Source organism: Adiantum capillus-veneris, chromosome 11 (genome assembly GCF_014529385.1).
Source record: "Adiantum capillus-veneris isolate H3 chromosome 11, ASM1452938v2, whole genome shotgun sequence".
Classification (NCBI taxonomy): Eukaryota; Viridiplantae; Streptophyta; class Polypodiopsida; order Polypodiales; family Pteridaceae; genus Adiantum; species Adiantum capillus-veneris.
The window spans coordinates 116185383-116325175 of record NC_140941.1 but is presented as its reverse complement, the minus strand read 5'-3'; the positions used below and the strand labels follow the sequence as shown (position 1 = coordinate 116325175).

The window sequence follows — 139793 nt, the reverse complement described above, 5'->3', positions numbered from 1 at the left end:
AGTACAAAGAACTAGAATCTAAGCGGCTAACCCTAAGCGGACTGAAACATCCCAACCGCTTACCCTAAATTGCTAACCCTAAGCGGCCTAAAACAGCCCAATCGCTTATCCAAAGTGGCTAACCCTAAGCTGATTATTGAAATGGCTAAACTAATGCGACACTAAGCTGATTTACAACGGCAATCAAAAGCTGCTAACCCCGAGCGGCTAGCGCTAAGCGGCCCAAAACACGCAGTTTGCAAAGAACTAAAACCTAAGCGGCTAGCCCCTAAGCAACAAAACACTACAATCCAAAATAGTCGAACTAAAGATTTTCTAAATAGTTTTAGAGCGTCTTTATGCGGCCAGTGTTAATAAGCACCTTTACATGCCAACTACAAGCAGCCAGCAAAGCAAACGCCGCTTTACCCTAAGTAATATAATACGCATCGCCAACTACTAGAGACTAAACCAAAAGCCGCTTTACCCTAAGCAATCTAACACGGACCGCCAATTATTAGCATCTAAATCAAAAGCCGTTAATCCTAATAATCTAACATAAACGTATTAAGATGACCAAACCCTAATAATCAAACATAAACCCAACACTATAACCTAAACCTAAACCTAAACCTAAACCTAAACCTAAACCGCTAACCTTTTAATTTAACATAAATGTATCAAGACGGCCAAACGTATGAAGATAATCAAACGTAATTAAAACCTAGCACTAAAACCTAGCTAAAACATTCTAATACTAACATTTACACACCAACAACAAGCCACAATTTAAAAGTACAACACAACTTTTAAATACAACTGCATAAAATAAAATATTAATTGATCTAAATTGAAATAACTCGATGTTTTTTTATTAAAAAAATTGACTACCAAATTTCATTATGTTTGTTTGTGAATGATTATATTTAATCAAAATTCAAAAATAACGAAAGTAATTTTTTTTATTTTGTTTTTTAATTTGAAAATGTGTGTGTGTGTGCGTACTGTATTTAATTATGTGTAAATTTATGTGCATTTTTATTTATTTACGTGTTTATGTGCACTTTCTTTATTTACAAGTCCCACGAAAGAGAGAGAGAGAGAGAGAGAGAGAGAGAGAGAGAGAGAGAGAGAAGAATCCCACGAGCCCCCCTTGCTAAATCTCATCCCATACTTGCCAAAAATGCACATGAAATCCTACAATGTGGACCGATGAGAATTGAACACTCAAACAGCAACTCATGCGAGCTCATACACTTGTCCATACTTGTTAAGCTTAAACAACTCTTCCTCCTCTTCCTTGGAATTATCTTGGCAAGTGTACACACTACACACACACTCACACACACTTGTACCTTCACATAAAGCAAGTATGTGCTACTTTGGGCACGTGGATTAGATAAGCTTAAAAAAGAAGGAATAGAGTCAACTTTCTAAATAAGGAAGGGCTTATCTAACCTTAGACTTTAGCTTTTTCCTTTCACTTATTAAAAGCCAGAGACTGACCTTTAATTTAACTAGCTTGCGTGCAAGACCTTTGCACAAATCTTGGAGGTTTTATGAAGCTAACTCGGGCTAGAGCCTATCGCTAATGTAGGACCTGCTAAATTAGGACGGACTTTGGTAAATATAAAACTCACCCTTGGGCTTAAAAGCTTCACCTCCTGTGCAAAACCTTAGTATAGTTCCTTGGAGGTACCACCAAACTACTCCCAAAACCTACTAAATTTAGACCTACTCAATTTGGACTATTTGTGGCAAGTTAGAAATTTATCCTAAGGCCTCCCAGACTTCATACTCAGAGTATAAATGTTATTTAATGACTTGAACTTAACATACTTGATTTCTATTTTTAGAAACTTATCATTACTCTAGTTAACCTCCTTTGTCTTGTACCCTTGCTCAAGGCTGCTTAAGGTATAATTATCCTTCATTGACCTATACCTATGCTTAAGATAACTAAATAGAAATTACCCTTTTCGTTTGTGGACTTCTCTCCTTTTGGTCCCAAGCCTTTGATGGAGCTAGTCCATAAGCACTCAAATCAATTTCACTTGTTCTCTTTTATTTTCCTCGCACTTTGATCGAGCTGATCCATAAGCAAATCAACTTCAGTTCTTCTCTTTTATTTTCCTCACACTTGAATGGCCAAATTAAGATGAAAAATATTTTTAAAAGGCTCAAAATTAATTTTCGTGACAACTTGTATCCCTTTTTGTAGTAAGCTTCCACTATTTCAAGTTCTTTCCATTAAAACCTAAGAATTGTCGTCTTGGATAAGTATGACCAAGGTCCTTCTTTTATCATCCTATTCCATCAGTGATGAAATGGATGCATCATATTATTAACACATGTTGTCCATTGAACCACATGTAAAGTAAACAGTTTTTTAGCTTCCACAATGTGATGGTGTTTTTTTGCCCGCTAGTTTATGGGTATTTCATTATAGAGATGATGCAACAACCTATGGTGGGTACCACTCACAACATTGTAGTTAATGGCTATAAGTTAGCTACATAAGCACTTGTTATCTATCTATAAGGCAAGGCCTACAAATAGTAGATTAGGATTCATCTTTTGGTTTTGAATTATCAAACATGTATCATCTATCCCACCAAGATAGGGGAATAAAGAATAACCAAATCATACAAGCCCATAGTCACATCTTGTGTCAGTAATGATATAAGTTGAATATGCAATAAGAACACTTGCAACATAGCAGCAATCTAAGTCACACACATGCCTGCATTGGGCAACATGTTCCAACTACTCAAACTACACGTGAAAACGTATCCCACACACGAGCATATAATTATTCTAGAGCCAACATCCATTCCAAGTAAGGTTATCCTCCCCTCTCTTGTCATTTGGAATACCCCAAATCTTTAAGCCTCTCGTAGTTATGTGATTAATCCTCTCCACCGCAATAGAGATATGTATGAATCCCATCTTAAAGAAGAATTTTTTACTCATTCATACTCCATTGCATTAGCATTTTTCACTACACTAGCATGTCCACTCTTAGGAACTTCACATTTTACTCTTACACTTCCATTCATTGAAGGGTTCTACTCTTGCATAATCAATCAAAAAAAAATTTATATTATTGCCTTAAAATTACAAGTTGGTGTACTCTAAAGTTTTGTATTTACAACTCATGGTTCACCTAAAGCAAAGGTCATTGTAGAGAGCATACGCATTGTTCATTTCAAGTTTGTTTTGAAATTACGAAGGGGAGAGAAAGGGGATAGCTTCACAGATGTCATGACCGTGTTGCTTGAACATAAAACTCCCACCACTTCTATGTCCCATGAATGGCAAATAATGCAAAAAAAATAAATGGTGTCATAAAATCTAATATCTAACTAACCCAAATTATTTTCTCATATTAAATTGATCACTTAATGTGGGAGAATAAACGGGAACAAGTGTTAAGATATAGGTATGTACTTATAGATCTATCTCAACACGGGGCCAATGGTAAAGGGGCCCAAAAGGGAGATGGTCTATCAAAGAGCAAGGCTAACCAATGGAGCATAAGACCTTAGGGTTAGCTTCATTGAAGACCTCCAATAAATGTGTGTAAAAGTCCTTTGACCTTAAGTAAGCTAGGGCTGAGCTTGAGGTGGGAACCCGGCCCAAGCTCGAAGTGCTTGTCATGCTTGAGGTGCTTGTCATGCTTGAGGTGTTTTTCATGCTTGAGGTGCTTGACTGGCTCCATGCTTGAGGTGCTTGACTTGCTGCATGATTAAAGTACTTGAGGTGCCTTGAGAAGCTTGCCTGAGATGCTTGTGGGAACACCCCCTAGTTCAAGTGCTTTGTCATGCTTGGTGAGTAAGGTGCTTGATCACCTAAAAGTCAAAAGCATTGCTACAAGAGGGGGGGCGAGCCCTTTTCCTAGGGGCTAGAGAGAGAACACCCACTCACACACACAAGGGAAGCCCAACTTGAAGAGGCAGCAAGGACACATGTCAGGTCCCTACCCATGTTACCTTCATGTGTTGCTTGAAGCCTATTGGCTAGGCTTCAAAGGGGTCCAATGATAAATTACATGAATTATCTATTTGTTTTAGCATTTATCAAGTCCTCTCTCTCAAAGGGGAAAGGGGGACACTTGTCCCAAGGCTACCCATGTTGCTTGTAATGGCTCTTGCTTGTGATTGGCTAGGCCTGGAAGGGTCCAATGAGCTTCAGGCATGATCTACAAGGGGGGGTCGACCCAAGCAAGCTAGGGGGGTGCCTAGGGGGTATACTTACCCACACACACTCACAAGCACTCTCATTGTGTGATATGCAAAGTGCAAGAGCTCCCTCTCCAAGCAAGTAGAGGTTGAGAGCCTACACCAACACTCTTGGCTATGGAGTGCAAATCCAACCAAGAGCCATGCTTCAATGCTTAAGCTTGCCATATCCTTCTTCTTCATTACTATGCTATTATGTATGCTAGCAACAAGAGTATGATAAGTGAGGAACTAATTCTTTCTCCTACGAAATGTTTCTTCTTCCTCTTCCCTACCCTCATTCCCTGCTAGCTCTCTCCACCTTCGAAGGTGTTTGAGGTCTTGGGACTGAGGCTTGGGATAGTTAAAGCTTTCTTCAAGTTTATGTTATGTTTGTGGTGCATGAAGCCTTCCATCTTCATGGCATCACCTAGGTCACAAGGAACACAAAGACTGTATTGTAACAAGTCTCTCTTTATGGGAGAAATCATAATACAAATGCCTATTGGAGGGGGGACCGGCTCCACATAAATCCGGTCCTCAATTGTTGTCATGTTCTCTAAACTCTCTCTCTTGCAAAAGTATTGTCTATGCCAAGTTAACTAATTGCTATGATTATGTTGCTATCTTCAATTATGTCTACCCGCTATGCTCACAAAATCATTTCTTGAAAGTACTCTCATTAAATTCCGCTATTCTCAAATTGAATAGGCAAATTCCATTACATTGATATCAGAGCATTTGGTTTCTCTTTTTTTGCTTAAGAAGAGAGGTCCTTAAGTAGCCTATAAATGGTTGATGTTGTTAATTATAATAGAGTAAGTGGAACTGGGATCTAATACCGGTTTTGTTAAGCCTACTATGTGGGGGATGGTGCACACCTCGGGAGCTTTGGACTTAATAATGGAGTCTTTTTAGACTTGCCTACGGCTTTACCATTATTGAGCCATAAGAAGTCCGAAAGGAGCTAGCCCTTGGCAACTCTGCTATGTTAGACCTACTCCTCTACTCTCTATAATTAACCACTTTGAGCCGTGGGTGTAGATACTTAAGAGCCGATTTTCAAAGGCTAAGAGGAGTGGCAACTAAGGTTTTGAATTGCCAAAGCATACACTAAGTACATACATAAAATTTTGTTAACATGGCTGACAATAATCAAGAGAGTAGAATGAACATTGATAGCTTTGATTTTGCACATGAAGGTGCTAATGATGATGCTCCCATGTTTGTGAATTATCTTGTGACTAGGTTGCAACAAGCTATGGGCAACCCTACCTTGCAAGCCGAAGTTACTCAACAACTTCGTGCCTATGGAATTTCCCTTCCTCTCCAAGAGGAGAGAGAGCTTAGGAGGCCTCTTGAAGAGACCCCCAAAAGAAGACTCTCTCCCATTCGAGAGGAGGAATCCAAAGAGAAAGAAAGCAATGAAAGTCTAAGTTCTTCTGAAGATGTGGCTCCACGAAGAAGGCGGTCTAGACGATCGCCTACTCCTCCCAAGAGGAAAAGAGCAACCCATAGTCCTTCTCTTCATCACTCTCAAAGGCAAGAGAGGAAACAAAGGAAGAAAAGGGCTAGGAAGAGGTCACCCTCTTCTCCTTCTTCTTCACCTTCCTTCTCTTCCGATGAAAGTTATGGCTATTCTCCTAGAGAATACAAGAGGGGAGGGCATCGCAAATCATTTCCTGCATGGCGAAGGTCACAAAAGCTAAAGAAGTTCAAGGAGGGAGGAAAGAGTATCTCTTTTCTCACCTACGATGGCACCTTTGGTGCTACCGACAAAGTGTTGGCCTTCATCCAGCAATTTGATGCAGCCTTTGGGGACGAGGGCTTCACAGAGTCCTCCAAGCTACGCCATGTAGCTATGCACTTCCAAAAATCAGCTCGTCAATGGTGGGCTAGCCTTCGTGGCAATGGAGAAGCCCCAAAGACATGGAAAACTCTACGAGTTTCCATCATGAAGCAATTTCTTCCAAGCGATACTAAAGATAAAGTTCTTACCGAATGGCGCGGCTTGAAGCTCCTCTCTCATGAGTCTATCAACAAGTATGTAGATAAGTTTTGGGATTTACATCTCAAAGCTACTGTCTTTCAAAAGATAGACTTTGCCGAGCAAAGACAGCAATTCTGTGCGGGATTACCTGAAGAGATGGCCGAATATATCAACTCTCAACGGCCCGGTACTATTACCGAAGTAATCCACCACACCATGGTTGCTTCACGCATCAATTTCCATCAAGGGGCTAGACGTAATGTCAAGCCCATGGAAAACAAAGATAAAAATGATGCAAAGGGGAAATCCAATGCTCAAAATAATTCCCAAGGCACTTCCAACAACAACAACAACAATCGGTCCAAGGAGAAGGGAGTTTACAAAGGTAAAAACAAACTCTCTCCTGAAGAGCTTGAAGCTTTTCGCAAGGACCATAAGTGTTTCAAGTGTGGGGAGCAAGGACATGGCTATCGTTCTTGCCCCAAGAAGAATACTCGCAATGAGACTCCTAGGGCTTCCACCATCGAAGCTCCAAAAGAGGATGCTCATTGCAAAGGAGAGAGCATGATGCCTTCATCTTGTTTGACCCTGGCTCTACTCTCAACTTCATATCAATAGAGTTGGCCACCAAGTTGGGCATTCAAGCTTTTGAGATGGGAGATATAGTAACAGCTGATGCAGCTTTCAAGGGACAACAAGCCTCCGTTACTCCCTTGATTGGGAAGTTGAGGCTTCATGTCCAAAGCTATGTCGACAAAGAAGACTTCTTCATCTCTCCCCTCCAACATCAGGATGTTATCATAGGGGCACCATGGTTTGATCGCATGGCTGCCAACATGAAGTTCCCTGAAAGGAGAATTTACTTCACCTACAGGGGAAAGAACATGTATGTAGATGCTAGTGAGCGTGGTCGCACTATTCCACTTGTAAATCCTCTTTCTTTTGATAAATCAATGAAGAGCTCAGTTTCTGCGTACATGATTTATGTCAAAGAGTCTCTAAAAGCTAATAATGTTTCATCAAATGAAAATGATAGGAATCAAGAAGAGTTAGACGTGTCTACTTTTCTAAAAGGATTCCAAGATGTGTTCATCGATGATATCCCTATGGACCTACCTCCAAAACGAGGGGATGATGACCATCGTATTGAGCTCCTTCCAGGAAGCTCACCGCCTAACAAACCTCCTTATCGAGTCTCACAAGCTCAACAAGAGGAGATCATGAGGCAAGTACAAGAGCTGGTAGACAAAGGGATGGTGAGGCCTAGTTCCTCTCCCTTTTGTTCTCCAGTCCTTTTAGTGCAAAAGAAAGATGGTACATACCGTATGTGTGTGCACTATCGAGCACTAAACCATATCACTATTAAAAACAGATTTCCCGTACCTCGGGTAGAAGATCTGTTTGATAAGCTACAAGGCTCTACCTACTTCAATAGGATTGACCTTAAGAGTGGCTATCATCAAATAAGGATAGTGGATGAGGATATCTTAAAGACCGCGTTTCGCACAACATTTGGTCTTTATGAATATCTAGTCATGCCTTTTGGCTTGACTAATGCACCAGCTACGTTCAATCGTTTGATGGAGAAAATTTTTAGACCATATCGAAAATTCACTGGAGTGTTCTTCGATGATATCATCATCTACTCCAAGTCTTTGGAGGAACATAAGCAACATCTCCAAGTGATTTTTCAAGCCTTGAGGGAGAACAAACTTTTTCTCAACCAAAAGAAAAGTGAATTCTTCCTTCAAGAGATTCAATATCTAGGCCATATTATCTCTCACGATGGTATTCGTATGGATCCATCAAAGTTAGAGGTAATAAAATCATGGCCTAACCCAAGGAATCTACATGAGCTAAGAAGCTTTATTGGTATGTGTGCATACTATGGACGCTTCATAGCAAAATTCTCTCAAGTGGCAGGACCACTACACGACTTAACCAAGAAGAACGTTAAGTTTGTATGGACTGCTAAGGAGCAAAATGCTTTTGAAAAACTCAAAGAGAAGCTTACTTCCCAACCAGTCCTCGTGCTTCCGGATCTCTCAAAGCCCTTTGAGGTCCAATGTGATGCTTGTGGTGATTGCCTTGGAGCGGTTTTGCTTCAAGAAGGGCATGCCATAGCATATGAGAGCCGAAGGCTCAATGGTGATGAACGAGTCTTGGGCATTTATGAGAAAGAGCTTTTAGCTGTTCTACATGCCCTAGACACATGGAAGCACTACCTATTGGGGACTCCATTTATCCTACGAACCGACCACCAAAGTCTCAAGTATTTCATGACGCAAACCAAGCTTTCTGACAAACAAATGAGGTGGACAAATTTTCTTTCGCAATTTTATTTTCATATTGCTCACATAGCTGGTAAGCACAATCAAGTTGCCGATGCACTTTCACGACGACCAAAAGTTAATGCGGTGTCTATAGCTACTCACAATGATCTATCCTCTATGATAGATGAGTATGCTACTAACCCTGACTTTAGAGACATAATGTCAGCCCTTCCTTTGGAGAAGAAAGAGGAACCATTCACCTTGCAGGATGGTTATCTTCTTCACGGCAATAGGCTATGTGTTACCCATTCCCTTCGTGAGAAGGTTATGTATGAATCCCATGCTCCTCCATATGCAGGGCATAGAGGTATTCAACCTACTCTCCGAGGAGTAGAGACGTATTTCTATTGGCCTACCATGAAAGTGGACATACAAGAGTATGTTTCAAAATGTGTAGTATGCCAAAAGACCAAGTATGATAGAGGGAAGCAACCTGGATTACTCCAGCCATTGCCTATTCCAAATTCACCATGGGAGAGTATATCCATGGATTTCATCTTTGGATTACCCAAGTCTATCCATGGGAATACAGGAATATGGACAATAGTCGACAGGTTTAGCAAGCAAGCACATTTTATTCCTGTCAAAAAGACTATTAAGGCACATCAAATGGCAACTCTCTTCATATCTCAGATTTTCAAACACCATGGATTACCCACATCCATCGTGTCAGATAGAGATCCTAGAATGACCAGTAATTTCTGGAAAGGTCTCTTTGAAAATCTAGGAACAAGATTGAATTGCTCTTCGACCTATCACCCACAAACGGATGGCCAAAGTGAGATAGCCAATCTTACGATACTCGATCTACTCAAGACTTATGTTACCGAAGTAGATCAACGCTCACAATGGGAAAAGTATTTATCGCTAGTAGAGTATGCCTACAATAATACTGTACATACTTCTACGGGCAAAGCACCTTTCGAGATCATAGAAGGAAGACCTAAAAGTCCCTTGCTACTGAAAGTACTTTTTCTCAATTAGACTCTTTATGTAGTGTTGTTCATGACAATGTCTCTCATACATTATTGCTACTATGGACCACTTTCAAATTTTACATCTAGTAGATTGCTTCATCATTAAAATTTTATTTAAAACAACACCATCTTCATTTGCTATATAAAAATCTCAATTCTCCTTCAAACTCAACTAGCTCTTTCGGCAATCATTACTATACTCTCTATCACTTGATGCACTTAACTATGTGTCCTCCCATTAAAAAAAAAACATTTTCAAATTGTATATGCTTCTCAGTTGGTTAGACTACTAGAATTTTGTCATTCATTGCATGTAAAATTGGCCTCTTTGCATCATATAGACCATTCGATGCTCGCAATTAATTATCAAATTAGTTAATTATTCATTGCCATAATGTTTGCAATGTCATGCACATCCAGTTGTTTGTGCTTATAATGTCATCCACCTCATGTATTTCGGATCTTTTCAAGCATGGCATTCCCGACCTGGTCATCTGCTTCTAAATTATATAGAGTTTTCAGTTTACCAATGCATTCTTTACATACCCTCGATTTCATTTTTACTTGGTTGTTTGATCGTATAATGTACCCTTTTTTTCCCTTCATGCCTATTTCTATACTATATATAATGCAGCTTAAAAATTTGAGGAAGGAAAGGGTATCCATGTGTCGCTCAATGCTTCACTTGAAAGAAAACTTTACAAAATGTTGCATTCCTCTAAAGCTTGGAATCTATGAACCTTTCTTACTTTCCACTTTTAACCTTTCAAGTAAAAAATAAATAAAATTTTTTGACTCTACTTTTCTAGACTTTACTTTTCCTTTTGAAGGATGCTTTTGGAATTTAAGAAATTATTCATATATACACTAGCAAAAATTTTACAGGTCTACTTCAAAGCAAACTTGGATTCTAACTAGGATTTTGCAATTAATACATTAAACCCCAATTTTAATGGAATACCAATCTTGAATAGCCCCAAAATAGGTGTGTGTGTGTGTGTGTGTGTGTGTGTGTGTGTGTGTGTGTGTGTGTGTGTGTGTGTGTGTGAGAGAGAGAGAGAGAGAGAGAGTGAGGTCTCAAAAAGGGTGCCAATTATTTTTTCTTGATCAAAATAATTTAAAGTAAATAAATAAATATATATATATATATATATATATAATTTTATTTTATTTTTTCTAAGTATAAAAGGGGGAGGGATTCCGGCTCCCTCCCCTGCCACGTGGTGCAAACTGCTTGATCCGGCACGTTTAGGCACTGTGCCCTGCGCAATCAGTGAAACATCGAGAGGAAAGAGTTGCAATGAAGCCTAGAGAGAGTGGGACCTGCTCCTGTCTCACAGCTAAATGTCTGAGCTCGAATAGGCTGCAGCACTCTAGACATCGCCTCTGTTTCTCTCTCCTCATTAACGTTGAATGGCGGGCATTGACTCCTCCTGAGCCAGCGAGCAAGCACTCAGCCACCATATTTGCTTCTGCTCGCAGGCCTTGCATTATTTGTTCGCGCTCTCATAAGGAGCTTTCAAAGTTCAAACGCACATGCACAGTAGTTTCTGTTGAGCTTATATGTGAAGCTACTCAATATATGGCTTCTCTATATATGGCACCCAGGTCCCCTCTATATATACATCATCTCATGTGTGTATTCTACACACTTTGGGGTTCTACTTCTGTGCTCTCTCCTTCTCTCTCAACATGGTATCAGAGCAGTACGTTTTTGTTTTCAATTTTTCTCCTGATCAAAATCGATTTTGCAGAAACTAGCCTTGCGAGGGATCGGAATCGATGTGGTCTACAACTTTGAAGAAGGAAGTTTCTTCAAATTCTGCACCGATTTTGAGTTATCATTCACGGACTGAGTACATACCTGAAAAACAGCTTTCGCGTTTTGTTTTTTATTTTTCTGCTAATTGGAAATGATTTTGCAGAAACTACCCGCTAGAGAAACCGGAATCGATGTGGTCTACAACTTTGCAGAAGGAAGTTTTTTCAAATTCTACACCGATTTTGAGTTATCGTTCGCGGACTGCGTACATACCTGAAAAACAGCTTCCGCGTTTTGTTTTTGATTTTTCTGCTAATTGGAAACGATTTTGCAGAAACTACCCGCTAGAGAGAGCGGAATCGATGTGGTCTACAACTTTGCAGCAGGGAGTTTTTTCAAATTCTGCACCGATTTTGAGTTATCGTTCGCGGACTGCGTACATATCTGAAAAGCAACTTTCGCTTTTTGTTTTTGATTTTTCTGCTAATTAGAAACAATTTTGCAGAAACTACCCATATAAAAGACCGGAATCGATGTGGTCTACAACTTTGCAGAAGAAAGTTTCTTCAAATTCTGCACCGATTTTGAGTTATCGTTCGCGGACTGCGTACATACCTGAAAAGCAACTTCCGCTTTTTGTTTTTGATTTTTCTGCTAATTGAAAACGATTTTGCAGAGACAACTTGCGTAGGAGAGTGGAATCGATGTGGTCTACAACTTTGCAGAAGGAACTGTTTTCAAATTCTGCACCGATTTTGAGTTATTGTTCGCAGACTGCGTATATACCTGAAAAGCAATTTTTGCTTTTTGTTTATTATTTTTCTACTTATTGAAAACGATTTTGCAGAAACTACCCGCTAGAGAGACCGGAATTGATGTGGTCTACAACTTTGCAGAAGAAAGTGTTTTCAAATTCTGCACCGATTTTGAGTTATCGTTCGCGAACTGCGTACATACCTAAAAAGCAATTTTCGTTTTCTGTTTTTTATTTTTCTGCTTATTGAAGACGGTTTTGCAGAAACTACCCGCGTGAGAGACCGGAATCGATGTGTTCTACAACTTTGCAGAAGAAACTACCCGCTATGGGGATTGGAATCGATGTGGTCTATAACTTTGCAGAAGAAAGTTTCTATAAATTCTGCACCGATTTTGGGTTATCGTCTCGGACTGCGAATATGTTTGAAAATCAAAATTTTACTTTTTGCTTTTGATTTTTCTCATAATTGAAAACTTCTCAATTATATTTTTCTTTATCAATTATATATTTGTTACTGACGTAACTTTGCTGCAGAAGCCAGTTACACATCGTTCCGATTCAGTCGAGCCGTTGATGATCGTCCAAATTCTATCGAGCTACTGTTGGTAAATGATATTTTGTTATATGATATACTCATTCATTGATTCTCGTATAATTATTCTTTTAGAGATATAGTTTACGTCGTTTTATTGATAATTTCTCATTGATACCATAGTGATTTTGATGGTACCATGATGATGTTTTGTTAATACTTTGGTCATGGTGATTTTCGTTGATACCATGATGATATGTCATTGATACCATGGTTATTCTCGGTGGTGCCATGATGATATTTCGTTGATACCATGGTTATTCTCGGTGATTCCATGATGATATTTCGTTGATTCCATGGTGATTTTTGTTGATACCATGATGATGTTTTGTTGATACCATGGTTATTCTCGGTGATACCATGATGTTGTTTCGTTGATACCATGGTTATTCTCGGTGATGCCATGATGATGTTTCGTTGATACCATGGTTATTCTCGGTGATGCCATGATGTTGTTTCGTTGATACAATGATTATTCTCGGTGATATCATGATGCTTTTCGTTGATACCATGATCATTTATTCATTTTTATTGATATAATGATGATATTTTATTAATACTTTGATGGTATTCATTGATCACTACATTGATAAATGTTGTTTTATGTAGTATATACACATATCATTTGTATCACGTAATCACACATTTTGTACATTGATAAATGTACATTGATGGTATTCATTGATCACTACATTGATAAATGTTGTTTTATGTAGTATATACACATATCATTTGTATCACGTAATCACACATTTTGTACTTTTATGTTTATACTTTATGTACCATATGTTGTCGTGCGTATATATGTCGTCAAAAGAGTGGCGTCGCGAACCATCTCTTATGGCATTGTGAACGTAATTATTTCATTAACGATGCTAATAATATTCATGACATGTTTTTTTTTGGAGTCTATGATCTATGTAGGATTGATCAAAGAATTGATTTTATGAAGACAAACTTGGTGACAATAAAAGATTTATGAAGATATGTTTGGTGATGCCATATTGATGACAACATGAAGACATGTTTGGTGATGCGATATTGATGACAACATGAAGACATGTTTGGTGATGCTACACAGCAGATTCACGGAGACACTTTTGATTACAAGCTAATCGATAGCTTTTACACCTCTTTATTGAACCTTTGTATTCATTATTGTATTTGATAGGATAGGAGTAATGTAACTCCTCATAAAACATTCATTGTAAAAGGAGTGATGTAGTTCCTCGTAAACATTTGTATATTCAATGATTTTTATAATATAACGGTGGGTGTATATAGAGCTGTGGGTTTTTCCCTTGATCCCCCAAGGGTTTTTTTATCCACAGTTAGGGACCCTTATTTGAGCGGGGGTGTTGAGCTTATATGTGAAGCTACTCAATATATGGCTTCTCTATATATGGCACCCAGGTCCCCTCTATATATACATCATCTCATGTGTGTATTCTACACACTTTGGGGTTCTACTTCTGTGCTCTCTCCTTCTCTCTCAACAGTTTCTAACTGTTTCGGCTACCGATGCCTCACATATAGTGCTGCCATTGAAAGGTTCATGGGCCCACAAACTGTTAACCATTGTACAATTGAATGAAGTCAATGCAGGCCCTGTGCTAGGCAGTTCTTGAACAGCTCTATGGCTGCGAAAGAAGTGTGTGCATGGCAGCAAGAGAGAGAGAGAGAGAGAGCGCTCTGGAAATAGATCCAAAAGAAAGAGCAATCTTCTTCAAAAAACGGACCTCCCTGCCACCCGTCTCAATCTGTCACCTTAAGTACGACAACTGTGCCTTGACGCCCGGCGGCACAGATGACCAGAGCGACACAGCAGTTGGGGGGAGAGAGAGAGAGAGAGAGAGAGAGAGAGAGAGAGAGAGAGAGAGAGAGGTTGCTGTGTCTCAAGCCATGCCGTAGGGCTGTTGCATTGACTCGTAGGCTACAGCATTGACGCACGTAGATAGAGAGAGAGAGAGAGAGAGAGAGAGAGAGAGAGAGAGAGAGAGAGAGAGAGAGAGAGAGAGACCTCAGACGAGCAATGTTCGGGAAAAATCATTTTTCCAAACATACAAAATCCCTTTTCTTGAATTTGCCAAGAGGAAATTTTAAAAAATAAGGTTTATTTTTTGAGTTTTAACACTATTTTTCTCTATTTAGGGGCGCAATTTCTCCTTTCCACCTTGCCCTCTGGCATTTTTGAAATAAGTTGAGACAAATTTTTCCCAAACACTACATATGAGTGAACTAAACTGAGTCGAGTCTGAGCCTTGACCATGCAATGGTGTAGGTGACCGTCGACTCCGAAAGGAGGGGGGGGGGGGGGGGAGGAGAGAGAGAGAGAGAGAGAGAGAGAGAGAGAACTCTCTGTGTCACTCACGGTCGTATAATCTCTGAATCCAGGTAGATTTTTTCCCATTTCTTTTGTTCTTAAGTGTCATTTCTCACGAGTATACTTTTTCTCATGCCAAGGGAGAAAGGGGGAAGGAGGCTTGCCAAAAGCATATTTCTAACCAAGAAATAGTGTTCAGGAAAGATCAAAATTTGCCGAAAGGAAATTTAAGAAAACTAGGTTTATCTTGCCGGATATTACACTAGATTTTAGATATACCAGATGACCATCAAGCTTCAAAAAACAAGCTGTGCTAAAAAATTTAGGGTTCAATGGTTCTCACAAGGCACTAATTAATCTTGAAACTGGTATCACGAGCCTCTTTAGAATCCTCAAAAGACCTGTTTAGAGGTTCATACATAGATAGATAAAGCAGGTAGTACCTGCGAACTCTGCTGAATCAGAGAATGCACAAAGGACATCCGTATGCAGATTGGTGACAGGAAGCTAGCTTCCTCAAAACCAACAGCTGATGAGTGAGCTTTGGTGATGGCGGCAAGGCATGCGAGTGCTTGCATTAGAGAACCACATGGACGCAGAAAGGGAATCTATATCTATCTATACTATTATGAGGGGGGAAGGGATTCCGGCCCACTCCCGCAGACACATTGCGGAAGTAGCTCAATCCGGCAAGTGTGCCCTGGCGCTCGGCAGCGGACAGAGACTGCACGAAGAGCATGGCTTTGCAACACGGAAGGCGGTTGACTAGAGGACCACGGACTCAAAACGTGCCGACGCCATTTGGGTTAATGAAGCGGCAGTGATCCCACAGCTTCCATGACAGTTTGCCATGCGTGAGGTGCCATGTGTTGTGAGTGTGTATGTGGTCCACTGTGGGACCGTGAGTGTGAAAAAGGGTGCGATTGGACCATTGAGAGGCGTGGACACTGGACAGTGGCAGTGGGCACTATTTTAAACCCTCATTGCCAACATCCTTTCCACAATACACAAGCATTGACCAATGAACATTGCCCCCACTGTAGACTAGCTCCAATCTAGCCTAGGCCTACTTAGCAACTCCGAGGCAGGTGGGCGAGCTGCGAGCGTACGTTAGAGAGAGAGAGAGATCCTATGAGTTGCACCATGCATAGGCGAGAGAGAGAGAGAGAGAGAGAGAGAGAGAGAGAGAGAGAGATGCAGGCGAGCCTGTTTTCTTTTCAATCCCAAAGCTAACTGCATCTTTCGAGATTCGCTGGAATAAAGCATTTCTCAAATAGGTCGGCACATGAGAGAGAGAGAGAGAGAGAGAGAGAGAGAGAGAGAGAGAGAGAGAGAGAGAGAGAGAGAGAGAGAGAGAGAGAGAGAGATAATGAAATGAAATGATATAATACATTGATGCCTTCAAAAAGGCGAAGTGATCAATGAGACTAAACAAGTTACAAAGTGATGAATTTGATAAAACCTGTGAGTACAAAAAAAAAGTAATGAATTCGATAAAATGTTTGAGTACCAAAAATGTTAAAGAGAGAGAGAGAGAGAGCTGCAGGCGACCCTGTTTTCTTTTCAATCCCAAAGCTAACATCTTTCGAGATTCGCTGGAATAAAGCATTTCTCAAATAGGTCGGCACATGAGAGAGAGAGAGAGAGAGAGAGAGAGAGAGAGAGAGAGTCTCCCTCACATGCACTTCGCAAATCTAAGTTGGTGCCACAAGACACACGCAGTTGCAGACTAGCATATCTTGCAACCCAATGTCCACTACCTTGCTGCATGAGAGGATATGCCTATCTAAGAAAAGATGGGCCTATAGGTGTAAGTTTCTTCAAATTCTAGCTATCGTGCAATCAGTTCCATGATCTGGAGATCTTTGGCTACAACTTGCAAGCTTCTACCTACAAGCTATCGTTGACCAGTGTAAACCAGCTACCCTTTCCTCATCTTCTCTAGCGCTCCTTGAGTGGCTTCATTGCTGCCCATGAGCAAAGCTTTAGAACTACAAGATATTGATGAGCAAGGTAGTCTAGCTAACCTTTCCACCTCTTCTCTAGCACTCCTTGATAGAGAGAGAGAGAGAGAGAGAGAGAGAGAGTACTTTCTGTGTGTGTGTGTGTGTGCGAGAGAGAGAGAGAGAGAGAGAGAGAGAGAGAGAAGCAATGTGATTGGCCGTTGGTTGTGTGTGTGTGTGTGTGTGTGTGTTTCGTCAATGACACTCTTTGGGCTTTCACCAAGGAACTCGAGAAATCATCACGCATAGTTTCCATTCCTAGAAACTTGCATCCAACTCACCCTCTTCGTGTGCAAGCACAACTAGCTCTTTTTATGCTTATTAAATGGCCCAAATGATGACAACATTGGCTTGCACCTTGAAAGTATGTAGCATTATCCAATGCCAACATTTAATTAGAAGTTGACATAATTGAAAGAATTTGTGATGAGATTCCTATCAAGGGCTCTTCGAGAAGCCCAAAAACCACATTATGGTTGAAAATGCTTTTCTCAAGATGTACACTAAGTGTGATCATGTACTGAAAAACGTACAACAAGCTCTCAATGGTATTAATGTTTGTAGTTTAGAATGCCGCATATGTCTGGAAGGAGAAGGCTGAGGGTAAGGAATTTTTGAGTAGTTTTCGCATGAGGCAAGTTGAGGGCTCCTGTCCAGATATAATTGTGTATCCTTATATCTCAAAGGCATGTGGCATCATACAAGTATTTGACATCGGCAAATTATTAAAAAACTGCGTCTTTGAAAATGGTTTGGTCAACATGTACACCATATTTAAATGTAGCCTCTTAGAATGCACTTGTGTGGCCCTTGGCACCCCCATTCTCAGTGGTTCTTACTCTTTGGGGTCACTTTCCAAGGAGGTAAATTTACTATATTTACATTAAACTTAGGTTTTCTTCGAGCAGTCGCGTACACAATGTTTTTTTCAAAAATTTAGAAAACCTACCTATGGGAAATCTTAAGAGGAAAATTTGTCATATTTGATGCTTTTTATACTATATTTATCTAAACTTTGTAGGTGTTCTTACCTTCAAATCTAGAATTTAGAGGTAAATCTCAAAAGTTGTAGGTCGGATTACAGAAAATGTAGGTTTTTTAAGAGCACTAAGATACACAATACTTTCTCCCAAAAACTGGGAAAACCTACGTATAAGAAATGTTTGAGGCAAATTTACTATATTTGAAGGTTTTATTTGTAGGTGGGATCACATTAAACCTAGGTTTTTTTTTAACACTTAGATACACAATATTTTTCTCAAAAAACTTGGAAAACCTACATATGATTACATTAAGCATTCACTCAATTACATTTCGAGGTGGGATTGCACTAAACCTAGCCCTTTTTCCATCATTGGGATAAATAATATCAATGTTACAAGAGATGATAGCTTTGAGATTTTTAGTAGGAGGAGGAAGGTGTCATAGTGCCTTACGCATTATTTGTTGAAGGTGCCATTGATCCAAAATCTAATGATGATGGTGAAGAGGCAAATTCTCCCTCAACTAGACCTTGCATGATGTCTGACACATTAATGGTTTCTTGAACTGTTGGTTTACTTGAATGTGGGATGGGTATGGAGATGATCCTTTGAAGGCTAGCGGCCCAACAACATGCTTTGATGTTTGAGAAACCGTTCTTCATCTCTTCCTACATCAAGTCAGGGGCCAATCCCATGGACTCAAAAATGTCGAGTTTGATGTATAAGTCATCCAATGAGCAAACACGAGTTATGCTTCTTTTCACCTCTTCTAAAGGCTTGGAATTATCCATCTTTAGCATACCAGCTCGATGTGAGTGCAACCAAGCGGCGATGGTACTCCTCACAAGATGGCTCATTGGGTGGCGATGACACTACACATCTTTTGCAAGTCCATGGCCAATTGCATCTCTCAGATGTGGAACACATACGCATGATCATCCAAAGATGTACAACAGCTCCTTGAAGAAGCTATTTAAGGTTAAATTCTCCTTCATCATGGAGTTGATAGGCCCTCTGTGGTACACACAGGCATGATCGTCTTCCATGTTGACCAAAGATGTGCAACAGCTCTTTGGAGAAGCTATTTAAGGTTAAATTCTCAAACTCTCTCTCTCTCTCTCTCTCTCTCTCTCTCTCTCTCTCTCTCTCTCTCTCTCTCTCTCTCTCTCTCTCCAGACATCATGCTGCTTAATAAGAAGCGACTTCTATTGTATGATGAACACCATAAATGTTGGAGACTAAAGTGTAACGTCACCTAAAAATTATGAAATGTTACCTCTTTTAGATTAGAAGGTAAGGAAACTTACAAAATATGAAGGAATTTAAGTTTTTTGTGGGCATTGGAGAGAGAGAGAGAGAGAGAGAGATAGATAGATAGATAGATAGATTTTATTATCGTCCTCGGAGGTCAAATATGACCTATGGGACCAAAGTTACATGTGATGTACTGTAAGTGTGAGTACGGTTTCCTCTCTCAGGGAAGAACATGGTTTTGTAGTTGGGGGCAATATAGGTGGTGTAATGTATGAAGCGTGACCCACCGGATTTCTCCCAAGCCGTAATACATTGGCGTTGTAGAAAAGCTTCATTCACTTGAGAGTCAATTGAAGCATCATGTAGCAAGTGTAATGCATCCCATCTCCCAAACCACTTATTTATGTCTTGCATCCATCCCGTGCTCAAGATCTTGCTTTTATGCGTCTTTTGAACTTTTTTGCTTGCTTCCCATGCAATTGTAGGAAGTCGATGTGAGGGGTTTTGACGCATCTTTATCATGTACTCCACAACCCTTTCCATGCCCATAACCTCAATTGGAAGAGATCCCGACTCAAGAAGTAGGAGCATATATGGTGTTTGTGTCTTAACTTGGAGAAAGTTTGTAAGAAAACGCTTTTGGACATTCTCAAACTCTTTCCAAGTAGACTTTGAGATGCTCCCGCCCCACACTTCAACTCCATAAAGAAGAACCGGTGTCACCAATGCATCAAAAAGATACTTCTTGAGAAACCAACACTTGATGTTTCCCGCATTACACATGTTCTCAAATGCATAATATGCTCTCTTTCCCGCTTTCAAACGACGCATAGCACATTCATGCCACTTGTGATTGGATGGAACCTCAAGGCCAAGGTACTTAAAGCTCTCAACAACTTCAAGTGTCTCGTTGTTGTACACAATGCATGGCTTCTCCTTATGGTTGGTTTTCACAAGCATAACCTTTGTTTTGGATTCATTTACAATCAGCCCACTATGCAAGCAAAAGTTCTCAAGGACAACCATAAGCTTTTGTGCATCTTCTAAAGTGTGTGCTAGAAGCACTACATCATCCGCATACAACAAAAGCATGATTACCGCATTGCAAATAGTGACCTCTTCAATGCCTTCTTCTTGCATAAAGTCAAGTACCATTTGTTTCAGTTGATCGATGCATAGACCAAAGAGAGTTGGTGACAATGGACATCCTTGTTTAACCCCAATAGTGCTTACAAAAATTTATGAAATTTCTCTTCCCATGCGCAATTGACAAATCACCTTCTCATAGATTCGAGAAACCGCAAGCATAAACTCACTTGGCACTTGGAGTTCTTCCATCCTTCTCCACAAATTGTTACGTGGAATCATATCAAAAGCTTTCTTAAAGTCCACAAAACAACAATACAATCGCTTGCCTTTCAACCGACTTTCCTCCATGAGAACACGAAGAGTGACAAGATGATCAATTGTGCTATGGCATCGACGAAACCCGCTTGTCCCTTTGCACGCTTGTCATTCTCTTCAGCCCAATCACTCAATTTCATCTCCATTATGCACCCAAACAACTTTGCCATAAGAGACCCAATCATTATAGTCCGGTAGTTGCTTACATTCTTTACATCCCCTCCTTTATGCAAAGGCTTAACCCAATTAGTACTCCAATCATAAGGCATACCATGTTGAAGTGCAAGGTTGAACATATCACACATCCACTCATGGGTAAAATCTCCCGTCCATTTGATCATCTCCGGCTTGATACCTTGAAGATCTCCCGCTTTGCGAGTGGCCAACTTTTCAAGCCCACCGCATACATCCTCAATAGTAAAAAAAGACGGCATACATGGGAGTGAACCATAAAATGGCATTTTTTCAGTATTTGCTTGCTCATATAATTGCCTACAATGTGTGTACATATCCACTAGACTCAAGTTACCAAAATTCTCAACCCGCTTGCCTCTCAAGTTTCTCCAAAATCTTCCACATGCATGTGCCTTTTCTTGGACTTGAAATTCTTGTTGCTTTACTTCCCATCTTCTTCTCTTCTTTTGAATCAATGCCTTGTATGTATGCAAATGACTTTGATAGTTGTCTTTGTCCATAGTTGCATCAAGCTTTATCAAGGACTTTCGAGCATCTTGACATTCGTTATCAAACCACCTTTTGCGTGATCTATCTTTGTTGATACCATAGAGATGCTTTATGGCAAAGCATTCTTCCGCACAAGAACAAATAGCTTTCTTGAAAGCTTCCCATTTAGTTTCCAATGGTGCATCACATTGAAGCTTTGTCATCCATAATTTTTGCTCAACCATTTCAATGTACATTGGTGCCCGTTTGAAATCCATACATAGTGATAACTTCTCTTTCCTTTGGCTGAGATTATCATGCTTAGTTGCTTCTCCACATGAAAGGTCAATACATAAGGTGCGATGGTCGGATTCCAGGGTCCATTGACCAAACATAAAACTCTTTATGCGATACATGATGGCTTTAGAGAGTAGCATATAGTCAATCACACTATCCCCATTATGTCTCCTACATGTAAATCCATTGGTTCCACTCCACAAAGATACACCATTGGAAATGAGCATACCCGTGCTATTACACATGTGTAAAAGTAACTTTCCATAGTGATCCGGCTCTTTCTCATCCATTGAAGTACGATCATACAAGTGAACTTCCTCCAACTCCCTTGAAATGTATGGCATATCAAATTGTTGAGTATCATGTTGCAATGTTTTTGTGTGAGCATTCATATCCCCAAATACAATAACATCACCTTCACCTTTGAAATAAGCAATGTCCTCTTCCAAATCAGAAAATGGTTGATCTCTATCCATGCAAGCATAAAAGGGCCGGGAGAATCATGATGAGGAATGTAGCAACCGGCTACAAAAATGGGTGCTCTTTTTGGTGTCATAATTTTCAGCCATACATAACGTTTGTACTTGTCACCTTTCACAATTGATACAAAATCTTCCAATCCTTTCTTAACCATACATGCTAACCCTCCTTGTCCTCTTCGTTGCTTGAGATTCTTTGACCACATCAATGAATGTACATTGTAATCCTCCAAGCCGTTAATCCTTTGTGTATCATGCTCCCAAGTTTCCACAAGAAGTACAACATCGGCTTTGCTTGTTAGTTCATCAATGCCAACCCCCGCATTCCATGGGTATCCATTACAATTCCAAAAGCATATTTTCAATTGTAACTCGGTCTCATAGGTCACGCATCCCTATTTGCTTGAGAGACTTGCCTCCTCCTTGGGCACATTTTCTTCATGAGAGATCTCCTTGTTTTTATTATTCTTTTCCTCATATGCCTTGCGACGCATATTTTGTTGCTTAATAGTGCGATCTTCACATACAAAACATTTTGTATCCCTCAAATAGATCCAACTATTATCAAGGATAATCTTTCGCTTGGTCTCATCCGGCATGGTGCATACAATTGGCCGTTCTCCCGAGCGAGGAGCTCCTTGCTTCCCCACTCTATGTGCTCCATAGACCATAACTCCGGACATGCCAAAGTGGGTTTTGAAGAAATCTTCAATAACAATGGCAAGAGAAGGAGGTGTCTCTAACTTCTCTTCGGGAATTCCACGAATAACAATGTTCTTGGAACGTCGCTCCCGTTCCTTCAACTCCTCCACATCCACATTCTCAACATTCTTTGTTTGAACCATAGCTTGCATGAGTGAGGAATTAGAAACCACATTGCTACCACATACATCAGCCCAAGACTTGTTTGTGCATACATTTTTCATGTCGCATACATCCCGGCTCATAGTGTCAAATTTTTCCTCTTTCAATACATGGTCATGCTCTACTTTGCTCATCCGCTCCTTCAAAGCATTCAAGTCCACAAGAGAGCGTTTACATTCCTTGACTTCCTCTTCAAGTTGCATTAAACGTGTTGTTTGCATCTCAAGTGTCCTCTTGAGATTCTCATTCTCAACCATAAGTACCCTTAGTGTGCCATTCTCCATTGCAAGTGCTCGTAAGTCTTCGCCTTGTTTGTTTACGGTCTCTTGCAATGATACCAAGTACGCCATGATCATGGTTTCCGATGTCGTTGGTTGGATGGTTGTGTTGCTATCTCCACACTTAGGAGATTTTGGATCATTTTCCACAATGGTTGTGGACCTTGTTGAAGAAGAAGAACCCTTGCGAGTGCCGGAAGACATTGTATGTAAAATAGGAGATGAGAATCAATTTTGTTGAACCTGTTCACTTCGGAAATGCTGCTACAGAAACGCCTTCCATAACTCTGAAAATTTATGTCTTTACATCAATGCGTAGAGGACTTTGTGCTCTTCGATTGAGGCTATAGATCACCCAAATCGGAGTTCGGATGAAGAAGTTATGATCAAAAGAGTGGACTGTTGTCTACTAGGTCAAAAAACGGCTGCGTTTTTTGAGAGAGAGAGAGAGAGAGAGAGAGAGAGAGAGAGAGAGCAAATTAAACAACTACAAGTGACCTAGAGAACTATCCAATTAAACATGGAGAAGGAGGAGAATATAAATATTAATGTCTTAGGAACAAGGTCAAGAGATCTTAAGGATGTTTTAATGATACTTTAACCCAAGACCTGATATGAGAGTGAGACAGAGATAGCAAGAGAGAGGAGGATGAGGATGAGCTACTATCACCTTAAAGATCTAGCCAACAAATATTGATTATTGGACTCAAACTCTGTGTGTGTGTGTGTGTGTGTGTGTGTGTGAGAGAGAGAGAGAGAGAGAGAGAGAAGTTTTGATGTTGTAGGAACAATCCATGATATCCCAAATAATCATCATACAATTCTTGAATTCATTATCATCTAAAGGGACCTCAAAGATCTATCCTTCAAGTCTTGAATTCAATATCATCCCAAGGGACCTCAATGATCGATCCTACAAGTTTTGAATTCATGAATGAGCATCCACACAAGAGAAAACTAAAATAACCACACTAGAGAGAGAGAGAGAGAGAGAGAGAGAGAGAGAGAGGATGAATTTAATCATGCTTAAAGGCCGTGACCTCATTTTGAAGTACACACTTCAATTATTATCATAATTATTTTAAACCACACACTATTACATTAGCATACTTACAAGTTACGATTTCAATTTTGGAGCCGCCCTTTAGTTTATTAGCGATGGTTTAGCATACTAAGTAGCCTTAATTTTTTACTTTCGTTGGTTTGGGTTTCGAGCTGCCAATGGCGCTTCAATACACCAATAAACTCTTTTCACCTTATAGTAATAACTTGCTTATGGTTTTTGTGCTTTTGTTGGTTTGGGTTTCAAGGTGCCAATGGTGCTTAAATACTAATCACATTCCCAATGTTATAATCCAACTCAAACCTTCGAAACTTGAAGCTCTCAGACAAATACTACATTGGTAAGTACGAGTCTCATCATTTCACAACCTCTTAATGTAGCTGGTTTTTCTAACCAAAATTTGTAGCATTGCAAGCGCAAGGTCCGCGAAGGGGATGATTAATTCCTGGAATATTGTAGATAAGTTTATTGTGTCCATTATACTATATCTTGGGCGGCAAAGATGCAAGCAAGCAAGAGAGAGCTAAAGCGATATTGGGGCAAATAACATTGTCAATGTCCAAGCTAGCATTAGGCATTTGAAGCACCATGATTACATTGGATCCATAGGAGCATTTTAGCATGTAAAGCTTCGTGATTACACTAGCATCTAATGCCCTCATGCTTAAACACCATGCAGACTTAACCAATTGGTGCCATTGAGTTTGGTAGCATTTTTGCTAGGTCCTATGGACCAAGGATGGATGTTCTCTCTACTGTAGATTAGGTGACGATGTGCACTACCACACTTCTTGCTTGCAAGATAAAAAAACATAGAGTTTGAATCAAGAAAAAGAGAGAAGAGCACAAATGGTGACTCCGAATGCATTCCAAATGTTAAAAATTCAATTTTGTAGCCAACTTCACTCTTGAGTGAGGCTTTATGTTTACATTAATGCTTCTGGCCTCATGATATCTTCGGACCATGATGTTTTACCCAATTTGTACCATCGAGCTTGGTAGCATTGCTAGCCTAGGGTATTCCAAAAGAAGAACTCTCTCTCTCTCTCTCTCTCTCTCTCTCTCTCTCTCTCTCTCTCTCTCTCTCTCTCTCTCTCTCTCTCTCTCTTTGCTCTCTTCAATAGTTATAAACCACTCCTAGATCCATTGAATAAGGGATAGAAAATCCTACATAATGTGTGAGAACCTACCAAGCTTGGTATTAAAATAATATTTGTTGTCTCTTGCATGTATAATTTTTTTGAGAATCTATAGAGAGATGTTGTGAATCATTTTTTGAAATGCAAGAGAGTGTATACATGTGGAAAGATAGTGTGATGTATTCGTCACAGGAGGCTATATATATATATATATATATATATATATATATATATATATATATATATATATATATATATATATATATATATATATATAGAGAGAGAGAGAGAGAGAGAGAGAGAGAGAGAGAGATGTGCTCCAAAACGAGCCTCCTTCTCTATGAGTCAACAACCTCTTTTATAGAGAGGAGAGAGTTGGTTACATATGCCAAGAACCTACTAGTGTCCTCCCACACTAGGTGGTCGGACACACCTACGAGACCCACACACCACACCTCCCCACTTAGGGAAAAAAAAGATATGCATATCTTTTTTACTGAGGCTAGTTTTGGAGCACATCTCTCTCTCTCTCTCTCTCTCTCTCTCTCTCTCTCTCTCTCTCTCTCTCTCTCTCTCTCTCTCTAGCCTCCTGTGACGAGTACCTCACGATAACATCTATATGATTTTCCGCCTTTGTAGTTGCAAAAATAGAAGACATGCATTTTCTAATTGCAGCAACGCCCGCGGCCCGGCCTCGTTGATAACTGACACATGCACAACTCATGGGATCAACGGCAGGGGCAAGATCAGCCGTTGATCGCATGCCTAGTTTAATAAAAAAACAACGTTTCCCTGTTGCACGTCTGGCCCTTCGAACCCACGACCTCTTGCTCCGTAGCCCACGGCCTTAACCACCTGCCCTATTGCGTGTTGGTGATAGCTATGCGACTTTGCGCAATGAAAAGCCTGCACCCCCTTGCTGCATCGATCCGACGGCCCAAATCGCGCGCCCGGCCGTCCACTCGCCCCTGCTGTTGATCCCGCGAGTTGGACCCCATGTTATTTATAAACGAGGGCGGCCCAGGTCACGTACTTGTACCCATATCAATCATAACTTTCCTGAGAGCAATTGTATAGCAAGGCCCACCAAACAAGACTAGCTTGAAGGGCCTTAAAAAATGAGCAATGCTGGCCCACGACACTAAGTGACACATAACATTGAAGAGGGGGGGTAAGGGGATCGACGAGGCGGAAGTGGATGCGGGGAGCTCGAGGCAGATTAAACCCGGACGCGCGGCAAGTCAACGCGAAAAGGAACTTGGGCGGCGACTCGATTTGAACCCAGGGCCTCGTCGCCCAGATTGTGACGCATGGGGTAACCATCCCACCCGCGCGCGCATGTTGTACCCATGGCCCGGGTTTTTGGGGTTTTATTATTAAAACATAGGCGCTGCCCGGGTTTAATCTATGGCCGGGTTTAGTCTGTGGCCGGGTTTAGTTTTTAAGTGTCCATCTACTGCTGCAACCTCTCCGATTTTCGTGCGCGCACTTCTCTGCCCTCGATCCCCTTACCCCCCCTCTTTAATACTATGTGTTATTTAGTCCTGAGGCCTGCTGGCGGCCGTAGGGACAAGTTGTAGTACAGTAGTATAAGGGAAGTATGTGCCACTTCCCCCAACTTGCCAGCCCCGTTTTCAAGTGATTACTTGCGTCCCTTGTATTCGGCACTTTCTTATGATATTGATCATTCGTTCGCGTCCCTCATTCTCGTGTCCCTCTTGCGTTCAGTTTTCAAGTTGCGTTCTTGTATGTGCGTTTGCTTGCCTGCAGGTCCCGTTTGCATCGCAGGTGAGCCGACGCGGCCCCGTTTCCGCGACGCCCCGAACGAGGGCATCACACTTGGTATCAGAGCTTCGGCTCGAATCCCCGCCGACCCGACGTCGGCCCGTGGCCCGTGGTTGTCACCACGTTTTCGGCCCGTCTGCCTCGTTTTTCCACGTTTTCTTCTGAAGATGTGCCCGCGTTGCCCCGTTTTGCCCCGTTTCACCACGTCCCTTGCGTGATTGCCCCGTTTTGCCCCGTTCCTTGCGTTTTCTCCACGTCCCTCACAATTTTTCACCGTTTTGCCTCGTTTGACCCGTCTTACACCGTTTGGGACCGGTTTTCACCGTTTTTGAGCCGTTTTTCGCGTTTTTCGTCGTTTTGGACCCCGTTTTGCACTGTTTCATAGTTTTCAAAGTTTTTCAAGCCGTTTTCTCGCAGTTTTCCAGTTTTTTGATATTTTAGAATTTTCCTCGGCTCCGGCCACAAGAGCACCCCAATGGCGGGAAATCAAGAAGATGAAGAAGGATACAGGACGGAACCGGAACTGCATAGAGCCCCGAAGAAGAACAAAGAGAAGAAGTCGCGACAAGACCACCAAGAATCAATGGAAGAAAGACTGGAGGCACGCATCATGGCCTCTGTAGAACACCAAATCAACGTGATGTCAGCTAATCTGAGCGACCTACTGCAAACACAGCTAGGTCAGCGAAACGAAGACCGCCTGGGGCCTAGTAACGTCAACACGCGGCGAAACACACAAAGACGACCGCGAACCGGAAGATTAGAGACAGTCGACGAAGATGAAGGCTACCTGGATGACCGAAGTGAAGGGCGCTACTACAGCCCCGAGAGAACTCTAGAAGATGAAAACAGACTGGGCAAATTCAAACCCATTCCCCCAGAGAAATACAAAGGCCATCGCACCTCACTGGAACTCAACAAGTGGTTCAGTGAGGTCGAAGACTACATGCAGTGGAACAACATAGGTAGACGCCGATGGGTGCAAGTGGCCAAAACCTTCCTGGCCGACGACGCCTATGTATGGTTCCTCACTGAACAGCCATCAAAGCACTGGGAGGACTGGGAAGACTTACAAAGAGACATGCTCAGCTACTTTGTCCCAGAGAATGAAGGAAACAAAGTCAGAGATTCGTGGCGCGATCTACGCCAAGACGGCCACATATCAGATTACGTTGTCAAGTACCGCCGCCTGATGCTTCAACTTTCACTTATGCACACAGCAGACAGGCTACATGGATTCCTGTACGGCCTTAAACCCTGGGCCCGTCGCGAGGTAGAGAAGCAGAATCCCAACACCTGGGAAGTGGCCGCCAACATGGCCGAAAAGCTACGAGATACAAACTCAACCCCAGGTGTCATTACACACAACCCTCGCCCCAACAATTTTGCCTCCAATAACTGGTCTAACCCACCCGCCGGGCGAGGTCGCGAATTTATACCCAGTTACAAAAGCAACGAACCCCGCTCACCACCACGCAGCTCTTTGGCGAGCAATTCCTACAGCACCACATCTAGCAATTTTTCCTCCAATACTTACAAAGGCAACAATAAAAACCCGTGCCCCGATCACGTCTGGTGCCGTGACTGCAAGATTTCTCATGGCCCCTACTACCCTTGTGTACGCAAACGCAATCAAGCAGCCTCCTCATCTAGCAGGGTCAACACCCTCCAGATAGAAGAACCACCCTCCCCCCCTCGAATAAGCGTCGAAGAACTGGCTAGCCCTGTTGCTAACCAGCAACCCCGGATTGGAGCAGTTTCCCTCCACCCGAAATGCATGGCAGCGGCGATAACAGACATTCAGAACTTATATGTCCAAGCAACAATTGGGTCCAAGCAGCAATGGATCATGGTAGACTCACTACAAGAGGTTGTGTGCTCTTGTGACGCTGTTAGCGACGGAAATACACTGGGTTTTTATAACCCCCGGCGTCGCTAAAACCGTCGCTACGAGCGTCGCTACAAGAGCGTCGCTATATGCGTCGCTATAGGCGTCGCTATATAGCGACGCTCATAGCGACGCTTATAGCGACGGTTATAGCGACGTTTACACAGAAGACTATAGCGACGCTACAGAGCCATAAATAGCAACGCTTATAGCGACGCCCGAGAGAATTTTTTTTTGGTGGCAGGGCATTGAATGCCCTGCCACCCATCAACCATATTGTACTTGATTCACTTTTTAAAAAAAGTGCAAGGGTAGATAATAGACCCAAAATAGTCACCCACAAGACGCATTGTTTGCAAAATTGACAATTGTACACATCATAGGCAAAATGAATTGATTGGCAAATGTAATAATGACAATTGTACAACATCATAGGCATAAAGAATTGATTGGCAAAAGGAACTACGGTGACAAATGTAATAATATACATGGTTCAAAAAGACGTATAAAATCCGTCTCATGATACATAAGCTATGAGAAACCCTAAACTAATGCTATCTAGCTACGGCTAAACTGACGTCGTCTAGTCAGACGTCTCATCGCGTCCAAGCGGCGTATCTGTCGGATTCTACAAAAAAAGACAATAAGACAGCTTTCAGTAAGTATAAACATATAACGACATTTATAAAACAATACAAAAAATAAAAAAGAGTAAACCCTAATACTAACCATGCCGCCGCGAGAACTGAGAATGTCCATCAGGGCGTTTAAGCCCTTCCTGCCTACGTACTCGCGCTCGTACGGTGTGGGATCACGTCCTGTCATCGACCACTGTCAAAACATACAAAGATTTCATTATGTTAGAATTTAAAAACTCATAAACCCTAAACTATCGAACATAAAGAGCAATGTGAAAACACTTACAAAATCGGCCTCAAATGATGCCCATCCACCGCTCCCCAAGTGGTGCGAGCTCCCTGCCTCTACTCGCGCTCTGGCTGCATTCTTTTGTTGCTTCCACTTGTCGGGATTCTCGCGCGCTGCTTTCTTCGCATTCTTCCAATCTTCTTTGGCCAGCCAATCTGGCCTGTTCCACCCATTCTTGATTGCTTTTTGCACTTCGGAACGCTTGTGTTTGCAATATTCGCGCATTCGAATCTTCATCAGGTCTTCATTGAAGCGCTGATCCCGTGTTGGAACGGGAAACTCATCATGAAGTATGCTGATGACTCTGTTTTTTAAATCACTTGGTACTTCACTCCATTTGTTTAGTATGTAGTGTCTAAACAGCTGAGAGCAAAGACCACGCATGCGCGAGATCACCTTCTTGCCGTCATCATCCATGATGATGCCGCCGCTGATGTCGACGGAGTAAGGCAAGCCCTCTGGCCGGTGACGCGTGAACCTGGGTGTCCCGGCAGGGGTCTCTAGCGGCGTGTCGATGGGGGTACGGACGTCAGGTGTCTCCACCGGCGTCTGGGCCCCGAAGCGAGGAGTGCCGAGTGGGGTGGCTCCTGGCGGAGTAGGTAGAGGTGTGTAGCTTCTAGGAACAGTCAGCCGTGCAAAACCTGGCGTAGATGGCGATGCTGTGGCTGGTGTGGGGGCGGGCAAAGAAGGGGAGGGTAAAGAGCCTCGTCGAACACGAGGCGGTGTGGAGGCATCGGTGGCGGAATCCCCACAACAACCGCCACCGCCACCACTAGAGCGCCGGTGTCTAGACGAGTGTGAAGCTCGTCTCGTCGACGCCGAAGCTTCGGAGCACGCCGAATGCTCCGAAAGAGAGGGAGATGCGGATGGAGTAGGAACGCGCGATGATGCGCCAGAGCGATGACGCTCCACGTACCACTGTCTCTGCTGCGGTGACAAAGAAGAAAGAAAATCCTCATCATCCATGCCTGCATTAAACACACGAATATTTAAACTTAATATTGAATGAATAGAGTAGACAATGACGCAAAGACCATTAAATACAATGACATAATGACGCATATAAATACAATGACGCAATGAATGAGTGATAGAAGAGGCAAGTCGAAAACTCAGAATTTTCAATCAAAATATGTGAGCGCGAGTAGAAAAGAGCGTTATACATCATGGAAGGTACTTAGAGAGCCAGAGCTTTTACAACACAGAGCAAAATTGTTCAAATACAATATTTGTGGCTTTAAGAGATCTCTCTCTCATCCTCGCATAACTCAGCATAACTTCCTATATCTATATAGAGCTCTCCGTTTAAACACATATCCTCTGTTTCATTTTGTAGCTCCTCTGCATGCACCCCATATAGAGTAGTAGCATCTTGATGCTCGTCTGGCACCACCGCAGCGGCTTCTGATTGAGCATCTTCTCTGATCTCCTCCATTGATGTCGTTGTGATTGGCACATGGTAGCCTTCATACGTCCTTGCACTACGAGGGGCTACCTCTATGACGTACCACCAGTTTGATGTAGACTTTGTAGGATGAAATATTACCTGCCAGAGCCACATAACTTACATGAGAGCTTTCAAGCACATAACTTGTAAAAGGGGGATGTTAACTATTTACATACTTACTTGTTCACAATGCTCGGGTAGTACGAAAGTGTCTCTTAGGTCAGTCCATTTCTTAGTAGAATCCACCTCAAGAAAACCAGACTCTCCTCTACGCACAGTACCGTTGCAACCCTCCATGATTACCTTGATCCATTGCACGTCGAACAAGTCGACAAAAAATCCTCTGTAATCGATCCTCAAAATCTCTTGCAGCGTGCCGAAGTAAGTGAGTTCCGCCACCATAGGATCTGCATCAGAGGAACGTCGTTGACTAGACTGTTCAAATTTTGCCATGATTCCACAATCTTGAGTAAAACGCTTTTTGTCGATTCGTTCCACCCTAAAATGTCGACCTTTACACCATGCTGCTGTGTATGACTTATACTACAACGAACAAAGATTATGAGTGGCCGTTCAAACGTTTATAAATAAAGTCACTTGCTAGTCGTACATTGCAAACTTACCTTGGTCGCGCAACCCCGAGAGTACTCCCACTCTTCTTCAGTCACTTCGTCACCGCATTGTTGTGCGCTTTTCAATTGGTTGTGCAACCATCTTAAGCTCATGAAGGTTGGTAGGCTCTCCAGAACCGCTGGATAGTGCATCGGTGGTCGTCTTCCCCGTCTCCACTCGATTCGTGCCCTTTGTCGCTCTTGCTTTGCATCCTCATATTGTGAAATCCACTTTTGCATCACTGGATTGTGAAGCATGCAAAATCGGTTGATTTTAGCCTCTAGATCTTCTGTCATCTTCTTCTCAACACCGAGATTGCACATGACAATCCCAGATATGCGCTCATCATCTATGGTTCGCCATAGCGTGTCCCGGGATTTATCAAATCCGTCTAGCCACTCTCCAATGTACACTAGGGACTCTGATACCAACCAACCTTCTGCCATGCTACCCTCCGGACGTGCCTTTTGACGCACATATCCCTTAAGCGTTTTCATGAAACGCTCTAAGAAGAACATCCATCTGGAATGAACTGTGCCAGCTATTTCCACCTCATCAACTATGTGAACAAGAAGATGCACCTGAATGGTTAGCATTGTAGTAGGAAAATGTTTCTCAAACATGCACACAAGCTCCGCAGCATTTAGTTTGGCGAATGGTATGGAGTCTACGTTGATCTCCTTTTGTGAGATCCATTGCACCAGCTTTGCAAGTTTGTAGATTGTGTTACGGATGTCGAGAGACAAACATCCCTCAATGGCAACCGGTAAAATAAACTGTAAAGTATGTGCAGCAATGATATTAAAGTCCACATTTTATGCAATGATATTAAAGTCCACTATGAACGTACCTGACACATTTTATGCCAATCGTGTGACTTCAACCGGTAAGCTTTCCTTCTTTAGTAAAACACGTTCGGAGCGAGTGCATTACGCCAGTGGGGGTCCGCAAAGATCGAATGGTCTCTTTTACTTTGCGTTCTTGGGCTCCTGTGAAAATCCATGGTGCTTTAGGGAGTTTTATCGATCCATCAGACACTGTTTGCGGCTAATATTGCTCCATACGATCCACATTTCTAAGGTCAACTCTGGCTCCCAAAGTATCTTTCTTGCCGGTCAGATGGTCCCATAGTAGATTACCCACATTCTTGAATATGTGCATTGGATCGAGCAAGTGATTGATCATGAGTCGGGGCCAGTATGGTAACTCGTACCATAGAGATAGTCTCTTCATCCCTGGAGGCAATCCGTCATCGCACATCTCCTTCTGCTCTAACCATGCTTGTGCAGACATCCTTGGTGGCTCTCTTCCCAAAAAGCCGTCGCGTAACACATGATTCTCTGGAAGATACGCTTGATGACCTTCGTAGATTTGCTTCTTCAGTGAGGGTGCCCTACGTGCATTCAGTCTAGGTCCACATGTGACACATGCTCTGTATCCGCTTGTTTGAAGCCCTGCATGTATACACATGATAATAGATCAACTATGGGAAAAAACAAGATTTACAGTGTCTGAGTGAGGAGTGTCAATAGATCACCTGAGCATTCTGTTAGCCCAGGATAGTCATGCATGGTCCACATTAGAATGCCTCTGATCAAAGCATTCCGTCGTCCTGTGTGTCGGCTCATATCCACCACCTCTATGCCAATCCACAATTGTTGTAGCTCTTCCAATAGTGGACGAAGATACACATCCATATTCCCCACTTTATATCGCCCTGGCACAATCAAGCTTAGCCATAGGTGCCCCTTCTTCGTAGTCAACCACGGGGGAATGTTGTAGTTGACGATGACAACGGGCCATACACTGCAAGATGTTGATCTTTGACCAAATGGATTTACGCCATCCATAGCCAGGCCTAAGCGCAAATTTTGAGCTTCCCTGGCAAAATCCGACCATGTTCCATCTATATGTTTCCACGCTACGCAATCTGCAGGAATTCGTAGCACACCATCCGAAGATTTATTCTCCTCATGCCATGATGCTAGGGCGGCCATGGACTTACATTCGAAGAAATGCTTGATGCGAGGAAGCAGAGGGAAATGTCGCAAAACCTTTTGTGGAATTTTTGTCCCGTGGAGATCTACTCGATATCTTTCGGAATCACATTTCGGACACTTCTCCATGTCTATGTATTCCCCTCTGAAAAGAATGCAGTCATTAGGACAAGCGTGGATAGAATTGTAATCCATCCCCAAGTTTCGCAAAATCTTTCTTGCTTCATCTCGGGAATCTGGCATCACATTGTCAGCTGGTAGTATGTGCTCTTTCAGCAATCTACACAACATAAAAATATGATACAGTCGTGTAAAAATCTATCAGATCATTATACATTTAGAATTTTATTAAAGTAAACTAATTGTAATAGATCACCTGAAAAGCGCTGTGACGCTAGTGTCACTCCATCCAAACTTTGACTGCATGTTGAGAAGAACCAGGAGTGCTTTCAATCTAGACATACGTGCTCCATTATACAATGGCGTATCGGCTTCACTTTTCATATCATCATAGATAAGCCTTTCTGAATCCATGATCGTCTCGATCATTTCATCAATCTCGGGCTCAAACATTGCCTCGTTGGGAATGTGCTCTGCATGATCATCCCCCGAGCTGTCAGAGGCTACATCTTGTGGCCTCACATATGCTGCTTGACCAAAGCGCCTGCGAACACGTCTATTGGGTTGCAAGATTGCTGCTTGTTGGCCAGCGTCAGAGTCCGACGAGTTATAATTGGCAACAACTCGATCTATAATAGATGGATCGAACTCGCCAAATTCACGAACGTGCTGCAAAGAAACACGTCTTGTCCGTCGCACAGCATGCTTGCATTGATTACAAGGACATAAGACCCTCGTTGAGAGATAGGTGTTTTGGTTGGACGGTCCCACATCCTCATCGCTACTCATAATGAGGATAAAAAACTTATAACCTGGACAACAAATTTAATATTCTATTGGCATTCTTCGTCTTATCTCTCTCTCTCTCTCTCTCTCTCTCTCTCTCTCTCTCTCTCTCTCTCTCTTTACCTCACATTCTCTAGTCATGTCCAATCCCCGCACACCTCGGTCTAGAGGTGCACGGAGATCAGAACCACCGGGTTATAATCTCGTCTTTATTGGTCAATACCTATATTTGTGGGTACAAGAAATCTACACACCCACGTCTACATGATATTGCATGTAGTGGACAAAACCCCTTTGCCTCTTCTGTCTGTAGCACTTCACAGCATCTTAACATCTTTTCACAGTAGATCTTTTCACTGTTCGTCTAACTCTAAACCCTAAGCCGTAAGTAATTCTTGCGTGGACTCGATCTAACGTAAATAAGCGTAAATCTAAATAAACGTAAATCTAACTAAAAATAAACCTAAATCTAATTTAACGTAAGTCTACATCTAACCTAATCTTTAACGTCTTTTGGGATAGTTTCCTACGACGTTAAAACTCTCTTCTTCTTGTGTGTGTGTGTGTGTGTGTGTGTGGGTAAACCTAAATAAACCTAAGTCTAATATAATATAACATAAATCTAAATCTAACGTAAATTATGTTATATTAAAAACAAAGAATTAAACTAACAGGGATTATAAGAACCTTAAAACTGATTTAACACATAATTTTTCACATAACTCGGCAAGAGTTGGCATTCTCATCACTAAAGATGTGAGAGTTAACTTCCGACGGTGACGTTGCCTCATCTCCATCCACATCTGACGACAGCAATTGGCCCTTTAGACCGTTCTTGCTCTTGTTACTAACTTTGAAGTTGCTGTTGAATGACTAGAGGTTGTCTAGATGGTCATTGTGTCGGGGATGTAGTGACTCTTGCCGCCCTGAAGATCCACCTTCTTCCCTATCTTCTGAAGACATTTCACCAGTACTTTTGGATCGACGGAGCCCACCATGAGTGAAGGCAGCAATACCCTATATTCCATTGAGGGCTTTCTTCACCCGCTTCATGCAGGCATCGCAGTCTATGGAGACCTAAATCTAATCTAATATAACGTAAATCTAAATCTAGCGTAAATAAACGTAAATCTAGTTAAAAATAAACCTAAATCTAATTTAATGTAAGTCTACATATAACCTAATCTTTAACGTCTTTTAAGATAGTTTTCTACGACGTTATAACTCTCTTCTTCTTGTGTGTGTGCGCGTGTGTGGATGTGTGTGCCAATAAAAAGAGATAAATGGTATAACCTTTCTATCACCCATGCCAAGTATGATAGATTGATTATGCCATTTCCCTCTTGAATAATAGGTCTTGAGTTCAACTCCTCGTCGGCTAGATCTTTAGTTCTTTTAATTTTAATTAGTTTCCTACGACGTTAAATTAGTTTCTCTCTCTTTCTCTCTCAATGTGTGTGCGTTTTTTTGGATCGTATGCATGTTTTCTCTCTCTTTTCCGCTCTCAATGTGTGCGTTTTTTGTTTATGCATGTTCTCTCTCTCTTTTTCTCTCTCAATGCGTGCGTTTTTTGTTTATGCATGCTCTCTCTCTCTTTTTCTCTCTCAATGTGTGTGTGCATTCTTTGTTTATGTATGTGTGTGTGCGTTTTTGTTTTTGTTTGTACTCTCTCTCTCTCTCTCTCAAAAACACTATGTGTGTGTGTGTATGTGTGTGTGTGTGAGAGAGAGAGAGAGAGAGGGAGAGAGAAAGAGGGGAAGGGAACATGAGAATGAGGAGAGGGAAGGAGCATACCTGGCTCTCCTTCCTCTCCTCGTGTGTGTGTGTGTGTGTGTGGAGAAGAAAAAGAGAGAGAGAGAGAGAGAGGGAGAGAGAAAGAGGGGAAGGGAACATGAGAATGAGGAGAGGGAAGGAGCATATCTGGCTCTCCTTCCTCTCCTCGTGTGTGTGTGTGTGTGTGTGTGTGTGTGGAGAAGAAAAAGAGAGAGAGAGAGAGAGAGAGAGAGAGAGAGAGAGAGAGTGAGGGAGAGCGTTACCTGCTCCTTGCTTGAGGGCGCCGAAAAACTCAGATCTGAGATCTGAGTTTTTGGGCGCGCTCGGTTATTTTTTTAGCCCAGCCGGCGTCGCTATGAGCGTCGCAAATTTACAAAGAAATTTGCGACGCTCATAGCGACGCCGGGAATTTTTTTTTTGAGCGTCGCTGTGTGAGCGTCGCTAATATGAATAGCCTCTTGTAGTGACTCAGGCGCCACACACAATTTTCTCTTGCCACAATGTGCCGCGCGCCTGGGCCTACGTCTCACCATCGTCAACGAAACAACAATAAAGTTTGCCCAAGGAAAGGATAACAATGTCAAGGCAGCTCGTCAAGTCAGGATCGAGATGGGTGAATTCACATGTCGACTTGATTTCATAGTGGTCCCAATGGACGACTTTGAGGCAATCATTGGTCTCTCCTTCAACGACAAGTACCTCATTGCACTCCTAGGCATGAAGGTGGACCAATTACTGCTAAATAATCAGGGCAAAACAGTAACAGTACAAGGCGCCAGACTCACAACAACGCAAGCTTTCACCCGCCAGGCGCATCTTCAAACCAACTCGCCTCCCATCAACCGCCAAGACCCTGCTCAGTTAACAGCGATGAAAGGCAAACAGAAAGTTCCAGAGCATTCGTTCCCCAGACTCAATCTCATGAGTGCAAAGCAAGCAGAGCGGGCCCTCAAGAAAGGAGCTCAGGTTCACCTCTGCATCATGCAGGCAAAGGAGCAGCCCACAGCAAGGCTCAACTCCATCAGCATCGAGCAGGCCAAAGTGGGTGACCCCTCCCTTACCCCCATCCTTCAGAAGTACAAGGATGTCATGCCTCCAGAACTCCCCCCCGGCCTACCCCCTCCCCGCCAAATTCAACATGAAATTGACCTCATCCCAGGAAGCACACCCCCGGCGAAGGCCCCCTACCGCATGAACGACACCGAGCTCAAAGAGCTCAAGAAGCAACTCCAGGAATTGGAGGATCAAGGTTTCATCCGGCCCATCAGCTCTCCTTTTGGGGCCCCAGTTCTGTTCGTCAAGAAGAAAGATGGCTCGATGCGGCTTTGTGTGGATTATCGGGCCCTCAACAAAATAACTATCAAAAACAAATACCCAGTTCCCCTCATGGAAGACCTCCTGGACATATTACAGGGTGCCAAATACTTCACGCGCATCGATCTCCGCTCAGGCTATCACCAAGTCCGCATTGCTCTTAAAGACATTGCGAAGACCGCCTTCCGCACACGCTACGGCTCCTGGGAATGGCTTGTCCTGGGTTTCGGTCTCACCGGGCGGTCCTGGCACCTTCTGCAGAATAATCCACGACAGTTTTCGTGACATGATTGACGACTTTCTCATCACTTACATCGATGATCTGCTCATTTACAGTAAGACCTTAGAAGAGCACCAGAAGCATGTCGCAGCAGTCCTCCAGTGCCTCCGGGAACACCAACTCTATGCAAAGCTGGAGAAATGTGAGTTCGCTGTCCAGAAAATCGAGTTCTTGGGCTTCATCGTCACGTCCGAAGGCATTATGGTGGACCCTAAGAAAGTCGACGCCGTCATCAAGTGGGCTCCACCGACCTCCATCAAAGAGGTCCAAGAATTTGTGGGTTTCTATCAGTACACCCGCCGCTTCATCCGCGATTTCAGCAAGATTGCTGCCCCACTTACAGAGATCACCAAAGGCCACAAACCTTTTCAGTGGACATCTAGAGAAGAAGAAGCTTTTGAGAACCTGAAGATTGCCATGTGTAGTACCCCTGTCCTCCGACTTCCCGGCTTCACCAAACCATTTGAAGTACATACAGATGCCTCCGATGGTGCCATTGGTGGAGTCCTCATGCAAGAGCAACAGCCCATCGCCTACGAATCTCACAAGTTCACCGATGTAGAAACAAGATGGACTACACATGAGAAGGAAATGCTCGCTGTCGTCCACTACCTCTGAAAGTGGCGACACTATGTCCAAGACAAGCACACAAAGGTCTACACAGATAATATCTCCCTCAAGTACTTCCAGACCCAACCAAAAATCACCCCCAAGCAAGCTAGGTGGCAAGATACACTGGCAGAATATGACATCGAGATCATCCACAAACCGGGCTCCACAAATGTCATGCCCGATGCACTTAGTCGAATGCCTACCCTCAATGCTATCTCCTCAGCAACCAGCACGCTACGCCAACGCATCCTCGACGCTCAGAAAGCTGACCCTGCTGTCCTCCGCATGCTCAACGACCACATCTCTGGTAAAGCGGCAATGGGTCTCTTTGAAGTCAGAGATAACCTCTTCTATGCGCATGGAAAAATCTACATTCCCAATGACCCAGAGCTCAAGAAAGATCTCATGTGGGAAGCGCATGACTGCAAGCTAGCGGGACATGGTGGACAGAAAAGATCTTATGACAAACTCCACCAACATTACATGTGGCCCAAAATGAAGGAGGACGTAATCGACTACGTGCGTACCTGCCCAACCTGTCAACTAGTCAAAGCTCAACGAGTCAAGCCTGCTGGCCTCCTCCACCCCATGCCAACACCCTCCTGGCCTTGGGACATGGTAAGTATGGACTTCATCGTCGACCTTCCCCCCTCCCACGGCCACACTACCATCATGGTGGTCGTCGACTACTTCACCAAGCAAGCTCACTTCATACCTGCAAAGCCTCCCGTCATAGCCTACCAAGTAGCCAAACACTTATTCGCCAAAGTCTTCAAATACCACGGCCTCCCCTTAGCCATAGTTTCCGATCGCGACACCCGCTTCCTCAGCGACCTCTGGCGCGAGCTCTTCAAGCTGCTAGGAACCCAGCTCCGCTTCTCCTCCGCCTACCACCCAGAAACCGATGGCCAGACTGAAAGAGTCAACCAAGGCATTGAAGACTACATCCGCAGCTACGTCAAAGCAGATCAGAAGGACTGGTCCGAATACATGGACGTCCTGGAATTCCACTACAACAACTCCATCCATAGCAGCACTAGCTACACCCCCTTCGAGCTCTCCACAGGTAAAGAAGTCATCACACCTCTTGCATTGGCAACCGTCGACGTGCATGCCCAGGATCTGGAATGTGAAGAGTTTCTTCAACAATGGAAAACCCGCATGCAAAGGGCAAAGAAGAGTCTTGAGCAAAGCAAGGTACGCATCGCCAAATACGCCAACCAAAAGTGAAGGCCTGCCGAACTCCTCCAAGAAGGTGACTTAGTCCTCGTCAGCTCCCAGAATATCACCCTCCCTCAAGGCCTCTCCCCGAAGTTCAACCACCGCTACTATGGGCCATACAAAGTGCTGAAGTCCTACAACGACATCACCTACAAGTTGGACCTCCCATCACACATCAACATCCACAACGCCTTCCATGTAAGTCGACTCAAAAGGTTCGTGCCGGATAACACCTATGGTAGAAGCCTCCCCGAATATGTAAAGGATGGCCCGCCACATGAGCCGGAGGCCATCCTAAAGTCGCGTTTTGGGCGCCGGGGACAATTATTCTATGTCAAATGGCGAAATCGTCCTATGACGGAATGCACTTGGGTACCTGAAGAAATCATGCTCCGACTTGGGAGACCCCTTGTGCTGCGCTTCTACAACATGCCAACTGAAGAGGAGGACAACCCACTAAATGACAACCACTTAGAGTAGTCCTCCCTCCACTTTGTAACTAGCATCACCTTAGATAGCTAGACATTTTGGTGGCAACATCTAACTCCCCTCCTTGTAAATATCCGCCCCAAAATCTCGGCATCAACTTTTGTATCGGCACTCCTTAAAACCCCGGCTTGACGTGGGCGTCAAGCTCTCTCAACCCGAGGGTGTATATAAGGGAAGTATGTGCCACTTCCCCCAACCTGCCAGCTCCGTTTTCAAGTGATTACTTGCGTCCCTTGTATTCGGCACTTTTTTATGATATTGATCATTCGTTCGCGTCCCTCATTCTCGTGTCCCTCTTGCATTCAGTTTTCAAGTTGCGTTTTTATATGTGCGTTTGCTTGTCTGCAGGTCCCGTTTGCATCGTAGGTGAGCCGGCGCGGCCCCGTTTCCGCGCTCACAAGTAGTCGTGTGGAAGGAAATTTCAAAGAAGGAACGCGTTGACATTGCGATGTGGGCGCAGAGCTATGGCGCTATGCTATCGAGGCATTTAACTCCGTGCTATCTCTCTCGCTCCCTCTCCCTCTCTGTGGCGTTGTGCCCCTCTCCCCCCCGCTTCCGCCCGCCGTGCCGTGGCCTTGCTTCTTAAAGCGTTTGCCAAAGTCCTTTGCTGTAGGTCATGGCTACGGATGAAGGATCAAACGAGCCACAGCTTGCAACAGGGCTACTGAGCGGGAGGCACTGGAAGCGTCCCGCAGAGTACCTCATACTGGAAGATGGCGAGCATATACAGGAAGAGCTTGATTACCTGCCGTTTACTCTGATGAGTTCGATAACCCTCCCGGCACAGCAGGATGTGCAAAGATTGAGATTAAGCCCAGTGGGACAGGAAGAGGAAAAGAGAGATGATTTAGCTTCAGATCAGTGTGTGCTTTTGGACGCAAGCATGGAGGTGGCTGCATCGCTAGATCCGGATATGCATCAAATTGAGGAGCTGCCCTCGAGTCACATCCTTCTCAAGGAAGGTCAGATTGCAAACCCATTGGTGCAACGAGCAGTCAAGCATCACGTGGTAACCCTGGGCATCCCCTGGCAAGATGCAGCTGTGCACCTGCCTGCCCTGCTGGCTACTTTGCCTCCCTCGACCCCCCTCCGCCACCTCCTGCTCTTCAATGATGACAACCCTGAGTTTAATGTCTCCTCCTATGAGATCCATGAGATTTTGAAAGCTCTCCAGAGCACCAGCAGCCCCCTGGTGGATGGTGTCGTGTTTTCGCGTCTCAACCTTGAGTTTCTGCTTAATGGCTACTTCGATCGCCAGCTTTCACAAGTGCTCTGCAGCTCATTGACATATTTGGGCATTCGTAATCACAGGTCTCCCTCGCTCCCTCCCTCCTCTCATATTTCTTTTGCATGGCCTCAAGGGATGTCTAAGATGAAGAAATTGTGAACGTTGGACAGGGCTGGGTTACATCACAACAGAGCGTAGATTGTGAAGTAGAGTGGGACCGTGGGTATTTATGTACAAGCTTCTACAATGCACGTGAAGCTTTCCCACAAGAATCACCAAAGTTGTTGCTAAAGAACCTCACATTGAGAGTAATTTTTCTATGTAATAGTCGTTACACAAAGAGAGTACCTTTCTAATCTTGAATGCAAGGCAGTAAGTAATCAACCACAACTCCTGGGGCTATACATGCGAAAACCACGCCTTTTCCTTATGAAGGATTAATCATGGGAACTATAGAGGATAACGTGGTTTGAGAAGATCATGAAGTTTGACTTTACAACCGAAATGATTCCAAGTAAAACAACAGGATCTTGAGACTTTTGCTAGTGAGTATACTTTTTTCCATAGTGTTATGCCTGAGGCTATTCAAGATACTGTGTGTTGTGTGCTCTTCAACTTCTTCTTTTCTGAGCTAAGTCATGTGCGTTCGTGCAATTCTAATTTAGACCAGGGTTTGTTGGCTTTCCTGGCAGTGCTGCACCGTCGATTGCTTTTTTTCCTCCCATGACAGGGATATTTTGAAGGCATATGCGAGTCAATTAATACCTCAGACTAGCTCGTTTACTAGGCATCGTCCACCTTTTGAGTAGAGCTCATATTGGCCTCCGTCTTGACAATTGCTCTTGGGCAGACCATTTCCTCCTTTTGTGCAGAAAATTCTGTAGGAGATACGTTTGTAAGTCTCCTTTGGAGAGTTTTAAGCATAGACTGGTCTTTTGTGTTTTTTTCCTCTATACACGCTTTTCATCAGGTGCATTGACCATGGTTGATGTATCAATTGGATGGGGCCAATTACTGAGTGTGCACTTTTATGATGCGTCATGTACTGGTTGCAAATCACTCACAAAACATTGCAAGGGATTGATGTATGCCCATTTATGGTTTAATGTCCAGAATGCTTTGTATACATATGCTCGTGGCCTGATTGCACGTTCTATGAAATGCTTTGCGACCCCAGGGCCCACATTTGTCCATGTAATTAACTTAGACTGCTAGGGAAGCATTGCCAAAATAGTCACATGGTCCCAGCATCCTTGATGCAGGGATGGCCAGACTGCTAGGATTTTATGGGGTTGTTTGGGGGCAGAGAGTCCTTGGGATGGGAGGTTGCTGGGGATGGTGCTCAAGGCACGCTTAACATTAAAAATTATCAAAAATTTGCTCACTGTCTGGCGCCTCTGACAATCGAATGATGTGGCAGATGGTATGGACCAGAAGAGGATGGCTTGCAGTACAGATGCACAAATGAGGGCGGAAATTGGGCTGTAATTCGTGGCACCCTATGTATGGATGCCAGCACATGACGTGGCAGCTGTCCACATGCTTTTTGGCCAATTGTCTCAATAGAAGAAGTCAACAGGCTGCTTTGAGCCATAGGTTGTTTATGAGGAAATGGTAGTTCAGCTTGCCCATAACCCCTAGCCCTGTCAACTATCTCTGGTTGCTCCCTGTGTGGAATGGTCCTTGGAGGATCACCCTGGTGGTAGCCACTCTTCAATTGATCCATAGGTTGTTTATGAGGAAATGGTAGTTCAGCTTGTCCATAACCCCTAGCCCTGTCAACTATCTCTGGTTGCTCCCTGTGTGGAATGGTCCTTGGAGGATCACCCTGGTGGTAGCCACTCTTCAATTGATCTTCAAAAACACCTTAGCCCATTGAGATGCTCCAAAATGTACTCGATGCGAGGCATAGGGAACTTGTTCTAGACCGTCATTTTATTGAGGCATAGAGACATGGTACGGGGAATGGGAACGGGGTCGGGGTCGGGGTCGGGGTCGAGACGTCAAAAGTTAGGGAATGGGGCCGGGGCCCGGAACGGCAAAAAACACGTATGTACCATAGTGCTAAGAGCACTTTGAGCATTGTAAAGATCCATCTTTCTTCATCACCAACAACATTGGCGAATAGTAAGGTGATGAATTGGGCTGAATTAGACCCTTTTCTTGAAGCTCTTTCACTTGGTTCATAATTTCCTCATTCTGGGCGTTGCTAACTGGGTAAGGTGGCCAGTTTGGTGGCGTGCTGCCAGGGATCAAATCAATTGTGCGATCTTTATGTCGCCAAGGAGGTAACTCTCCCGGTAAGCCTTCAGAGAAACAATGGTCTTGAGCTTGCAAAACATCTTGTTGTTTCGTCTCAAGGTGGGACAAGTTTGACGTTATATTGTCATTTAACTCATTCAAGTAGATGGAGTAAACAAATAGACTTGATTTCATTAATTTCGAAATGACCGAACTCGCTACAAGTGGGATGGACTCGCCTTTTAATTTTACATCAAGAACTGTATCTCTACCCTTTTCATTCTTCAATGTTGCTTTTCTCGCCTTGTAGTTGACCACAGCGCCGTTCTTATGGAAGTAGGGGATTCCCAAAAGGACGTAACACCCTTCTAAAGGCACGATGTAAAAGTCCTCTTGCCCTATATACTGCTGACAATGCAACCGAAGTTTGCCTATGACAAGTGTAATGACAACATCTCGTCTTGGTGCCGCTAATCCGGTACGAGTCTTGCCTATGTCTTACCTTTCGTTGCTCGCTTCTTTGCTGCTTTGGAACTCTCTGGCTTTTCCTCTGCCCGATCATTAGACGCTTTGTTGGGGAACTTGGCAAGCACATGCCCTTGTTCCCCGCAGCCGTAACATTTGCCCTCTTTGTAGTACTCGGCGTGCTGCTCTGCTGACAATCTAGGGCCCAAAGGTTTCTTTTCCTCTCGCTTTCCCTTTTTCTTGTTGGTCGGTTCTTGTCTAGTCCTGATTGCCACTAGTCTGTCTATAGGGTAAGTAAGAGTGCCTGCATGAATTGCAAACCCCTGTTTGGCATTTCCCATGAACCGTCGCATGGACTCTGGATTTTTTCTGCAAACAATAACTCTGTATCTCTTTGGGGAGTGCATAGCAGAACTGCTTAACTTTTTGCTTGAAGTTGATTTTGTTAGAGGAAGAAAAAGGTAGAAAAGTATCCCAAAATCTCTGACAATAAACATCCGGTGTGTCTTTCTTGGTTATCCTCAGATGATTCCAAGCGGTGATTACATCTCGTTCATATTCCTAAGTGAGTGAAAACTCGCTTGAATTGGAACCACTTCGTCGACGCTTCCCTACGCAACAATAGGGTAGACCAGCATGTTTGGGCATTCCCTTTGAGATAAGAAGCCGCTCTTTGTACCTTGGAGTGCTTTGAGTAATGCCCTCTCGAAAAAGCGATGTCAAATTGCTGGTTAAAAGCGAGGGCTCTATGGGTATCCTTGAAGCCTAAAAAAGTATCAAACTTTAAAGCTTGCCCACCCTCCTTAAAATCCTTGGCCTTCTTGCCCTTATCCTCAAGGTAGTCGTACTGGTTGTGTCATGTGCACATTTAACCCTATGTGCATGTGGGCAAGCTGTCCAACTTCTAGGGTTTAGGTAGCCTAGGAAGTGTTCTAGCACCGTTGTGCCGTGCATGTCCAGGCACTTAGAGTAGCTGCATACCCTCTGATTGCACAACCCATGATCATTAGCATCAGTATTCAGTACCCAACATGAGCATTTTCCACCACAGGAACCCAGTTACCTAACTGCATGTGAACAACCTCTAATGTCATTTATTTATTAAGTGACATTATTATCAGTTCCAAATTCGTGGGGCTCCTCTAGCACTGCTCGACCCAACACTTAGCATCTATATAAGCAGGACAGGGGGAACCCAATAGAAGCAGAAGAAGCAAAGACACAAGGGGGGCAGGCCTGCTTCTGGAGAAAACGTTGGAGGCCTGTCCCCCATGTGTCTTTGCTTCTGGCTCAAGGCTCGCTTGCTGCCACCGCAGTACCTAGATCGGTTAAAAGAAGATTGGCGTGGTCTAAAGCAAAATGGAACTCCTGTTATGTCTTTTTCTAACCGTGTTTTGCAGATTGGCGTCCAATTGCGCAAATCGGATGCCGAAGGAAAAGAGGCTTTCCTTTTTGGGTTAGACAAGTACATCGAGTTTGATGTACAAGTTTTCAACCCTACGGACTACAATGACAATGGCTTTGGCACAAGAGATGAAGCACAACAAAGGTAAGCGGAAGGAGAACAAGTCAAGTATTTCTTAGAATCAACCGCACGGTAAGACCAATGGTAAGCATGACGGCAATTCTTCTTCTCAATCTTCTTCTACACCTAGAGCACATAATTCTCACAATGATGATAAAGAAAAGGCTAAAACTTGGGAAGCCCCTAAGTTGACACCTGATGAAAAATATGCTCAAGGAATTTTAGGAGATAGGTTAACTCTTGATGACCGAGCTGTGTGTTAGGTGCAGCGGAATGAATGTTTGAACTTTGCTCAAGATGAGTGCTCGATAATGTGCTCAAGGTTCCTTTTTGTTCTTATGGGAGAGCCTTCCGTTCTTAATGAGGGAGTGCAATGATCAGAAACAAAGTAAATGGACACTGTGCGTGCAAGTGTATGAGACTGAGAGATAGAGAAGAGAATACGACACTAGAGACGTTGTAAAACCCTCCTCCGAAGGCCCCTCTCGCGTCGGCGAGAGTGATCTACTATTGATTGCACAAACTGGTACAAACTGAATGCATGTGACTGATGCAAGTCTACGTTAGATCGATGACGATGACGGAGATGCGCTGAAAACGCAGATGCTGAAATCTGCGTTTTCTGGGCTGAAACTGTAAACCTTGCGGAATCTGACCGTGCGGCGAGGATCTGCTGCGAGAAGGTGAGATTTGCGAGGTTCGGGACTTGATCTGCGGTGTCTAAGGGCTGAAAACTGAAAACGCTGATGGTTCTTGAGGTTCTGTCGCGGAGAATTTGCAAAACGCTAGGGTGTGATGCAGATGCAAAAACGCTAGGGCTGAAAATTTGGAATCTGTCACCGTTTGTCTTGCAAATGCAAAACGCTAGGCTGGTCTGATGTTCTGTTGTCGCCAGAATCTGCAAGTGCAAATCGTTGGCTGATCTGGTGTTGAAAACGCTAAGTACTGGATCTGCTCCAAAAACGCTAGGTCTCTTGGGGGGAGGTTCCGTTGAGAAGGTGCATGGTGAGCGTGTGCTCCTGCTGCATTTTTTGCCAATTAGTGCTAGTCTAGGTTCGCTTATATACAAACTTACTCAATTTGCCCTACCTACTTTCCAACAAAAGTCACTTAAAAATAATAAGTGAAAAATGTCAAAAATAGGGAAAATAGGCTAAATGCACTGGAAAATTCCCTTGAAGGATTCTGATGGGAATGCTTATGATCATGTTGTGTGCAACCAGAGGATATGCATCTACACTAAGTGTCTGGGCATGCACGGTCTGCGAACAGGCTCACAAAAGTGCCAGATCACTTCTAAATCTAGACTGACTGGACTAACTGAACCCTTGTCGTGGTGTAGCTTGTCCACGGACACATAGGGTTGGATGTGTCACGTGACATCCCCTCCTTTTCAAAGTGAGGTATTGGCACCGAATTGTATGGCGTCGAGGGAGATCGCCAATAGCATTTGGAATCCTGGAAGGGACTCTTCGCCGGCCCACTCTGATGTGTGGGTCATGCGGTACTTGAACTTCATAAAGGTCTGCAACGCTTGCTTCTTTGGGCCGCGCTGAAAGTGACACAAAGTCTTCTGTGGCTCCAACTTCGTCTAGAGTCATGCTTCTTTCTTCTTCAAGAATCTCCATGGCTGAAAAATCCTGAAACCTCTTCCAACACAAAACCATAAGCATACCTATTCCATGTATAAAGTGACTGGAAAAAATCTTGTCTTCCTCAAAGACTGTGCATGCAATGTAGATGAACAAAGAGACGGAGAGCCAAACCGTTCACCACACACACGCAAACAATGAGATTGTATCTTTCTCTTCTGATCTAAATCAATCAACGGTGGCAATTCAAAACGGAAATGTCCATGCTTGGTGTTCATACTTTCATGTTCTCTTTCTACAACTGTGTCATGCCAAGGAAGAGACAACGAATGTGACTTCCTTGAATGCATACCTTTCAGCTTTTCATAAACAATCCGCATACATTCGTGCTCATTCATGAGTGAAACGTGCTCAACGTACATATGTCATGCCTAGGAAAAGGGATCACATAAAGACACTGACTAAAATACAAGAAACGATCACGAATGAAACACTCGTACAATGCGTGCGTATCAATCATGCGAACACATAATACTTCCTATAATGGTTCTTTGGACCTAGGCTCGAGAGCCAAGGTCGGTTCTTCCTGAAGGGGTTCTTTGGACGTAGGCTCGATAGCCAAGATCGGGTCTTCGTGATTGATCGTCTCTGCAATGAGGTTAGCTTCACTAGAGAAAGTATCAACTAACACATCATCCTTCTTGTGAACAATCACATCTTCTTCATGCAACTCATCATGCTTGTGAGAAATCACATCTTGATCATGCAAATCATCATGCTTATCATTGTCATTCAATTCATCATGCTTCTCATAATCATGCAAATCCTGTGTGTCATGCTTTGGAGAAGAAGAGACTGAGAGAGTCTTCTTTTCCCGAATCTCTTGCATTTGTGCCTGCACTTGAGAAAAGAGTGGCAAGAACTCTTTCATGTGTTGGTCGCTCTTTCCTTTGACGGCGGCTGCCATTCTTTCTTGGTGTTTGCGCTCCATTTTTGCTCTTCTTTCTGCGTGTCTGCGTTCCATTTCTGCCATTCTTTCTGCATTTCTTGCTTCGCGTTCTAACTTCCTTTTCATAAACATCTGGTCCAAGGCCTCCATAGGAGTTAGTGCAATCCTTGACGTAAATGGGGAAGGGGAGGGTCGGAAAAACCTCCTGGTGGGAAAAAGTCTTCTTTGCCTCTCTCATGCTCATCACCTCCAAGCGAAGTATCCATTCCGCTTCGAGTGATGACCATTCTGAAGTCGTGGGTTCTTGTGGTCTTGGGTTCTTGTGGTCTTGGGTTCTTAAGTTCACGAGGAACTTGGGTTCTTGGGAGTCTTGGGTTCTTGAGGTTTTCTTTCGCTTGCAATCTGTGTTTGAGAAGGATCTTCTCTTCACCCGAGTTCTACTCTTTTCCGCGGGCGCACCCCTTGGCGGCCTTGTGCGCACACCAAGGTTGCTTTTTCCCACCTCACGTCAATTGGCCGGCCGCTAGGTGCACGGTTCGCTCTCAATGCGTGAATAGAGGCACAAGGGGAGGCTGGACAAGCCCTTCTTTCTTGGGATTCTTGTCGCTCTTCAAAAACACGATTAGGAATTGACACGCCCAAGTGAACTTGGGTTCGTGCGACCTCAACAAGCAAAAAAAATTCTTGTGATTCTTGTGGTTCTTTCCTTGACTGATACAGAACACTGCCAAAGCTCTGATACCAATGTAAGGTGCAACGGAATGAATGTTTGAACTTTGCTCAAGATGAGTGCTCCATAATGTGCTCAAGGTTCCTTTTTGTTCTTATGGAAGGGAGAGCCTTCCGTTCTTAATGAGGGAGTGCAATGATCAGAAACAAAGTAAATGGACACTGTGTGTGCAAGTGTATGAGACTGAGAGATAGAGAAGAGAATACGACACTAGAGACGTTGTAAAACCCTTCTCCGAAGGCCCCTCTCTCGTCGGCGAGAGTGGTCTACTATTGATTGCACAAACTGGTACAAACTGAATGCATGTGACTGATGCAAGTCTACGTTAGATCGATGATGACGACGGAGATGGGCTGAAAACGCAGATGCTGAAATCTGCGTTTTCTGGGCTGAAACTGTAAACCCTGGGGAATCTGACCGTGCGGCAAGGATCTGCTGCGGGAAGGTGAGATCTGCGAGGTTCGGGACTTGATCTGCGGTGTCTAAGGGCTGAAAACTGAAAACACTGATGGTTCTTGAGGTTCCGTCGCGGAGAATCTACAAAACGCAAGGTGTGATGCAGATGCAAAAACGCTAGGGCTGAAAATCTGGAATCTGTCGCCGTTTGTCTTGCAAATGCAAAATGCTAGGTTGGTTTGATGTTCTGTTGTCGCCGGAATTTGCAAGTGCAAATCGCTGGCTGATCTGGTGTTGAAAACGCTAGGTACTGGATCTGCTCCAAAAACGCTAGGTCTCTTGGGGGGGTTTTTGCTGAGAAGGTGCCTGTTGAGCGTGTGCTCCTGCTGCCTCTTCTGCCAATTAGTGCTAGTCTAGGTTTGCTTATATACAAACTTACTCAATTTTCCCTACCTACTTTTCAACAAAAGTCACTTAAAAAAAATAAGTGAAAAATGTCAAAAATAAGAAAAATAGGCTAAATGCACTGGAAAATTCCCTTGAAGGATTTTGATGGGAATGCTTATGATCATGCTGTGTGCAACTAGAGGATATGCATCTACAGTAAGTGTCTGGGCATGCACGGTCTGCGAACAGACTCACAAAAGTGCCAGATCACTTCTAAATCTAGACTGACTGGCATGACTGAACCCTTGTCGTGCTGTAGCTTGTCCACGGACACATAGGGTTGGATGTGTCACGTGACACTGTGTATGCAAAAAGGATGTTTTGAATGTCACACTAAAGGTCACATAAAACGAGATTGTCCAAAGAAAGCATCTAAAGAACCCACAAATGTCACAAACCGGTGACGTGGCTGCCCAGTACACACACACTATCTGCTCTTGGTGTGGCTGCCCTGGGGAACCCCTGGAAATGACTTGAAAAGCTGACATGGATGGCTATACAGCAGCCTTGGAAATGGTAGAGAAATTGACACATGGCAGCTGAACGGACGCCCGCAAATCGTGGCGGATTTTTCGGCAGCTTTTTGACAAGAGACGAGAGAGAGAGATAGAGAGAAGCTTTTTTTCTACACAAGAGACGAGAGAGAGATAGAGAGAAGCTCTTGCTTTATTTTATAAAAGCATAAGAGAAAGAGAGAGAAAGAGCCTCTGTTTTATTTTATTAGGGCTTTTAAAATATACCCAAACTTTTGATTTTCAGCTTTTGGGGCTTTGCTTTTGGCATCCCTTGTAAACCTTTATATAGGTAGTTGGGCTCTCACTTCTCAGAGCATCTGGACGCAGAGTCTGCGAGTGAGTCCCGGCTACCCACTTACACTTTGCAATAGATTAATACAAAAAGAAATACCGAAAGGGGGGCCAGTCTTTGGGGCCAATAGCTCTAGGCACGGAACTCCGCCGGGCCAGTGTCAAATCAATTGTGAACTGTGAACTATTTTGAAGTGATTATTTGTGGTGTCGCGGTAGATTCTCGACTTGGAGTGTCCAAGTCTGTTATAGTGGTATCAGAGCGCGGCCGATTTCTCTCCTACGGGAAATCCGATCCTTTTTACACGACACCTATGGCTTGAGGCAAAGATCAGTCGACTCCCTCTGCTTCCGGAGATGCGGGAAGGGAGGGATCACAACGAAGATTCACGCGAGGAGTATGACCCGCTTCGGCCTACTCCGGCGGAGCGTCGACAATTGATCGGCGATGGAACAAAGATGATGCTTAATTTTGCGAAGGATCCGAAATTTGCAAAATATATGAGCCAGACAAGGTGGAACCGTACGTGTTGTACGGTACGTGGACGTACGTACTGTGGTAGTCTCGTATGGGTAAATTTTTTATGTACGGAAAAATACGTGGCATTGGTAAAAAAGAATAGAAACCACAAAAATAACTGTCAGTTTCAGAGACAAAGCTATAGAATTTGTCAATTTGATGTTTTACAACTTTGATTATGTCTAAATTCTATATACAACAGCTAGAGACTCAAGAATCGCATACCTGACGTGCGATATGCGCCTGCGGGCATTGAAGTTTGAACTTGTACGGTGTACGTGTTTACCTATTAGACTCATCACTTATAGACTGCTATCATGAGTCATGACATCAAAAGAGCAAGATAATTATGAGTTAAGACAACTGGACAGTCACAAGACAATGAACAAACAGAGTCCATACTAATGTGAATGTCACAACTGACAACAATTGTCAGGACTCAGCTACAAGTCACAAATCTCAAATGTGGAGTCAATAGTCAAGATAGCTCCTAATAGAGCATACATCAATTGAAAATAACTAGTTGGCTGCTGCCAACTAAAATGTCTAGCAAATGGTGACCTCAAAACTCATCATCAGAGGTAGAGGATGAGGAAACTAAAGAAGGCATGTCTCCATCAGTCAAGACATTGCCCTCCTCATCATACTCTGGCTCTACCATTGCAGGGCAAGGTGCTTGCAAGTCTGGATCAAAATCATCATCCTCCTCCTCCTGAGTGTGAATGAGAGGAACTGCCTCATTCGCACGTCGCCGAGGTGTACGAATAGGCAATTTCCCCTTGCGAATCATCTACCGCCGTGCAATCCCTGGATCTGCAGCTCTCTCATGGAGTGGAATACTGTAAGCACGTGCGCGTGATCTAGTCACACGCCTATCCACACTCTCCAACTCCTTGTGGAGCATGCGAAGAATATCCTCCTGCTCATTTCGAATCTGCGGATCCAACGTCTATGTAGTTGGATCATCCATCAGCTTCACTTTTGTAGGGTCAGCCTATTCAACGTTCAAACTTCGAAGTATAAACAACTGTGACCATTGACTTGTGTACAACAATATACATACTAATACTACATTGAGCAATGAGAACAAAGCTCAACAAACCTGCTTGAGTGTCCCCAAAGCATGGTAGGAACGTACAAGGTTCATGTTGGCCCTACAATATACTAGCTTCTCTAGCTGTGAAGTGCTAAGCCGATTGCGGATTTTCGTATGAATCAAGGAGTAGGCACTCCAATTGCGCTCACAAGCGCTTGCTGAGCAATCCTACAATGGCAAGTGCAATGGTAGCATAAATACCATCAAACTTGAAGTCAGTCAATAGTGACTTCTGTGTGTCAAAATCATACCTGTGAGAGCAAGCGTAGAGCAATAGTAGTGAGATGTGAAAGGCCCTGTCTACCATAGTTTTGCCACCATGTGAGAGGAAACTTGGTGGCCTCTGGACGTAGCGCCACTGCTCGTGTGAATGACAGCCCCAAGTTATTCATGAAACTGCTCATCTCCGCATCTATCTGCAACTCCTCCTCAATGCTAAACATGCGGTTGATGTACTCGTCTTTCAGGGCCAAGAGACTACTCTCATGAAACAACTCTGGGGTCTTGTAGAAAGGATAGAGTATTGCAGCCATCCCATGAATGGGACGACTCATAAACTCCCATCGACTCTCTACAAGAGCTAGAGCCTAGGACATCATCTCGACTGCAAAAAACCCAAGCAAAACATGTGTCAGGACTCAGGAAATTACAAGTAGAGATTATGAGTATAATGTATTTAAGTATTAAGCTCAGCTTACTGATTTTGTGACAAGGATTAGCAAGCCATGATATGCCCCTTCATTTGCATGAAGAGGTGATAAACCAAACCCAATGTGGATCCCTCCATGTCGGTGACCCGCAACAACACGTAGATGGGCTGCAACGCCATTGTCAAACTCTACACTTCAGTCTACAATGCATCATCTAGCACCCGTCTCTGAATGGCTTTGCATTTCTCATTTTGTGAGTCATGCATCTCTCTCCACTTTGGGTCCACAACAGTTTGGAGAAGTGGATTCCTCAGCTTCAAGAGTCTCTGCAAAACTATGTACATGTATGCAAATTTGGTCTTGGATGGCCGCACCATGTCAAGAGCACTGTGGCTGCGAAATATGGCTAAAGCCTGATGCTTCTTTCGGAAAAATGTAGTAATCCGAGTAGCATCAGTCACTATGGGCTGCACCCAAGGTAGTTTCCCTATATCCTCCATGAGCAAACCTAGACAATGGGCTGCACAAGGAGTCCAAACAATACCTGGAAACTCAGCCGACACCAATTTCCCCATTGCTACACGATTGGATGCATTGTCTATAACCACCTGTACCACATTATCTCTACCCACATCCTCAATGGCTTTCTTGATATGCTTGTAAATGAACTCTGTTGTAATCTTCTCTCCTGCTTTCCCTGCATCCACAGCGCGTAAGAAATAGGTACCAAGGCAAGAGGAGACAAGAATGTTGATGATATGGCGCCTGCGTATGTCACTCTAGCCATCGGAAATAATAGTGCAACCAAACTGCTGCCAACCTGCCTTTATTGGGACCAATGCCTTGTCTATCAAGGCTTTCTGCTCGTCAAGCGTAGTGGTGCGCATCTTCTTGTACTCAAGTCCTAACCAAGAATCTGGCGCACCAACCTGTGCAATGGCTCTAACCATCCTCTCAATTCTCAAGACATTGAAGCTAATGTTGCACTTGATTAGAGTGCGCGCAATCTCCATCTCAACCACTCTCTGCCGCTCCTTTACCCAAGATTGAGAATTCACCCGTGAAGGCAAAGTAATCTGCCTCGACGCATGCACATGCACATCACTGTCCTCTTCATCCTCGTCTACTTCGATGATCCGTGCTCTCTTTCTACTACCAGATGGTTGTCCCATAGGTGTGGACTGAGACTCAAAAATGTCATCTCCCTGTACACCAAACTCTCCAAGAAGAGCATCTTGCAGCGCATCCTGTGTCTGCCGAGTCCCTTTAACAGAGTTTGTTGCCAACTCTTCTGGAAAGTTCTCAGCAATTAGCTTATCTTTCACAGCTTTGGGCACTTTCTTGCACGCACTATAGTTGTTTGTGCACATAATCCCTGTTAAATGCCTCACAACACGTGTGATTGTACTTGTGAGCGAGAAACCACAATACTTGCATGACCATTCGCGACAGCCGGAACCCTTTTGAGTTGGAGTGTTGACAATACTGATGACAGTTGTGTGTTCCTTCCAATAGAGATTGGTCGGCTTCGGCATTCTTGCTCTTGTTGCAAGATTCAAGAGCATTGAGCAAGAATCACGCGAACAAAAAGTGTGTGCGAGAGAGAGAGAGACGGAGGGAAATGCGAGAGGGAAGCTCATACGAGTGTGGGGTAGAGAGCAACACACACCAAAGAGGGAAAGAGGCACTTACCTTCCCTGTGTAAGCCTATGCAAAGCTTTTTCTCACTCTCTGTAAGAGTTTCTTTGTTCTTTTGTTCGTACAGTAAGTCTCTGGTTTCTTAAAATTTAGGCGTATTGGGATTCGGGCTAAGGTAGGCAAATTTAGGCCATGCATGAACATATGGGCCCCAAGCGAAGACAACCGGCTGAAAAAATCCCCCATTTAAAAAAAAAAAAAATGCACGTACGGTACGATCCATATGTACACAGTACGTTGTGTACGGAACGTCTGTACGGATCCGTACCGTACGTACGTATTGGTCCTACCTTGGGAGCCAGCCAGACTTCTTTCGATGAGGTGCGCACTCAGCGGCGGAAGACCACCTCGCAAACCCGCTCTCAAGAAACCTCCTACTCCCAAGAAGTATACAGAGCAAGAAGTAGAAGAGGTGGTTGATGCACGAATTGCTCAGCTTTTTGACGCGTAGAACAAATCTAAAAAAGCATGACAAAAAGCAGAAGAAAGGCACTGACTTCCCGGGTTATTTGGGTCGTCAGTCTACTTTTGAAAAGGCAAGAAAGCAGAAGAAACCTGCTCGATTTGAAGGAGTACCCAGTTCTTCTTCTTCTTCTTCTTCTTCTTCTTCTTCTGACAGTTCTTCTAGCTCATCTGACTCGAACGAAGAAGACAAAAGGCAAAAAGCGAAGCAAAAAGCAAAGCTTCCGAAAGGGCAAGAAAGAGGCAAAGAAGTCTAAATCTCGCCCCGTGGTTGACAGTTCTACAGAGGACTCGTCTTCAGATAGTTCGGACTCTGATGACAACAGCTTTTATGCAAAGAAGAAGAATTTTTATAAAGCCAACCAGTATGACTTTCTAGAAGACAAAAGCAAGAAAGTCTGAGAGTTTAAGGAAGGTGGACGTTTTATGGTTATAGAGATGCTTCGAAGGCTTTGTCTTTTGTACAGCAATTGACATAGCTTTCTCAGGAGGGCGTTACTCAAAGTACTCTAAGATTCGGAGAGCTGCCTTTTACTTTAAGGGGAATGCTCGAACATGGTGGTCCACGCTTCTATTAAACAAGACTGCGCCAGTTAAATGGTTGAAATTCAAGAGGCTTTTTATTTCTTCTTGGTTGACTCGAGAGTATGAACGCGACATACGAACTGCTTCGAACCATCTTCGGATGACCAAGGAGGATACAGTGGATGCCTATTGCGAGAGATTCTAGAGCTCTTTTCTATCCGCCTCTTCATTTAAGAAGATCTCGTTCAAGGAACAGATTGAGGGGTTTACCTTGGGTCTTCCTACAGAGATCCGAGATCACTACTTGGAACAAAAGTCAGCCTCCATTCAGGAGTTGATGAGTCATGCGTTTTGCCATTCACTCAGGCAGTTTGACCTACCCCACAAATGAGATCACGACGCAAAGAGCCAAACAGACTTCGACAAATAAAAGTAGAAAGAGGAAGAGTAACCCAGAAAAGAAAGAGAAGGATGCACAACCCAAACTTACTCCTCAAGAGAGGGCTCGCTACATCAAGGAGGGGAAGTGCTTTGGATGCGGGGAAACTCCGCGAAATGCCCTAAAAAGGCACAGAAAGAACAAAACGACAAGGATGACGAAAGCCCTGAGAGTTCGAGTGCAGCTGTGTTCGCGTCATTACCTCCGGTATGACTAGGGGAACATTTTATAACTCTGCCGCGAAGTCAACTGGGCAACCGGTCATGATATTTTTAAGCGGCAAACCCGAAACGGGAAAATGCTTGAAAATGCGCCAAGTGTCACATTTTCGTGAACTTTCCTCTTGCAGAAGAATTGGCGCTGAATTTAGAGAAGGGAGAGGCTTCATTTGCAACCTGTCACAGGTTAAGAGCTATGGAGTGCTTTCTTTCCCTCTCATGTACAGTGTGGTGCTAGGAGTGATGCCCTGCACACTACACACTGCTCTCTCTCTCCCCTACGTGCAGTTATGTGATGCCCCACAAGAGGGCTACTCATTTGACTGATGTACAGTTGTGTGGGTTCATGCTTTTGTGCTGAGGCAAGAGCCTCCTTGAGCAGGAACAGGGGTAGCTAACTGCTGCTCCAAAGCAGGCACTGGTGAGGGTCATAACCTCACCGTACAGGTGCAAAATCAGCGCTGTGTATGCGCTGTAAATTCATTGTTTTTCAGCCGTACGGACGCCAAGATCATTGGGAATCGTGCCCCACTGGCAAAGGACAGTTAGGGGACTGTTTGGGGCTGAAAACAGGGCAAAAACCAGTAAATACAGCGTGCTGAATTTACTGTTTTTGGACAGGAATCAGAGGGTATACGACAGTGCAAGCGAGTTCCAGCAGGGGAATTGGTTTCGCGCAAGTTTTGGGGCTGTTATGCTGCCGAAATTTGGCCAAATCAAATGGTATCTGCCGTGAAGGATTCCCAGGACCTTACCTTGTAATTTACCCTCCTAAAGAATAAAGAAATACCGAAAGGGGCGCCAATTTTGGGGCCTACAGGTTGTCGGCGTTTGCTCGGAGCATTCTAGCTTCCGAGCCGTGTGTGTGTGTTCAAGTGTTAACTCCCGTCGCAGGTTCTCTTTGCAAAGTGCTCTGTGTGTGTGTATAAAGTAAAGAATTTCGGGTGAAAGCCAACGCCTACCGCCCTACGGGCCGGTTTCATGGTTCCGTTGCCGGGACATCAATCACTTTTTCCTCAAAGAGTGAGCCTGGATTGTTCAGGGTAAAGACACACAGTGCAAGAACGCGGGGATTACACTATGGCCGACAAGGGGAAGGGAATTATGGAAGAGGGTTCCTCTCCAAAGGACAGGCAGGAGATTCCTATGGTTTTTGAGATTGGCGAGAGCTCACGGCCACGTCAGTCTGTACCTCCTGTCAACGTGAATGTCCCTCCAGTAGTACAGGGCTTTATGACAGGGCAACTTGAGGATGATGCGTTTAAGACTCAGTTAGTTGCCGCGGTGAATGTCTTTTCGCAGCTGGTGCAGAATCCGAGGTTTATGGAATTCTTGCAAGTGCCACCAGTGCAACAGCAAAATAGGCAACCTACGCCGCGTACGGAGCTTGTTGAAGCTCAAGCCCAGGTACTTCATGAGGCGCAGGAGGAAAGGGAACACTCGCATGTTGCGGAGTCGGGGGCTCCAAAGCAGGTTCCTCCCGTGCTTGAACAGGTGGCTAGAACGCCTATTCCATAGGTTATGCCAGTTCAGCCCGCCACCTTTCAGAGCCAGCATGCTGTCTTGAATGGACAGGGAGCTGGATACTAGGCTATGCACTCAGTTTTTCCACCACCCACGGTACATCCTGGGTATTTCGGGGGTGGATCAGTGTTCCAAAGTATGGCTGGTTATGCGTCTGGAAGTCAGCCATACATGCCAGGAACAGTGTTCGGGGGTATGCAAGGCATCATGCCAAACCCCATGTATGGTACTATCGGCATGCAACAAGGTTTCCACGGCAACCAGGGCCAGTTTGGGGTGCCACAAGGTCATTTTGGCATGGCTGGTTTTTCTGGACAGCAGCCAGATATCGCACCTCTGATGCAAAATGTGAATGGCCAACACGTGCCGATCATGCCTAGTACAGTGCCCATGTTGCAGACCATCCCGTATGACAACTTGGGGGCACTAGAGAAGCCGAAGGCTTACAAAGAAGGTGGTGCAGCAGTAGTTCAGTACCTTCAGTGGTTTCGAGGACAACACAAAGGCACTCACTTTCCTCCAGCAGTTTAATACAGCTTATGCGGGAGGGAATTTTACAGAGGCCTCGAAGGTCAGGAAAGTTGCCACTTTCTTAAAGGACAATGCGCTTACATGGTGGACGACAATGTTAATGCAAGGACAGGCACCCGCCACTTGGGTTTACTTCAAGCAAATGTTTGCATCTGCTTGGCTATCAAATGAATTTGAAGCCGATGTCCTGACAGATTGGCACCAGCTTACGGCAGCTTCGTGCAAGAGCTTGCTGGAGTACAATAGGAGGTTTTGTAAAGCATTACTCTCAGTGACCTCCTACAGATTTGTGCCATTGACAGAGTAGATAGAGAAGTATTGTTGTGGGCTGCCTAAAGGGCTTCGTGATTACTGTACAAAGAACAGAGTGGCTACCCTTACTCAGCTTATGGAAGTTGCGAACACTGGTCTTGCCCTGTTGAAAGGAGAGGACAATGGATTTCCGAGCAGTGATAAAGGAGGGCAGCAAAAGAAAAATTCAGCGAAGAAGCCCTTTGTGAAAACGGCTCCTAATGCGTCACAGGGGTCAGAACAGGCCACCAAAGACAAGGATTCAGCTGGGACTTCTGGAGCGCAGGCAAAGAAACAGAAAAGGAAGCCTTTTGTGCGCAAGTCGCTCGAGGAAAAGAAGGTCCTAATGGCTGAGAACAAATGCTTTATATGCGAGCAGCCTGGTCATATTTCTATCAATTGTCCACAAAGAAAAAGGCCAGCTGACTCAGAGGATAAAGAAGACCAGAAAGGCAAGAAGCCTAAACCCACGGCAGGTTTAGTGCCAGACATGGTGGGTGACAGGCCCAGCACAGATGCCAGTGAGTTATGCAGGGCATGGGGTAAAGTTAGGGATCAGACGGCACTCATCTTCTTTGATCCAGGTGCCAAAGCCAACTTTATCTCACCAGAGTTAGCTATGAAGCTCGGCATCAAAGCTGAAGAGATGGGGTACACAGCAGAGGCAAGGTTGGCATGTCCTGGCCACTCAGAGTGTGTTACTCCCATCATTGGAAAACTGCGTCTGCATATTCAGTCGTATGTGAACACTGAAGAGTTTTACATCATGCCGCTGGAAGGTTGTGACGCCTTGTTGGGGATCCCGTGGATGTTCCGAGTGCATGGAGTCTTGGATGCCTACAACAAAAAGATCATTGTACAGCATAGGGGCAAAACTCACATCTTGGATGTAAAGCTTAAAGGAGAGTCAGTCCCTATTGTATCTGCTTCTGCTATCACTTATGTAATAAAGAATCATCTTTCTGTGTACTTGATTTTTGCACGTGATGTCTCAGATAGTGATCAGTCAAATTTATCTGTGTTAGATAAAGAAAGGTCAGCATTTTTGCAAAAGTTTAGTGACTGTTTTTCTGATTCATTACTGTCGCAATTGCCGCCAGAGAGACCTGAGGACCATCGGATAGATTTGGTGCCAGGGTGTAGCCCACCAAATAGACCTCCCTACAGGGTTAGTGCGGCGCAGCAGAAAGAGATTATGGGCCAGGTTGAGGAGTTATTAGAGAAGGGGCTGATTCAGCCTAGTTCTTCACCCTTTTGCTCCCCAGTGCTCCTAGTGCAGAAGAAGGATGGCTCATGGCGCATGTGTATTGATTACCGTGCGTTGAATAAGAATACCATCAAGAATAGGTTTCCTATTCCTTGCATTGATGATATTCTCGATCGTTTAGAGGGTGCTGCAATTTTCAGAAGGATAGATCTGAAGAGTGGGTACCATCAGATTCGTATAAGCCCAGAGGATGTGCACAAGACTGCGTTTAGAACGACATTTGGTCTTTATGAGTTTCTAATGATGCCGTTTGGGCTAACAAATGCTCCTGCCACGTTCAACAGAATGATGGACCGGATTTTCCGCTCGCATCAACAGTTTGTTGGAACATTCTTCGATGACATGATTGTGTATTCAAAGAATGAAGAGGAGCATAGGCGTCACTTGACCATTGTGTTCGAAGAGCTGCGCAGTCACAGGTTACTTGTCAATCCTAAGAAAAGTGAATTCTTCCTTGAAGAGATCCACTTTCTGGGCCACATAGTCTCAAAGGATGGTGTTAGAATGGATCCCGCAAAGGTCGAAGCTATCAAGACATGGCCAGACTTGAAGACCGTGCACGATGTCAGAAGCTTCTTGGGATTGTGTTCCTACTATAGAAGGTTTATCAGAAATTTTGCAGAGATAGCATCGCCTCTTCACGCATTGCAAAAGAAAGAGGTCACTTTCAGATGGACCCAAAAAGAGATTTCAGCTTTTAGTCTCTTAAAGGAAAAGTTGACTTCAGATCCAGTTATTGTTCTGCCAGATCTCAGGAAGTCATTTGTGGTCCAGTGTGACGCGTGTGGCAGTAGCATCGGAGCAGTGCTAATGCAAGATGGACGGGTAGTAGCCTATGAAAGCCGAATTTTGCAAGGGCCAGAGAGGACTATGCAAGTCTATGAGAAAGAGCTCTTGGCCGTGATTCATGCGCTTTCTAGCTGGAATCACTACCTCTTAGGTGCTGATTTTGTTGTCCAAACAGATCATCAGACCTTGCGATACTTCTTGACACAGTCAAAGTTATCCGAAAAGCATATGCGATGGGCGAACATTCTTTCCATGTTCCACTTCCAGATTATGCACGTGGAAGGCAAGAAGAATGTTGTGGCTGATGCGTTATCAAGAAAGCCACAAATTTCAGTTGTGTCAATTCCTTATCATCATGAGTTAGATGACATGAAGGAATAGTATACTGTTGATGAAGATTTTGCAAGGATCTTTGAACAGTTACAAGAGGGGCAACATCACGAGCACTACCTCCTCAGAGATGGTTTTATGATGATGCATGGTAGACTTTGTGTCACTAGGCCACTGCGACATAAGGTCATGGAAGAGAGTCATGTCCCACCGTATGCAGGGCATCGTGGCATTGATGCAACAGTTAAAGCGGTAGAGACGTTCTTCTATTGGCCTACCTTGAGGAGAGATGTGGATGCCTTTGTGCGAGCATGCATAGTTTGCCAAAAGGTCAAGTTTGACAGGCAAAAGGCACCAGGGTTGTTACAACCACTGCCGATTCCGGATAAGCCATGGGAAAGCATTGCTATGGACTTTATCTTTGATCTTCCAAGGACGCCAACAGGGAATGATGGTATATGGACCATTATCTGCAGGTTCAGCAAGCAGGCCCATTTTATCCCTGTCAGGAAGAAGATAAAATCTGATCAGATGGCACGCTTGTTCATGTACAATGTGTTTAAGTACCATGGTATGCGACAATCGATTATCAATGATCGTGATCCTCGCATGACCAGTTTGTTCTGGAGAGGATTGTTTGAGAACATGGGTACTACGCTCAAGTTCTCGTCTTCGTTTCATCCACAAACTGATGGACAGTCAGAAGAGGCCAATTCTACTGTCTTAGATCTGCTGAAATGCTATGTGTGAGATAATAAGGCCAAGTGGGAACAGTATTTGCCTATGCTTGAGTATGCGTACAATAATACGGTGCATTCGTCTACTGGCAAAGCACCTTTTGAAATTGTTGAAGGCGGCAAAAAGGTTCCTCCCATTTTGCACACAAAGGACAAGATCTTTGAGGCAGATCGATATGTTGAGAACATGGATGAGATGTATAAGAAGATTAAAGTTGCCTTAGAGAAGACTCAGTCAAAACAGAAAAAGGCTGTTGATCGTCACCGTCGTGAATTGCTACTATCACCTGGTGATTGGGTTCTTTTAAGGTTCGAAAAGGCAAGGTTAAAGAAGATGAAGGGCAAGGAACGGCTATTTCCTAAGCTCAGCATGCGTTACTATGGGCCTTTTCAAGTGCTTGACAAGATCAGCGATGTGGCTTACAGGCTGAAATTGCCTGATGCATGGAAGATTCATAATGCATTTCACGTGAGTCTTCTAAGACCCTTCGTGGGTGATGTGCCAGAAGATATGGCAGTTGAGGATCAGCCAGAAGTTGAGGAACTTGATGAGATCCTGGTACCTGAGCAAGTTTTGGCACATAAGGACAGAAAAGTTAAAGAACAAGTTGCAAGACGCTATTTGGTGAAGTTCAAGAACTATCCGCCTATGGATGCAAAGTGGATGGAAGAGCATGAACTGTCAGAGTCACCAAATGTATTGCAGCTTTACCTTGAAGCCTTTGGGTTACAGCCTACTTATGCCCCAACCCAACGTGTGCAAAGGAGGGGTAATGATAGAGCTAGTACATCAAATGTACATATGAATTCAGTGTAATAGATGGAAATGGCAAAAGTATGAAGGCCTCATTAAGTCATTTGTATCTATGTATGTTACGACCTTTCTTGCGGATATATGCGATGATAAAAGAGTGTTGATAGCACAAGATCATCAGTGGCGTGTATTTATGGTATGCAATCGAGTACGTTTGCGATTTCAAGAGGGGGGTATGTCACGAGGACGTGGCAGTTATTAACCATGTCACAGAGATGTGGCAACTGCTAACCTTGGTTGTTGGTTTCTTTCCAATGGGGTTTATTTTATTTGTTTTGAGACCCTCTTTTTGAAGTAGCAAACGGTCGGACATTGTATGGCCAATGTGAACGGTAGATTCACCCGCAGACGGGAAGTGGTCGGCACTGGAATTCGTATGGTAAGAGGATGTCTAGGCTCAGAGCAAGATCATATAGGTCCCCCCGTCGCACTTAGCAAGTTGGTGGATACTAGGAAGTGAACTCAATTAAGGTGTAAAGTCAAGGTGGGACTACCAACAAAAAGTATCCGACAGTTGGGCCACATTGCATTTTTGGATGCGGTCCCAATGAGGATAGATGGTCAGAAGACCAGTGGGAGCCCAACGGAAGCATCTCCTAAAATTTAGGGAACTGCTATTTTGGGCCGTGAAATGTGTTCGCGTCATTACCTCCGGTATGACTAGGGGAACATTTTATAACTCTGCCGCGAAGTCAACTGGGCAACCGGTCAGGATATTTTTAAGCGGCAAACCCGAAACGGGAAAATGCTTGAAAATGCGCCAAGTGTCACATTTTCGTGAACTTTCCTCTTGCAGAAGAATTGGCGCTGAATTTAGAGAAGGGAGAGGCTTCATTTGCAACCTGTCACAGGTTAAGAGCTATGGAGTGCTTTCTTTCCCTCTCATGTACAGTGTGGTGCTAGGAGTGATGCCCTGCACACTACACACTGCTCTCTCTCCCCTACGTGCAGTTATGTGATGCCCCACAAGAGGGCTACTCATTTGACTGATGTACAATTGTGTGGGTTCATGCTTTTGTGCTGAGGCAAGAGCCTCCTTGAGCAGGAACAGGGGTAGCTAACTGCTGCTCCAAAGCAGGCACTGGTGAGGGTCATAACCTCACCGTACAGGTGCAAAATCAGCGCTGTGTATGCGCTGTAAATTCATTGTTTTTCAGCCGTACGGACGCCAGGATCATTGGGAATCGTGCCCCACTGGCAAAGGACAGTTAGGGGACTGTTTGGGGCTGAAAACAGGGCAAAAACCAGTAAATACAGCGTGCTGAATTTACTGTTTTTGGACAGGAATCAGAGGGTATACGACAGTGCAAGCGAGTTCCAGCAAGGGAATTGGTTTCGCGCAAGTTTTGGGGTTGTTATGCTGCCGAAATTTGGCCAAATCAAATGGTATCTGCCGTGAAGGATTCCCAGGACCTTACCTTGTAATTTACCCTCCTAAAGAATAAAGAAATACCGAAAGGGGCGCCAATTTTGGGGCCTACAGGTTGTCGGCGTTTGCTCGGAGCATTCTAGCTTCCGAGCCGTGTGTGTTCAAGTGTTAACTCCCGTCGCAGGTTCTCGTTGCAAAGTGCTCTGTGTGTGTGTATAAAGTAAAGAATTTTGGGTGAAAGCCAACGCCTACCGCCCTACGGGCCGATTTCAGTGATGTTCTCTTGGGAATTCCCTGGTACCACAAGAACAACGCTGTGGTCGACTATCGGGCGAGGAAAGCAACATTGACCACAAAGAAGGACAAAACCATTGTACTTGATATTAAACTTAAGGGCGAGTCTGTCCCTATGGTATCTGCTTCGGCCATTTCAAAATTAATGAAATCCAGTCTGTTTGTTTACTTGATCTTTATGAAAGAGTTGAATGATGAGGATAGGACAAATATGTCTGAACTTGATAAAGAACGCCAAGATTTTCTCCACTCATGCCGATTGCTTCTAAGAGGGCTTGCAAGGCGAGTTACCACCCATTCGTCTTGAAGATCATACCATTGATCTGATACCTAGAAGCACACCACCGAACCGGCCACCTTACTGTGTGAGCCGAGCCCAGAACGAAGAGATTATGAACCAAGTGAAAGACCTCTTGGAAAAGGGTCTTGTCTAGCCTAGTACTTCACCGTATTGCTCTCCAGTGTTGTTGCTTTTGAAGAAAGACGGATCTTGGAGAACGTGCATCGATTATAGAGCTCTCAACAAAATCACCATCAAGAACAGATTTCTGATTCCTAGAATTGATGATATACTCGACAGATTACAGGGATCCTCGTGCTTTAGCAGGATCGATTTGAAGAGTGGATATCATCAGATCCGAATCGCGCCGGGAGACGTCTACGAGACAATCTTTCGGACGACTTTTGGGTTATTTGAGCTTTTGGTGATGCCTTTTGGCTTAACCAATGCTCTTGTGACATTTAACCGGATGATGCACATGATTTTTCGAGAGAATAGACTATTTGTTGGCACTGTCTTTGACGACATCATTGTTTTCTCCAAGGATGAGGCAGAACATAGAGAACATCTACTTCAATTCATTCAAGCATTACAAGATCACAAGTTAGTGATAAATGCGAAGAAAAGTGAATTTTTCCTACCGGAGAAACACTTTTTGGGACACATTGTGACAGCAGCAGGAGCGCAGATGGATCCGGCCAAGATAGAGACTATCCGTGATTGGCCCAATTTGAAGAATGTCCATGAAGTTAGAAGCTTCTTGGGATTGTGTTCATACTACAGACGGTTCATTAGAAAGTTTGCAGAGGTTGCTTCCCCTTTGTATATCTTGACACAGAAAGGAGTCCCTTTCTCGTGGGGACCCACAGAGGTGACTGCCTTTCAGACATTGAAAGAGAAATTGACTACGAGACCAGTTTTGACTTTGTCGGACTTGCAGAAGTCATTTGAAGTATATTGTGATGCTTGTGGTCGTAGTCTGGGTGCGGTCTTAATGCAAGAAGGCCATGTCATTGCTTACGAGAGCCGATTGTTCTCAAGGCCGGAATTGATAGCACAGATTTATGAGAAAGAGCCTTTGGCGGTTATCCATGCTCTTACTTAGTGGCGGCACTACCTACTCGAAGCGTATTTTACTGTCTTTACAGACCATCAGAGTTTATGCTACTTGTCATAGAAGCAGCTATCGGAAAAGCAATTGCGGTGAGCGAACATCTTGTCACAATTTCTCTTCCAGATTGTCCATGTTTAGGGACAGAAGAATTTGGTGGCAGATGCTTTGTCTCGGAAACTGTTGGTTCTAGCTATTTTCGCGATATTGGTCGACCAATATGCCACAGAGACGGATTTTGCAGACGTTTTCACACGGATACTGGATGGGGAGACAGTAGCGGGATATTCCATTCGGGATGGCTACTTGATGAGGAAAACCATGTTGTGCATTACACAACTGTTGAGAGAAAAGGTTATGACCGAATGCCATTGTCCCCCTTTTTTACGTGTCACCGCGGCATTGCTACCACCTTGAAAGGGGTAGAGAGATACTTCTTTTGGCCGAGACTAAAGAAGGATGTGGACGAGTTTGTGCGCAGTTGCTTGGTATGCCAGAAGGTCAAGTTTGAAAGGCATAAAGCACAGGGATTGTTACAGCCTTTGCCCATACCCACACGACCTTGGGAAAGTATTGCAATGGATTTCATTTTTGATCTCCCGAGAACACAGAGTGGTCACGATGGTATCTGGACTGTTATCGACAGATTTAGCAAGCAGACTCATTTCATTCCAATGAAGAAAACAGTCAAGCTGGATCACTTAGCGAGACTGTTTGTGGCCCAGATTTTCAGATTACATGGCATGCCTGAGACGATTGTCTCCGACAGGGACCCCAGATTTATGAGTTTGTTTTGGAAGGCAATTTGGGAGAACATTGGCACGCGGTTGCAGTTCTCGTCATCTTTCCACCTGCAGAATGACGAGCAATTTGAGATTGCCAATTCAGTGGTTTTAAATTTATTGATGTCTTATATTTCGGATCAGAAGACTCAATGGGAAAAGTATCTACCTTTGGTGGAATTTGCCTACAATAACACGATACACTCTTCGACGGGGAAGGCACCATTTGAGATTATTGAAGGTGCTGCGAAGGTTCCACCCTTCCTAAGCACGAAGGATAAGATTTTTGAAGCCGATGAGTACACGCGCAACTTGGACACGACTTTTGCCAAGGTCCGCGAGGCTTTGCAGAAATCTTAGGAAAGACGGAATAAGGTAGCGGATCGCCATCGTCACGATTTGAAATTGAAGGAGGATGATTGGGTGCCCTTACGTTTTGAGAAGGCACGCCTCAGAAAGAAGGGAAAGGAGAGGCTTTTTCCAAAGCTTAGTATGCGATATGTTAGGTGCAGCGGAATGATTGTTTGCGCTTTGCTCAAGATGAGTGCTCCGAACTGTGCTCAAGGTTCCTTTTAGTTCTAATGGAAGGGAGAGACTTCCGTTCTTAATGGAAAGTGCTATGATCACAACAGAGTGAATGGACACTGTGCCTGCAAATGAATGAGACTGAGAGATAGAGAGAAGAGAGATACGACACCAGAGACGTCGTAAAACCCTCCTCCGAAGGCCCCACTCTCGTCGACGAGAGTGGTCTACTTATGATTGCACAAAGTGGTACAATGCGGATGCAATGGACTGATGCAATTTGGGACTATGCCGATGACAACGACGGTGATGACGACGACGACCTAAGGACTGAAATCTGCAATCTTTCTACTGCTGTCCAAAAACGCTATGGGCTGAAATCTGCGACTGAGCCAAAACGCTGATTTGGGGGGACTGTTTCTGTGGTTCTTTGACGCTGAAAATCTGTAGGTTTAGGGCTCAAAACTGAGGTTGTTCATGGCTGAAAACTGATAATCTTTACGGGGTTGAATCTGCCACTTCTTGTGGGCTGAATCTGCTACTTATCGTGGGCTGAATCTGCAAGTTTTCTATTGCTGAAAATCCAAAATGCTAGAGACTGAGGTTGACCAAAAACGCTAGCTGATCTTGCATCTCCAAAAACGCTGGGCATGTGAAAAACGCCAGGCATGTGCTGGTCTTTCCGGCGACGATCTGATGCAAAAACGCCAAGGGGCTTGGCTTTGGTTCTGCTGAGAAGTTGCCTGTTGAGCAAGGTGCTCCTACTGCCTCTTCTGCCATTTAGTGCTAACTTGGGTTTGCTTATATATTAACTTAGTAAAATTTCCCTACCTACTTTTGTTGGAAAGTCACTTAAAAATAATAAGTGAAAAATACCAAAAATAGGAAAAATAGGCTAAATGCATTGGAAAATTTCCCTAACTGATTCTGATGGAATCTGATGGGAATGTTTATGATCATGCTATGTGCAACCAGAGGATATGCATCTACACTAAGTGACTGGGCATGCACGGTCTACGAATAGACTCACAAAAGTGCCAGATCACCTCTAAATCTAGACTGAATGGAGTGACTGAACCCTGTTATGGTGTAGCTTGTCCACGAACACATAGGGCTGGATGTGTCACGTGACATCCCCTTCTTTTCAAAGTGAGGTACTGGTACCGAACTGTATGGCGTCGAAGGAGATCGCCAATAGCATCCGGAATCTTGGAAGGGACTCTTGGCCGGCCCACTCTGATCTGTGGGTCGTGGGTACTTGAACTTCATAAAGGTCTGCAAATTCTTCTTCTTTGGGCCGCGCCGAAAGCGACAAAAAATCTTCTGTGGCTCCTTCAATGCTCTAACTTCGTCGAGAGTCATGCTTCTTTCTTCTTTAAGAATCTCCATGGCTGAAAATTCGTGAAACCATCTCCAACACAAAACCATGAACATACCTATTCCATGTAAAGTGATGGGAAAAATCCTCGTCTTCCTCAAAGACTGTGCATGCAATGTAGATGAACCAATAGACAGAGTGCCAACCCGTTCACCACACACACGCAAACAATGAGATCGAATCTTTCTGTTTTGATCTAGAGCAATCAATTGTGGCAATTCACAACGGAAATGCCCATGCTTGGTGCTCATACTTTCATGTGCTCGTTCGGAAACTGTGTCATGCCAAGGAAGAGACATAGAATGTGACTTCCTTACATACATACTTTTCAGCTTTTCATGAAAAATCCGCATACATTCGTGCTCATCCATGAGAGAAACGTGCTCAACATACAATATGTCATGCCTAGAAAAAGGGATCACATAACGATGTTGACGAAAATACAGGAAACGATCACGAATGAAACACTCGAACAATGCGTGCATATCAATCATGCGAACACATAATACTTCCTGTGAGGGTTCTTTGGACCTAGGCTCAAGAGCCAAGATCGGTTCTTCCTGAATTATCGAATCGTCAACGAGGTTAGTTTCGCTAGAAAAAGCATCCACTAACACATCATCCTTGTGAACAATCACATCATCTTCATGCAACTCATCATGCTTGTGAGAAATCACATCTTGATCATGCAAATCATCATGCTCGTCTTTGTCATCCAAATCATCATGCTTCTCATAATCATGCAAATCCTTGTCAAGCAAATCATCATCATGCTTCACACAATCCTGCAAATCCTGTGTATCCTGCTTTGGAGAAGGAGTGACTGAGAGAGTCGCCTTTTCGTGATTCTGTGCAAAGTACGCCTGTACTTGAGAAAAAAGTCGCAAGATCTCTTTGTTGTGTCGGTCGCTCTGTTCTTTGAGGGCTTTGTTCTCACGATCAAATTCTGCTTGCCTTTCTCTGGCTTCCAACCTTGCTTGCTCGTTCTCACGCGCTATGGCTGCCATTCTTTCTTGGTACTTACGCTTGATGGCTGCCATGTCTTCTTCGTAGGCTTTTCTTTCTGCTTCTCGTTCGGCATGTCTTGCTTTGTCTTCTAACTTCTTGTCCATCATCCTCTTGTCGAAAGCCTCCATAGGAGTTAGTGCAATCGGTGTCGTAGATGGAAAAGGGTCGGAAAAACCTCCTGGTGGGGAAAACTCTTCTTCGTCTCTCTCATGCTCATCACCTCCAAGCGAAGTATCCATTCCGCTTCGAGTGATGATCACTCTGAAGTCGTGGGTTCTTGTGGGTTCTTGTGGTCTTAGGTTCTTAAGTTCACGAGGAACTTGGGTTCTTGGGTTCTTGAGTTCTTGAGGGTTCTTGAGTTCTTGAGGTTCTTGAGTTCTTGAGGGTTCTTGAGTTCTTGAGGTTCTTGAGTTCTTGAGGTTCTTGAGGTTTTCTTTTGCTTGCAAACCGCGTTTGAGAAGGATCTTCTCTTCACCCGAGTTCTACTCCTTTCCGTGGGCGCACCCCTTGGCGGCCTTGCGCTCACACCAAGGTTGCTTTTTCCCACCTTACGTCGATTGGCCGGCTGCTAAGTGCACGGTCCGCTCTCAATGAGTGAAAAGAGACACAAGGGAAGGCTGGACAAGCCCTTCTTTCTTGGGATTCCTGTCACTCTTCAACAAAACACGATTAGGAATTGACACGCCCAAGTAAACTTGGGTTCGTGCGACCTCAACAAGCAAAAAAAAATTTCTTGCGGTTCTTGTGGTTCTTTCCTTGAGTGATACAGAACATTGCCAAAGCTCTGATACCAATGCTAGGTGCAGCGGAATGATTGTTTGCGCTTTGCTCAAGATGAGTGCTCCGAACTGTGCTCAAGGTTCCTTTTAGTTCTAATGGAAGGGAGAGCCTTCCGTTCTTAATGGAAAGTGCTATGATCACAACAGAGTGAATGGACACTGTGCGTGCAAATGAATGAGACTGAGAGATAGAGAGAAGAGAGATACGACACCAGAGAGGTTGTAAAACCCTCCTCTGAAGGCCCCACTCTCGTCGGCGAGAGTGGTCTACTTATGATTGCACAAAGTGGTACAATGCGGATGCAATGGACTGATGCAATTTGGGATTATGCCGATGACAACGACGGTGATGACGACGACGACCTAAGGGCTGAAATCTGCAATCTTTCTACTGCTGTCCAAAAACGCTATGGGCTAAAATCTCTGAGGTTGTTCATGGCTGAAAACTGATGATCTTTACAGGGCTGAATCTGCTACTTCTTGTGGGCTGAATCTGCTACTTATTGTGGGTTGAATTTGCAAGTTTTCTATTGCTGAAAATCCAAAACGCTAGAGACTGAGGTTGACCAAAAATGCTAGCTGATCTTGCATCTCCAAAATCTCCAAAAACGTTGGGCATGTGAAAAACGCCAAGCATGTGCTGGTCTTTCCGGCGACGATTTGATGCAAAAACGCCGAGGGGCTTGGCTTTGGTTCTGCTGAGAAGTTGCCTATTGAGCAAGGTGCTCCTGCTGCCTCTTTTGCCATTTAGTGCTAACTTGGGTTTGCTTATATATTAACTTAGCAAAATTGCCCTACCTACTTTTGTTGGAAAGTCACTAAAAAATAATAAGTGAAAAATACCAAAAATAGGAAAAATAGGCTAAATGCATTGGAAAATTCCCCTAACTGATTCTGATGGAATTTGATGGGAATGCTTATGATCATGCTGTGTGCAACCAGAGGATATGCATCTACACTAAGTGATTGGGCATGCACGGTCTACGAATAGACTCACAAAAGTACCAGATCACTTCTAAATCTATACTGACTGGAGTGACAGAACCCTGTTATGGTGTAGCTTGTCCACGGACACATAGGGCTGGATGTGTCACGTGACACGATACTACGGACCTTTCCAGATCTTCGAAAAGATCAATGATGTCTCCTTCCGACTGAAACTGCTTGACACTTGGAAAATTCACAATGCATTTCATGTGAGTCTCTTGAAACCTTTTAAAGGTGATGTGCCCGAGGATGGGGAGCCTAATGAGCAACTCTAAGTGGAAGAAAACGAGGAGATCCTTGTTCCGGAACAGATTTTGGCACATAAGGACAAAAAGAATAAGGGTAAAGTTAGAAGGCGGTTCTTGGTTAAATTCAAGAACTATCCTGCATTGGATGCGAAGTGGATGGAGGAGGAGGACCTAGCAGATACTCCTCAAATTGTGAAACTTTACCTCGAAGCTTTTGGTTTAGCATATTCTACTTCAAATGGAACCGTGAATTCAGCTTGGCCGGAGATATGGTGCAGTGGGCTGCATAAGAGGGGAGTTACTCCGCTCCTTTGTCAACAGAGCTCATCGTTTTCTTCACTGGAATGAAATGAGCTTGCTTGCTAAATCTATCAATAACAGTCTAGATACCATCGTGACCACTCTTCTCGGGAGATCAAAAATGAAATCCATTGCAATACTTTCCCATGAGCGGGTGGGTATGGGCAAAGGCTGCAACAATCCCCGTGCTTTATGCCTGTCAAACTTGACCTTCTGGCATACCAAGCAACTGCGCACAATCTTGTCCACATCCTTCTTGAGTCTCGGCCAAAAGAAGTATCTCTCTACCCCTTTCAAGGTTGTAGCAATGTCGTGGTGACCCGTAAAAGGCGGACAGTGGCATTCAGTCATAACCTTTTCCCTCAACGGCTGTGTAACGCACAACATGTTTTTCCTCATCAAGTAGCCATCCCGAATGGAATATTCTGTTACTGTCTCCTCATCCCGTATCCGTGTGAAAACGTTTGCAACATCCGTATCTGTGGCATACTGGTCCACCATATCCTCGAAGCTCCTATGATGAATCGCGGAAATAGCCACAACCAACGGTTTCCGAGACAAAGCATCTGCCACCAAATTCTTCTGTCCCTGAACATGGACAATATGGAAGTGAAACTGTGACAAGATGTTCGCCCATCGCATCTGCTTTTCCGATAGCTTCTTTTGTGACAAGAAGTAGCATAAACTTTAATGGTCTGTAAAGACAGTAAAATCCGCTTCGAGTAGGTAGTGCCGCCACTAAGTAAGTGAAACCGGCCCGTGGGGCGGTAGGCGTTGGCATTCACCTGAAATTCTTTACTTTAGACACACATACACAGAGTACTTTGCAAAGGTAACCTGTAACGGGGATTAACACCTAAGTACACACACAGCTCGGGAGCTAGAATGCTCCGAGCAGACGCCGACAACCTGTAGGCCCAAAATTGGCGCCCCTTTCGGTATTTCTTTATTCTTTAACAGAGGGAATAAAACCTGTGATCTCCTACAAGCTGCCCCGCACAATCTAGGCTAAGAAACACCTGTTCTGGCCCGATTTCGGCAGCATAACTGTACTAGGACGCTTCACAGTCAGTATCCCCACGCAATAGGTGACTTTCCCGACGCATACGGACACTTTGCAAAACCTGGCGAGAATCTGCAGCACGCTGAATTCTCTGTTTTCTACCCTGAAAATGCGCCAGTTCACCTGTACAGCGGTCCCCTCGCATCCCCGAACCTCCTGGGGGTATTAGGGTCCGTTTAGGGCCGAACCCCTAAACCTGCAAAAATACACAGCAGGCTGTAATTCCCTGTTTTGGGCTTCGTTTCGCGTGCCGGTCGCATTTGTAGCAAGACCTTGAGCTCCCGCACCTGTAGGGCTACTTGCCCTTTGAATCGGACGAGATTTCTGACGTGAAACCTCTCCGAATTCACCTGTACCTGCGGGGGATTAGCTGCTAGCTAATCCAGTACCTGTGCAAGAGGCTCTTGCCTCGGCAATCGCGCATGAACCCACATAACTGTACATTGGTCAAATGAAAAGCCCACTAGTGGGGCATAACATACTGCTCGTAGGGGAGAGAGAGAGCAGTGCGTAGCGTGCAGGGCATCACTCCTGGCACTGCACTGTACATAAGAGGGAAAGGAAACACTCCATAGCTCTTAACTTGTGAGACAGAAGATGAAAAATGAGCTTTCCCTCTCTAAATTCAGCGCCACTTCCTCATGCATGAGGAAAGTGCACAGAAATGTGCCACTTGGCGGGTTTATAGGCCATTTCCCGTTTCGGGGTCGCCGCTTAAAAATCTCTTGACCAGTTGCCCAGTTGACTTCGCAACAGGTTGGAAAGTGTTCCCCTAGTCATACTGGAGGTAATGACGCGAACACATTTCGTGGCCCAAAATAGCAGTTCCCTAAATTCTAGGAGATGATTCCGTTGGGCTCCCTGTGGTCATCTGACCATCTATCCTCATTGGGACCGCATCCAAAAGTGCAATGTGGCCCAACTGTTGGATACTTTCTGTTGGCAGTCACACCTTGACTTTAGGCCTTTATTGAGTTCACTTCCTAGTATCCACCAACTTGCTAAGTGCGACGGGGGGACCTATATGATCTTGCTCTGAGCCTAGACATCCTCTTACCATACGAATTCCAATGCCCACCACTACCCATGTGCGGGTGAAACTACCGTTCACATTGGCCATGCAATGTCCGACCGTTTGCTACTTCAAGAAGAGGGTCTCAAAAATGAAACCAAACCCCTTGGAAAGAAACCAACAACTAAAGTTAGCAGTTGCCATGTCCTTGTGACATAGTTAACAGTTGCCACGTCCCCGTCACATACCCCCCTCTTGAAATCGCAAACGTCCTCGATTGCATACCATAAATACACGCCACTGATGATCTTGTGCTATTAACACTCTTTTATCATCGCATGTATCCGCAAGAAAGGTCATAACACATAGATACAAATGACTTAATGAGGCCTTCATACTTTTGTCATTTCCATCTATTACACTGAATTCATATGTACATTTGATGTACTAGCTCTATCATTACCTCTCCTTTGCACACGTTGGGTTGGGGCATAAGTAGGCTGTAACCCAAATGCTTCAAGGTAAAGCTGCAATATATTTGGTGACTCTGACAGTTCATGCTCTTCCATCGACTTTGCATCCATAGGCGCATAGTTCTTGAACTTCACCAAATAGCGTCTTGCAACTTGTCCTTTAACTTTTCTGTCCTTATGTGCCAAAACTTGCTCAGGTTCCAGGATCTCATCAAGTTCCTCAACTTCTAGCTGATCCTCATCTGGCATATCTTCAGGCACATCACCCACGAAGGGTCTTAGAAGACTTACGTGAAACGCATTATGAATCTTCCACGCATCAGGCAATTTCAGCCTGTAAGCCACATCGCTGATCTTGTCAAGCACTTGAAAAGGCCCATAGTAACGCATGCTGAGCTTAGGAAACAGCCGTTCCTTGCCCTTCATCTTCTTTAACCTTGCCTTTTCGAACCTTAACAGAACCCAGTCACCAGGTGATAACACCAATTCATGACGGTGACGATCAGCAACCTTTTTCTGCTTTGCTTGAGTCTTCTCCAAGGCAACATCTCATCCATGTTCTCAACGTATCGATCTGCCTCAAAGATCTTGTCCTTTGTATGCAGAATGGGAGGAACCTTTTTGCCGCCTTCAACAATCTCAAAAGGTGCTTTGCCAATAGACGAATGCACCGTATTATTGTACGCATACTCAAGCATAGGCAAATATTGTTTCCACTTGCCCTTATTATCTGACACATAGGATTTCAGCAGATCTAAGACAGTAGAATTAGCCTCTTCTGACTCTCCATCCGTTTGTGGATGAAACGAAGACGAGAACTTGAGCGTAGTACCCATGTTCTCAAACAATCCTCTCCAGAACAAACTGGTCATGCGAGGATCACGATCATTGATAATCGATTGTGGCATACCATGGTACTTAAACACATTGTACATGAACAAGCGTGCCATCTGATCAGATTTTATCTTCTTCCTGACAGGGATAAAATGGGCCTGCTTGCTGAACCTGCAGATAATGGTCCATATACTATCATTCCCTGTTGGCGTTCTTGGAAGATCAAAGATAAAGTCCATAGCAATGCTTTCCCATGGCTTATCCGGAATCGGCAGTGGTTGTAACAACCCTGGTGCCTTTTGCCTGTCAAACTTGACCTTTTGGCAAACTATGCATGCTCGCACAAAAGGCATCCACATCTCTCCTCAAGGTAGGCCAATAGAAGAATGTCTCTACTGCTTTAATTGTTGCATCAATGCCCTGCATACGGTGGGACATGACTCTCTTCGATGACCTTATGTCGCAGTGGCGTAGTGACACAAAGTCTGCCATGCATCATCATAAAACCATCTCTGAGGAGGTAGTGCTCGTGATGTTGCCCCTCTTGTAACTGTTCAAAGATCCTTGCAAAACCTTCATCTGCAGTATACTGTTCCTTCATGTCATCTAACTCATGATGATAAGGAATTGACACAGATGAAATTTGTGGCTTTTTTGATAACGCATCAGCCACAACATTCTTCTTGCCTTCCACATGCATAATCTGGAAGTGGAACATGGAAAGAATGTTTGCCCATCGCATATGCTTTTCGGATAACTTTGACTGTGTCAAGAAGTATCGCAAGGTTTGATGATCTGTTTGGACAACAAAATCAGCACCTAAGAGGTAGTGCTTCCAGCTAGAAAGCGCATGAATCATGGCCAAGAGCTCTTTCTTATAGACTTGCATAGTCCTCTCTGGCCCTTGCAAAATTCGGCTTTCATAAGCTACTACCCGTTCATCTTGCATTAGCACTGCTCCGATGCTACTGCCACACACGTCACACTGGACCACAAATGACTTCCTGAGATCTGGCAAAACAATAACTGGATCTGAAGTCAACTTTTCTTTTAAGATACTAAAAGCTGAAATCTCTTTTTGGGTCCATCTGAAAGTGACCTCTTTCTTTTGCAAAGCGTGAAGAGGCGATGATATCTTTGCAAAATTTCTGATAAACCTTCTATAGTAGGAACACAATCCCAAGAAGCTTTTGACATCGTGCACAGTCTTCAAGTCTGGCCATGTCTTGATAGCTTCGACCTTTGCGGGATCCATTCTAACACCATCCTTTGAGACTATGTGGCCAAGAAAGTGGATCTCTTCGAGGAAGAATTCACTTTTCTTAGGATTGACGAGTAACCTGTGACTGCGCAGCTCTTCGAACACAATGGTCAAGTGACGCTTATGCTCCTCTTCATTCTTCGAATACACTATCATGTCATCGAAGAACGTTCCAACAAATTGTTGATGCGAGCGGAAATCCGGTCCATCATTTTGTTGAACGTGGAAGGAGCATTTGTTAGCCCAACGGCGTCACTAGAAACTCATAAAGACCAAATGTCGTTCTAAACGCAGTCTTGTGTACATCCTCTGGCGTGATATGAATCTAATGGTACCCACTCTTAAGGTCTATCCTGCTGAAAATTGCAGCATCCTCTAAACGATCGAGAATATCATCAATTCTAGGAATAGGAAACCTATTCTTGATGGTATTCTTATTCAATGCACGGTAGTCAATACACATGCGCCATGAGCCATCCTTCTTCTGCACTAGGAGCACTGGGGAGCAAAAGGGTGAAGAACTAGGCTGAATCAGCCCCTTCTCTAATAACTCCTCAACCTGGCCCATAATCTCTTTCTGCTGCGCCGCACTAACCCTGTAGGGAGGTCTATTTGGTGGGCTACACCCTGGCACCAAATCTATCCGATGGTCCTCAGGTCTCTCTGGCGGCAATTGCGGCGGTAATGAATCAGAAAAAAAGTCACTAAACTTTTGCAAAAATGCTGACCTTTCTTTATCTAACACATATAAATTTGACTAATCACTATCTGAGACATCACGTGCAAAAATCAAGTACACAGAAAGATGATTCTTTATTACAGAAGTGATAGCAGAAGCAGATACAATAGGGACCGACTCTCCTTTAAGCTTTACATCCAAGATGTGAGTTTTGCCCCTATGCTGTACAGTGATCTTTTTGTTGTAGGCATCCAAGACTCCATGCACTTTGAACATCCACGAGATCCCCAACAAGGCGTCACAACCTTCCAGCGGCATGATGTAAAACTCTTCTATGTCCACATACGACTGAATATGCAGACGCAATTTTCCAATGATGGGAGTAACACACTCTGAGTGGCCAGGACATGCCAACCCTGCCTCTGCTGTGTACCCCATCTCTTCAGCTCTGATGCCCAGCTTCATAGCTAACTCTGGTGAGATAAAGTTGGCTTTGGCACCTGGATCAAAGAAGATGAGTGCTGTCTGATCCCTAACTTTACCCCATTCCCTGCATAACTCACTGGCATCTGTGTTGGGCCTGTCACCCACCATGTCTGGCACTAAACCTACCGTGGGTTTAGGCTTCTTGCCTTTCTGGTCTTCTTTATCCTCTGAGTCAGCTTGTCTTTTCCTTTGTGGACAATTGATAGAAAAGTGACCAGGCTGCTCGCATACAAAGCATTTGTTCTCAGCCATTAGGACCTTCTTTTCCTCGAGCGACTTGTGCACAAAAGGCTTCCTTTTCTGTTTCTTTGTCTGCACTCCAGAAGTCCTGGCTGAATCCTTGTCTTTGGTGGCCTTTTCTGACCCCTGTGACGCATCAGGAGCCGTTTTCACAAAGGGCTTCTTCGCTGAATTTTTCTTTTGCTGCCCTCCTTTGTCGCTGCTCGGAAATCCACTGTCCTCTCCTTTCAACAAGGCAAGACCTGTGTTCGCAACTTCCATAAGCTGAGTGAGGGTAGCCACTCTGTTCTTTGTACAATAATCTCGATGTCCTTTAGGCAACCCACAACAATACTTCTCTATCTGCTCTGTCAATGGCACAAATCTGTACGAGGTCACTAATAGTAACGCTTTACAAAACCTCCTATTGTACTCTAGCAAGCTCTTGCACGAAGCTGAAGTAAGCTGGTGCCAATCTGTCATGACGTCGGCTTCAAATTCATTTGATAGCAAAGCAGATGCAAACATTTGCTTGAAGTAAACCCAAGTGGCGGGTGCTTGTCCTTGCATTAACAATGTGGTCCACCATGTAAGCGCATTGTCCTTTAAGAAAGTGACAGCTTTCCTGACCTTCGAGGCCTCTGTAAAATTCCCTCCCGCATAAGCTGTATCAAACTGCTGGAGGAAAGTGAGGGCCTTTGTCTTATATTTGAAACCACTGAAGGTATTGAACTTTACAATTGCACCACCTTCTTTGTAAGCCTTCGGCTTCTCTAGTGCCCCCAAGTTGTCATACGGAATGATCTGCAACATGGGCACTGTAGTAGGCATGATCGGCACATCTTGGCCATTCACATTTTGCGTCAGAGGTGCGATATTTGGCTGTCCTCTAGAAAAACCAGCCATGCCAAAATTACTGTTACATACATTAAAATGGCCATGATCGATGAGACAGTCATTGATGTGAAAGGTCTCACAAGTGCTTTTGATGTGTGGGAGAAGTTAACGGGAATGTATGAGAATACAACGCCTGTAAACCAAGTGCATTTGATGCGAAAACTTGTTGGCATGCAACTAGATGAGTCCAAGAGCGCTGCAAAGCACTTGTCGTTGTTCGCAGGTACTTTGTCGTAGTTACAGGATTCAAGCTTGCCCCCTTTTGATGATAAGCTGAAAGCTATCTTCTTGCTTATGACCTTACCTGAGTCATGGGAAACATTGGTGGTTTCATTGTCCAATAACCCCAATTTGACCTTTGATGGTGTTAGGGGTTCTATCTTGAATGAGGAAATCAGGAGGAAAACAAGTGGAGAGGGAGGCAGCTCTGCCAACATGGTTAGAGGCAGGACACAGAAGAAGAATGCCTATGCATAAAGGAGTAAGAGCCTATGTATAAAGGAGTAAGGGTAAGAGTAAGGAAAGGAGAAATGTCAGCAAAGGCAAGGGTGATGTGACTTGCTATCAGTGTGGCAGGAAAGGTCACAAGAAACCCGATTGCAGGTACTACAAAGCCGAGTTAGAACGAAAAAGAATGGCGGAGACAAAAAGAAAGAGAAGAAGGAAGTCAAGACAGATGCACAGGATAGCTCAAAGGACAAAGAGAAGGCCAATGTGGCTTCTAGTGTTGTGATTGAGGATCTGTCAGATGTAGAGGACATCTTGTGTGCCACTTTGTCAGATGGTGATACTTATGACTTTGATGCCTCTCTTAATGTTCATTCACAGGACATGCAGATCACCAAGAGTGATCTTATTGATGCTTTGTTGACTGTCAATGATGCATTATCCCAGACTTAGATTGTTGATTCCGGTGCTTCATTTCATGTGACTCCTATCAAAGAGTGTTTCTCTACTTTTGATGCAGGTAAGCATGGCCATGTATACCTTGGAAACAATCATGCATGTTCCATTGAGGGTATAGGCACTGTGCATCTCTCCATAGATGGCACAAATGAGCTTGTTTTGCATGATGTTAGATATGTGCCGGGAATCAAGAAGAGTCTGCTTTTTGTTGGTCAGATGGATATGCATGGTTACAACAGCTTGTTTGAGAGAGGATCATGGAAAATGACTAAAGGCTCAAGGCTGATTGTAAAGGGTACAAAGGAAGGGACACTTTACTGCATGCATGGAAAGGCCGTGTTGGGCAAGTTTATTGCATTGGCTGAAATTAACTCTCACATGGAGTTGTGGCACAAGAGGCTTGGCCATATGAGCCAAAAGGGCCTTTCTAAGCTTTGTACTTTGAACAAGCTTGATGCTAAAGGCACAAAGTGTCACGTGACACATCCCGATTCCCAACCCTATGTGTCCGTGGACAAGCTACACCACAGTAGGGTTCAGTCAGTCCAATCAATCTAGATTTAGCAGTGATCTGGCACTTTTGTGAGTCTATTCGTAGACCGTGCATGCCCAGTCACTGAGTGTAGATGCATATCCTCTGGTTGCACACATCATGATCATCAGTATTCCCTTCAGAATCCATCAGATTCAGTCAGGGGAATTTTCCAGTGCATTTAGCTTATTTTCCCTATTTTTGGTATTTTCACTTATTATTTTTAAGTGACTTTCCAACAAAAGTAGGTAGGGCAATTTTGCTAAGTTAATATATAAGCAAACCCAAGTTAGCACTTTCTGGCAGAAGAGGCAGCAAGAGCTTCCCGCTCAACAGGCAACTTCTCAGTAGTACCCCCTCAGCACCTTGGCGTTTTTGGACTCCCAACCTCGCCATACCATCAGATCTCCGTAGCGTTTTTGGATATATACATCAGCCAGCGTTTTCCTTGCAGTCACCGCCGACAACAGCAGATCCCCAACGATTTCACCCATTGCATGATCGCCCCCATCATCAGGCAGCCCTAGCGTTTTCCAATTGCAGCCATCATCAACGTTTTTGGATTTCCGGCCCAGATCAGCACTAGCGTTTTTGCTAGCATCAGCCATGCATCAGCGTTTTTGAGTTTCAGCCCCAACCTGCTGCAGATACACAGCGTTGTCAGCATTAGACACAGTAGCAGAGTAACCCCTTGAAGCATTGCAGAGATCCACCATTTTCAGTCTTGAAAACACAGCCAAAACAGTCATTTTCAGCCCCCAAAACAGTCCCGAAGTTCAGCACTTAGAAGACCATAGATTTCAGCCATCAAGTCGTCGTCGTCATCACCGTCGTCGTCATCGGCATAGTTCAAGTTGCATCAGTCCATTGCATACGCATTGTACCACTTTGTGTAATCATTAAGTAGACCGCTCTCGCTGACGAGAGTGGGGCCTTTGGAGGAGGGTTTTACAACGTCTCTGGTGTCGTATCTCTCTTCTCTCTATTTTGCTTGTTGAGGTCGCTCGAACCCAAGTTCGCTTGGGCGTGTCGATTCCTAATCGTGTTTTGTTGAAGAGTGACGGGAATCCCAAGAAAGAAGGGCTTGTCCAGCCTCCCCTTGTGTCTCTTTTCACTCATTGAGAGCGGACCGTGCACTTAGCGGCCGGCCAATTGACGTGAGGTGGGAAACAGCAACCTTGCTGTGAGCGCAAGGCCGCCAAGGGGTGCGCCCGCAAAAAAGAGTAGAATTCGGGTGAAGAGAAGATCCTTCTCCATCGCGATTTTCAAGCGAAAGAAAACCTCAAGATCCTCAAGAACCCAAGAACCCAAGAACCAAGACCCTCAAGAACCCAAGTTCCTCGTGAACTTAAGGACCAAAGATCATAGTGCATGGTCGTCACCCGAAGCGGAATGGATACTTCGCATACAGGTGATGAGCATGAGAGAGGCGGCGAAGATTTTTCCCCACCAGGAGACTTTTCGACCCTCCCCCTTCGCCATCTACGCCACGAGTTGCACTCACTCCTATGGAGATGATGGTCAAGTCGATGTTGGACATAATGGCACAACAAGAAGAAACGAATCAAGTTGCATTGGTACAACTCGCCAACAAAGCAGAACAACAAGAAGCTAGGGACCGTGAGCGCGACGACAGAATTGCAAGAATTGCCGCAGACCAAGAAGCCAAGGACCGCGAGCGCGACGAAAGAAACGCCAGACATGCCGCACAACAGGAAGACAAGCGCCTTGCTTTAGAACGTGAGCGCGACGCAAGAAAACAAAGAAAAGAACTAAGAAAGGAGGAAGCGGCAGCACGAGCCCCGGCCTTGGAGGCCGAGCGTGAAGCTCGAAGGGAGCTATGCACTCAAGAATTGCTTGCCGAAGTCCTAGGTTCGAAGACCGAACCACCTAAAGATCATGGGAGTTCATCAAGTGGCGTAAGCCACGATGCGGATTCCAACCATTCAGTCACAGAGAAGTTGACTTTCAGTAAGTATGACGGTAAGATGGATGCTACGGTTATTCATTCTTGGTTGCATCAATTTAATGCTTATTTTGCGACAACTAAGAAGACAGGAAATAGCAAAGTTTTGACGGTAGCTATGTACCTTGTCGGTGATGCCATCAATTGGTACCACGCATGGCAAGAGGCACAGCTAGCCGCGCACCTAGAGGCAGCCGACGGATTCACGCCCCTTTCCTTCGATTGGGCTGATTTCCAAGACAAGCTCAAGGCGCGGTTTATGCCACCTCAGTACCTTGCACGGTTGAAGGACGATTGGCGCTCTCTCAAGCAAAATGGTATGCCGATTATGTCTTTTTCTAATCGTGTTTTGCCTAGATTATGTCTTTTTCTAATCGTGTTTTGCAGCTAGGCACTCAATTACGAAAATCGGATGATGAGCGCAAAGAAGCTTTTCTCTTTGGATTGGACGAGTATATCAAGTACGATGTCGAGGTACTCGATCCAATCGATCTCAACAAGGCGGTAGCGATTGCTCTCGCACAGGAGATGAAGCACAACAAGGGAAAGCCTAAGGAGAACAAGACTTCCACAAGTACCTCGTAGACTTCTCAGAACCCTCAGAACGGTAAGAATGGTAAGAATGATAACTCTTCTAACCAATCTTCCAACAATCTCTCATCAAAGAATTCTTCCAATGAATCTAAGGGTAAGGCTAACACAATTGCTAAACCTAAGCTTACTCCAGATGAAAAGGTAGCACAAGGAATTGTAGGAGGATATTTCACGTCGGAAGAACAAAGCACTTATTCTAAGGAAGGTCGTGGTTTTCATTGTCACATTAAGGGTCACATAAAAAGAACATGTCCTAAGCTTGAATCGAATGACTCTAAAGAACCCACAACACCCACTTTCTCTGTCAATGCAATGAATGATAACATGAGTGTGCCCCAAGTTTCTCAGGACCCTCCCATTGATGATTCTCTCATTAAATGTTATGGTCGTACGACGGGGCACCGTTTTGTCATATTGTTTGACCCATGTAGTATGCATGATGTGATCAGTTCCTCTCTTGTTGACAGAGCCCGCCTTGAAGTTAGTCCGAGATCTCCTATCGAGGTCTCTGGCTTTCGTCCCGGTATGGACGCTCTCATCGCGGAGGAGTGCCTTGATGTGTTGTTTGCAATTCAACAGACTGCCTTCACTAGAATATTTGTTGTTTCTCCTCTCTCACGATGTGATATGATTTTGGGCATTCGATGGTTTCGTGATAATGACGCTCTCATGAAATTTGCGGCTAACACTATAACTCTCAATGCCGACAGTGATTCTCCTATTGTCATTCATGGAGAGGACATTGCTCCTTCTCCATCTCTCATTGCTAATATGCAAGACAAGGTTGAAAGGATTCGCGATAAGGAGATTCTCTCAATCTCTTTCCTCCACAGCATGACACATAGGATTTGCATGATTATGAGAAGCATGATGATTTGAAGGATAATGATTTGCATGATGGTTTGGATGACAATGACAAGCATGATGATTTGCATGATCAAGATGTGATTTCTCACAAGCATGATGAGCTGCATGAAGATGATGTGATTGTTCACAAGGATGATGTGTTAGTGGATGCTTTTTCTAGCGAAGCTAACCTCGTTGTAGATTCGATCAATCACGAAGAATCGATCTTGGCTTTTGAGTCGAGGTCCACAGATCCTCCACAAGACGATTCTATAGATCTCGAAGAAGCGATCTTGGCTCTCGAGCCTAGGTCCACAGAACCCTCATAGGAAGTATTATGTGTTCGCATGATTGATATGCACGCATTGTTCGAGTGTTTCATTCGTGACGGTTTCCTGTATTTTAGTCAGCATCGTCATGTGATCCCTTTTCCTAGGCATGCCATATTGTATGTTGAGCACGTTTCTCTCATGGATGAGCACGAATGTATGTGGTTTTTTCATGAAAAGCTGAAAGGTATGTTTGTAAGGAAGTCACATTCCATGTCTCTTTCTTGGCATGACACAATTTGCGCACGAGCACATGAAAGTATGAGCACCAAGCGTGGGCATTTCCATTGTGTTTTGCCAGAGTTGATTGCTCTAGATTATAAGAGAAAGATTCGATCTCATTGTTTGCATGTGTTGGATGAACGGGTTGTCACTCCGTCTCCATGTTCATCTACATTGCATACACAGTCTTTAGCGAAGACAAGATTTTTTCCACTCACTTTACATGGAATGGGTATGTTCATGGTTTTGTGTTGGAAATGGTTTCATGAATTTTCAGCCATGGAGATTCTTGAAGATGGAAGAAGCACGACTCTAGACGAAGTTGAAGCATCGAAGGAGCCACAGAAGACTTTGCGTCGCTTTCGGCGTGGCCCAAAGAAGCAAGCGTTGCAGACCTTTATGAAGTTCAAGTACCGCACAACCCACACATCAGAGTGGGCCGGCAAAGAGTCCCTTCTAGGATTCCGGATGCTATTGGCGATCTCCCTCGACGCCATACAGTTCGGTACCAGTACTTGACTTTGAAAAGGAGGGGAAATGTTAGGTGCAACGGAATGATTGTTTGCGCTTTGCTCAAGATGAGTGCTCTGAACTGTGCTCAAGGTTCCTTTTAGTTCTTATGGAAGGGAGAGCCTTCCGTTCTTAATGGAAAAAGCTATGATCACAACAAAGTGAATGGACACTGTGCGTGCAAGTGTATGAGACTGAGAGATAGAGAGAAGAGAGATACGACACCAGAGACGTCGTAAAACCCTCCTCCGAAGGCCCCACTCTCGTCGGCGAGAGTGGTCTACTTAATGATTGCACAAAGTGGTACAATGCGTATGCAATGGACTGATGCAACTTGGACTATGCCGATGACGACGACGACGACTTGATGGCTGAAATCTGTGGTCTTCTAAGTGCTAAATTTCGGGACTGTTTTGGGGGCTGAAAATGACTGTTTTGGCTGCGTTTTCAAGACTGAAAATGGTGGATCTCTGCAATGCTTCAAGGGGTTACTCTACTACTGTGTCTAATGTTGACAACGCTGTGTATCTGCGGCAGGTTGGGGCTGAAACTCAAAAACGCTGATGCATGGTTGATGGTAGCAAAAATGCTAGTGCTGATCTGGGCTGGAAATCCAAAAACACTGATGATGGCTGCAATTGGAAAACGCTAGGGTTGCCTGATGATGTAGGCGATCATGCAATGGGTGAAATCGTTGGGGATTTGCTGTTGCCGGCGGTGACTGCAAGGAAAACGCTGGCTGATGTATATATCCAAAAACGCTAGGGGGATCTGATGGTATGGCGAGGTTGGGAGTCCAAAAACGCCAAGGTGCTGAGGGGGTACTGTTGAGAAGTTGCCTGTTGAGCGGGAAGCTCCTGCTGCCTCTTCTGCCAGAAAGTGCTAACTTGGGTTTGCTTATATATTAACTTAGCAAAATTGCCCTACCTACTTTTGTTGGAAAGTCACTTAAAAATAATAAGTGAAAATACCAAAAATAGGGAAAATAGGCTAAATGCACTGGAAAATTCCCCTGACTGAATCCAAATCTGATGGATTCTGAAGGGAATACTGATGATCATGATGTGTGCAACCATAGGATATGCATCTACACTCAGTGACTGGGCATGCACGGTCTACGAATAGACTCACAAAAGTGCCAGATCACTGTTAAATCTAGACTGACTGGACTGACTGAACCCTGCTGTGGTGTAGCTTGTCCACGGACACATAGGGTTGGGATGTGTCACGTGACACAAAGCTTGACTTTTGTAATGAATGTCAATATGGAAAGCAAGTAAAGCGTTCTTATTACTCTGGTGTCTCTCGTAAATCTCGTGTGCTTGATCTTGTACATTCTGATGTATGTAGCATGCCTACCAAGTCTATGGGAGGAGCATGCTATTTTGTCTCCTTTGTTGATGATCATTCTAGGAAAATTTGGATTTATTTGCTTAAGTCTAAGGATGAAGCCTTTGCTGCGTTTAAGAAATTTCATGCATTTGTGACCACCCAAACAGGTAGAAAGCTAAAATGCTTGCATATGAACAATGGGGGGGAGTTCATAAGTGCTGAATTTAACAAATTCTGTGAAAAGTTGGGCATTAAGAGGGAGCTTACTGTGCCATACAGCCCCTCTTCTAATGGTGTGGTTGAAAGATTCGATAGGACACTTTGTGAGAGGGTGAGATGCATGCTGTCCATAACTAATCTCTCTTATGGATTTTGGGGAGAAGCTTTGAAAACTGCAGTGCATATATGCAATCGATCCCCTCACATGTCTTTGAAAGGTGACATCCCTGAAGAGGTTTGGTTTGGCAAGCCTGCTTCATATGATCACTTACGCATTTTTGGTTGCGAAGCTTTTGTGCATTAATGATAGAACTAGCACATCAAATGTACTCATGGATTCAGTGTAATAGTAGTGTACATTGTTTGACAAAAGTATGAAGGTCTCATTAAGTCATTTATACACATGTTTTGACTGTCTTTCTTGCGGATACATGCGATGATAAAAGGGTGCTCACCACACCAAATCATGTATGGCATGTATATATGGCACGCAATCGAGGACGTTTGCGATTTTAAGAGGGCGGTATGTCACGAGGACGTGGCAATTGCTAACTTGAGTTGTTGGTTCTTTCCGATGATTTTTGTTTAATTTTTGGGACTCTTTTTGAAGTTGCAAATGGCCGGACATTGTATGGCCAGTGTGAAACAATAGTTTCACCCGCAGATGGGAAGTTGGTCGGCACTGGAATTCCAATAGTAAAAGGGGTGTCTAGGCTCAGTTCAAAGTCATTTAGGTCTCCTTGCCGCACTTAATAAGTTGGTGGATACTAGGAAATTAACTCAATCGAGGCACAGTGCCAAGGTGGGGTCACCCCAGAGAAAATCACCCGAGAACTTGGCTACATTGCATTTTTGGACGTGGTCCCAATGGTGAAAGATGATCAGATGACCAGTGAGAGTCCAATGGAAGCATTTCTTAAAATTTAGGAAACTGCTATTTTGGGCCACGAAATTTGTTCGCGTCATTAGCTTCAGAATGACAAGGGGAACATTTTATTACTCTGCTGCAAAGTCAAGTGATGCACCACTTGAGAGATTTTTAAGCGGGAAGCCCAATGCGGGGAAATTGCATGCATGAGTGCCAAGTGGCACTCTTTGGCCAATTTACCAAGTCTGGGAGAACAGAACTCGTAATTGACTTTTTGGAGCAGTTTTGAAGGCTGATAACTCTGATTTTCAACCATTTCTTTGCATTTTTGAGCTTCCCATGAATTTACCTAAGACCAAGGAGTTCATTTTCAGCATTAGAAGGCATCAAATGCGTGTTTACATGGTTGTTTTGCTGCGTTTTTAGTAATACGAAGGTTTTGGCAGTCATGGAACTCTTCCCTTTTGCATCTATTTGTTCACAGATGAATTACAGGTCAAGCGCAGAAGAGGGGGCGCTCGATTTATGTTGGGGGGATCCTTCATTGAGAACGTGTCACAGGTTAAGAGCTATTGTGTGCAAGCTTTCCCTCTCATAAACAATGTAGTGCAACAAGTGATGTCCTGCACACTCTACACTGCTCTCTCTCTCTCCCCTACGTGCAATAGCGTGATGCCCCACAAGAGGGCTCTTCATTTGATCTATGTACAGTTGTGTGGTCTTATGCTTCTGTGCCGAGGCAAGAGCCTGTTTGAGCAGGAACAGGAGTAGCTAACTGCTACTCCAAAAGCAGGCACCGGTGAGCCTTGAGGGTGCTAACCTCACCTTACAAGTGCATCTTCAGCGCTGGTTATGCGCTGTTTTTGGATTGTTTTGCAGCCGTATGGATGCCAGAAGCATTGGGAACAGTGCCCCACTGATAGAGGACAGTTCCGGGACTGTTTAGGGCTGAAAACATGGTAAAAACCAGTAAATACAGCGAGCTTTAATTGCTGTTTTTGGGCTGAAAATAGAGGTATATGTGTTTGGAAGCGAGTTGCAGCAAGGGAATTTGTTCAGGGCGAGTTTTAGGGCCGTTATGTTGCCGAATTTTTACCAGAACAGGTGTGATCTAGTTGGATACAGGTGAAGATCCCCAGGACTCTAGTTTTGTAACTTTACTCTCTAAAGGAATAAAGAAATACCGAAAGGGGGCTGTCACAAGACGGGCACCACGTGCCAATAGAAAAGAACAGACTGAATAGACTTTTAGCACTTCAATAACAACTGAACTGAAAGAGAGAGGACACGCGAGACGGAGTGGTGGAATTCCACCCCAGAGAGTATTGGCCCCAAACCTTGGCGCCCCTTCCGGTATTTCTTTATATTGCATCAACATAGTCCAAGCCGGTACACTCCAGACTCTGCACCTTCTCCAGGAAGCATGCCAGAGAATGAGTCCTAACCTCATATTTAAAGGCCCTTGGCCTAAAAAGCAATTACAGTGAAAAGCCTTCAAACTCAAAAGCATCTGATCCAAAAGCAAAGCCAAAAAGCTGCCAGTGCAATTTACGGAAATCCGTATAGTCCTGCCATGTCAGCACTGCCAGCGTGAAAAGCGGAAATCCGTACAATTCTGCCACGTCCAAGGTTGTCCACGTTCGTCGAACGTTCCGTCCCGTCCCGTGTGTTCCGTACGGGACCCGTTCGATTAAAAAAAAAGGACCGTTGCAGATTTTTTTTTTACTGTTTTGAGATTTTGATTTTTTGAGCGCCTAACAGCTGCAGCTTTTGAACGTTGGGGGCCTTGGGGCATCATAGGCCCTTAATGCATGATGCATCAAGCCTCTCTCTCCCCCCCCCCCCCCCAAGGGCCAACATCCACACACACACACACACACACACACACACACAAAGCCACATGGGCCATGGCCATGGCACATGAAATTTGAATCATGCTCTCTCTTTAACCCTCCTCTCCCTCTCTCCTCAAAACCTATATAAGGTTGCCCACCCTCTCTTCTTCTCCATATCTCCCTCAAGCTCTCTCATTCATCTTCTTCCCTACTCAAACGTCCTCAAGCTCTCTCCATTCATCAAGGGCCAAGGCTTCAAGCCCCACACTCCATCAAGGCTTCAAGCTCCCTTCATCTCCTTCAAGCTCTCCATTATTCCTTCAAGCTCCCTTCATCTCCTTCAAGCTCTCCATTATTCCTTAAGCTCCCTTCATCTCCATCCATCTCCTTCAAGATCTCCATTACTCTAAAGTTCTCTCATCACTCCCCATCCCTCAAGCTCTCCATAATGCGGCCCGCTCTTCATGAAGCCTTCACGAAGCATTGCCGTTACTTTGAAAGGGTGAAGAGCAAGCAAAATGTTTGCAAATGGTATTGCAAATATTGCTCCAAGACCATGACCTCAAGCGCCACCCGCCTTATCATCCACTTGACCAAGATGGGAGGGCAAGCGGGCCCTTGTCCGAATATCTCCGACGACATTCTCCGAGAGTGCAAAGCAAAGTATCTCCCCTTGAAGACGCGCAAGGGGGTTGCAAAGGCATCGGAGGAGGTGGTGCCGCCCGACCATGATGTCTCCGATTCATGAGAGGATGCTTCTCTATCAATGTCCGTTGCATCCGGCGCCGCTACCATGGCCTCCACCGAGGGAGGTAGCGTCTCAAAGAAGAGCAAAAAAAGTCATGGTGGGCGGCCTCCAAAGCAAGCTACTCTTGCATAAGCGGTGGGTGGAACTTCCGGTCCATTGTCTTTCCTCAAAGAGAGGCAACGACAAGCGAGATAGAGATTGCACGCACCATCATTGAGTGCAATCTCTCTTTTCATATTCTTCGCACGGACCGTTAAAAACGCATGGTGAAGGCTATTGCCGCGGTTGGTCCATGTGAGGGGTGGACGGGAGTGTCATACCATGACATGCGCACCAAGAAGCTTGATGAAGAGAGGGCACGAATCGACAAGTCTCTTGACCCCGTTCGTGCCGGATGGGAAAAGTATGGTTGCTCTATTCTCACCGATGGATGGAGTGACCGCACGAAGAGGGGAATCATCAATATCCTTGTCTCATGCCCTCTTGGCACCTACTTTTTGCGAGCGTTTGATGCGGGAGCAAGGGGGAAAAAGGTCACGGGTGCCTTCATTTACCGCCACATCCGTCAAGCCATAAAAGAGGTAAAATTTTTGATTCCACTCTCAAGTATCTACTATTTTCAATTTTGTCTTTTGCCTTGGCTCTTCTCACTTTCCCTTTTTCTCCATATGTAGATCGGTCCAAGGAACGTCATTCAAGTAATCACCGACAATGCCTCCAATTGTGCTTCCATGGCCAAAAAGCTAGAGGCGGAGTATTCACACATAGTATGGACTCTATGTGCATCTCATTGCATTGACCTCCTCTTGGAGGACATTGGCGACCTACCTTGGGTGAAGGACATTCTATCCCAAGCCCTCTCCATCGTCAACTGCATCAACAAAAAGGTGAGAGTACTTGCGATATATCGCACTTACTCCGGCTTGGAGTTGAAGAAGCCTTCCGCAACACGCTTTGCCGCTATGTGGCTCCTCCTTGAGCGCCTCTATGATGTGCAAACCAACTTGCAAAAGACAATGGTCTCGGATGAGTTCAAAGCATGGCTGGAAGAAGAGACCCAATCATCCCAACAAGATGCAAAGGCCATCCAACGGCTTTGCTTGAAGGAGGAGTTTTGGCAAGAGGTCAAGGGTCTTGTCATGGTGGTATTGCCTTTGTATAAGGTGCTTCGGATGACCGACATGGAAGGGTCTACCATAGGTCTCCTTTACCACTTCATGGAGGAGGCTTACAAGGAGATTTAGAGATCCACCATTCTTGATGGAGCACCCGATGGTTCACGGTAAACAATTCACCTTATGATTTATCTACATTGTAAGTTGTCTTTTTCCATCTACGGTTCTACTCTTCCATGCTTGACTATCTTTCTCTCTCTCTTTGTAGTGATGTGTTGGAGGACTCTCCAAAGAGAGATTGTAACAGACTTGGACACTCCAAGTCAAGAATCAACCGCGACAGCACCAAATAACCACTTCAAAAGAATTCACAGATCACAATAGATTTGCACTGGCCCTGCGGAGTTCCGTGCCTAGAGATATTGGCCCCAAAGACTGGCGCCCCTTTCGTATTTCTTTTTGTATTAATCAATTCAAAGTACAAGAGAGTGGGTTGGGATTCACTCTCAGACTCTGCGTCCAGATGCTCTGAGAAGTGAGGCCCTCACCACTAATTTAAAGATTACAAGGGATGCCCAAAAGCAGAGTCTCAAAAGCTTGAAAGCAAAAGCAGATTCTCTTTCTCTCTCTCAATGAGAGTCAGTAAAAAGCAAGTTCTCTTTTTCTCTCTCTTTCTTCCAAATCATAGCAAAAAGCTGAGATTTGCGTTGCTCAAAATTTCCAAAAAAAATAATAAAAAAAAAAAATCGTCTCCGCGATTTTCGGAAATTAGGGTTTTTGGCAAAAATTAGGGTTTGCAGGAATTTTAGGGTTTCTGGCAGAAATTAGGGTTTCTGCTGTCCGTAGCCACGTCATCACTTTGTGACATACCCCCCTCTTGAAAGCATTGTAATCGACCGCGATTACGCCTACAAAACCGACAAAAGCCATAAACCGTCTTAGCAGACACTGACTGTTAGTACCTACGTACTAGGAACACACATCTAGCACATGTACAAAATGTACAGTCACATCACACGACATCACAGGACATCACCAGACATCACATGACATTCAACATTCATTCGGATCTTAGAGCATGATTTATCGGCAATGTAGCTAGCAATCACATCTAGGTCCAATCGGGACCTCAACGATGTCCGATTGACTAACCCCTATTGCAACCATGTCTATTCGAGATCAATCAGACCAAAATGCTGCAGTCATTTCGGCTATCAGTTCCTGCACTCACAAGAAGTCAAGAACAAATCAGTATCATTATCAGGAATTCCATTTCATAAAGTCATCCAGCAGAATACTGTCAGCTCTCAGTATCCCTGAAGCTCAAAGAGACATCAGTGACTTTAGTATCAAGATCAAGGCATCTGTTGACAAGGGAGCGGAGTGACTCCCCTCTTGTGCATCCCACTGCACCAGATCTCCGGCCAAGCTGAATTCTGGGTTCCGTTTGGAGTAGACTATGCTAAACCAAAACATCGAGGTAAAGTTTCACAATCCGAGGAGTATCTGCTAGGTCCTCCTCCTCCATCCACTTCGCATCAAATGCAGGAAAGTTATTGAACTTAACCAAGAACCGTCTTCGGACTTTACCTTTCTTCGTATCGTTATGTGCCAAAATCTGTTCAGGAAGAAGGGTCTCCTCGTTTTCCTCCACTGCGGGTTGCTCATCAGGCTCCCCATCATCAGGCACATCACCCTTAACAGGTTTCAAGAGACTCACATGCAATGCATTGTGAATCCTCCAAGTATCTGGCAGTTTCAATCGGAAGGAGACATCATTTATCTTGTCAGTGATATGGAAACGTAGTATCGCATACTAACGCTTTGGAAAAAGCCTCTCCTTTCCCTTTTTCTTTCGTAGGCGTGCCTTCTCAAAACGTAAGAGCACCCAATCATCCTCCTTCAATTTCAAGTCGTGACGATGGCGATCCGCTGCCTTTTTTTGTCGTTCTTGAGACTCCTGCAAAGTCTCGCGAACCTTGGCAAAAGCCGTATCCAAATCTCGCGAATATTCATCCGCTTCAAATATCTAATCTTCGTGCTCAGGAAGGATGGAACCTTTGCAGCACTTTCAACAATCTCACATGGCGTCTTCCCCGTCGAAGAGTGTATCGTGTTAATATAGGCAAATTCCACCAAAGGTAAGTTCTTTTTCCATTGAGTCTTCTTATCCAAGATACAAGACTTCAATAAATCTAAAATCACTGAATTGGCAATCTCAAATTGCCCGTCAGTCTGCAAGTGGAACGATGACGAGAACTGCAACTGCGTGCCAATGTTCTCCCAAATTGCCTTCCAAAACAAACTCATAAATCTGGGGTCTCTGTCGGAGACAATTGTCTCAGGCGTGCCATGTAATCGGAAAATCATGGTGATCATTCTGTGTAATCGGGAGATCAAAAATGAAATCCATTTCAATACGTTCCCAGGGGCGGGTGGGTATGGGTAAAGGGTGTAACAATCCGTGTGCCTTATGCCTGTCAAACTTGACCTTCTGGCATACTGCGCACAACTCTTCGTCACGGCCAAAAGAAGTGTCTCTCTACCCCTTTCATGGTGGTAGCAATGCCGCGGTGACCTGTAAAAGGTGGACAGTGGCATTCAGTCATAACCTTTTTCCTCAACGGTTGTGTAACGCACAACATAGTCTTTTTCATCAAGTAGCCTTCCCGAAGGGAGTATCCAGCTACTGTCTCCCCATCCCGTATCTGTGTGAAAATATCTGCAAAATCTGTATCTGTGGCATACTGATCGACCATATCCTCGAAGCTCCTATGATGTATCGCGGAAATAGCCAGAACCAACGGTTTCCGAGACAAAGCATCTGCCACCACATTCTTCTGTCCCTGCACATGGACAATCTGGAAGTGGAACTGTGACAAGATGTTCGCCCACCGCATCTGTTTTTCCGAAAGCTGCTTCTGTGACAAGAAGTAGCGCAAACTCTGATGGTCTGTAAAGACAGTAAAATCCGCGCCGAGTAGGTAATGCCGCCACTGAGTAAGAGCATGGATAACCGCCAAAAGCTCTTTCTCATAGATCTGTGCTGTCATCTCCGGCCTAGAGAACAAACGGCTCTCGTAAGCTATGACATGGCCTTCTTGCATCAAGACCGCACCCAGACTACGACCACAAGCATCACAATATACTTCGAATGACTTCTGCAAGTCCGGCAAAGTCAAAATAGGTCCCGTAGTCAATTTCTCTTTCAATGTCTGAAAGGCAGTCACCTCTGTGGGTCCCCACGAAAAAGGTACTCCTTTCTGTGTCAAGATATGCAAAGGGGAAGCAACCTCTGCAAACTTTCGTATGAACCGCCTGTAGTATGAACATAGTCCCAAGAAGCTTCTAACTTCATGGACATTCCTCAAATCGGGCCAATCACGGATAGTCTCTATCTTGGCCGGGTCCATTTGCACTCCTGTTGTGTTGCTGACACAATGTGTCCCAAAAAGTGTATCCATGGTAGGAAAAAATTCACTTTTCTTTGCATTAATCACTAGCGTGTGATCTCGTAATGCCTAAAAGACTTGAAGCAGATGATCTCTGTGTTCTGCCTCATTCTTGGAGAAAACAATGATGTCGTCAAAGAAAGTGCCAACAAATAGCTTGTACTCTCGAAAAAAATCCTGTCCATCATCCGGTTAAATGTCGTAGGAGCATTGGTTAAGCTAAAAGGCATCACCAAAAACTCAAATAACCCAAAAGTCTCCGAAAAGCTATCTTGTAGACATCTCCTGGCGCTATCTTGATCTGATGATATCCACTCTTCAAGTCAATCCTGCTAAAGCACGAGGATCCCTGTAACCTGTCGAGTATATCATCGATCCTAGGAATCGAAAATTTGTTCTTGATGGTGATTTCGTTGAGAGTGCTGTAATCGATGCACATTCTCCAAGATCCGTCTTTCTTCAAAACCAACAACACTGGAGAGCAATACGTTGAAGTACTAGGCTGGACAAGACCCTTTTCGAAGAGGTCTTTCACTTGGCTCATAATCTCTTCATTTTGTGCTTCCAGATATCAGATCAATGGTTTGATCTTCAGGCCCTCTGAAAAGCAATCGGCATGAGTGTGGAGAAAAATCTTGGCGTTCTTTTGATCAGGTCAAAACATATTCAACCTTTATCCATCGTTCAGTTCTCTCCCAAAAGAATGAGTAAGAAACTGAAGTTCATCAAGTACAATCTCTAAGCCCTTCATTTATCAAAGTCGCTTTCTCGGCCCAGTAGTCAACCACGACGTAGTTCTTGTGGTACCAAGGGATCCTGAGTTGAACGTCACTCGCGTGCCCTGAACACCCCTGTCATTGCAAACGAAGTTTGCCAAATCGGTGTAATGGCAACATCCCATCCGGGTGCCAGTCGAACTACCTTCGCCTGTGGCGTCAGTCTGTCGGGCGTAATTCCAAATCGAGCCGCCAATTCCAAGTGAAAAGAAGTTGGCCTTGGCTCCTTCAAAAGAGCTTCCTGATCCTTCACTTTGCCCCAAAAGCGGCAAAGTTTGTACTTTCATTCATTAGATTCGGTGCAGGTTCCACGCCATGTGGTACCAGTTTTGTTTTTCTATCTGCCTTTTCTGCCACGTTCCTCAGCTGCTCTCGAACTCTCAGGCCTGTCGTCGTCTTTATCATTCTGTTCTTTCTGTGCCTTTTTAGGACACTTCGTGGAGATATGTCCATGTTCCCCGCATCCAAAGCACTTCCCCTCTCTGATGAAGCGAGCTCTCTCCTCAGGAGTAAGCTTGGGTCGTGCATCCTTTTTCTCTGGGTTGCTCTTTTTCTTTCTACGTTCATTCCCAGAAGTCTGTTCGGCTCGTTGTGTCATGGCCTCATCTGTGGGGTAGGTCAGACTGCTAGAGTGAATGGCAAAGCCCCGCTTCGCATGACTCATCAACTCTTGAATAGAAGCTGACTTCTGTTCCAAGCAGTGATCTCGGATCTCTGTAGGTAGACCCAAGGTAAACCGCTCAATCTGTTCTGTGAACGAGATGAAGAGGCGGGTAGAAAAGAGCTCCAGAATCTTTCACAGTAAGTATTTACTGTATGGCTCTTGGTCATCCGAAGATGGTTCCAAGCAGCTCGTATATCTCGTTCATATTCTTGCGTCAACCAAGAAGAAATAAAAAGCTTCTTAAATTTCAGCCATTTAACTGGCGTAGTCTTGTTTAAAAGAAGCGTGGACCACCAAGTACGAGCATTCCTCTTAAAGTAAGAGGTAGCTCTCCGAATTTTGGAGTGCTCTGAATAGCGTCCTCCCGCGAAAGCGATGTCAAACTGCTGTATAAAAGACAAAGCCTTCGAAGCATCTGAGTATCTTGAAAAAGTATCAAACTTGATCGAGTGGCCACCTTCTTTATACTCTCGGACTTTCTTGCTTTTATCTTCGAGAAAGTCATACTGGTTAGCTTTGTAAAAAAATTCTTCTTGTTCGCATAAAAGTTTCCGTCATCGGAATCTGAGTTGTCTTTAGACGAGTCCTCAGTAGAACTGTCAGTCTCTGGGCGAGATGTAGCCTTCTTTGCCTTTTTCTTGCCCTTTCCGAAGCTTTGTTTCTTGCTTCGCTTTTTACCTTTTCTGTCTTCTTCGCTCGAATCTGAAGAGCTAGAAGAACTGCAGATGAAGAAGAAGAGCTGGGTACTCCTTCAAATCGAACACGCTTCTTCTGTTTCTTTGCCTTGTCAAAAGTCGACTGATGACCCAAATAACCTGGAAAGTCAGTGCTTTTCTTCTGCTTTTTGCCGTGCTTTTTGGCTTTCTTTTGCGCGTCAAAAAGCTGAGCAATCCGTGCATCAACCACCTCTTCTAATTCCTTCTCTGAATATTTCTTGTGAGCAGAAGGTTTCTTGAGAGTGGGTGTAGTGGTTTTCTGCCACTGCTCATGCACTTCTTGAAAATAAGTCTCGCTCATATATTTTGCAAATTTTCGGTCCTTCGCCAAAATTGACCATCATCTTCGTTGCATCGCCGATCAATTGACGACGCTTCATCTCTCTTTGCTCTGCCTGAGTAGGCCGAGGCGGGCCATACTCTCTGTCTGAATCTTCGTTCTAATCCCAACCCGCATCTCCAGATACAGAGGGAGTCGACTGATCCTTGCGTGAAGCCATAGGTGCCGTGGAAAAAAATTTCGGGGATCGGATTTCCCGTAGAAGAGAAATCGGCCGTGCTCTGATACCACTGTAACAGACTTGGACACTCCAAGTCAAGAATCAACGGCGACAACACCAAATAACCACTTCAAAACAATTCACGGATCACAATAGATTTGCACTGGCCCGGCGGAGTTCCGTGCCTAGAGATATTGGCCCCAAAGACTGGCACCCCTTTCGGTATTTCTTTTTGTATTAATCAATTCAAAGTACAAGAGAGTGGGTCGGGATTCACTCTCAGACTCTGCGTCCAGATGCTCTGAGAAGTGAGGCCCTCACCACTAATTTAAAGATTACAAGGGATGCCCAAAAGCAGAGCCCCAAAGCTTGAAAGCAAAAGCAGATTCTCTCTCTCTCAATGAGAGTCAGTAAAAAGCAAGTTCTCTTTTTCTCTCTCTTTCTTCCAAATCATAGCAAAAAGCTGAGATTTGCGTCGCTCAAAATTTCCAATTTTTTTAAATTTAATATATATTTTAATAATCGTCTCCGTGATTTCCGGAAATTAGGGTTTTTGGCAAAAATTAGGGTTTGCAGGAATTTTAGGGTTTCTGGCAGAAATTAGGGTTTCTGTTGTTCGTAGCCACGTCATCACTTTGTGATAGAGATGACATTCTCTTCCTTGTTAAAAAGCGATGGGATTGGATGAGGTGACCAATCCATGGCTTTGCCGCCCTCTTGCATCCGGCTCTCAAAAAGCCATCCATCTTTGCGGATCAAGCACTTCAAGAGGAGCGCGACAAGTACCCTTCAAAGATACTCAATGAAGAACACCATGGAGACTTTCTCCAAGAGCTCATCAACTATGGAGACCGAAGAGGCACGGCATTCGCTTCCTCGGTGTGTTGGAAGAGGGATTCGTTAGTGAAGCCTCTTTTTTGGTGGGAATGTTTTGGCTATCAATTGCCTCACCTTCAAAGGGTGGCATTGAGGGTTCTTGGACAGGTATATCATATATATTATACCATAAATTATAAATTTATAATCTCAATCATGTCATCATTTGACATTCATGTGACATGAATCACCTCTCAATTCCCACAATTCAAATCTCATGCCTCTCTTCTATCATCTATGTGCTCTAGGATTGCTCATCGGGTGTTTGTGAGCGGAATTGGTCGGCGTATTCTCTTATATACACCAAGATCCGCAACAAGCTTTCTGCGAAGCAATTGGAGCGGCTTATCTATTGTCACTCCAATTTACGCATGTTGCGGTCCATGCATGAGATGCCAATGGCTAGGCAGGTAATTGAGTTGGCTACATCATACTCTTTATTTATGCTTTCATATGTATGATGTATCATGTGCTCATATTTTTGGCATGCCAAATTGCTATCCAGAGAAGGAGCAAATATTTTGAGACCTCTACTTGGAGTTGGACGAGATTGATTGCCGTGTCTCTCGCACACGGTCCGGCAAGAAGGTGGTTGTGCGAGCTTTGGCAACTACAGGTAGAGGAGCTTCCACTGCGGTTGCTCGTGGGAGTGGAAGAGCGTCGGCACAGACACCCAGGATCTATGTGCGGCGAGGCTCGGGTAGCGGATCTACTATGGTGGACACCACTTTGGAGAATGTGTCCATTTCCAAGCCTGCGGATCCTAGAGAGCCAGAGTTTGATGATGAGGGCATTAGTGAGGGAGATTATGGTCTTGCATCTAGTGCATCGGATGCAAGTAGTGATGAGGATGATGCAGCTACCGCAAGCTCAAGCGCACCACAACTCCGGTGATGAGAGCGATATGAGCACTTAGAACTCTCTCTTTATGCTTTAAAGTTTGCACCCATGGGCCATGAGACTATGAGTTGTGTCACTACTTTTTTGTACTACTTTTTGTCACTTGTATCTCTCGAGCCTCGACTCTCTACTTATGTAATGAAATCAAATGCAATCATGATCTTCTTTTTTCGAACATTGCCGTTTCCAATGTCCATGGCCAAATCTTTAATGTTCTTACTTGTAAGACATCTCCCTTAAGTTGTACGTACTTAATACTAAGTAGTTACATTACTAAGGTCTATGTCATGACTCATAATAGACTATAGGCTCTAAAAGATATATGATTTATTTTTTTGCATCATACGTTACTTCAACGCATGTCTACTTTTTTTTAGTTCGATTAGTACCGCACGTCTTCGTACGTGTAACCATCGTACGTGACCGTACGTGTCAACTATGGCCACGTCATCAGCCAGCGTGATTTTCGGAAATCTGCCGCGTCATCAGCCTGCTTCGCAAGTTCTTGTGTGTGTGTGTGTGAGCCCTGCTTTATTTCCTGCTGCTCTGCCTCTTCACTTAGGGTTTAGGCCCCTCGGCCCACATCTGCAAGTTGGTTCCCTTCTTTAGGGCTTGGACACGTCATCAATTTGTGACATCTCCCCTTCTTGAAAGAGAGTAATCGTCTGCGATTACAACATATCTGCAAAACAACTCAAGTTAGCTCAAAAAAAAATAAAAAAATCCGAGGGACAGTCGGTTTGCTCTTTTTGTTAAGGAGTTAGCTTGATCAAGGAGTTAGCTTCTCCTTTCGGCCAGATCGGAACTCTTGATATTCCGGCGTAGTAAAATTAGCCATCACACCCAGACCGTACTGATCTTCCACGGGTGTCTTGATGCACTAAAATTACATACCCAGGCAATCTCATCCAATTAGAAATATTCAGTGGTTGGCACATCACAATGCAACACAAATGCTCACATATGCATGTTACAAGACATAGAAACATAAAGTCGTCGATGAACACTCCTCCCGCATAACCTAACAAGGTCCGGGCCAGGAGATATTCAACGACTCCCTCATCACTCCTCCCGCATAACCTAAAAAGGTCTGGGCCGGGAGATATAGAGGCCTTTTACAACCAAACGCCCCCCAGACCGCAGCCTGCGTCGTTTGGAGGTGCTGAGAGTAACCACTGCTCAGACTTCTTAATACTCCTCCCGCATAACCATCCAGGTCCGGGCCGGGAGTCACAACAACAGTTATTTTACAAGCATACAACCAAACGCTCCCCAGGCATCGGCTTGCTGGAATCTCATGGTTGTCACCCATAGTGACGGTCTGTCCGTGAGTCTCCTTGAGAGACTATTGGGGAGTCATGTGAGTAGTGGCTCCACTGTCAACAACCCGAGTACCTGACTGCGATGTAGCAAGAGCGAGGTCCGTCATCGCGACAAGAGCGGTCCCCGCCGTCTCGTGAGAGGCTACAACTCCAGACGAGGTTTTCTGTTTCTCCTTGTTGGCCTCGTCTCGCTTCTTAAACATTTTGATTCTCTGTGCCCTTTCTTGTGGCAATGGTAACATTCGATGTCTTTGTTCTTCTTCTTCTTCTTACTTTTACCTTTCTTGTTACCTCCTTGAGCTATCAAAGCTCCTTTTGCATCAACAGCACCTCCGGCTCGGAATGCGGAGTGCTCCTCAATCTGTCTAAGGGAAGGGAGAATCTCGTCCCAAGTGGGGAAAGAGGTACTTCCATATGTGAGCAAACTCTGAAAATAGGGATCAAAGCGTTGGGGAAGCTTGAATAGTAAGAGGCTAGCTATGCGTGCCGAGGTGATGTCGCCTCCGGCAGAGACAAGGTCGTCCTAGAGTTCCCACATGCGGCGGGTCAACCCATCGAGTGAGTTGAAATCCTTGAACTGGAGGTTGTACAACTCCCGTTCAAGTGTGATCTATTTGGCAAACGAGGTCTCCTCAAACTGATCAAGAATCCGTCTCCACAATGGATGTGCATGCTCCTCTTTGGAAACTTTCTTAAGACTAGCGCCCCATTTCGGTATTTCAATTTTCTTTATTATTGCTCACAGCAAAGTACAACTCTCGAGGGTCCTCTGCTGTCAGACTCTACGTCTAGATGCTTTGCAGAGTGAGGCTCCAAGGGTCCTTATAAACAACTTGGCATCATTTGAGAATGACTAAGAAAGATACATTGGATGAATACTGCCAGAGGTTTTGAGAATCAATCGAGATACTTATTTGCCAGTGTTTTCGTTTTGAAAGATTACTTTGAGGGACCAGATTAAGGAGTTTTGTTGTGGTTTGCCAAAAGAGATTTGAGAGTATTGTCTAAACCAGAAGTCTGACTCTATTCAGAGACTTATGGGACATGCTAAGCAAGGATTTGGAATGCATGTCGGCTCATTGACTTATCCTACAGACAGGATAGTATCCACCTCACTAGGGCTAGAGTTTTCCAATGAAGAGAATGAATTAGGGGAACCAAATGCAAGTTCATTAGAGGATTCCGGAGAAGAAAGAGGATCAGATGATAGTGCATCTGAGGATTCCGACAATTAAGACTGACGTGCCAATGGATAGGGGAGGCTAGTGAGGCTATCCATAGGTCCTAGGGCACAAGGAAAGAAAGCAGAGGGAATCAGCTGGTAGATCAGAGAATTCCCCTTATCTAGATTGAGGTACCAAGGACAGGGAGGCCAAGGCACGAGAAAAGAAAAGAAAGGTAAGCTAGGTCCACCGGATAATTTGGTCAAGGGTACTTTTTCCTTTCGATGCAAAGTGGATGGAGGAAGAGAACCTTGCAAATTCTCTTGAGAAAGAGCTATACTTTGAAGCTTTTAGGCTATTAGTAGTGTCTATGCCAAAATTTATTGATGAATCAGCAAGGTTGAATCTGGTGCGGTGCGGACTGCACAAGAGGGGATTCCCCTCCTTTGTCGCAGATTGCCTAGATTGAATAAAGTCACTAATTTCTCCTTGAGATTTTAGAAAACTGATGGGCTGACAGTATATTGCGGAATAACTTTATGGACTGTGTGCACTAAATTGGAAATTTCCTTGATTGAACTGAAAACATGTGCTCTTTCATGTGTGTATTGTTAGAGAAAGATGAAATGTCTACAACATTTTGTCTGATGAATGATTTGAACTTAGTGCATCTAGACATCTATTAGAGATTGGTGAGATCTAGATGTGATGCCTAAGTGAATGTGAACTGAATGAGATTCTAGTGCATCAGGATGTCTATATGGATGAGATGAGTATCCATACGGATGAGATGACTGGATATTGGTGTGAGTGCATCAAGAGTTTCGGAAGGATGAGATGGCTGTAGAGTGATCTAGGTGCATCAAGACTTCGCGACGGAATGAGATGGCTAGATTGAATGATTGAAACACCGTGTTCAGTGTGAACTAAGTGTGTGATTTGTGAATTGCATGCTATATGAATGTATTGTCTTGTGGGGATAGTCGTGGGCATGGTTTGCTTGATTGAAATGTGAACTAAAAAGATATGAATCTGACAGTAACAAATATTTAGTAGATCAAGACATCCGTGAAAGATCAGCGTGGTCTAGATGTGATTGCTAAATGGTTACAATGATCACGATTTGTATCTAGGACCCTCGACAGAAATGTGATTGATCAGTGCTGGATTTGTGAAGTTTGGTGCATGAGTACATAGAGTCAGTGTCTACTGAAGAAAGCTTCTGTCCTTTGGTTGTTTTTACAGGTGTAATTGAGGGCGGCGATTACAATTCTTTCAAGAGGGCGGAATGTCACAAAGTGGTGAAGTTGCATGACCAGCTGGAAGAGATGGCCAAGTGGACAAGAGAAATTGAACCAACCAACTTAAAGAACTTCTGAGCACTAGTTGTGGGACCTGAAACCCTAAAAACCCAAAGCTTGAGGTATGAGGCTAATTTCCGTAAAATGGGCTGACAAGCTAATGTGGCAGATTGTACGGATTGCTGACATGGCAAGATTGTACGGATTTTCAGGTTTTACGTTGTTGTGCTGACGTGGCTGGACTGTACGGATTTCCGTAAATTACAATGGCAGCTTTTGCAGCTTTCAGTGCTAGCTTTTGGGGTGCTGTGCTTTTGAACCTGATGCTTTTGGGGCTATGCTTTTTGGGCAACCCTTGTAAGTTTATAAGAGCCCTTGAGCCTCTCTCTCTGCAGAGCATCTGGACGTTGATTCTGAGAGCAGAGGACCCTCGGGAGTTGTACTTTGCAGTGAATAGTAATAAAGAAATACCGAAATGGGCACCAATCTTTGGGGCCAGTGTTTCTGGGAGCGGAACTCCGCCGTGCCATGTCTACTCTCTCTCTCTCTCTCTCTTAAAGTTCGGTGGTTTTGAAGTTTTTGTTTGTGTGTTACTATTGATTTCTCGCTTAGAGTATCCAAGTTTGTAACAGTGGTATCAAAGCTCAGAAAGATTCTTCTTCTATGGAGGATCCGAACCCTCTTGCAGCGCATGCAGGTTCTCGAGGAGAATATGACAGAGTGGACAAGATTTTTGTTTGTAAAAGAATCTTCCTGTCCCAACCCTAGACTTATTAGCCACTCCACCCTTCGCCCATCGTGCATCGAGCGCGCTCCCGTCTTCATCGCTCTGTCTTAAGGGACATAAGTACATATGGGTTCTCGCGGAGAATCTGACATAGATAACACCTCCCAGTGGGAAGGCGAAGAAAAGTTGAAATCTGGCGTGGGAATTGAAGAAAAGAAATGAAGAATTGGACAAATTTTTGGTAGGGAAGTTTGCCAGAGCAATTGACATGTGTGTGGAAAGATTGATGAAGTACTCTAGATGCCCGAGATTTGCGAAACACTTGAAGGATTACCCGATTGATGAGATTCACTTGAGATGGGTGAGGCCATGGATTCTCCTCTCCGGTCGAGAAAAAAGCTGAAAGGACAAACGAGTGCAGAAAAGTGGAAGTTGCACTCGCAGAAAGAACTGGACGGAGCTCTCAACAAGAAGATGAACCAGATAATGAAAGGCTTGATGCACTCTCGGAAGAAGAGGAAGTCGGTGGATTTCCCCGGTTATTTAAAGTCGAGTTTCGAGGTTGCAAGCAGATCCAAGAAGTGTGTTCGTTTCAAGGATGACTCAAATTTTTCTTCGTCTTCACAGAGTTCCAACAGTTCGTCATCCTCTAGTTTTAGAGAGGATGAGATAAGGCGGAAGAAGCAGGGAAAAAGCAAGAAAAGTAGATTTATGAGAAAATCTATAAGGCATGGGGGGCCATTTAACAGTTTAGAGGAGGAGAGCTCGTCCTCTCGACAGTGACCAGATGAGCAAGAAGACCAAGGAGTTCAAGGAAGGGGTCAGGCCGTCAAGTTTGAGACGTTCTTAGGCTACCATGACACTCATCGAACCCTTGAGTTTGTACAACAGTTTGACGTTGCCTTCTCAGGAGGTTGGTTCACGGAACACTCCAAGGTGCGAAGGGCGGCATCTTACTTAAGAGGAAATGCACAGACGCGGTGGTCTACTTTGTTGTTACGTAGAGAAGCACCTGTGACGTGGTTGAAATTCAAGAAAATTTTCACGTCAACTTGGATATCAGACAAATATGAAAGGGATGTCATCCTGGCTTGGCATCACTTGAGAATGACCAAGAAAGATACATTGGATGATTACTGCTAGAGGTTTTGGGATACTTATTTGCCAATGTCTTCGTTTCGAAAGATTACTTTGAGACACCATATTAAGCGGTTTTGTTGTGGTTTGCCAAAAGAGATTGGAGAGTATTGTCTAAACCAGAAGTTTGTCTCTATTCGGAGACTTATGGGACATGCTAAGCAAGGATTTGGAATGCATGCCGGCTCATTGACTTATCCTACGGACATGATAGTATTCACCTCAACATGGCAAGAGTCTTCGAGTGAAGAGAATGAATCAGGGAAACGGATGATGGCTCATCACAGGATTCTAGAGCAATAAGAGAATCAAACGGTAGCGCATCCGAGGGTTCCGACGAACTAAGGAACCAGATGTAAGTTCAACAGAGGATTCCGGAGAAGAAAGGGGATCAGATGATAGTGCGTCTTAGGGTTCCAATGATTGAGACGGACCTATTGATAGACAGGGGAGGCTAGTGAAGCTACCCACAGGTCCCAGGGCACCAGGAAAGAAAGGAAAGGGAATCGGGTGGTAGATCAGAAAATTCCCCAGATCCAGATTGAGTTGCCAAGGACAAGGAGGCGAGAACGGCTACCAACAGGTCATAGGGTACGAGAAAAGAAGAGAAAGGTAAGCTAGGTCCATTGGATAATTTGGTCAAGGGTACTTTTTGGCCCTCGATGCAAAGTGGATGGAGGAAGAGAACCTTGCAAATTCTCTTTAGAGAGAGCTGTACCTTGAAGCTTTTGGTTTATTAGCAGTGTCTATGCCAAAAGTTACCGATGAATCAGCAAGGTTGAATCTAGTGCGGTTCGGACTGCACAAGAGGGGAGCCACTCCATTCCTTTGTCACAGATTGCTAGGTTGAATAAAGTCACTAATTCTTTTTGTGATTTAAGGGTATTGACGGGCTGTCAGTATTTGCGGAACGACATTATGAACTGTGCGCAGTGAATTGAAAATTTCCTTGATTGAACTGAAACATGTGCTCTTTCATGTGTATTGTTAGAGACATGTAGAGAAAGATGAAATGTCTACAACATTTTGTCTGATGAATGATTTGAACTTACTGAATCTCGACATTCGTTAGAGATCGGTGAGATTTGGATGTGATGCCTAAGTGAATGAAATTCTATTGCATCAAGATGTCTATCTGGATGAGAAGACTGATACTGGTGTGAGTGCATCAAGAGTTCCGAAAGGTTGAGATGGCTACACTTATGTAGGTGCATCACGAGTTCACTGTGCAGCCATCCGAAACTCTTGATGCACTCACGCCGGTATCGAGTCATCTCATCCATATAGACATCTTGATGCACTAGAATCTCATTTCAGTTCACATTCACTTAGGCATCACATCTAGATCTCACTTAGTGCATCTAGACATCTATTAGAGATTGGTGAGATCTAGATGTGATGCCTAAGTGAATGGGAACTGAATGAGATTCTAGTGCATCAAGACGTCCATATGAATGAGATGACTAGATACTGGTGTGAGTGCATCAAGAGTTTCGGAAGGATGAGATGGCTGCACAGTGATCTAGGTGCATCAAGAGGTCTCGACGGAATGAGATGGCTAGATTGAATGATTGAAACACAAGTGTTCAATGTGAACTAACTGTGTGATTTGTGGACTGCATGCTATGTGGATGTACTGTCTTGTGAGGATAGTCATGGGCATGGTTTGCTTGATTGAAATGTGAAAGGATATGAATCTGATAGTAACAAGATTTAGTAGATCAAGACATCCATAAAAAGATCAATGTTATTTGGATGTGATTGCTAAATGGTTACAATGATCAGGATTTGTATCTGAGACCTTCAACATAAATGTGATCGATCATTGACTGATGTCTTTGTAGCAGTGTTGGATTGGTGGAGTTTGGTGCATGAGTACATAGAGTCAGTGTCTACTGAAGAAAGTTTGTGTCCGTTGGCTGTTTTTGCAGGCGTAATAGAGGGCGATTACAATTCTTCCAAGATGTGGACTCTAGTCTTTATTTGAATTCTTGGTGAATGCATAAGTAAATGTAGGAAATACTCTCAGTTTTAGGCTTTGTGAAAAAAAGTACAAATTTTGACGTACCTAAAAACTAAATCCATTCTTACCTTACGTACCGAATTTGTACCGAACACTACGTACCTAACCACCTTGTTGGACAAAAGCATTGGTTGGCTAATAAGGCCAACAAGGCTTGGCAAGTCAAGAAATTTGCTGCTTGGTGGAGGGATGTATTGTTTGGAGGATGGCATACTCAACTTCCGAATAAGGGAAAGGTGTTTCTTTGGCGGGCTATGGTGGGAGGGCTTGCGTTGGGAGCGAGTTTGTGGCGCTATCGTCTTTCCAATGGCATGTGTTCCTTTTGCACCACTTTAAGACATCCTTCGTTACTTTCCCGCTTGCCAAGAAAATATGGGCCTTTCTTTCACCCTGCTGGTTTCATATTGCTGGTGAATATTTTTCTGGAAAGTGCTCTCATGCATTCCATCCTAAGCATTTTCAGTTTCCTTCTGATATGCTTCAGTACTGGGGTTTGTGGCATAATTGGACCAGGCCTTCATTTTGGATGGTGCAAGTGGTGTTCAACAACATGTATTCAGGTTGAGAGGTATTTTACTTTGGAATGTTTCTTCGCTCAGCCCTGCTGGGGTCATTTCTATGGCAAATGCACGGGCCTGGAAGGATGGCATCTTGGTGGCGACATTCATTGCTTGATTATCTAGCGTGACTGCATGGCCATCTCGGTTATGGGCTTTTGATGTTCATGTCCAATATTGGACTTCTAGCCTTTGTAGATAGTTGTTTGATGGGTCGTTTGACCATGTACATTTTCTTAATTATCAATATGATTACACATTATGGAAAATATTAAAAAAAGAGTGGACTACATTCATACACACAAAGTATAGAAAACACCCAATACAGAAGGGTTGTTTACTTTTGTATGAGGAGCTGATTGTGATGGACTATCTTAAATTCTGCATCGACCCCGTAAGTAAACCCTTGAGTAACGCATGACTTACTAATTAATAAAGATGGTAGATGATGATTGAAATCTTTTAACCTTCACAAAAGAACAATGGATTGTCAGCCTCTTCATAAAATTTGAATGTTTATTTTTCCATGTTTGGATGTGCTAATTGGTTTTATTTGTTATTGCTCCACATGCTGTGTTTGCTCTTAGTTAGTTAACGACTGTATGCATTTTCCTGCTTAGGGTTGTTATGCTTAGGTTTTATTTTAACAAATTGTAATGCTTCAATGTAAACTATGAAGGCTGGGCCCTGGCAATAGACTCATAAAAAAGATTTGTTTCTCTACGTAGAGAATTGGACGAAGTTGATTCTGGAATTCTGATGGGGGCACTTGCGGAAGGGCTGCAGAACCAGCTTTGTAAGGTCAAGCAACTTCTTCTGGGTGGATTGAACATTGGCTTTGATGCTATCACCTGCTTGAGGCAGATCCTTCAACGACCAAACTGCACTCTCACTCGACTTGATCTTCGTGGTTGCAATTACCGCTCGGAAATTTTTTTGAATCTTCTACTGGTTGACATCATGGCAAATAACAAGTCACTCACAGACCTGGGCCTGCCAATGCCAAGTAGGCAGGACATGCAGGTCTTTGTCGACTCTCGACTTCATACCAGGGTTCTTACTCTACGTCTAGATTTATGGGGAGAGGTAGCAGATCTATGGAACCTGCTGATACTGCAAGGTCTCGCAGACTCTGCCTGTACCATACAGTTTTTGGATTGCCAATTTCATGAGTGGAAAAGTAGCATGTGGCGCACACTCAGTCAAAGCGACGTCTCTGCTGCTGCTCTCAGAGCTCTCAGGATTGTTCTTCCTCCAGGCAGAGCCTCTGGCAGTGCTGCAGGTCTTGCTGACTATGTAAGCTCCCCCGCAGCCTCGAACTTGGTATACCTTGAGGTCAGAATTGATGCTGACAAGACTGGTCTTTCACAAGCTGATTCAGATGAATGGGAATGTGCAAATTCTTTGATCAACAATTTTTCCATTTGCACTCTAGCTTTCCCTTGGCAAAATGGTGCAGCAGAGGCCCACGCTGCCTCATTGATCCGCAGAAATCAATTGTACAGAGAGAGTCAGCTTTTAAAGGAACCACATGTAAAGCCAAATGTGGCTAAACTCTTTCTATGTGGCCATGCTGAAGTTGGCAAAACCACCTTGTGCCAAGCTCTACACTACACATGGCCTTTGTCCTCAATAGGTAGATCATGTGGTCTCTATCATAGACCAGAGCGCACTCGTGGAATGGAGTTCCATTCTCTTGCTTTTAGGCGCAACCACAAGAAGCTGCTAATCTGTGATCTAGCAGGCCAGGAGGAATATCACGTCTTCCATCATTACTTCATGAATGCCAGCAACAATGATATATTCATAGTGGTTTGCAAGGTCGATAACTCTTCCTCTTTGCAAGAATTTGCGCTGCAGCTCGACTATTGGTTGAGGTTCATTGTCTCGCACAGAAGTGCCCGCAAAAAGACCTTGACTTCTTCTGATGTGGACCATGTCGAAAGCAAGCCAAAGGTGATTGTGGTGGTTAACTTTTTTGAGCAGGGTAAACCGAGTGATGCAATTAGGAATATTACACACAGTTGGACATCCACTCTGATGAACAAGTTCTCAGTGGTGCTTGATTTTGCGGTTCATGCGGAGAAAATTGGTCATTACCAAAATTTGTTTGGGGTAAATGCAAGGACAGCATTGGGGGTGCAACGCTTGAAGCGGAGATTAGAATCCTTGCTGAGAGATTTTGATAATGCTGCTTGGCCCATTCCAAAGCTCTGCTACGACATCTCTGCCCAGCTTACCAAGGGAAGTCAAACAAATTGGCTTTGTCATCGCATCTTTGGTACGGGACAGAGTGAGTCAAGATTGTTGACATCTTATTCATCAGTTTTGGAGATGCTATCCGAGAAAAGTCATGTAGAGATTGACTCAACTAGAGTTCAAGCAGCTTTGCAAGAGCTACATATCCAAGGATATGTGGTGTTTTTTCCTTCGGAGGAAATGGAGGAAGCAGTTGGTAAGTCACATAGCATGAAAAGGGATTCAGTTTGTGAAGATAACATCATGAGCACACTAGTGATAACAGATATTGCCTGGTTTTGTAACAAACTTGTTGGCTCCTTGCTGGGTACACATATTGAAGGTGAGCCAAAGCGGCCATGTCCATGGGTGTGGGTCAAAGAGGATATCAAGAACATGCTGCGCAGGCAAGGGTGCAAGGAGACTCATCTTGAAGAAATCTTGAGGTATTTGGAACATCTTGAGCTTTGCATATCATTGGACAGTGCACCAGGTCAGCCAAAAGGGAACTTACTGTTTCCTGCACTGGTGAAAGAGAAGGAGATACGATACCCTTCTGTATGCAATGGAAAGGATACAACCTTCTTTGGAAGAAGATTGAGATGTAGGGACTCTTCAATCCACCTCATTCCCTTTGGAGTGTTCACAAGGCTGCAAGTGAAGTTGCACAAGGTTTATTGTGCAAACAACAAGAGCTTTAATGTTGGCTATGGTTGGGTGTCTTTTATGAGAGGAAATGTAGGGGTGGTTGTGAGGTTTGGAGGGGATGTTATTAATGAGGCTTGGGAAAGCAAGCAATGGATCGATATCCTTATTTTTTGTCCTGACAGCCTCAGGTATAACACAAGCAGTAGTTCGAGCATGACCACTGCTGGGGGCTACTGTACCAAGCCAATAGACGATCCAAGCTTCATTGCTGGTAACAAGCTGATGGATGAAATTAGGACCCTCATTTATGCCACCTGTAAAACAGCTGATTTTGGAGGAATCCCTACAGTGATGCTAGAAGAGTGGGTCTTACAAAGTAAAGAGCCATGCTCAGATGCAGCTCCTCTTTCTTCTATTTTGGAGAAGGTGAGAAGTGAGGGGCTACTAGAAGTCTATCAGGAATGGGGAATCAACATAGGCCCCACGCCTGTGGTGAACTTGTTATTGCCAAAAGAGATAGAAGACCGTGTTAAAGGTCGGTTCAGTGTTCTTGCAGGTATTGAAGAAGAGTTTTCTTTGAGTGGCCTAGGTGGTGGGGAAGACCAGGAACAAGAATTAAAGCATGAAGAAAGTCATGGGTCTGGGAAGCAACTTACTGGTGAGTTGCAAGATCTCTTAGAATGTATCAAATTTGAAGTGAGAAGCTCTGAGAAGCGTCAACAAAAGATGCTGCAAAAGCTGAACTCAAATCTTCGAATGATTCGCACAGACATACAGAAGTTGGGGGATGTGTTGCGACAGGCAGAGCGAGACATCATAGCCAATTGTTCCACTCGTCTACTAAGAAATGAGCTAAGAAACGACAGAGCATATCCTCTGTTCCCATATTTGGTGGACGTAACGGGAAAACTTGCGCCCTTGAAGGCGTTGTTTGGGAAGCGAGCAGTGGTACATTTCATGTGTGAATCACCGACAGAGGGGCCACACTTGGTGGAAGGGCAAAGTGGGAAGGAAGTGACAATGGAGTTGAAGGGGTGGGTGATGAAGGTAGCACGAGTAATGGTGCCAGCTGTGAGAGTCATCTGCTGCCTGGCGAGACTGGCAGCATCCGTGTACTTGCCCAGTGCACAGGTGTTCATTCCGTCCCCAGAAGCTATGGTGAGCGGGCTGGGAATTGAGAGGGAGGCACTTCAGCATGTCATTCTGGCCAAAGCTCTCGAGGCTCTTCTTGAACAAATGCCAGATGTGGATTACAGGCACTTCCTCACCAATACTGAGGAGGCTGGCATGCTCCACAAGAATGAGGCGAAGGAAGTCATGCAAATCGTTCTTGCGCATGTGGAGGTAGATATGGCCTTCGATTTTGGGTTGCACCGAGTCTGCTTTGACGATGTTGCTGGTAACACTTTCTGGGTATGTGATCGCCATGCCCACAAGGGAGAGCTTCTTGTTCCTATTGGCAATCCTTACAATCAGGGTAAACGCCCACTGTAAAGGCAGCAAAGATAGAAGCGCTCAATCTTGCAAAATGATGCTCGAAGCAGAGCACCTACTGGCGTGAAAACGGAGCTGGCTGTGTGCTCTTCATCTGGAAAAGAATGGTCTCCATAGCCATGCACCACATTGCAATTGTAGCAGACTAAAAAATACAAGCAAAGTACCCAGTGATGACTCCACATATTCTCTACTACAAGAGCATGGGCAGGTTGCAATTTAAGTACAATATTTACAAGGATGCATTATTCTGGTTGCACCAGCGAGATGTTGAGCCCATAATCTGGGGGCAAACATATCCTTCTTCGTCACCACCCGGGAAAACGCCGGGTGATATGGAAATTGCCAGTGGAGATATGGGACTGAGCCACATGTCCACGTCGGAAATAATGGTGGCAAGGGCTTTCCTTTTCCTCTTGTACCTAACCAGCATTACTGAAGTTTCAACCGGCACGAATGTAAGCTAAGACACTGAATACACTGAAGATAGGCCAGATGATGATAACCAGTTGCACCTTTTAGATCTTCTTGCAAAAAAAGAGTAAAAGGTGAGGTGGCATAGCACAAAAAATGAGTAAAAAGGTTAAGGTGTTACTTTCCACATCTTTGCAGGAAAAACCAATGGGGGTAAGGATGTGGTCACACATGCATCATATGTTACCAATGTCACTATGCCAAAATTGGCATAGTTACAAAAGGCCTTGCATAATTGCGCATAAGACAAATAACTGGTGCACGTGTGACCCTGCACGAGGCACAGTTATTTCGAAAAGTAACTGAGAACTATGCGCTGCGTGACCATTGTCTAAGTTTTCAATAGTAGTTGAGGAAGGAGGCCAACTCACAACTGTTACCCTTGAGTATGTGTGCATGCCATGTGTGGTCATGTGCACATGTGCCTCTCATTGACAGTCTCAAGCTCCACATCCAACTACCACTCACTTATTCTTTACTCTTGCACATTGCTAGAGAGCTTTTGCATTATCCCTACCCCTTGATGTAAGCATACAAGGCCATGATTCTCTAGTTCAGCCGCTATTTGCATAATTAGCATACAATTAGACTCTTTATCCTCACTCGGATGCTTGTGGATTTTCATGTGGCAGTAAGACAACACATATGTTGCTGCCATTCATTGTTTCAGATCAACGATCAACGAGGCTGCCTTTTGATTGTGGCACCATTGATCCCATGCCCATGACTCCGTTTTCTTCAAAGGCGAGGAAGGACTCCTCCAAGAGCCATTGTTGGTTCTTGAGTCCTGTCGTCTCTGATATTCCAATCATCTACCTTTGCACATACTTTGCCAAAAGCACTAGTATGCAAGTAAGATTTTTGGCTCAATCCATCATGGTGCGTATAAGTTCTTGCTTATTGCTAATAGTCATCTGCAGGTAAAAAGTTCAGCAATCAAAGTGCTGTATCATTTTCACCTAAAATTTCTTGATTCATGTTATCTATTTCAAAATATTGAGCCTGATAAATATCAAAATATTGAGCATGATAAATATTTAAAGAATGACTGTAAAATTTTAAAATTGTTAAAAGTATTTATGTTGTGTACTATTGAATATTGCTATATTTAGTGCAACTTTTACCTTGTGATGTACCAACTCTCCTCGAAGCTTTTTCGTACCATCGACCGACCTTGCCATAGGATTGAAGTTTGAGTCAGGTGATATGTGATTGGAAATTATAATCTTTCAAGATAAAGGGAGATGCATTTTGGGCATTGGGATGCTTGTGCCCACCAAAAAAAAAAACATACACACATGGTGTGAAGTTGGCACAATTCTCCACATTTACAATAACAGCGTAGGGAATGTGCCCTTCCCTTGCCACTTTTGTTCCATCCAATGTTGAAGGGGAACTTATGCTTTTCCTCTAGTCTTATTAGAATTTTGTTGTAGAAAAAACACAAGTGTTAACTTAGAGAGATTTTGTTTTTAACATATGTGTGATTGTCTTTTGTTCGTTGAGGGAGACTCGTTGCTCCAACATTGCAAGCACAATAGTCATGTGGCATGATCAATGTACCACATTCATGAAAATACATCTCTCAACAATTGTGCCCCTATGTCAAAAATCCATGCTTCAAATAAAGCCTTGTGTCCCCATTGAAGCATAGAGCATGTCGTCTTCGTGAATTTGCTTTTGTTTTATCATATCAGCAAGATTTCAACTTTTGTATGAATAGGTTTCATTCCAAAATAGATTGACTTGGTAAGTCTAAGTTTGATGTTTGATTCTTGAAGGGGTCGAGCTACTCAGCTTTGGTTTGAGTGCACTTACACCGTACTTCAAAACCTAGCGATATGTGTGTACATCATGCATCCTTTCCACCTCTTGGCTCAAGATTGTGTACCCCTATGCCACAATTGGCATACATATCCAAAACTGCACCACCTAGCAGAATATTATGCTCAAGCAACCCTTGTCTCGAAATCTCATCATTAATTTTCTTTCCCTTGTTGATAGCTCAAATCGCATCACAAGCTTTGAGGATAAACGTATAGGTCACTTCATATGGAATGATGGCATCATGTTGCATCTGTTAAAAATAGTCAAGAGCTTGTTGGCCTTTTTTATATGCTACAATTGGAAAATTCCATGAGACAACGTGGCAAGAAGGGAGCATCTCTAGAGCACTTTGCACTTGACAAAGAGCCCCACACTTTGGAATGTATATCCACAAGAGAACCACCCATCACAACACTAAGCCTTATAAGCCCTTACCTCACAATCTGATGATGGGTTCAATTTCCCTTGTTGATGGCTCCAATCACAACACAAGCTTTGAGGAAGTATGCATAGATCACTTAATTTGGAAGAATGCCCTTGCTCTGCATCTTCTTGAAACAGCCGCTTGTTGGCCTTGCGAGTCACTTACCATATCCTACAATTAGAGCATTCTTATAGAAAATAATGTAAGAATAGAGCTTCTTTAGGACGGTTTGGGCCTTGCAAAGATCGTTACACTTGCCATACATATCCACAAGTGCTCCAACAACCCCTATCTCGAATCTCATCTTGGATTTTCTTTCCCTTGTCAATTGCTTCAAACACAAAATCTTTAATTAAGGTCATGATGATGAAGTAGGATATTTGAAGGCATGAACCATTTATTGGTCATGCTGTCTTAAAATTGAGTCTTTAGGAAAGAGAAGACCACATATGAAGTGATCCAAGTGCCTTTAAACTTCAAGTGCATTTTACATCTTACACGAGATAAATTACATGAACATACTTCTCTTCGCACTCAGATCTCCCTATGCGTTGTCCTAACTCATTTTCTAACGAGCTTGTATGGTTCTTTGAATACACACAATTATACCATGTAAGCACTATTACGATCTGTTGAAGGAGCTCGAAAGGACTTCTCGGAGGGATCTACTTTTTATAGAAAGGACATGCCACCTTCACGAACTGAAACTTGCCTAACGCTTTAGTTGATGAGGGCTTTGCATTTGGTAGGGGTCAACACGTTGTGGGATTTTCCTCTTACGAAACCGCCCGTCTTCAAAAGCCGATTTGAATAACAAGGCTCGCGTCCATCCACACTGCTCTTGTCGAATTCTAGCGTGAACCCATGACCACCTCCTATTAAAAGGCAAAAGCCCACTAACCAAAAAGTGGCCCAATGCCTTGCTTGTGTAAGAGCTCTTGAAAAAGCATATAAGTCTTAAGACATTGCACCCCCCCCTACTTCTCTCTGCACTCAGATCTCCCTATGCGTTGTCCTAACTCATTTTCTAACGAGCTTGTATGGTTCTTTGAATACACACAATTATACCATGTAAGCACCATTACGATCTGTTGAAGGAGCTCGAAAGGACTTCCCGGAGGGATCTACTCTTTATAGAAAGGACACGCCACCTTCACGAACTGAAACTTGCCCAAAGATTTAGTTGATGAGGGCTTTGCATTTGGTAGGGGTCAACACCTCGTGGGATTTTCCTCTTACGAAACCGCCGGTCTTCAAAAGCCGATTTGAATAACAAGGCTCGCGTCCATCCACATTGCTCTTGTAAAATTCTAGCGTGAACCTGTGACCGCCTCCTATTAAAAGTCAAAATCCCACTAACCAAGTGGCCCAATGCCTTGCTTGTGTAAGAGCTCTTGAAAAAGCATATAAGTCTTAAGACATTGCAACCCCCCCCCCCCCCCCCCCCCCCCCCCCCCCCCCCCCCCCCCCCCCCGCGCACGTGCCCTTTCTCCAACACACACACATACACACACACAATGTTTGGATGGGAGAAATGTTTAGGTAACCACCTTAAGGGGTTGGATATTATATCAGTTGAAGATGGTTCATTGAGAATTGGATTGGTGGGTTGCTTGGTATGGTAAAACCTCTCACTGGTTTGTTTGATAAAGATGCATGAAGGAATATTTTTTGTGAAAACTTGGTTTCATGTACATGTGCTGGTCTTATCAGTTTAGGGCTAAATTGTTTTTCCGAGGAATACCTTGGGAAGATATGCTAAGTAGACTCTTTTTGGATGATTACTTTTTGTTGGTATGCAGACATGACCACTCTTTTGGCTTCCTCCTAGGCTGGCATGGTTTTACTCTAAATTCCTTAGCTCCATTTGGGTTTTGACCTAAGGCTTATTTGAGTTTCGATTTATTGAGAATTGGATTGGTGGGTTGCTTGGTATGGTGAAACGTCTCATTGGTTTGTTTCATAACATGCATGAAAGAATCTATTGAGAAAACTTTCCTTCATGTATATGTGCTGGTTTGATCAATTTGGGCTAAGTTGTTTTTTGGAGGAATGCCTTGGGTTTATATGCTGAGTAGATTCTTTTCGGGTGAGTACGTTTTGCTGGTATGCTAATGTGACCTCTCTTTTGGCTTCCTCCTAGGTAGACATGGGTTTTAACTAAAGTCCTTAGCTCCAGTTCATCTCAACCGAAGGCTCACTTAACGTGGTAAAAGGCACCACTAACATTTATGTTGCTATACGGGGCTACTTTTGGTTTGTACTAATAACCTAGTGATTATCCTTCTAGTTTAGCAGGTATAGCTCAACATTGGGTTTTCTTGGTTGATGTTGTATACCTTAGCATAAATAGTTGTTTATGTTCTTGTTTACGGATGTCTAGTGTAATTTTGCAAACTTATGACTCCTCGAAGCAATGGATGACATAGTTGGGTTGATTTGGTTACTGGTTCTTTGCAAGACTCTATAGAATTACCTATTTTTGAATATAACCTCCTATTTTTGAATATAAAACACCTGGTTTATTACTTTTTTGGTTATTTTGGACATGGACAATATGTCTGGGAACATAGACATGATTTGTTGTTTGTAGATTTGCTTTATCTCTTGGTATCTTTTTCTACAAGGAGTAAAAGGGAACCACTTTGGTAGGACTAGACTAAGGGTATATATTTATATATCTTTTCTTTTAAACTGGTTTGGGTGGTCCCTTACTGTCTTGGCATGTTACAATAGCATGTTTGATTACTTCATATAGCGTCTGATTATTGAGAATCTGGGGTTCCTCGGAAGTTTGTTGGAATCCCGCCATTCATTTGCTGGTGTTGCTCACGATTATGGCAAAACCTGTCAGGGTTTTCTTGTATATAAAAGTGTGTATATGCCGGTTTCGATGCTAATAAATCCAGAATGATTTGTCTATTGTTATCAGGATATACCAAGGTATAACCTGACTGCTCGGATGAGTACTACAGTCGATCCTATAAAGAGGGTGCAGATCTCGAAAAAGCTTAAAGCAGCTAGGGCAGAATATGTGGCCTTTTTTTGCAGCTAAGAACATGGCGTGTTCTAGGAAGAGAGCCTTTCTTGATAGAACTTGCAAGAATAAGGAGAATAACTATAAAGACCTCTAGCAAAGATTTCGTCTAATGATAATCATTGGCAGTTTGTAGGCCGCTGAAGTTTTGTTTATGATGGTGTAATTGGCTACCAAAGTCTTTGAAACTTCTCTTTTAATGATAAGTTCACTTGCACAAAAAAGTTGTACCTTTGTGACATGGAAAACAACTAGGATGCCCGTGCATCACCTGCTTCTACAGAGCCAATGCGAACAAAATGTTGTGTTGTTTCTATAGGTGCAGGTGAGGGCTACTCTCTTTGGTTCAACTTTTTGGTTGCTTTACTGTTTGGAAGATTGGCTGCTGGTTTGAAGTATGTGAAGGAATTTCTATCTTTTAGGATAGTGACTTGTACCAGCCTGATGTTATTCATTTGTACAAAATCATGCTATCTAAGTTTGTTTTGTACAATAAACTTGTATTTATCTAGGTACCTTGGTCTTTGAACATGTATATGTTCAACTGTGGGTAATATAAGTAAATAACTAAAACACACACAAATTGCACTTGGATCCAGTCTTACCACTGGATCAGGACCAAGCTTCCAGTATTGTGCTAGGTCAGGTTGCTCTAGTGATACAATCGGTCATTATGAATGTTTTCTGACCGGTTGAAGGTTGAGGCTGCTACCAGAATATTATACTACACTGTTATCTTTATAGTTTGCTTTTACCAAAAAATTTTTATGATTCTTTTTTTAATATAAAAATTCCTTTCAAATTTTTGAGACATATCTAACTATTCCTCCTTCACGCAGTTTGCTTGTATCAAGGACTGGATTTGCCAATGGAGCCGCTTTCACAGGCTTCACTTTTGGTTCTTAGATCCATACAAGATGCGAAAGCATTTGCTCTCATTGGTGGCCTCATCTAGTAATCCTATTACCTCCTTGATTCACGCAGTCTCCTTTGACAAAGGTCAAAACTTTGGCTGTTTTGGTTAAAAACAGTAAGGAGGACGTCTCAGTTATTACCGACATTATTGCTAGTATCCCAACTATCTCTAAAGCTCATAAAGTGAACTTGGCTAAGTTCTCTTCAGATGGTGCTGAACTTGCTAACCTTCTCAGAAAGCAGTGTGGGCTCAGGCCAAGTTTTTTCATAGCCCCGACTATTCCGATTCTCCCACCTACAACAATCTTTTCTGTAGGGATGCTACTGCTGCTGAAGCTATTAAAGAGTTTCAGAAAGATTTATGTTCTCTTAGTGAGACTTCGCTTTTGGAATTGGTACCTAAGGTTTCCAAAAATTTCCCATTTCTACCTATACGACAAGTGGAGGTTGAATCTTTAGGGGTGGAGTATAAACTTTGGTTACTCCCAAATAAAGGTTTTCTGGCTCCTATCTCAATAGAGACCTGGGTTTTTTTTTTGGCAAATCTACCAATTGTTACAATGGAGGATTCTCGGTTAAAGGCATAGATTATGAAGAGACTTTTGCTCCCACTTGTCATATGCCTACTGTGCATTTCTATGTACATTGGCAGCTCATTTTGGTTGGGATGTACATCAATCATACATTGTTACTTCTTTCTTAAATGGTGACATATTTGAGGAAGTTTATGTAACACAACCTTATGGTTTTGTCAAAAAAGGACAAGAGGACAAAGTGTGCAGATGTAACAAGGCTTTGTATGGGTTGAAGCAATCTCCTCGTGCTTGATATGAGAAAGATGACACTCATTTGGTCAAACGAGGTTTTCATAACAGTCCAACAGAAAGCACATTGTATTTAAAGGGTGAGGGTAATGTACTTCTCAATTTGGTTCTTTATGTAGATGATTTGCTGATCACTGGACCAAATGAGAGACATATTGCTGAATTTAAGGCTGATTTGAATGCTACTTTCAAGATGAAAGATTTGGGGATGTTGCATCATTACTTGGGCATATAGTTTAAGCAGTGTGATGGTGGTATTGCCTTGTGTCAAAAAAGTTACATAGAGACATTGCTATGTAAGTTTGGACTTGAGGATTGCAAGCCTATTGCCACTCCCATGGAAACAGGTTTAAAATTGAGTCCATGATGCTGGTGATCCTGCAGATGTCACTCTTTACCAAATTGCTGTTGGATGCCTCATTTATGCATGCAACATGAGGCCGGATATTCAGTTTGCAGTCTCACAGGTCAACATATTTTTGCATAGCCCATGGTCTAAGCATTGGTAGGATGTCAAGAGGATTTTCCGCTACCTTAGTGGTGCTTTACATCTTGGCTTGTTTTATCCCAAGGAGGGAATATTGCCGCCAGACTTACATGCTTTTTTGGACTCAGATTGGGCTGGTTGTTTTGACACGTGAGTGTCCACAAGTGGTTTTTGTTTCATGCTTGGCAGTTCATGTATATCATGCTTGAGCAAGAAGCAACCTACTGTGACCACTTCTAGTTGTGAGGATGAGTACAGGGCAGTCTTCACAGAGCTACGATTGAGTGTGTCTGCCTCAGATGCCTTATGGCTGATTCGAGTGTTGGACATGACACTCCCCACCCTATCTTCACTGATAGCCAGAGTGCATTGGCAGTTGCGAGGAACCCAGTTTTTCATGCTCGCACAAAGCACATTGAGGTGGGTTACCACTCTGTCAGGGAGAGGCTCTCATAAGGAGAGATGAGCTTGGCTTATGTGCCAACACACGACAACCTTGCAGATCTTTTCACCAAGGCATTGTATCGTGAGAAGCTTGAAGCTTCCCGTAAAGCTTTGGGCTTACTCCCCTTTGTGGACTGATCATGTCCTCGGGGCATGGCACTTTTTTTTACTCATGTGTCAGCTCTCGTTCACCGCATCACTCTAGGTGGGATTTTTTACCATATACATGTGATAGTGATGTGTGTGAACACACAAGGACCGCCAGGGCATTTTTTCCCTCTTTAGGAGGTTTTTCCCCCGTGCATTGTATATTCGCCCATCACTCTAGGGCTATCTATCTTTCTATTTTCACACTAAGTAATACACTCTCTATTGTGTGCCTTGAGCTTCCTTCGTCTTCTCGAAGCTGTGTGTGTTTTCCTGCAACCCTAATTCAAATAGGATTTTGTATACTTGGTGTACATGTCTGTACGATAAACCTAACTATTATTAAGGTTTCTTCTCTTCGAGATTTACTTGGAATGGGTTTGAATGACATACCTATAGAGCCTCTAAATCCTAGAATGGCATTGTTCGCACTACAGGGCTGTCTGGCTGACTTGGCCTTAAAGCTCCAACTGGAGCAATTGATCCTACAGGATCTTGTTGAAAAACTTAACACTAGGTTGGTAATGGGACACTTTTATGTCCCGTTAAGTGACCATTTTCCTTGAATTATGTCAAGAGTTTCAAAATGGATTTTGAGGTGCTATCTGTCTAGAAATTTGTCTCATGAGCTGAAAAAAACTCGAAATTTTTTTGGAATGTCAATTCCATCTTTAACCTTGTCCTTGCACAACATTTCACAACCTAAACTGTGTGAAAAAACGGGTCCTGTTTTTGGCTTTTTTCAACTTTTTTCAACTATACCACTCTAGAATTCATGTTTGTGAGGTCTATAATGCTAGACAACTATCTTTAGTAGTCCTCAACATGTCTTGATGCTTCTAGGGAGAAATAAATGTTTAAGTTGTAAGTTATGACCAAATTACAAAAATTGTCAAATCCTGTTTTTTAGCCAATTTTAGCTCTTCTATGATTTTTTTGGTGGCTTTCATGATATCCAAATGCAATTTTGATTTTCTATGTCGCATATTGTAACATAAAGCTAATATTCCTTGAGTTTTGGGACACCTAATACCCTATTTTGCAAGTAGACAACGATGGTTGATTTTTTCAATTATAGAAGAAAACGAAACATTCTAGTATATCAAGTATAGCTTTTTCAATATTGTTAGTTTCTTGTGACAACTACATGCATTTTGTAGGTAGTAACCATATCTAGTCATAAGGAGCAAATTTGACTAGATATTGAATAGTTTCTATGGGATTCTACAACTCATATGTTGAACCCAGATTTTTCATGTTTGCTGTATTTAGCACTTCATCTTTTTCCCCAAGATTCCCCTTGGTAAGAGATGTATTATTCTTTTGACATGCTCCATGGCTCCTTATGAACGTAAAGGACAATAGGGAACTAAGAAAACATGCATATATTATTTGTATTGAGCGTGGCTATAGAAACTTTGATGATATGTTTGCAGAATGGTAAAAATTCAACTTTTTTGTACCTATTTCTTTTGGCAAAACAAAAAATAGTGAGTGAGAAGCAATCATATGTTATGATCACCAACCCATTGACGTTCACTAGGGAATTTGTCTCAAGTCCTACAAAAATCCCTAATCTTATTTTTATGCAACAAAACGTAAGAAATGACTATTTTGATGAAAATGTATTGGTCCATCAACTTTGGAGGCTTGGTGTGACCAAAAGATGATAAATTTTACAAGTTTCTTATTTTTTCCATGTGTAGTAGGCCTTGAACTATAACCTCATGAAAGGATTTTACAAAATGAGTGGATCTACTATGGTTTTGGAGGTTTTTTTCAAAACCCTGAAAGGACACTTTTATGTCCTGTTAGGTTACCAACCTAGTGTTAAGAAGATCTTTTTTCAAAAGGTTAGTCTTTTTCCAGATAAATGGCTCAGCTTGGATACTACTTGGGTCACTCCAAAAATTATGTAAGACTACCATGAGCTGACTTGTGATTGGTTTATAGTCGGCCTCAGTAAAGCTGCCAACACTATATCAATTATTTGTAAGAAGCTTGTTTATGAAGTTGCCCTGGTAAGGTTGAGTGGAAATGAATTTGAAAAGGCAAATGAAACACTAAAGGATGTGGCTTTAGCTTTGCTAAGAGATTCGGACAATATGGGATACAATGAAACTTCAAGTAAGCTTCCCGTGTTGTTCTCGATTTTTAAAAAACACAAACAAAAGTTATGATGGATTTTTGATGCTTCAAACAATATTTTTTCTTGTGTTACAAAAGATGTTACTTCCTGCCTGAACCTAGTCATGACAAAGGTTTGCAATCTTTGTGCTAAACAAAGAACAAACCTTAAAAGAATCAGTGGCATAGAGTGCTGTACTTTTTGGCTTGCTAAGAATTCATCGGAGGTGTTTATCAACTTGTTTAGAGATATCTATTGTATCTTCACCGCTGATATTACACAATGTTATGAAAACATTCCTCTCTCAGGTAATGACGGCTCAACCTCACATTTTCTAACAAAAAAACAGAAGGGTTTGAAAAGATCTCACTAGTAAGAACACCTTGTTGGATTAAACACTGTGCTTTGACAAAGTTACTTTAATTATGGTAATTAAGTAAATATTGCAAAATTGCTTTCTTCAATTAGGGCCAAATTTCTATAGACAAAATATGGGAATACCTATGGGATTCTCCTGCTCACCAAAAATGTGCAATCTATACTTATTTATTTTTTAATACAAATGGTTGTGTTCAAAAATGAAACAGTAAGAGGAGTCCAAACAACTTTTAGTCTTCAATAACACGTTTAGATTCATGGATGATTTATTAAGTATTAACAATCAGACCTTCAAAGACTACCTGGCTGAGATTTACCCACCTTGCCTCATGATAGAGCCAACCTCACTAGAAGAGTTGGTGATAGATGATAAAACTATAGTTTAAAAAAACCTGCTTTTTGACCATGGAAATTCAACTTCACTCTCTTTATTGGACAATACACTACACGCTTCTTTTGGAAGCGAGATAATCTGTCACTTAATCCTGCTGAATTCGAAAAGTAGCAGACCTATAAAAAATACGCATAATACCTGCTTAGGTATTCTGACACTTATTATATACTCATCTACGAATCACTTTTCCGCCTTTGAAGAAATTAACAAGCTGATATGAAAATTTGTTAATATGGTTTCTTGCAGAATGTACTAGTATAATAAAAGGTCTTAGATTAAATAGCTGGCCAAGTGCCAGAATTGAGCCTATTTTACTATGCAATCTAATAAGGAAGTAGGCCCATACCTAATGGGTCTACGACCTTATTAGGTATGTGCCTGGGTATGGGTGGGCGTGCGCGCGCGCGCACACACACACAAATGTCTGGATGGGAGAAATTTTTAGGCTTATCTTATTCATGGGGTTGCTTAGCTCATATCTAGAGCAACTTGTAATTACATTGTATTTTTGGCTGGTCCTGTACCTGTTTCATGGCCACATGTGTGGTCCTTTTTGGGTTTACATTATGTCGATCTCACTTAATTGGTTTTAAGTTATGGCTTCGTGTAGAAGTAGTGTTAGGTTGTTGAAGCTGGTAGTTTTACTTGCCTGCATGTTTATGCACGATGAGATGGATCTGCTAGTGGATTGATTCCGCCCTATTTTGGAGTTCTTTTGTTGGCATTACACATGGCCCCATTTATTGCAAAACGCCGTCCTACTGATGATTGGCCATGGAAGAGCGATGGAATAGCATTCGAATGTACGAACCGTGGTTTACTCTCAACCTTGATCATTCGTTCCTATATAAAGGTGCCCTCACTTAGGAGGCATATGTACATTCTGTCAGTTGTTGTTGTGGTGTGGTATTGTTATTTGAGTGACTGTACTTTGCATGTGTTACGCTATGGCTAAAGGGAAAGATAAGCAACAAGCTTTGGAGGTTCATTCTCTGGCTTCTTCTTCTTAGGTGGAGTTCTTTGGCTTGATGGGTTAAGTTTTGAAAGTAATAGCTCTTTGCTTGGTAATTGAGAACTTTAGGACATTTATAAATGTGTTGTGATGTGCTTATGGCATGGGTTTGCTTGTGGTATGGATGGGCGGAGGAATCCCAAAATCCGAGCCAACAAAATTGAGGAAACCATAAACCGAGCAAAACTTACAATTTTTTTGACAGAAAATTGAGCAAACCATAAACTTTGCAAAACTTACAATTTTTTTGCCAATTTTGTTAGAGCAGCCTGATGCATGAACTCATGAGCATGAGGGTCAAGGCCAAGTACTTGCAAAAATATGAAGTTAATGTGCTTACATGGCATATACACAAGGCGCTTGCTTTTTGAGTTCTGAAAATCTTCGCAAGTACATCTAGGAAAATCTGACGTTGTCACAAAGTATATCACTCCCTTTGCAATTGACCCCACAGTCTTAACATAGAAAACCTATGTTTCATTGCAAACCACAATGACCTCTCGCACCAACTCTGCTGCCATGGTTCTACCCACTTCAATCTTGCCATGAAACTCCTTTGTTAATCGTGATCTCCACTTCACAATCTTTCCATCTCTAAATTTGGGACGGACGCTGCTAGCAACTCTTTGGTTCAATGAAACTGTTTCATGCATTCTTGTTGTTGATGTCACTCTTGCTTGAAAAACAAAACCATTGGCTTGCAATTGCGTTACCTCTTGAGGTTGCAAATTTGTGCCCTTTGCGACCACCTAAACACCGGGAGCTGGACCTGGCGGCCCTTCAATTATGTTGTGAACCTTCCAGGTGTGCATGCTAATGGAGGTACAAAACCGAATGAACCCTTCTGAGAGATACCCCTCCCTGAGGGTCTATGCACAAAATATACAATTTACACTTTCATACAATTTTCAATATACATCAGAGTTGCGGAAGCATTTGCATAGGGGAGGAGTTCTCAGCGCCCGACCAAGCATGAAGTTTGGGCCATGAGCCGGACTGCATCCAGAGGTACATAGCAACTAGTGCTACCCCTAAATGGGTGTTATGAATGAAAGAGTACTCAAGAAAAATATAACATTGTGGAGGGTGAATATATGTGTACATTGCGTTGAGGGAAGAGAGAGAGAGAGAGAGAGAGAGAGAGAGAGAGAGAGAGAGAGAGAGAGAGAGAGAGAGAGACGCAGAGAATATTTAAATGCCCACCTAAATGGAATAGGCAACCATGTATTAATGCAATGAAGAAATCTGGGTATACCATAACATAAAAAAAAAGAGTTATATGACAAAATAACTAGCAGAGCACCGAAACCTGTGTAGGGATTGGCCGGTCCACCCATCCACTTCCGCTCTACTACGGATAGAGAGAATTTCACTTCACCCGGAGCGAGCCAGAACACCTCCAGCCTACCTAAGCGAGATATAGGCTGAGGCCGCTTCGCCTCCCTCCATAAACCCAAGCTATGAAAGGATCCCAAGTACTAGCAGGTAGTGGGGTATCAACACCAATCATACCAGTTTAGGCGCCACGTCTTTTCGATGCCCAACATCGCGTGCTTAGGCAAAGCCAAGGCAAAATCCCCAACGCGCTAGCCGTGTAGGTCATTCAACCCCCGATGCACTAACCATGTAGATGAGCCTAACAAAAGAAGAAGACCTAGGCAACACCCTCGATCCAGCAAAGCCCCAGGTCAATGACCCTTTAGTCTAAGGCTAAGCAATATAGGTGATCCTAGTCTTGTAGCGACGCTGCCATGAGAAACATAACACATGAGTCCAATCACAATAGCACTTCCCATATGCACAAACAATCTTTCCAAGCAGTTAGATTGTAGAGGGTCTCTACCCTTATACGTCTACCACCCATAAATCATCCAAACACTTCATGATCCAATTCCAAAACCATAAACCATAATCCAATCGCATCACATGGGCGAGTAATCCACCCAACTTGGGTGAGGCACGACCAATCCTGCATAACCACTTTTAGAACATAACATGGCTGCAAAAATTTCGGCAGCATAACCAAATCCAAAAAAAAAAAAACATGAGCCACACCGGCTGACACCATAGAATATCAACCATATTCCATAAGGGAATCTCAGCCCTTGACCGTGAATCATAATCACACTGAACCAACTCCCACACTTTGAGTTAGACACATCCCCTGCAATAAATCGGAGTCTACACACATGTGACCCTTAAAGCGTGATTCTTTTATGCATAAAAGGAGTCCGACCAGCAACTAGTCATGATATAAAAATCTAATTTTGACCACATCCAACCATGCAAAGTTGATGCATCACATCTACACTTCACCTCCGTAGCACAGAGCTAGTTTTGACCTAGGAAGGAGGAAAGCAATCACAACCATGCATATGAGGCATCCACATCATCCATGAGTTTCCATACATCATATGATAACATTCCATCACCATAAATATGATGCAAAACAGCTCTGACCTTTAGGTCAACCATAAACCATAACTTCACATATATGCAAAAAACAATTTTTTGGCATTTTAGAGAGTACGCAAAACATGTAATTGAAAGTATTTGACCTCAAAACAATGGATCAAGCTCAGATCCATAAGATAGACTATCACTCTATCACATCACTTCACCCATATGGTACTCACATAGCAAACAGTAACCCCAAAGAAGCCACTTTATTCATATCTGCCTATGCGGTTCAGGATGTTTAACCATATACTCTAACATAATTTTATGGCCATATAATAGTTGAAATTAACTCACCGAAACAAACCATAAAACATATAAAAACAGCTCGGTCAACTCACGATGTCATATGGTACCTGCCCTTCGTAGCACCCCTAAGTGTGTAGGTAAAACCGGTTATAGAGCGTTTAATAACTCGCATTCCCGAGGTGATAACGGAGACCTAAATTCATTTATCATCAAGTTTCATCAAGATTTTCAATTGGTTAAGTGGGTTTGCCCATTCGGTGAATCTATATAGTGGTTCTCCAAGGAGTCTGGAGTCCAAATTTTTGGTTTGTGCAGTAAGCAGCAAGCTGTTTTTTGACCATATCTCTAAGCTCATGCGTGTTTTTCACATGACACTTGGGAGAGAAAATGTTCTAAATGATGTGTTTTATCTTTGGTATAAAGGGTTCAAACTGATTCACAACGGTTTGTGATTTATGACCAAAACAATGTTCCTACTGCCTCTATGATGTGAAACAGAAAGCGCTTTTTATGCACGCACATGACCATAAACGCATCATGTGCATAAATCAGCATGTTAAACATGATGAAATAATCATGGGGAAACCTCGTATGTACTCGGTTGATCCATACATGCGTTCATATGCAAAAAAACAATCACCAAGAGGGTGACTACTGAGAAAAACGACATAGAGAGAGAGAGAGAGAGAGAGAGAGAGAGAGAGAGAGAGAGAGAGAGAGAGAGAGAGAGAGAGAGAGAGAGAGAGAGAGAGAGAGATGATGGCTATGGAGTTTAGAGCTTCTCACCGTTCTTTAGAATTGATTAGGGGTTGTTGAAAGGCTTCTTGATTTTGCGCAAGAGAGCGGTGATGAGAGCTACATAGAGGTATCCGCCACGAAAGCTTCCGGAGATCGCGTATACCGTGAAACGAGAGAGAAGATAATAAGCAAGTAGAGAGAGAGTGCCCTTCTTCTTCTTCTTTTTCTTGAGAGAAGAGCTTATGGAGAGGGTGATGACGAGCTTGCACCACTTCGTATAATAGACACGTATAGCTTTACGATAGTAGAAGCAACAGACGGCACTGAAAGTTGAGCACTAACCGGCGAGTTATAGGTAAGTGCAACAGGCTGAAGTGTGTCCCAAGCATAGAGACGGCGCTAGTTCTCAGCTTGGAATAGCCCCTAGCTTTTGGGAAAAATCTCCAGTCTTTTCTAAAAGCATGGCACGGCTTTTGGTGGTCAACTCTCCCACTTACCATTCAATTTTTACAGCAAAATTGACCATTTGAGAAGTATATGGCCAACTAATGGAAATCGTAAGTAGACTATTGCACACCGTAATATACCAACATCATTATGACCTTCCCGTACTGCCTCGGTGTATTTAAGGTACCGCTTTTTATAAAAATATTTCTCGTAAAAATCCCGTTTGGTCTTGTTTTTGCTCCTGGTGATCATTTTTAAATCCGACGGAGACTAAAATTAATATTGTTACATTTAGGTCATCATAAAAAGCACATTGCTTCTCAAAAACACTGAAAAGCACGAAAAGCTAAAAATAGCGTAAAAAGGAATTTTTTTTTCTAAAATTGAACCACGGGTTCTCCTCGTCCACTGGAATAAGAAAGCAGATTCGCTTTTCACTAAAAAGTACTAAAAATCATGAAAAGCTTTAAATAGCGTAAAAAGCACTCAAAAAGCAGATTTTTATAAAATTGAACCATAGCTTCCCTAGAACACGGAGATTAAGGATCCGACCTTGCTTTTTACAAAAAAACACCTAAAAGCATAAAAAGCATGACAAAGCTAAAAACAACGAATTTTTTCAAAACTGAACCAAATGTAACCGTCTAACCTACTGGAACATGGAAATGACCTTGCTTTTTACTTTAGAACCTTCCAATACTGTCAATCAAGCATCTTAAGTAAAAAAAAATTGGCAAATAGATATTGAAAGCTATTTTTCTTATTTTTAAAAGAGACCCAAAAATTGAAGATCTTACATCCTTCCACACTTGAATAATGCAAGGTATCCTCACCTCAACATGAAATCTGGATAATTTAGTCTCATTATATCATCACGTTCCCAAGTTGCATCTTCCTGAGTGTTCGCAGGTCGCCGCGACAGACGTCCATAGCATAGCTCTCAAGCATCAACATAAAATTATCGATACAGGGGAAGCGACTCGGATGAGGCATGGAAACTCACAAGGATGTCAACCATAATGAAGTGAACTCGATGAGATGCATCTACTCACTCTACAAGAAAATCAAACGCATTACCGTCAAGTAATCTGACTATGTCCTTCTACACAGCTTTACAGTCGTCACGCCCGTTTACCATGCAAACTTATTCGGAATCGCACGAAACTTGGAGGGAAGCTACAGGGGACTATCAGGATTGTATCCTATCACTGTCACAGCATTCTGGAAAGGTACAAAGATCGCGATCGTTCGTCCCAAAGTGAACAAAAACAAGGAACATGTGATCCTAATGGGTCGTTTTAGGGTCCCTAATGCCCCTCCTAGGGTCAAAACAACATACAACACGCATATAGACACTCAAAACAACAATTTAAGGTCTCAAACTCGTAGTTGAAAACCTACACCGAATTTTAAATGATTACACTTGAATGGAAGAGCAAGGTAAGAGGAACACAATGCAATAAACAAATTTGAATTTGGATTACCGTAGCCACAATGGCGAAGATTACAAGTTGGAACAAGAAGGAGCTCTCAAACGTACGCTGTCTTCTCAGTTTTCCCTCAAAAGATAATAATCAAAACATACAAAAAATGACCTTTATAGTTTAGGTCTTTACAAATGGCTTGTCCGGCCAAAAGCTCCTAAACTTCTAACTGGCTCTCTAATATACAATTGCTCCCAGAAGAATAATCATAAATCCTTTGACAAGTTCTCGGCTTAGAGATGCTTCCTTACAAAAGAATTTTACAAAGGATTCTCATAAAAATATGATCCTTCTCTAGAAACGGCCGCTTGTCACTTCGTTCGCCAAACACTCCCCCCTTCCTTATCCTTGCACGCCCTCGTGCATGTTCAGTGATTTGGCTGTTGATGTGGCTCCAATGAAGCAAGTGTTGCTGAAAAGCTTCTTGTTCGAAGGACAGCTTCTAGGGCTTCTTGATGCTGTTTGAATGGATTTTCAGTTAACGTGTGTTGGTATGCTACGTACCGTGCCTTCAGGTCCTTTGCCATAGGATGGAAAATCCTTGAGTCAATTTCGAAGAATCCTGGATGAAGGCCTCTTCGAATGTCTGCAAGTAGTGTGAGGGCAAGTACATTAGCCTGGAGTACATTGCCATCAAAATGTGTCGCGGCGGTGAATCCTGGAGATTCCAGCACATCCCTCTGTGCCCTTCCAAGAACAGATTCCACGGATGATCGTCGCCTTCAATGTCTTTAAACACCTGGATGCAGGTGACGATCATCTGGGCTATCTTTACTAGCATTTGACACGCCACGTCGGGGAAATCCCGCAGCAAGGTGACTGTCGAATTCAGGGTGTTGACCATGTAGGCTACTGTAGGGGGCTGCTGCGCTGTCAAGACCGGGTAATTTAGTTTTTGCGGCCTTGAGCCTTTCCATGTGGCAAAATCCTTCCACGTGCGTCTTCTAGGGACTGAGCAAAAAGTATGATCTATTTGTATAGGTTGAGGAGCGTTGTGGTAGTTAGTTAGATCCTGTGGCGGTTTGTCCAACCACTTCTGCCTCCACTTTGGGTGGTCGTCGACAAGCATCTGGGCTTCTTCCGCTGTTAGTGCAATGCCTTCGTAACCCCCATCTTTGTTTCGTGGTAGGGCTGGCCGCATCTTTTCCTTCCATAGAATTGCTTCATGGCATAATAGAGGAAATGGGAGGTACTCATGGCTAAACCCTTCCACCTGCTCTTCTGGCTGTAAGTAGGCCAGGGCCGCTGACTCCATTATCTTCTTTTCATAGAGCATATACTCCTTTGCTGGCCCCTCTGGCATGTCCTTAATGCTCTCATTGAGCTCATCTCTAATATCCAGATCTGGCTCAGCAAATTCATTCTCTTGTTGCTCTTGGTGTGATGTTTCATGCAAATCAGGCACTTGTTGTCCGGGCAGCAGTTGAGGTTGACTTTGGGCTTTGTCTGCTCTGATTTGTTGTTGAAAAAGAAGATCTTCTTTTTCCTTTAGCAGCGTGTCACCGATTTGCTTCTGAGTCTCTAATTCGGCGCTTGCTTGAGCTAGTTGGTGCTCCAGTTCTTTTACCTATTGCTCATTTGCCGTCGTCTGGGCCACCATTCCTGATACGAGCATCTGTCTTTGAAGCTTTTCTTGCTCTAGCTCCGATTTCAGTGCCGCTATAGTGTTCACTACTGTGGCATTGTCAGATGTAGAGACCAATGCTCCAGTAGGTTCCTGATTCGCCATCAAGGTTGTCAGAGTGATTTTGACAGTGTTGTATGAACTGTTAAGTCTCTGAAATCTTGCGCTCTCATAAGCAAGTTGCTCCGTTGCTTTTTGTACTCTTGTCGTCAACTCTTGGCATTCCTTTTCTTTGGCGGTCAAATCTGTCCTGACGTCCACCAAATCTCTGATCAGAGACTGAGCCTGCTGTCACTCAAGGTCTCTTTCCTCTGTTGTGAGTTCTAGTCGCGCCCTCAGGCTCTCTAACTCCTCTTGCCCAGATGCTTGCTTTTGTTAGGCCTCATGTACCTGCCTTTCCTTTTCACTCAGCACCACGTGCTGGCACTGGAACTATCTTTCTAATTCCTTTAAAGTTTGCTTATAATCAAAACTAGCAACGTCCTGGTAGGGTTTGTGGTATCCGATTTCTTCTGTAGGAGGTATAAACTCCTTTTGCGAAGTTGAAGGAGGAGGAGGTGGCGGTTTTTTGTTTGATGGATAAGGGGGAGGAGGAGGAGAATTCGGCGAGGGAGGAGGTGGTGATTTGGGCGAGGGAGGAGGCGATGATTTAGGCGAGGGAGGAGGTGAACTTGCTTCTTCTCGTACATGCCTCTTTTTGGAAGCATCTTCCCCTCGTTGCGAAGCAGATGCTTCCGCTTTTCTTTTCGTTAAAATATTGATGATTCTTTGGCGGGTCAGATCCGCCGCCCGTCGTGCTTCCACATTCCTCTCTCTTTGAATCCCCTTTAGCTGCTCTGCTTGGTTTGTTTCATCGGCTGCATCTTTCTCCTTCGTTCCTTCAGTGGACTGAGAAGAAATGTCTACTTCTGCAGCCTTTTTCTCTGCTTCTAACCTTTTCTTTTCAGCCCATATGCGAGTTGCATTTTCTATTCTTTCTTGCCTTTCTCGAATCTTCTTTTTTGTGTTTGTTGTGTTGCAGCAGCTCTTGCTTGTCTGTCAGCCCGTAACTTGGTTCTTCTTTCGTCGACTCTTTGTTGGGCTTCTGCATATGCTTTTTGAAGGTCCGAATGCGGTACTACACTTCTCTCCCTCCTTTTTCTCTCAAGCGGCTTTGTGGAGTCTTCCTCCTCGCTTTCTTCAAACTCCAATGGCCCTTTGTCTTTGGACTCTTGAGATTTTCCTTCTTCATCAGTCTCTGTTTTTTCTTCATCACTCGAGCTTTTGTTGGAGGCCTTTGCTGAGCACGATGATGTCGCGCCAGGGGTCGTCCTTACTGAATAAGCAAACAGCTTTTCTTTCTGAATCAAGGCCGATCAGGGCCATTTGAGAATTGGCAGCTGGCAGATCGTCAATCATTCCCAAAGCTTGATATGCTATTCTTGTTAGCATTGGCCCTGCGTTCATGTAGCTTTTGTTTTTTACCGAGCTTTTCAAATTTGCTTCAACCAAGTTTTCCACAATGTAAGAACCGTAGTCACAGCGAATGGTTCTATTTTTGGCTGTCGCTAAAGCCATGACCATGGCAATGTGCAGGATTGGCTCGGTGTAGCGAGGAGGCTTTTGTACTCTGAAATGCTGAGAGATCAATCTCATCGGCAATTGCAGCTCTCCGTATATCATGTCACTATATTTGTATTTGTTTCCTTTTGCTTTGACGAATGCCTTCTCATTATCTAGTGACTTTGTCTTTGCCAGCAAGTTGTGTTTCCCTGGGAGGAAATGCAAAGCTTTGTTGATGATTTCTTTCGTGATCTTGACTTTCACCTTCGATCCATCCTTGTCCGTGAGCATTGCCTGCCCATCATATTGTATCGAGCTCATGAGCTTGTGGGCCCTCATGTAATCTGTTCCCCATGGCTGTAATATGAAAAATTGCTCCAAATGCACAGCTCGCACTGCCTCTATTACCTCCGGCCTTCGGTGGAGGTTCCATATCTCTTGTGGCATGATAGTTGTCTTTACCATGTCACCATCAGCATCCTTAAACTTCGAGATGAATATGTGGGTAGGGATCTGAGCAGATGTGAGCCTTTTCATTTGTAGCGAGCTCCTCCACTTCATATGGTGCTGCTGTCCACTGCCTTTCTTTCTTTTGGCAAGGCATTCTGTGTCAGTAGAATCAAAAGCTGTCAGGATTTTCCTTTTGCAATCAATCGCATTTAGACTTTTAGTAAAAAACAGTTCAAAAGTTAAAACTGATCATAACTTGAACAAATTTAATCCATTCTTGTCCATATTTCACCAGTGGGACTAGGAAGACTAGAGCTATGACTGATTAAAATCTGAGCCAATTCTGGACTTGAGGTACACTGATCGCGATCGTAGTACAGAGGCTAAAATTAGATTTGATCACATGAGTGGGTTGCTGATAGTTGGAGGGTCATTTTGGTCCACTCTATGTTTCATTTGAACCATTTTTGAGTTTATAGGTCCCAATTTTGGGTTACAAGGGAGTTTTGGACTAGAATTTGTCTTTTCATGAGTTTTTGATGTCCAAATGGCTTGAAACGTGATTGGTGACTTGAACAAAATGTATACAAGGGATCTGTTAGGTTTTGGTCAAAATCTGATGCTGAGGTACACCGATCGCGATCGTAGTACCTGAGCTTTTTTTGGTGAAAACTAGATGGTCATGGACCCCTATGCCTGCCTAACCCAGTGATGATTTATTTCCAAGTTTGGACTTAAAATGAACAAATTAGAGCAATTTTTCACTGTTTGACCTTATTTTACTAAGTCTAACCATATTGGGTTTTCCTGATGAAATTTGGTTGGAGCTTGGAGTTAGTTGAAGTTAGTTTTAGAGCTTCCACTGCTTCCATGATGTGCTGCTACCATCAGCCTACTCCACTGTCTGATTTTGACTTGATCAGGCACTTTACACCCCGTCCTGGGAGATTTTCCAGAATTGTGCATTTTTCAGGCATTCCTTGAATACCCATGTAATATTTGAGCATCCCTAAGTCACCTTTTGGTCTTTGGCATTGGTTCGGTCCCAATTCTCCCTTTGTGTGGTCATTTGAGACTGAAATGATTATATCTGTACTTGTAGGAGATTCTGAGATCCATTCGAGGTTTTCTACAACTGTTTTGACTCTTAGTCGGACAGGTATGCCCTTCAAACTATCCATCATTATTTTTAACCAGATTTTGGTAGTTGTAGGTCAAATTTTCCCGTTTCGGTTGTGTTTGACAAATTAGGCCCATTCCATGAGCAAAATTTGTGCATTTTCCTTGAAAATTCAAGAGAGTGTATTTTTAATTGAGTTCCAAGCTTGGGCCAAATCAAAAGTTGCAAAACCTGCATCTGGGGGCACCGATCGCGATCTTACCACACAGGCCAAAATTAATTTTGACACCTACAGATTGTAGGCGAGGCTGAGGGGAGGTTTTTTGCATATTCTGTCCCAAATTTTGTGAGTGAGGTACACCGATCGCGATCGGTGTACCACCACCAAACTGTGATTTGATCATATGGCTTTGTTCCTGACCTTGTGGGGAGCACATTGATGTGTTCTGTGCCTGGAAAAAGTTTTTTTTGGATGTCTCTAAGGGCCCTTGACCTATTTGACCCGATCCGACTTTGATTTGATCCCTTCGCCCGTTTGTGCAATGATTCGCGCTTGCATGCGTAATAGACTTGATCTTTACTTGATAAGGAACATACCTATGAAATCTGGTATGAAATGCTAGTTTCGACCGTCCGTACGGGGTAGAAATGTGGCAGCTCGCTCTAGGTCAAGAAGCTCTCTTCTTCTCTCTCAAAATGTGAAAATGAATAATGAGCTAGAATTTGGCCTACCTGACCTATATCTTCCCGAGATTTTTGTGACATAGGGCTGATTTTCCTTACCTTTGATCCCGATATAATCTGCATACCACCTCTGGGTCGAACCACTTGTCATTCCGGCGTTGTATGACCATTTGATGCGATTTTGCGGAAATGTAGTCATGATCATTAAGGCTGAAATTTGACATATTCAGATTAGCTTCATATCTTTCATGCTTGATAATCTTATCATGATACTTCGGCGTTTGGTTCCAGAACTTGATTCCGACACTTGTGAGCAATATTTTTTAATTTTTGATGTTTTATTAACGAAAATCAAACAAAATAAATTGAAAATACTTATTAACTGGCAAAAATTAGCCAAAATTATTATACTCACCCCTAAGCATATAATTTCTCTAGAAGCATCCCAATGCTCCGGATTTTGTCATTACAGCTCATTATTATGCTGGTCGGATGATACAAAACGTTAAAAATGCCAGGTTTTACTCGAATATGTTCAAAATTGAACTCTAAATAATAAAAAAAACACACACATTATATATATATATACACATTGGACCCCTTAATGGCCCTGACTGCTGCTAGATTCATCAATTACTCCCCCCTTCCTTGACTGAGTCGTCCCAGATGAAGGTTGGGTGCATGTGCATGGGTTTTGGAATCTGTGTCTATGCATGGCCGTGTAATGTGGCCCTATTCTGATGTTTGAGACAATGCGTTGGGTAACAAGGTGTTGTGCAAGATGCAGGGACTGAATGTAGTTTTCAGTGGCTTTTGATGGCGAGGGTAGCTCTGTATGGAGCATAAGAGCTTGCAGTCAAATTGCTCTTTTCCTGATTGTTGGTGTTGTGATGGAAACTATTTTTGGAACCCATTTGTATGTGGTTTGTTGCATCTTTACAGATTCAACTTTAGTTTCCTGAATTTTCATAGGTTTCCAGTGCCATTTTGGAGGTTCAGGCTTCTTGTTTTGAGTTTTGGGTTTCCTTTCGAGCTCTGGCGCCGAATCTTTAGTTTTCTCCAGTTTTGGTTGCCATTTCCACTCTGGAGTAACTCCTGAAGGTCTTTGAGATGGTGCTGCTTCCGTCTGGAGTTTGTCCTTAGGTAGCCATATCTTGCTCGGTTTGTTGGGCATCAATCTTTTCTTTATCCATACTCTCCGAATAACCTTTTGTGTTGTTTTTGGCTAATGAGCCGGTTGCTTTTTGTCGATGGGGATACTCGGCCACGAGTGATCGGTTTTGGCGAATGGAGTCATGTACGTGTTAGAGTCGTGTGTGTACATCAACACATGTTCTGACCATTCAGACTGCATTGTACGTTCTCATCCATGGAACTCCCAAACATAGCGATTCTCCGATTTCTCCGTCTTTCATTACGAAAAATTGATGAGGACAACTATTTCCATCAATATTGATTGGTAAGTTTACTATCCCCAATGTTGGCATTGTTGCTCCGTTTGCGGCTTGTAAATCACATGTGGATTGTACTAGGGGTTCATCTGTAAGCATCCTGTAAGTGGAGAAGTTGACCACATTGACTCTTGCTCCTGTGTCAATCAATGCTCGTTGATATCCATGCGGAAGTCTGACATTGATGTGAACATCGATTCCTGTTTCCCATTGCTCATTAGTTTGAATTATAGAAAGAGGAATTTGAGCCGTATCTGCTGGTTGAGGAAGTCTTTGTTGTTGTAAGTTTTATTTTCGTTTTAAAATCCTGACTTTGGCCTCCTCCTGCGCTTGAGCTTTTGTCTCCTTTACTTTGTTCATGCACTCCTTCACAGCGTGTATTTTGGCAAGCATCTTTGAGGTTAGTGGTAGGTCGTATTTCTTTAGTATGCAACCACTAACCCACTTAGGCATTTCCTCTCCCTCTAATGCCGCAAGTTTAATGGCACCGCTAGATGATATGTCATGAATCACATAGGGTCCATTGCCTCGCTTTTTGAGTTTCCGGGAATGTTGTTCCAAGGTATACATTAAGACGTAATCCCCAGTAGCAAATTCTTTGCTGATAACATGTTGATCAAAGAATGATTTCATGTTTCATTTTTGCGCGTAGATTGATGCAACGACTCTCAATCTAGTTTCATCCAGTTTTTCCAGGACATCTATCTGATTGGATAATTCATGGCCCGTCCATTCTAATTGTTTAGCGACCCGAAGCGTGGGGATAAGAAATTCAAGTGGCAAAATCGCTTGAATTCCATAAACCATGTTGAACGGAGTCGTTCCGATTGATGTTTTGTAAGCTACTCTATATGCCCATAAAGCTGAATGCAGCTTTTGATCCCAGTCAGCTCTCGATTCGCCAACAATTTTGGTGAGAATTGTCACCAAAAATATTATTCGTACTTTTTGCTTGGCCGTTAGCTTGTGGGTGATAGGGAGGTGATTTCCTGTGAATTAGCATGAATTCATCCAATAGGAATTCGATCACTTCATTGATGAAGTGAGTTCCTCTATCGCTCACTAACTCTATTGGCAAGCCATATCAGGTGAAAATGTTCTCATACAAAAATTATGCTATCGTTTTTGCATCATTTTTAGTTGTTGCTTTCACTTCCACCCATTTTGTTAGATAATCTGTTGCCACAATAATGTATTGAGCGTGCGCTTTATATCCCGGAGGCGCTATCGGTCCTACAAAATCTATTCCCCATTTCGAAAACGCTCTTGCCCCCATCATTGGCCTCAAGGGCATATCATCTCGTGCTCTAGGAATTTTTGTTTTCTGGAAATCGTCACATCGTTTCACAAACTCTTCAGCGTCCATGAATAGTGTAAGGCACCATATGCCTGCAATAAGAATTGCTTTGGCCGTTTTGTCAGCTGAGAAATGTCCACCAGCTTGTCCGCCGTGTGCTTGCTCTAAGATAGGAATTTATTCCTCTTCAGTCGCACACATTCTCAATTGATTGTCTTTTCCCCTTTTGTAAAGATTGTCCTCAATCAGTACATAGTTTTTTGCCTCTTTCGTGATCGTTTTGATACGTGATCTACTCATCCCTTCAAGCTGTATCCTAGTGTTGAGGTATTCAACAATGTAGTTACTCCATCGGGGTGCTACAGATAATCTGAATAGAGTCGCGTGCTCTATTGGCTTTTGAAGCGTGCATCTAACACATGATTTGATATGCATATGAACACTATGTTGCATTTTCGGCCAATACACAGCCATTCTCATCAATCTTTGATACATCTGTGCATGCCCATTGTGAATCCCCGTTGTTTGTACATGAGCTTGGTTTAGGTACAATTCCCGTTCACTCGATTCAACACAAAGCCTAAGGATTTGATCCGATCCCTGTTTGTATAGCCTGCCCGCCAACATTACCAATGATCTAGATGCTGCAATGGTAGATGGTTGTCTTGTCACATTCAATCACCCGATAGTCAGCAAAGGAATTACATCCTCGCTCCATCTTGGAGCCATTTCTTTGTTGAAAAGATATGCATCTGGCAAATCATCATCAACTCCTACGAGATTTTCTCCATGCATCATTCTAGATAAATGATCCGCTCTTTGGTGTGTAGTTCCTTTTTTGACTACTACCGTGAAGTCAAACTCAAGCCGTATGATGAACCATCAAACAATCCTCCCTGTACTGCAAGGTTTATTTACTAAGTACAACAGTGCTTGGTGATCAACGAAGAATACAGATTTATTGGAAAGTAAGTAGTGTCTAAACGTTTTCACCGCATAGACCATACCAAACCCTCCCTCTCAGTTGTTGTGTAATTCTTCTTTGCATTGTTCAGTTGTCTACTGGAGTAACTTATTGGAAAATCCATGTTGTTCTCTCCAGGTTGTGCAAGTATGCATCCTATTGCATACGCTGATGCATCTACGTGGATGTGGAATATCTTTCTCAATCCGGAGCCTTCAAAACTGGAATGAAAATTAACCTTTTCTTCAAAGTTTGAAAAGCTTTCTCGCACTCATCCGTCCGCTCAAATTTAGTTATCAGTGCGTAAAGTGGTTTTGCAATTATAGCGTATGAGTAGATAAATCTCCGATAATATCCACAATGGCCCATAAATGCCTATATCTCCTTTACCTTTACTGGTCGTGGTAGATCAACAATGACGTTGATCTTCTCCATGTCTGTCAAAATACCATTTTTGGACACTATACGTCCCAATATTTTTCCCTAGCTTACCATAAAGACACATTTCTCTGGATTCAGGCAAATCCGATACAGTCTGCATTTTTTGAACACCTTGGTCAAGTGCTCTATGTGCTCCAATCTTACAAGAGAGTGAACACACAAGTCATCCATGTAAATTTCTAAGAACTGTCTTAGATATTCTTTAAAAGCATGACCCAACAGCCTCTGAAATGTGGCTGGTGCATTTGTTAAGCCAAAAGCCATTACCCGGAATGCAAAATACCCCATTCAGTTGCAAAATCCGTTTTGTGCTGATCCTCTGGCTTTATTGCGAGTTGGTTGTAACTTGAAAAGCCATCTAAAAAACTATAAGCCTCTTTACTTGCCACTCTTTCTATTACATGATCAGTAATGGGTAGGGGATAGTTGTCCCGAATTGTAGCAACGTTTACTTTCTTTAGATTGACGCACACTCTTAACTTTCCATTTTTCTTCGGGACCACCACAATCGGTGAAACCCAATCGGTGTGATCAATTTCGTAAATAAACTCTGCCTCTTTAAGTTTATCTATCTCCTCCTTGATCTTTTTTGCAAACGTCTCATTGTAAGTATAGGGACGTTGTCTGCTGGGTTTGGCATCATTCTTAAGGGGTATTGTGTGTTGACAGATACTTGGATCCACCCCCTTAAGATCTTTGTATGACCATGCAAACCCATCTCTATACCGTTTAAGAGTAGCTACCAAAAGCTTTTCCTCTTCTTCAATAAGATCCGTGGCAATATATGCAGGTTTTGGATCTTCTCCCGGCTCTACTAGATCTATTCTTTTGGCTTTCTCAGGACCGTCGTACGATGTACCCGGTTCCTTCAATTCCCTCATTGGTTGTTGCACTATGATTTTCCTATCTTGTATGGTATACTTCTTATAATGGGACGGTGCATCCATCTTGTCAAAATTCGTGTCCTCATTT

At 43.6% G+C, this 139793-nt stretch overlaps 1 protein-coding gene across 2 annotated transcripts; it reads left to right on the top strand.

The window, feature by feature from the left end:
- Positions 1–41032: 41032 nt before the first annotated feature.
- Positions 41033–112829, top strand: LOC147447884 (uncharacterized). Of its 2 annotated transcripts, none has more exons than XM_086523787.1 (2): positions 41033–41922; positions 107731–112829. In XM_086523787.1, exons 1-2 carry the CDS (start codon positions 41228–41230, stop codon positions 111380–111382), a joined length of 4347 nt encoding a protein of 1448 aa, XP_086379913.1. In that variant the 5' UTR covers positions 41033–41227; the 3' UTR covers positions 111383–112829. The 2 variants fall into 2 exon arrangements, with proteins under 2 accessions (XP_086379913.1, XP_086379914.1); XM_086523788.1 differs by lacking the exon at positions 41033–41922 and adding an exon at positions 42039–42384.
- The last annotated feature ends 26964 nt before the right edge of the window (positions 112830–139793 follow it).

Bases quoted from the DNA above. Each gene is read 5' to 3' on its own strand.
- LOC147447884 (XM_086523787.1), top strand. From the start codon at position 41,228: ATGGCTACGGATGAAGGATCAAACGAGCCACAGCTTGCAACAGGGCTA. The intron at 41,923-107,730 runs GTCTCCCTCGCT...TTCTCTACGTAG, and splicing joins TTGGGCATTCGTAATCACAG to AGAATTGGACGAAGTTGATT.